The sequence below is a fragment of the Nerophis lumbriciformis genome, linkage group LG30 (genome assembly GCF_033978685.3).
Source record: "Nerophis lumbriciformis linkage group LG30, RoL_Nlum_v2.1, whole genome shotgun sequence".
In the NCBI taxonomy this organism is placed as follows: domain Eukaryota; kingdom Metazoa; phylum Chordata; class Actinopteri; order Syngnathiformes; family Syngnathidae; genus Nerophis; species Nerophis lumbriciformis.
In genome coordinates, this window is record NC_084577.2 from 12,400,642 (window position 1) to 12,544,820 (window position 144,179).

The 144,179-nt window shown below is 38.6% G+C and overlaps 3 protein-coding genes across 15 annotated transcripts; 2 read left to right on the top strand and 1 right to left on the bottom strand.

Annotated features, from left to right (window-relative positions):
• The first annotated feature begins 5,409 nt into the window (after nt 1–5,409).
• On the top strand, nt 5,410–78,632 carry LOC133572676 (uncharacterized). 13 transcript variants are annotated; one of them, XM_061925555.1, is made up of 43 exons: nt 5,410–5,487; nt 8,360–8,471; nt 9,884–10,073; nt 10,160–10,273; nt 10,401–10,469; nt 15,398–15,502; nt 15,816–15,923; nt 16,025–16,087; nt 16,178–16,251; nt 19,354–19,489; nt 19,571–19,681; nt 20,036–20,124; nt 20,348–20,426; nt 24,462–24,541; nt 26,869–27,010; nt 28,414–28,466; nt 28,949–29,054; nt 30,660–30,719; nt 34,529–34,615; nt 34,819–34,902; nt 36,124–36,212; nt 36,282–36,366; nt 40,443–40,559; nt 41,518–41,612; nt 43,451–43,532; nt 46,763–46,875; nt 48,840–49,005; nt 49,123–49,229; nt 49,422–49,455; nt 51,040–51,134; nt 51,316–51,427; nt 51,604–51,687; nt 54,721–54,827; nt 54,953–55,073; nt 58,719–58,817; nt 59,138–59,226; nt 61,459–61,600; nt 61,687–61,770; nt 66,363–69,667; nt 73,924–74,049; nt 76,556–76,751; nt 77,233–77,293; nt 77,374–78,632. In XM_061925555.1, the coding sequence occupies exons 2-43, from the start codon at nt 8,416–8,418 to the stop codon at nt 77,709–77,711; spliced, it is 7,653 nt and encodes a 2,550-aa protein (XP_061781539.1). In that variant the 5' UTR covers nt 5,410–5,487; nt 8,360–8,415; the 3' UTR covers nt 77,712–78,632. The 13 variants fall into 13 exon arrangements, 12 of the variants coding, with proteins under 12 accessions (XP_061781539.1, XP_061781535.1, XP_061781536.1 ...); XM_061925551.1 differs by lacking the exon at nt 5,410–5,487 and adding an exon at nt 5,871–6,041; XM_061925552.1 differs by lacking the exon at nt 5,410–5,487 and adding an exon at nt 5,871–6,041 and having other exon boundaries at nt 51,604–51,681.
• A 14,742-nt stretch (nt 78,633–93,374) lies between these two features.
• LOC133572682 (T-cell surface glycoprotein CD3 epsilon chain-like) lies at nt 93,375–112,953 on the top strand. Its single transcript, XM_061925574.1, has 5 exons — nt 93,375–93,511; nt 95,738–95,935; nt 96,010–96,135; nt 103,315–103,352; nt 109,930–112,953. The coding sequence occupies exons 1-5, from the start codon at nt 93,445–93,447 to the stop codon at nt 109,987–109,989; spliced, it is 489 nt and encodes a 162-aa protein (XP_061781558.1). The 5' UTR covers nt 93,375–93,444; the 3' UTR covers nt 109,990–112,953.
• A 15,206-nt stretch (nt 112,954–128,159) lies between these two features.
• On the bottom strand, nt 128,160–136,083 carry LOC133572695 (T-cell surface glycoprotein CD3 gamma chain-like). Its single transcript, XM_061925612.1, has 6 exons — nt 135,961–136,083; nt 135,866–135,886; nt 135,595–135,786; nt 128,940–129,083; nt 128,788–128,855; nt 128,160–128,706 (listed from the first exon to the last, which is right to left on the bottom strand). Exons 1-6 carry the CDS (start codon nt 136,010–136,012, stop codon nt 128,659–128,661), a joined length of 525 nt encoding a protein of 174 aa, XP_061781596.1. The 5' UTR covers nt 136,013–136,083; the 3' UTR covers nt 128,160–128,658.
• Between the last annotated feature and the right edge of the window lie 8,096 nt (nt 136,084–144,179).

Sequence of the window (144,179 nt, forward strand, 5' to 3'; positions counted from 1 at the left end):
TGAATAAAAAAATAATCATGTAATATCAAGCAATAATGTTTTAGTGGGTGTAGGTAGAGCACATTACATTGTGTGTGCCAACTGGGAGTGGGGTGACCACAATTCGAGTGGACTGTGACAATGACACTAAGGGTGAAGATAAATTCCTCAGTCTTCACCTTTATCCTGATATGCACCAAAAGGTAAGAGTTTCTTCCTTGTCAAATGTTCCAAACCTGTAGAAAAACCTGCAATCCAAGTGCGTCCAAGTCTGGCATTCTATGAATGGCCTAGGATGAGGACGCCCGTAGCTGCAACTCTCCAGGGTCCCTGGTGTGTGTGACTGACAGGAAGAAAAGCTCTGACTTGCATTAGGGAAAAGGAAACCAGACTTTTTTTTCCTCTAGACTTATTTTCGGGTCTATGTGGCGTTTACCTTCTGACAAACGAAATAGAAGAACAGGAACAAAATAAAACCAACTACTAATCTTCACAACTTAAATTGCAAATGCAAATTTTGCTCAAAGTATTGCCAATATTAGCGACACTAATACCCATACTTTTTGTAGATCATTGATTGAGTTAGTGATCTTTCTTTTAATTTGTTGATTATTATTATAATCGGAATAAAAATACAGGACATATATTTTAGGCAAAACATTTGTCAACCATTTAACAATATCAAATTACAACAAGGTATGTAATGAAGAGAATTGTATAATTTATTTTATAAACCACATCAACAAAATAATACAATTGTTCCCTTTCATAAAGTTAATATTGCAAATTTATGAGCTGTTTCCGATTAATTCCTTAGCTAAACAGTTACCACGATCTCTAGCGGCATTCAAATGGGCACATGACGGGATTCATTACTTGGGGATCCTTATTACTCCGGCTATGTCTGATATGCTCCGGGCAAATTTTTTACCTCTAATTGAAAAGATGGAGAAGAACTTTGCCCGCTGGTCTGTTTTACCATTATTTCTCGCTGGCCGGATCAATCTGATCAAGATGATCACTCTGCCTAAATTCCTTTACTCTTTTCAACATATCCCCATATTTATTACTAAATCATTTTTCGATAAATTAGACAAATCAATATCTACATTTTTCTGGGGGGCCGGATTGGCTCGAATCCGCAAGTCTGTCCTACAATCTCCCAAATCTGAAGGAGGGCTTGCTCTCCCCAATTTCAGACAATACTATTGGGCGGCTAATGTACAGCAACTCCTATTCTGGATGGATGGAGGCTCTCAGACCCTCCCGGCCTGGGTATCCCTTGAAACGGCAATCCCACACTCCTCATTACATTCTTGCTTATGCTTATCACTCCCTTTCCCATTTAAACTTGAAGGCACAAACACCATTGTATCGATCTCCATTAAAATATGGAACCAGCTACGAAAACACTTGAGTTCTCAGGGCCCATCTATATTGACCCTGCTACTTAAAAAACAATTATTTAAACCTTCCCGTACTGACCCCGCATTCATGACTTGGCACGATCATGGTATCACCACTGTGAAAGACCTCTATGCAGACGGAGTGTTCTCATCCTTCACTGAACTCTCTTCCAAATACGATTTGCCAAACTCCCACCTTTTTCGTTTCTTTCAGGCGAGGGACTTCGTAAAGAAGCAGTTCCCACACTTTCCAAATCGTCCTCCGGAAACTCTTATATATACATTGTTATCTTTGAGCCCTAATCATAAAAAATGTATCTCCGTGTTATATACCTCCTTAAGTTCAGTTGCTCCAAACTCTCTATCAGTGATAAGAGCCTCGTGGGAGAGCGATCTTAATACCAACATATCCGATCAACACTGGAACTCTGCCCTGAAACTGGTTCACTCCTCCTCAATATGTGCCCGTCATAGTCTCATCCAATGCAAAGTAATCCATAAAATTCACTACACTAATTCAAAACTATCCAAAATCTACCCCACTGTTAGCAATACTTGCAATAGATGCAAACAATCTCCGGCTGATCACGTCCATATGTTCTGGTCCTGCTCTAAACTATGTTCCTTTTGGGAGGACATTTTTGACACAATTGGAAAAGCATACGGTCAAAACTTTCCTCCCAACCCATTATCAGCCATTTTTGGCGTATGCCCCGATAACATGTGCCCGTTACCACTAAAACGCACTATTGCTTTTACGACCTTGCTGGCCAGGCGATTGATCTTGTTTAATTGGAAGCTGGCTCGCCCCCCATCACACGGCCGTTGGATTAGAGAGGTTCTCTACAATCTAAAACTGGAAAAACTTAGGTTTTCGCTAAAAGGCTCGGCTCAAGCATTTGAAAGCTCATGGAGTCCTTTTTTGCTGTATGTCAACTCTCTTGACCTATGCCCAGACGCAGATGAGGAATAATCTCCCTTTTATTTATTAGTATTATTTTATTCTATTTTTTATTTTATTATATATTATTATTATTATTACATTTTTATTTTTATTTTATTATTATTATTATATATGTTTTATATATCTGTCTGTCTCTGGCCTCGTGTGTGTGTGTGTGTGTGAGAATGTGTCTGTCTTTGTTGTCTTACTTGTTATATAATTGTGCCATTTGTCCCTCATTGGTGGGACCTGAGTGGGTGGTTTGGGTTTTAAGGGAAAGGGTGTGAATCATTTACTGACTTTAAAATTGTACTGTTTCGACTTGCACTTTTTTCTGTCTATTTGAAAATGCCAATAAAAAAAGTTGGAAAAAAAAAATTATTGCAAATTTAAAGGGGCTCTTTTATGCAAAACCAACTTTTCTAACCTATTGGTACCTGCTGTTATGTACTTGGGATCTGCATTAGTCCCAAAAATTTAAAATCAAATAGATGCATTAACATAAAACATCTTGCCTTCCTTCATACTTCCGACAAACAAGCCTTTTGGAGTTTGCCCTGTCCTGTGACATATTTCGCACCGATGACATCACCGGATTACCCTTATTTTGTATAAATGTACTCAAAGGCCTTTACGTAGTCCGCCATTGTAGTTTGAGTCCGACGCTTTTTGGCTACTTCTTTTTCTTTATCCTCTTGTTTTGGGGCAGACTGGCTCGTACATGCACATGCATCCTCCGCTGTTGCCATTTGTAATACAAAGTACCATATAGTTTAAACTTATATCCAGTACACTCGCTACACTGTAAAAAAAAAAAAAAGTTGCGAAAACGCAAATTTTCAAGTTAACCTGATGCATTAAGATTTTTGCGTTTTCTCAACTTTTGACTACTATTGTAAAAATGCATGGAAGTGAAAATCAAGTGAAAATCAACTTGGTCCAAAGTTGAGAAAACGCAAAAATCTTGTTGTATAATGTTAACTTGAAAATTTGCGTTTTCTCAACTTTTTTTTTTTTTAAGTATATGGAAACGCTAAAAATTAAAACAAAGAATAGAATAGAATAAAATAGAATAGAATGGACTTTATTGTCATTATATTTGCATATAACGAGATAAAGGACTCCAACTTAAGGTGCGGTAGTGGGAACAAATATGGGGTAAAAATAAATTAAACAAGAGGTAATAAAGAAAAAAAAACAACAACAACTAACAATTGAAATAAACAGACTACTATCCAATAAAAATAATAAGCAATCCTGTACAATATACAAAACACTATAGAAATACAAAATACTGTACAATATACAGTACAAGACAAGAGTACTGGAGTATTGCACTCAAAGGGTAATATTGCACAGTAGGGTAGTAGGGTAGGATATTGTATAGGGGTGAATTATTATTATAAGTTAGAGTTCAAGATGGTGACAGCTCTGGGAAAGAAGCTGTCTCTGAGCCTGTTTGTTCTGGCTCTGATGGACCTGTAACGCCTGCCCGATGGTAGCAGGTCGAACAGGTGGAAGCCAGGGTGTGTGCTGTCCTTAGTGATGCTTTTTGCTCTGTTGAGACAGCGGGAGTTACATGTGTAAATCCTTCAGGGAGGGGAGGGGGCAGCCGATGATTTTTTGTGACGACTTTATGACCCTCTGAATCGCCTGTTTGTCTGCTTCAGTGCAGCTGGCGTACCACACTGTTATGCAGTACGTCAGCAGGCTCTCGACAGCCGAGCGATAGAAGGTCACCCTCAGCTGCCTCTCCAGTCTGTTCTTCCTCAGCACCCTCAGGAAATGGAGTCTCCGCTGGGCCTTCCGGATGACCGCAATTGTATTTTGGGTCTAGGAGAGGTCAGCAGATATGAGGGTGCCGAAGAACTTGAAGGAGCTGACTCGCTCCACCTCCTCGCCGTTGATGTAGAGGGGGGCGGGGTCGGCAGTGTTTTTCCTGAAATCAAAGATGAGTTCCTTGGTTTTTGTGGTGTTCAGTGCCAGATTATTCACTGAACACCACGCTGATAGCTTCAGGACCTCATCTCTGTATGCAGACTCATCCCCCCCTGTAATGGGACCTACCACCGTTGTGTCATCGAATGGCAGGGAGAAGACGCGCAGCGGAGGCCCGTAAATAAGACTGCCAACAATACGGCACACTAAGAAGTGATCGTCAGAAAGCGGCTTGACGATGGTTTGTAAAACATAATCTATGCACATTTTTGAACTCCTTTGAGTAAACAAAAGCAAAAATTCTCAGCACATTCTACAGAGGCACTATAGAGAGCCTGCTGACCAACAGCATCTCTGTCTGGACTGGAGCCTGCAATGCCTCCGACTGGAAGTCTCTCCAGAGAGTGGTGAGGACGGCGGAAAAGATCATCAGGACTCCTCTTCCTCCTATCCAGGAGATCGCAAAAAGCCGCTGCCTGACCAGGGCTCAGAAAATCTGCAAAGACTCCTCCCACCCCCACCAAGGACTGTTTTCACTGCTGGACTCTAGAAAGAGGTTCCGCAGCCTCCGAAGCAGAACCTCCAGGTTCTGTAACAGCTTCTTCCCTCAGGCCGTAAGACTCTTGAACGCATCATAATTAAATTATCCCCTCAACTACCCCCAAAATGGATTAAATCGCTGGAATAAAAAAGACAATATAACATACATCCATAAAAGTGGAGGCATGTGAAAAAGTGCAATATATTTATCTGTACAGTAATCTATTTATTTATTTATTTTTATTTATATATATTTATTTATTTTATATATATGTTATATATTTAATTTATACATATTTATTTATTTATATATGCACCTTATTGCTTTTTTATCCTGCCCTACCATGAGCTTATGTAACGAAATTTCGTTCTTATCTGTGCTGTAAAGTTCAAATTTGAATGACAATAAAAAGGAAGTCTAAGTCTAAGTCTAAGTCTAAAAATGACTATTTGTTGAACAACTTTTTTCCTGAGTTATATAACAATACAATACATTAATTTGGAAATAATGAAATGAAAACAATTGTTAAAATAGACAAAGGATAACTAAATATCGACGTCATTACCCAGTTGGTGTTGGCCCGATACTAATACCGCCCTTGGTATCGATGCCATCGACATTGACTCGCTCCGCTTATCCCTGACTTGCTAGCGGATGATGTCCTATCACTTATCTCCTCTGTAGGTCATGTACTTTTTTTTAAAAAGTAGTGTTTTTCTTTTTTCAAAAAGCATTTGAAAGGTGACGTCGTGCTTGTAAGTGAACTGACGACCGCCGGACCATTTCGAAACACGACCGAGTTAGCATTAGCCGGGTTGAAATCGTTCTAATTTATTTTACGGCGTTCGTTGTTAAGACAATGCAATAATAAAACTGCCATTGCGCCGAGTTGTACCTCTCATACCCCGATGTGATGTTTTATGAATTATACCAGTATTCCTCCGAAAGGTTTGAATGAAACAAGTTCACTTGCGGTGACGTGCGTGACGGCGTACGTGACGAAAATGCTTTTTACATCAGAACGTTGTGTTTACCATAATCCAACCCTGGTACAAATCGCTGTTTGCTTCTAATATCTGGCCTTCTCAGATATACTGTGCCTGTATAAGTCAAAGTCATTCCTATTTAATGTTTACCTTTTTCACACAGTATAATCATTTTTTAACTTAAGCCATGGTAAAAGGCATGGAGAGTCCAGAGGAGTCCAGTGAAACGTCGGACCTCTCTGAAGAAGGTACTGTACATTGTGGTCTGGGATGGGATATGATGATTTGTCAAACAAGGATCCTAAAATATATTGTAATTATTGACGAAATTCGGACTGCATGGACCACCCACAACTTTATATATGCAGACATAGTTTCTGCTGCAATACAGCGCACTTGAGAGCGGTGGTGTGTGGGTGCATACAACTTAATTTAATAACAATTTCAATGTTGATGATGTGCATTTTTTAGGAAAAAAGAATGACAGTTATGGCAAGCAAAAAAATTGTCATGTAATGTGTTTTCTGTAAGATACACATTGAGGCTCTAAAGCAGGGGTCCCCAAACTTTTTGACTTGGGGGCCGCATTGGGTTAAAACAATTTGGCCGGGGGCCACATATATATATATATATATATATATACATACCGTATTTTTCGGACTATAAGTCGCAGTTTTTTTCATAGTTTGGCCGGGCTCCAGTGCGACTTATATGTTTTTTTCCTTTTTTACTATGCATTTTCGGCAGGTGCGACTTATACTCCGGTGCGACTTATACTCAGAAAAATACGGTACATACATATATATATATTAGATATTAATAAGAGATATATATTTTATATATATATATATATATATATATATATATATATATATATATATATATATATTAGACATATATAGCGCACTGTCCGCGCGCTCGATGATGTCACGTTATCGATGAAAAAATGCATTTTTAGACAATATGATTTGCCTGAGCGGCTAGGAGACACCGTGAGTAGCAAGCGGTACAAAGTGGATAAGAAAAGACAGAAAAAAAAATATATATATACATATATATACTGTATTTTTATTTATTTATTTATTTATTATTTTTTTATACTTCCCGCGGCCCTGATTTTGGATGCTGGCGGGCCGGATCCGGCTCGCGGGCCGTAGTTTGGGGACCACTGCTCTAAAGTGTGTTTTATTAGATTACTTGATTAATCGAAAAAACTAATCGATAGATTACTCGATTACTAATATAATCGATAGCTGCAGCCTTATAAAAAAAACATTGAAGACTGGGCTTATATCAATTAATCGAACGATAAATGAAAATCAACTTGATAAAATTGCCGGTATTGATAAATGGATATGTCTGAGTTTGTTTGTTGTCTTGTCTCGCTTTCAAAAAGGGGGCCAGAAGGTTCACTCTGTCTCAATCTGTTCACTCTCAGCACCTGACACCGTTTATTCAATACAATAATTAAATGACCAGAGTGAACCCTCTTGTCAGTCAGCCACAATCTTTGTCTTTGTGGGTGGGGACGGACCGCTAGCTTACACACACAGGATGTTAGAAACAGAGCAACTCACCAGTGAGAAGCACCGGTGGTAACAATTAGGAGGAAAAAAACGATGATTGCAAAGCCAAATGTTCGGTGTAGAACTATTTTGGCTTCAAACCGAATAAGCAAGAGGAGCCCATCAATACGGACAAACTTGTTGGAAAGTGATGTCATAGACAACAAAACTAGCCACCCGACTTAGTTTGAAAAAACTTCACTTCAACATGGTAACATTTTTGGTAACAGAGTTTTAGAGTAAATTTTATTTTTATGTTTCTTTACTTCGAATAACTGAATGTTCTTGACCTTGTTATTACGTTGGACGCCATCTTCATGCTTTTGTACAAGTTCTTTGTTGAATTAGATAATGTTTCTCACCTTGATCGAAAGTGCTGGTGGCACTTGCAGCAATTTTTGGCCCCATTGTGAATTATTTTGCAGTCATTCTTAAACATAAAAAAAGCATAATGACAGACTCACCAATGTGTGGGTTTCTTTGTTTGGGCGCGTTGGACTGGTTTGCAAAATGTTTAGTCGTAAAATAATCAAGAGGGTATACAAAAACCAGGGCAAAATTCTGCCAAAAAGTGGGGTGTACGAAAACCGATGTGCACTATAATGTTATATTGTTTGCAAACTTAGGGAATTTGTTTTTTAATTTTGTTGATTTTGTAGGGTCGCACGGGGGGAGCGGGTTAGCATGTTGGCCTCACAGTTTAAAGATTGAGGGTTAGAATCTTCGTCTGAGTATCTCTGGAGTTTTGGTTTTCGGCGTGGTTATAATCATGATCAACATAATAAGGGCAAAATCATGAACTAATTAAATCACCTTGAAAAATCTGAAGGTGAAAAGTATCGGTATCTGGAATACCGGCTTTGTATTTACTACGTATCGGAAAGATACTAAAATTTCCGCACATTCTCAATGCAATCATGCAGTTTTTTGTCACTTTTTTTTGTGACGCCACTAAGCAAAAAGTGCTAAAATTAATCAATATAATTTTTTTCCCACATCAGAGATCAGGGATTATGCACTGGAAATAGGAATTGATCCGGAGACAGAGCCGGAACTTATGTGGCTGGCGAAGGAGGCTAGGTTTGCCCGATTGCCTCCAGGATGGTTGGAGCGGTAAGTTGCTGTAAAAATGATCTCTGATCTTGCTGGTCATCATCAGTACTGTGTGATATTATTTTGAAAACAATATTCAGAAGAAAATCTAAACTGTAAGACTTTATTGAATATTGTAGCGGGATGTAGTAACAGAATGGTTGCAATACACATAGGACCTGATTTACGAAAGGTTTGCATGTACTAAAACACGTGCAAACTTGAGAGCACATGCAAAGCGGATCTACTAACCGTGTGCAAAGTGCATTGCGTTTGTTAAGTGAACAGAATAAAGGGTGCAATGCATTTTGCGTCTCTGTCTTCATTAATATGCAAAATATATGCTGATTTGCAAAACGCCCACAAACCTGGAGGAGAAAAAGCAAATACAGTATATTATTCTTTGTGATTTCTCAACACTCATCACTGTTTTACAAGCACTATTTAGCATTTTATTTAGCACCTATAAAAAATATGTGCAATCTGACACACGGCTGCAGAATCGGTGCTAGCACAGTACTCGCACCGCAAAGTCAGACGAGTTTTGTTTGTTTTTTAACTCTATTTTAAAGTCTAGAACTGACCAATCTAAGTCTATGAGCACTAACTGATGAAGCCTACTTGGATGAGCGGCGAAACGTCTTCCAAGACAAACCTAGCAGTCCAGTTGCGATCGATTGAATGCCCTGAGATGACAATGACCTGGATGAATGAGAACCTTCATAGACATTTATTTTAATGTTTGTTTATTAACAAGCCAAAACAACACAGAAGTCCCCTTTAGTACTTTCTCGAACGATCAGAAATCACAAAAATCCTTAACTTTAATGACCATAATGCGACAATAATAAAAGTTTTAAAAAGTCAAATTCACTTAGAGTACATTAACATTGACAAAGGAGCCTCTCACGCGAGGAAAGAAAAGGAGCAGGCAGAGGGGGAGTTAGTTGGGACGGAGCGGAAAGAGCGGCTGTGTGTGTGTGTGTGTGTGTGTGTGTGTGTGTGTGTGTGTGTGTGTGTGTGTGTGTGTGTGTGTGTGTGTGTGTGTGTGTGTGTGTGTGTGCGCGCGCGCGCGCTCTTGGAAGAGGCTCTGCTGAACGAAGTACCGGTAGTCTTTTCTTCCACTGTGAAATAAGTCCGCTTTGGCATCTCGTTCTCATCACAATTAAAAACTTGCTGTGGTATGAAGCCGGCTTACCCAATCTCTTCAATATGAGCAAATACAAAATGGCTTCCAAGGGGACACTGAATGAAGTTCGTACAACGGAAAGTTTGCAAGCGAGGTTCGTAAATGGAGGTTCCACTGTATATATCTGATTTATCGGTGTACTAATTGTGACACATTTATTGGGACACCTGCTGGTTATTTTATGGGGTTTGCGTGTGTTTGGGGCGTTGCTGCTAATACCTGCACTGACTGTGTACTCCTACAGCGAAGATGACAGTGGGAACACCACCTTTCACAACACCTACTTGCAGATAGCCTCAAATGTACACCCTTGCAAATTGCAATACCGCAAGCTGGTGGCACAGGAACGCGACCGCATTCAGCGCACGACTGCTGTTATATGCTCAGAAAGCACACAGGGCAGGAAAGAGAATGGGGAACCTATTCATGCAGTGGTGAGTGGCTTCAAAGTTTTAAATCATGATAGTTCTATCCTCTGCCAAACGTGTGTATTATAAATGTATGGTTCTTACGTTGTTAGGGTCTATTTGGCAGTGGGTTCTTGAGTATAATAGGCAACAGACATGAAGAAACAGCATCTCTGACACTCTTCAGCTTTGAGGATGAAGATGATGGTATTATCTCTGAAAAGGAGGTACAGTAACAACAGCCTTCTTCCGTCACTGCGACTTCTCCTAAGAGCGTACTTTCTCCTGTTCAGTTCAGAAGTATAGAAAAATGCAAGATGAAATATTTTGAACTGTGTGTCTACTGTTTTTCAGTCAATTCCTTGTTCTTCTAACAGTGACATTGAGAACATATCTATGAACCAGTGGGGTGAACAATACAAGGTAGATTTGCTTACTTACCAATCCCATCCATCATTGACTTCTCCTAGTGTCTTAACTCTCTGCTGATTTGTTTTTCAGTTCCCTTTCATGCAAGGGTTTATCTGATATGTTAACATTTAATTAAATTATGATAATGGTTTGTTTGTTTCGGACATGCTTTCCAAGTTACATTGCGGCAGAACTATTCAACTGAATTGTTTTGGGGGCCACATTTTCAGAAAGCTAAGAACTGGGGCCTGGACTTCTCCCTTCACTTTTTTTCTTAATTTGTATACACCTATAAAAATAGCCCTTTCTCTTTAGCAAGAGCGCTCTGATGTTGTAAATACCTACATCCAAAAAGCGTGTCTATATCTTGTATCCAGTCACGACTTTCGAACGGAAGTAAATAAAGTGGTGGTCAACCTAACCAACATAGCTACTGTGCAGCAAACAGCATGCAAAAAATTTAAGTACGCAAGGGGCCTAGATCTTACCGCTAAAAGCAAATACGAGCAAAAAAAGAAATTGGTATCGAGACTCCCGGATAAATCGTGCATCGTTTTTGCTCAGGTAAGGTTGTTTTTATGATTTAACTTTGCGTCTTGCGAGGACGCGACTTTGTAAACAAACTGCGAGTAGCACTCGATAGCCTTGATTCACTGTTATTATGTTAACCACACATGAAATTAATCGGTGACACCACTGAAGACTTGGCTGTTTGAGAAAGAAGATGCAGAAGTGATCACAGCTCACTGTAACTGCAGGTTTCGGCCATGTTGCCTTGTTTTTGTTGCAAAAGTTGTTATGAGTACACGTGGTTTTCCTGTCTTTATCAAAATATAACTACCGGTATAGATTTCAATGACGTCAGATGAATACAACCTAAATGATTGCGCCTGGATTAGGCCTCCGGGCATACTTGCCAACCCTCCCGGATTTTCCGGGAGACTCCCGAAATTCAGCACCTCTCCCGAAAACCTCCCGGGACAAATTTTCTCCCGAAAATCTCCCGAAATTCAGGCGGACCTAAGTGACGTGTCGACAGCCTGTTTTCACGTCCGCTTTCCCACAATATAAACCGCGTGCCTGCCCAATGACGTTATAACTGTAGAATGATCGAGGGCGAGTTCTTGGTTTCTTATGAGGGTTTATTGTTAGGCAGTTTCATTAACGTCCTCCCAACGCGGTAACAACACACAACAACAGCAGTCACGTTTTCGTCTACCGTAAAGCAGTTCGTCTGCCGTAAACAGAAATGTTGTGACACTCTTAAACAGGACAATACTGCCTTCTACTGTACATTCATATGTGACAATAACATCTAGGGCTTTTAGAGAGTGCAGTGCACAACTGCGCACACAACAAGGAGACGAAGCAGAATGCATCATCAGAGAGGGTGTTCAGCATGGTTAGAAAAATAGTGACAGAGAATAGAACAAGGATGGACAATTCAACCCTTAACTCAACAATGAGTAGATGAGTGTTGTGTGTGTATATGTGTAAATAAATGAACATTGAAATTCAAGTATTTCTCTTATATATATATATATATATATATAAAATAAAATTAAAAAAATATATATATACAGTATATAGCTAGAATTCACTGAAAGTCAAGTATTTCTTATATATATATATATATATATATATATATATGAAATACTTGACTTGGTGAATTCTAGCTGTAAATATACTCCTCCCCTCTTAACCACGCCGCCAACCACACCCCCGCCCCACCTCCGACCACCCCCCCCCACCCCCCACCCCCCGAAATCGGAGGTCTCAAGGTTGGCAAGTATGCCTCCGGGCTACCAGTTGAATAGCCCTGCATTAAAGAGGAACTGCACAATTTTGTGATTTTTTTCCTATCGTTGGCAATCATTATGACAGACATGACAACGGATCTATTTATTTTAATGCATTCTAAATCATAAATAAAAGTCTGCTTACAATGGAGCCAATGGGAGGTTTTCTATTCCGCTCATAAAACCCAATAAATAACCACCAAAAAAACGCCAACAATACTCTATTTACATTTTGTGACTTGAATAATAACCAAGTATTAATATTGTTATTAAAAGTGCTAACGCAGACAAACTATTTATAGCAGCGCTGTAATCACTAGCTTGTGTGGCTATGTTGACATTTTCAGCTGGTGAGCTGCTTCTTCGCCTCGGTGCTTGTGAAAGTTTATTCTAGATCATAAATCATGCCTCTCACCTTGATAGTGGAAGGATGAGGACATAATTCCGACAAGTTGGTAGACTTTGACAGCCAATTTAGACCCGGAAATGTCAAGAAAGACACAAAAAGACGCTTGGTTGCACCCCCCTTTTCCTTGCGATGATTATAAGTCATTCTTCATCTAAACGGGAATATAGATTCTATCAGTCGGCATCCTATTGAAGTAAGTGATGTTTTATTACGTTTGTAGGCTCTCATGAAGTCTGCAGTGAGTAGTAATCAGTGATGTTGTTCTCAAAAAACAAACAGTGGACGTTAATGTGCCGCGTATGCTTAAAATGAGCAAAATACGTAAATATTACATGTTATTATAAATGTGCCGTTTATTACATTACATATATACTTACAGTATGTATATAAAACCTTACTGGAGGTGTTTAGATGTTTACTTAAAGCGGCTATTTACAGGCAGAATAGAGTGACCAAAGGCTTTATTGTAAACTGACTTTTGATCGCATTTATTTGATATTTAAAATGCATTAAAAAAGAGACAAATATATGTGTTCTTGTCTTATATAAGGATTGTGAATGATTGACAAAATCCAAAAATGTACAGTTCCCCTTTCAGGAAAATACACATCACAAATTCCTGACCTGGAATGGAAATACAGTGGTACCTCGGTATTCGTTAGTCATGATTTAATCTAAAACGTCAGACAAAAACCGAACCGTACAAGAAGCAATATATTTTATTCACATTTGAAATAATGCAACTCCAATTACAGTAAGTAATTTTAAAAATCTTAACACAAAACACATTTCACAGAGAATAATAACACCTTTCACATTACTGATACGGTACTAATTCGGCCTATTCAACGGTAGCAATTTTCGGTACCTTTGTGCATGTTCATGTGGTAATGTTACTTTGTTTAATGATGACATCTCTTTTTTTGATTCAACCTTCAACACCGTGCGGATAATGATAATTGTGCAGTCCAGGTGTTTGATCCTTTTTTCTTACACTTCTTAATAGGGCGGCAACAATTAAAGCGGCTGTTTGTATGTAGCTCACAATTAAAAATATAACAAGAAAGCCATTAGTGGTTTAACAGAACACATTTTCTTTACAACTGTCTATATTTTTTACAATTACTAAGTTTATGTAATTAAAAATTTTACCGGCCCGGTTAAAATAATTGGTGTTTATGGCGATTACTTAACCTGTCTCGTCCACACATACGTAGGGAGTGCGTGCACACACACACACACAAAAGCAGTCCAAGACAAGCAACAATTTTCAGTCATGTTGTTTATGATAAATTATACATTCAATGACAACTAATGCTAGCCATCCAAAGGTAATTGTTATGTACGTAGTTACATCATTATGTACTACAAGCTGTAAGAGGGCGTTTTATATATATATATGCTGTGTAAAATACATGTACATTGAAAAGTGAGCGCCCTCGAGGCACATGTGTAAATGTTGCAAACAGTCCATTTAAACGATTATATCTATTAATGTAATTACAATAAAGTTTAGATTTATATTTTTTGCTTCACTTAATTGTTGAATGAGTGTAACTAGTAATTGATCAAATCCAGACCACAAGCAGCAGGGCGTTATATATAATTTTATATTAATGAATGCGCACATTCAATGTTTATGTATTTTTTGTATTAAGTGTATTAGCTTCAGCAACTAGTGTTTGGATCCCACCGTACGCAATATCTGAAGAGCATGGAAAAAAGCATTTCACTGTGGTGTACTCTTCATGTGACGAATAAACCTTGAACCTTGAACACATGTAAAAAGTGCGGTTACAATGTTGTTACAATGATGTTTATGGCAAGCAGAAAAACGTGTTTACTCCAACAATTTTCCTTCAAATATGTATTGAGGTTATACAGTGTGTTTTATCTGATTACTCGATTAATCAAACACACTAATCGATAGATTCCTCAATTACTAAAATAACCGATACTACTTCTGAGTCACGTGCAAGCATGCATTCATTTCAATTTGTCCTCAGTGAGTTGCTTGAGCCAGGAAGTAGTCTTTGCTATCAAGTTGAATGTACCAGTCTTGTTTTTTGTTTAGTCCTACAAAGTGGTTATACTGTTAAGTATTGTACTTATTCCACCAGCTGTTTGATTGTAACGCGCATTAGTTGTAGTTTTGATTACCATATTTGGAGGTGCTGAAACCGTCATGTAAATTTGCTAATGCTAATGCTAATCAGTAGCATATATACCACTTATTGAATGCAAATTAGCATTAAGCTAGCGCATCTTGAAAAATGGAGCTCTACTTTTAAGGGCTTTTTACTTGGCATGCTTACTTTGATGGCATAGAAAATTGCAGCATTACCTGCTATGAATATGCCTTGTAGCACCGCAATATGTAATAATGTTGCATTGTATAATACAATTTTATACTCATAATAAACACTTGTTTTTTAAATCTACCACATTCTGTTTTAAAATGACTGAATAATTAATTAAGGCATCAATTCCAGTGGTTTATCACATAATGCACCCAACTGTTACCTTATATTCAATGAAAGTCCAAAAAAATCAAAATCATACGAAAAGTGGGTCGTACGAAAACAGGTACCACTACGCAGTACTGTGATTATTGGTATGAATGTCACATTAGTGTTAATAGGATTTTATAGTGCACGTATTCAATGATTTCAATTAAATTTCAAAACTGAATTTCCTGCTCATCTGTGGAACCCCACCTATCTTGCAACCAGAATACGGTGATAGAGGCCCACGGACATATCCGTGGCACTGCAGCTGGCGGTGGCTTACGCGCCAAATGGTTCCATGATGGAGAGGAGTGTACCAAAACACCCACGGTTAGTGGCACACAATTGTATCAATAAATATCAGATACATTTATTTTCTGGCGGTGGCATGCTTAGGTTGCTTGTTTATCAACCTGCATTCCTTTGGAAGTATCTTATGATGTGTCATCATCAGTATGTGAATGAGCCATTACATTGCTTTCACAGCAATAGACCATCAGCCATTGCAAGCGCCAGTGAATGAGTGTTAAAAGAGGTTGTACAGTCAATTTGACCATTTACTGTGGGTTGAAATAAAGATTCTACATTGGTCACTAAATGTTATCTTTTCACACCCTTAATGTAATCATTCTTGCTTTGTTAGGGTCTCTTTTGCAGTGGATTCTTGAGTGTTTTAGGCAGTGGACAGGATGAAATTGCTTGTTCACCGTCCAGCTATTATGTTGACAATGACCACACATATGAAAAAGAGGTAACAATGCCAAAGGCGACACCTTTTTGATAGAGGTTTTGATATATATTTTTGTATTCACTCTTCTAAATGTGTTTTTTCTGCTACTGCATAAAAATTAGGATTCGGGAGGCAGTGAAGTATATATAATTCAGGATCAGAGCAGTGAATTTTCACAGCGACACGTAAGTGCACTAGATGGCCTGTCCTAAGGTTTGACTTGGACAACTAACTTTATTTAGTAGCGTTGATCATTTCTTTTCACACCCTTAAAGTTCTCAGTTGAGACACTAGGCAGTTCTGTGGACACTGACAGTCACCTGGAGGTATTTGTCAAAGAAGAACAAGGGTAAGATGAGACTGTTAAGCGGTTTCTTGGGTTTTCAATAAGGAGTGGTGTCCTACCTGAACCAATATGGTACCAATTCCCAGTACCTGAGAATCAATATTAATTTGTTTAATAATAAAATCTAATTTTTGTATTTAATATTTAACAGTAAGCTGATAATAACTGCTGTCCAGTTGTTGTATTTGGTTTTCTTACACTTCTGAGTCTAATTTCCAAGTATTATATAGTAGACCTTGCATGCAGTGGCAATTCCAAAACGTTATATGGCAGTAGTGTATAGGCTATGGCGTGTTGCCTAGTTAGGAAGAAGTCTTTGCCATTCAGCTGAAGGTCTAGTCTTTTGTTGCGCCCTAAAAATGTTTATACTGTAAGAAGTGTACTTACTACACCAGCTTTTTGATTGTAGCATGCGTCTTAGCTGCAGTTTTCATTATCAAATTTGGATGTGATGAAATTGCCATGTAAAATTGCTAATGCTAATCAGCATGTCAATCATTAGCATCAAGCTAACACATTTTGAGAAGTGGAGACTTACAGTACATTCCAGCATTTAATATCAAACATACATGCTTTATTAGCATTGAAATTTGCAACATTACCTAAAGGCTGAGTGCTGCTTGAGTGCTTGTTTTCCCGCTAATTGTTTGAGTTGGCCGAGTCTGCAACTGGACATGATGCTGCGTGTAATGAAGATCTCAACATATGGCACCATTTGATTTTACGTGAATAGATATCCGGTAGTATTGACAAAATTTGGTCATTGCCTGTCAAAGTACCAAATTCCGTACAAATCCCTTGTTCCAAATGGAATTCGTTTATTCTGTTGCCAATTCCTCTGCCACTTGCCCTGTCGGGGCTGGATCGGGTTCAGCATCCGAACTAACTAAGCAGAAAGCAACACCACTTAAGTTTACTATATATACAGTGGTACCTCAGTTTTCGTTCAAAAAGTCAGATGAAGACGGACTCATGTAAAAACCAAAGCAATTTGTCTCAGAAGAAATAATGCAAATCTAATTAATGTCTTACAGACAATCAAAAATAATAACAAAAAAACATTTTATAGACAATGAATAGTTTTATATCCTAAATACAAATAAATGCCGCATTAAATTGACAAATGAACAATTATTGAAGACTCTTTGTTGGTGTAGACAGCAATGAATGGAGAGTAAAGTTTCTCACAGACTCCAGCCTCAACGTGGAATGTTCGCGGTCATCAACGCTTCCATAGCCGAGCGCACCTCTGCGTTGCAGTTTCCTGTGAAACGTATGTGAAACACGACTTTACCTGCTGGCTTTTAAAAGCCGTGAACTAAAGAAACGGTTGGTGGTATGTATGGCCAATAAATGCCACAAGAGACAGTTTTTCCGGCGAGTATTGCTATGGTAAGATGTTGCAAGGAGTTCAACCAGGTACATTAACTATGTTGGAAATTGTCTCAGAGATGAGTTGTGGAAAACATTTCATTTAAACACTGGCTTTATTTTAATTTTATGATACGTGTTGGTGGCAAAAGCTGTCCGTGTCAGATTTATTGCGGGTGTATGAAAAATACATGCCGAACTGTGTTTTCTGTGACACATGTTCGTGGAGGAGGGTCAGTGCGGTCATAAATTTTGAGCTCCGTGCGCATAGGCCTGGCAAATGTCAGCTTTGAGCTGTGCGGACTGTATCGCAAAGAGACACTTTATTTTTTGCAATGACTCGCTTGATTTTTGTAGTGTTTTTCACTTTCACTTTCTCAGAGGCCTATTGGTTAGAGTGTCCGCCCTGAGATCGGTAGGTTGTGAGTTCAAACCCCTGCCGAGTAATACCAAAGACTATAAAAATGGGACCCATTACCTCCCTGCTTGGCACTCAGCATCAAGGGTTGGAATTGGGGGTTAAATCACCAAAATTATTCCTGGGCGCGGCTACCGCTACTGCTCACTGCTCCCCTCACCTCCCAGGGGGTGAACAAAGAGATGGGTCAAATGCAGAGGACACATTTCACCACACCTAGTGTGTGTGTGACAATCATTGGTACTTTAACTTAACTTTCTTTTTTTAAATGCTGGCACTTGCAACTTTCTTTGGCCACATTGTTTTTTTTTTGCAGTTGTATTTACTGGAAAAAATAACAGACGGAGTCATCAATGCTTAGAATCCTTCGTTTGGGGACTTAATTCCTTGGAATGGTAGGCAGGCAAACTGACTAGTTTGTTATGTCAAATGTTTGGCTGTACAAAAACCCGAGACGTTATATAAAATCACTTTTGTCGAAAACCAAATCGAGGTACCACTGGACTGAAAAAGATTTTGTCATAAAAGATCCATAAAAATACACCTCAAGTCAAAGTTGGTGTTGATCAAAGGGAAGGTTTTGGGGGGTACATTGGTTTTTGTAGAAAAAAATAAGTGCTCATGCCACTTGTCCCTTCAGTTTTGCTATATCCAAGGAAGACCTGTGCATTGAATAAGCGAGATGAGAATTTGACTCTTATATAGTTCTGAAATGTTGCATTAAGTTCAGGAGGCTTATTGGAGATGTGTCATGGTTCTTGTCACTGCCCATCGGATTCTGAAAAAACAGTTTGTGGGAAAATGGGATATGCTAGGCTAGATAGATTAACGTTTTGGTTGCAGAATGGGTGTTCATTTTGGGAGGACTGTGAAATGCTATTGAATGGTTGTTGCGGCAGAGTACCAATCCTAATAAGTGTAACAACTTCTTGGGGCATTCAATCAATCGGAACTGCACTGTTTAGTTTGTCCTAAAATATGGTTTGCCTCATCCGAACAGGCTTCATCAGTCCATGCTCTTTGGTCAGATCTCGATGTGACCAATCGAAGTCTATGAGCATGAAGTCTGCTCAGATGAGAGGCGAAACATCTTCTAATACAAACTGAACAGTCCAGTTGCGATCGATTGAATGCCCTGTCTATACAATGACCTGGATGAATGAGAACATCAATAGACTTGTGTAATAACCTTTGTACCTTACCTACCTAAAAATAACTTAACAATGGAATATCCTTTCTCAGAATAATATTTATTCTTATGTTGACTGAAACAACCTTGCTTGACTCACCATTTTTTAAAATACTTCTTACATCAGCCTCGATGAATTTGACAGACTTGGTGAAAAATGCCAACAGTCATCTAAATACGTCCAGACTCCTTTGTCGAGTTCTTTTAGACGTTCAGGAGCTAAAAAGGACAAGCAAGTAAAGAAGCCTAACAAGACGTCTGGTGTGAGTGGATGTTAAAGATTGCAGATCCAAAGCCATCGAAAAAGTGATGAAATATCAATGAAATTGTCTTTATCTTGTCAGGCTCTCTTTGTCAGTGGCTTCTTCAGTGTTATAGAACCTGGGGATGAAGAAGTAGGCTGTTTTACTCAGCCCAACTCTGATTATGCAGAAGGCATTGGCATCTGTGAAAAGGTATGGATACTGTAGCAACATCTACAGACAAATGTCAGGTTAAAATGCACTAATGTCTGCCCCTAGGCACTTAAATATTTACAATTTGTCTTACAGTAAGAGAAAATGTCTTCAATTAACATATTTACTAAAAGTTCACTAAAAGTTTAGTGACATTTCGAGAAAAACACGATAATAACTTTTTAATCAATTAAATAATGTCCAACCGTTAATGTTTTCTATAAAAGAACTGAAGAGCAAAATGTGTATCTTATGTGACTTATCATTGAGCAAAATTTGTGTTTTTATATTTTTTTGACCTGAAGCTATTGTCATTGAGCAAAATTTGTGTTTTTATATTTTTTTGACCTGAAGCTATTGTCAGAGAATTATACTACCTGTGACAGTGTGCCGGAGATGGATGTGAAAAAAGGAAAGGATAAGAAACCTGAGTTGACCAAAAGGTTTGTTGTTCTTGTCATGTTTTTAGAAATCCTCCATAATGTCTTCTTGTGTGATGCTTTTAATTTAAGGACTGATTCAGGGATTGAGTTATTTTGTTTGCACGTAAATAAACAAATAAAATAACTGCCTTGTGGTTTATCCTACTGTATTTACTTTTTTCTTATAATCACTGGACAACCTCGTCTAAATTCTTGTGTTTCTTTCTGTCACTTCTTCATGCAGCCAACACAGCCATGATATTGATGATACGTGGGACTCTGAGCAGGATAAAGAGGAAGAGGAAACTGTCAGACCAACAGGAGTGAGTGGCATATCAAATAAAGTATTAGCTGCTAATTTACATTTACAGCGGAACCTCGTTTTACGAACTTAATTGTTTTTTTAACAGGGTTCATAAATAGAAAAGTTTGTAAAGTGAAGCAAATTCTCTGTAAGCAACAATGTAAACATGAATAATTTGTTCCAGCCTCAACAAAAGTCCATATTTTAGTTCAGGTTTGTGCACTTGGAACACAACAAAGTGCTGTACAGTACTGTATATCAAACACACATATCAAGGAGGGGATGAATCATCCATCCATCCATTTTCTACCGCTTGTCCCTTACGGGGTTGCGGGGAATACTGGAGAACAGTCTCTTTATTAACAAGCCAAAACAATGACCAGCTGAACTGTCCTGTATGCGCTGCTCTGCCAACACATGCACACACACAGAAGTACCTTGGGTGCTCTCACAAATGATCAGAAATCGCAAAAATCCTTAATTTTAAAACTATATTGCTACAATAATAAAACATTTTTAAAAGTAAAATCCACTTACAGTACATCGGCAAAGGTGAAAAACAAGCAGACAGAGAAGGGTAGGTCGGGATCCACACAAGCATATTTGGCGCAATCTAAACCAAAAGCTTTGCAAATAGAGGGATTTGTAAATTGAGGTTCCACTGTAGTTACTGTTCAAAGGGTCAACCATATTTCTCAAGTTATCCCTTTAGACCAGGGGTGCTCAATACGTCGATCGCGATCTACCAGTCGATCGCGATCTACCAGTCGATCGCAAAGGTAGTATTGGTAGATCGCATTACATTATTTAAAAAAAAAAAAAAAAAAATTTTTTTTTTTTTTTTTTTTTTTGTGTGTCCTGTCCAGCTTCTCAGGCAAATCATATAGTTGATGTAGATGCCCATTTCGGCTGTTCAGATTTACTTTACAAAAGAGAAGTGTAGGATACTTCTCTTGTTGCCTTATTTGTATTTGACTTTATTAAATGTATTTATATTATCATTTAGTGCAGCCGGGCCAGAGCAGGAGGGGATAGAAAGAGAAAAAAAAGAAGACAGAGGGGGAAATTGTGGGGACAAGAGGGGGATTAGACAGAGAGACAAAAACAACAACAGCAAATAACAACAACAACAACAATAGAGCAACATCAGCAAATACGACATGTACAAATATGATGGTAAAAGTAATAGCAAATAAGCAGTTAGCGAAAAATAAAAAATAATACAGAAATGACAATGAGCATTATTACACTACAAATGGATCAATACAAATACCAATAGAAATAGCGCTATTGATAATGAACAATACCAATAATTTACCTTTATTATCAACAATACAGTTGTTTAAATGCAACAATACATATACGTAATGATAACTTGAGATACGAAAGAATGCAGAAAAATGAAAGGGGAGAAAGAGAAGCAACCTACATTAACCTTGTAGATTGTTATAGTTACAATAGGTTAAGCTTTATCAGTGTGCCGTGTGTTACACCCAGTTTACCCTAGGGCAGGGGTGCTCATTACGTCGATCGCGAGCTACCGGTCGATCTCGGAGGGTGTGTCAGTCGATCACCAGCCAGGCATTAAAAAATAGTCCTAAAAATGAGCGATCATAAATCTTCACAATGACGTCATTTTCGTCACTTGATTGACATTCACGGCACCCGAGGGTCTTCTGAGATGACACTGGCTGCTGCCAGCTCATTAAAATTACCGACTGGAAGGCGAGAAACACTTTATTTCAACAGACTCTGGCGCCGTACCTGTCGTCAAAACTCCAAAGACCGACTGCACAGTTGCACAGTTGCGCTAACAAAATAGGAGTCTCAGAAAGCTGGCGTGCACAAGCTAGCAAGCTACGGAGTTTGCCGACAATGTATTTCTTGTAAAGTGTATACAAAGGAGTACGAAAGCTGGACAAATAAGATGCCAAAAACCAACCACTTTCATGTGGTATTGGACAGAAAGGAGGACTTTTTTTCTCCTCCATTCGAAAATGCGGACCTTATCAGCACCACTGTCTGATTCCTATCAATGCAAGTCATCAGAATCAGGTAATACACCAACTTATATTCTTGTCTTCATGAAAGAAAGGAATCTATATGTGTTAAACATGCTTGTATTATCTTTAAACACCTTTAACTTATTAACAATATTAACTATATGTGTTAAACATGCTTGTATTATCTTTAAACACCTTTAACTTGTTAACAATATTAACTATATGTATTAAACATTCTTGTATTATCATTAAACACCTTTAATTTTTTAACAATTTTAACTCTGTGTTAAACATGCTTGTATTATCATTAAACACCTTTAACTTGTTAACAATATTAACTATATGTATTTAACATGCTTGTATTATCATTAAACACCTTTAATTTTTTAACAATATTAACTATATGAGTTAAACATGCTTGTATTATCTTTAAACACCTTTAATTTATTAACAATATTAACTATATGTGTTAAACATGCTTGCATTATCATTAAACACCTCTAACTTGTTAACAAAAACATATATTTCATAAATAAGTAAATATAAATTATATATATGAATGAGGTAGATCCCCACGACTTGATCAATTGAAAAGTAGCTCGCCTGCAGAAGAAGTGTGAGCACCCCTGCTTTAGACTATAGTGGTTTTTAGGGTTTTTATGTACTGTATGTGTTTTTTACATGTACATCGTACTTTAAACACGCGTTTATCTTGCTTTGGTTGGTTTCCTTTTTGTCAGCACAGCTTCAAGTATGTGACTTTACAGCTATTTTTTTATTTTGAAAATCAAACCAAAACGAAATCAGTCTAAGATAAGTAATAAAACCTTTTTAAAAGTAAAATCCACTTACAGTACATCGGCAAAGGTGAAAAACAAGCAGACAGAGAAGGGTAGGTCGGGTGTTCTTAGATTGGGATTGAATCCGTGCCCAAGCTTCCTAAAAATTATTGAATGTATCTTTTAAAAATGTACACTCTTTAAATATTTATCATGAAGTCATCGCTGCTATTTTATTTTAGACACAGTCAAAAATAAACTTAAAAAGCCTTTTATTGCTAAGCCGTTCACAACATTAGGTACACCTCCACAGTCGCTGATAGATTAGACAAGCTGCATTAAAAAAAGAGAGCAGTTTCTCTTCCCCGGTTGAGAGCTTGACTTAATGTCCAAATAAGGACTTCCAACTTGATGTGACATCACAACTGCAAAACCATGCGAAAAAAAGTATCCAAACTTAAAGCTTACGCCAAAATGCACAAACCTTATGATTTGATACTTTGCATTGTTTAACACAAGTATCCAACTTTGTAACAACATGTATAAGTCGGAAAAGACAATTTTCCTCATAGGTACCCTATAGTATAACATCTTTGATCATCCAGAGTAAAAGTTTAGGCGTCAGTTGTTAATTGACTCACCTTTCCCACCTCTTCCTCTGCAACGAAACGGCTGCTCACCTGTGGCTGCAATGACAATTATTAAACAGAAGAAGTCTGGATCTAAAGTCATAGAGAAGTTTCTTTAAACACAAAAATGATGACTTAAATGGTGAAGCTGTATTTTTGTTTGCACTTTAATTTTAATGACAGTTTAGTTGAGAAACATTTTCATTATTGATTTAGTTTATTTGTTTTGGCACAACATAATTGTATGTAAATATATTTTTGTCAGTTATTTATGAGTCCCTTCTTATGCAGTATATTTTGATTAGTGCTTATTTTTCCAATTCGCCACACTAAGCCAACGGTTTATAATGTGTTAAATGAATAAGATAATCTTTGTGATGATCACATGGTTTCATATCATTTGACAAGGTTGCAAACGATAAGTAGTTTAGATATGATTATTGAATACAATTCAAATCAAGAGTAAGGTTACTAATTCAGTGTTAATATTTCAGTGGGCCCCGGGCCTCTCTGTACTAGAAAAGTTGGGCCCCGAGGTCAAAAGGTTAAGAACCCCCATGTTTTTAAAAGGTGGCAATTGATAGTATCTGGGATCTCAGTTCAATTAAAACCTCAGTTTTGTTCTTGTTTTTTTGTTCTGAAGCTGCTGGCAAAGTTTCTGTACACCAACAAGTCTGATGGCTGGGACAGTCAGGAGGACGAGGATGCCAACACTGTCAAGAGGTTTGTTGCCATTCGCGTGTTCTTCGAAAGAAACACCCTGGACCTGATCTACTAAGATCCAAATACAGTACCATGCACTAAAACAGAATGTACAAACTATAAAATCTTGTGAAATTTTAGTGCCTGTGATCTACTAAGATTGATAACAAGTGCAAAAGTGGTGCAGAATACCCTATTTATTGCACATACTCTTGCTGTCACCATGGAAAAACTAATTTCCCTCCACATGACATCAATCATACGGTCCAACCTGTGGCGTTTCGTCATGTTGTTGAAGTCCAGCACACAACTAGAATATGTACCACCTTTTCTGGGCTATAATGAAGCGCTATCTAGGCAACAGTCTATTTTCAGCACGCTAGACATGCACTGTGGAAAGCGCTGGTGTTAAAGTGGAACTGCACTTTTTTTTTAAATTTTGCTTATCGTTCACAATCATTATGAGAGACAAGGACACGTCTTTTTTTTTTTTGAACGATAGGCAAACTTCCAAAAAAAGTGCAGTTCCCCTTTAAGATGGGGCATCTGCAATGATCCAGAGGCAACATTCCAAAACAAATGCAGTTCTCTTTTAGGATGGTGCATCTGGAATGATCCAATTACAAGAAAATGCATCTTGCAAGAAGTTTTTTCATATAGCACATAATATCTACCACTTTGAAAAACACCAATAAAATAAAAAATAAAAAAAACGCCAGCAGACACGAAATGTAATCAATTTAATTAGTTTTGAGCAGCCCCTTGAATCATCTAGCAGAAATAAAATGATAAAGTGTTCTGCTGAATAGACGATAGGTCTAATATTTAAATTTCCGACAGTCCAAATGTTGACACGCACGGACGGAATATTCTCTCTCTCAACCATCTGTCTTTGCAGTGTGTTCGCCTCTTTTTCAAAGTCTTATGTGCCTAACTGCCAGTTTGCACCAACATTACAGCAGGCAAAATATTGACGCAAAACAGCAGCTACAATACAGTTTTAGTATTTATAAACCACATTGCGTGTGCTCAATGATAATATTTGGATTTTCTCCTCCCACTATTTTTGGCGATCTGATAATCAGCATTCATTTTGGATATGGGTTACGCTCTCTATTTTGCTTATTTAAAGGGGAACTGCACTTTTTTGGGAATTTTGCTTATCGTTCACAATCATTATCCATCGTCACAATCCTTGACGACTAATGGATTTAAAAAAAAAAAGCATTCTAAATATTGAATAAACATAAATAAAAGTCCGCTTACGGCGAAGCTAATGGGAGCTTCACTATTCCGCCCATAAAATCAGATAAATAACCATTCAAATAGCGCCAACAATACTGCATTTACATTTTGTGACTTGAATATTAACCAAGCATTTTTAGCGATATTGTTATTATAAGCTCTCACGCAGACAAAGTATTTATAGCGGCGCTGTGATCACTTCCGTGTGTGCCTTTTTTTTTTTACATCAAGTGATCTGCTTCCTTGCTTGCCTGCGTCTTGTAAGTTTATTGTAGATCACAATTAATGCTTCTTACCTGTGACAAGTTGGGACACTTTGACAGCCATTTAGGAACTGGAACAGACGAAGGAGACACGAAAAGTGTTTGTTCACCCACACCCCCACACCACATTTCTTTGCGAAGATTATGAGACGTTTTTCATCCAAATGGGAATATATGAAAATCCTAGCAGTCGGCATCCTAATAACTGCAGACCTTGTACAGTAAGTGATGTTTTATTATGTTTGTTGGTACTCATGAAGTCTGCAATGAGCAGAAATCAGTGATGAAGGAAAAAAAGCATACTTTGTGTGATGTGTTTTTTAAATTAATGCACCGCATATGTTTAAAATAAAGTAAATATTAAATGTTATTATAAATGTATAAAACCCTAATGGAGGTGTTTGGATGTTTTTAGGGACTCATAGACAGGATCCATTGTAAGCTGACTTTTTATTTAGTTGATTTAATATTTAGAATGCATTGAAAAAATAAATCTGTCGCATGTTTTCATAATGATTGTGAACGATAGGCAACATTCCAAAAAAAGTGCAGGAATGAGATGCAATTCTCTGCGCACACGCTCAGTAAATCAGCTTTGCATGTGCTATTAAGTTTGCCCGTGTTTCAATACACGCAAATCTTTTGTAGATCAGACTCTTTAAGTGTTTTTTTCCTTAAGGATTGATTCCAAACTGGAGATGTCATTTGTTGTCATTTTGTTTCCTGATTATTAAACCAAATAAAAATTCTGAGGTTCAGCAATTTTCTCAAACTGTAATTAGTTAACCGAGTGACCTCTGATGATTTTTTTTCTTACCTTCCTGCTACTGCTCCATGTAGCTCAGTTGAGTATGCAGACAAATCTGTTGGTGAAGACACTTATCGAGTATATCAAGTGCATAAACACACTCAGTGCAATGGTGCTGTGTTGCACTCGGGAGCAGAACAAGACAAGGACAAAGAGGAGCGTATTAACAAAACAGTGAGTGGCTGCATTGGTTGATTTTGTAGATTTGATTGTTGAATCAATCGTGTGCAATTGAGGAAAAGTACAGAGGACTGCTTAGCTACAACTAGCTGCGGTCTCATTTTGAGCTCAGCACAACATGGCATTAGAATAGGAGTTTAGATCTCTTATGGCCCTATTCTCCCGTTTGATCTTAAAGGGATCATACAGTATTATGATTTTTTTTCTACATTTAAAACACTTCCTGTAATGATAGTTTTTTTGGTCAAAATGTTGCAAAAATGATGTTTTACAGACCGTCTTTAAGCAGTATTCTGACTGTCTCTTCAGGATGCGCCGTTTTGTGAGTCTTCTCCCCGTCATCTTTGTTTTAGTTTTTAGCGCTTCCATAGTTAGTCTACTGACAGATATAAGTTAAAGCTATACACTACTTTGTATTAGAAATGGCAACAGCACAGGATGCATGTGCATGTACAAGCCAGTCTGCCCAACAACAAAAGGATAGAGAAAAATAAGGAATTTGTTGACTACGTCAGACTACAATGTCCGACTCGCACAAAACTCTTTGGGTAAAACGTTACCATGTATAGAGATATCCGCTGATGTCACACTTGGGAATAATGTCACAAATTGGGCAAATTCCAAACGGGTTGTTTGGAGAAAGTATGAAAGAAGGCAAGAGTGTTTTATAAGTATCTCCGCCATGCCTCCGTGGTTTGATTAAAAATTTCCGGGACTTATGCAGATCCCAAATACATGTCACGAGCTGGGAAGTAGCTTTAGCGATATGACCCTAAGATGCAGCAGACGACAAGCAGATGGTTAGTAAAATGATGTGATATAAAAAATAAAATAACAGACTCATGACTGAGTGGAAAACATGCAAGTAAGAAAAGAAAAAGGAACAAAAGAAGGCGAGTGAAACTAATCAGGGCACAAGACTGAATTTTTTTGTCCTTACTATACGCAGAACAAAGCTGTGCATAACATTAGGTAAATGACAATGATCCGACAAAGCCCGACCAAAATAGGAGACTGATTGGCAACCGGTTGCAGGTGTGTCCCAGTTGCCAATCAGGCAGCAGATGTGGACGCCTGTGCATGACACGAGGAAGTGAATATATAAAACAAAGGCACTGGACAGGAACTAAAATATTACACACAGAGCGAAAGCTAAAATAAGTTCAAAACGGTCACAAGGGTGTGAAAATACACAAAAAGAGGTACAAATTGATTTAAAAAAATAGTAGGTTTGGCATAATAGGTGCCCTTTCAGCACACGGGAGAATAGGGTCCTCAGAGAGGTATTGTCCTATCCTATTAAACAATTTTGCATATATTTTCCCCATTGTTGATGAAATACTTTTTCTTTTGCTGTATCAAATTGTAAAGTAAACCCGTTTGACTATTTGTTACAGCAGGAGGTGGATGACAGAGAAGGGAATGATGAAGAGAACAAGGCTGCTGAGAGGTTTGTTGTTCACACTGCTGACATTCTGATAAAGCCTGGATTATGCTTCTGTGTAAGCAACCTGGCTTGCCCTTCCCCATCCAAACTGTTCTGCTAGCTTGATGTTGACGTCCTACAATTTATATTTAAAGTGACTTTTCAATTAGATTTAGCTCTTTTTAGTTGCCATTGTTTGCTCGCTACTAAGTAAGCGAACGTTGCATTCCTTTTACCTCTGCCACCATCTACATCACGTCGTTACGTGCACAAATGCCGTATTATGCTGTATATCGTATTCCTTATAATCACGCATTTATAGATTAATATTGATTTAGGACGAATTAAATTTTTTTTTTCTGTGGGAAAAAATATTTTCACAAAAAAAAAACAAATGGGCGGATTTTACTGCAAAAGATTATCCTGAGGTTTGCTGTTTTGTTTATTTATTTTTTTACTGAAAAACCTCTGCAACAACATTTTCCTTACCTTCCTATTAATTGCAGCCCAAATGAGTCTCGGGGAAAATCAGAAGACAATCTGGTGGATCAGGGGAATGAACACATCGAGCACCCTGATAATGTACCGGACGAAGAATCTCTCAACAAAATGGTGGGTGAGGTGACCTATTATGTAAAACCAACTTTTCTTACCTATTTTTGTGTGTTTGGAATCTGCATAAGTCCCGAAAATTTTAAATCAAACCATGAAGGCATGGCGGAGATATTTAAATGAGCAGTTTGGAATTTGCCCAATTTGTGACGTTTTTACAAAGTGTCGTCAGCAAATATTTTCATACATAGTACAGATTTCCCCAAAGAGCTTTGTGCGAGTCCGCCATTGCAATCTGACGTTGTAGTGAATAAGCTCTTTTTTCCTCTATCCTCTTGTGGAGCAGACTGGCTCGTACATGTACATGTATCCTCCGCTGTTGCCATTTCTAATACAAAGTAGCATATATTTTGAACTTATATCGGTCAGTAGATTTGCTGCGGAAGTGCTAAAAACGACAACAAAGAGGGCGGGGAGAAGACGCACTTGAAGTGTCCATCAATCCATTTTCTACCGCTTGTCCCTTTTGGGGTCGCGGGGGGTGCTGGAGCCTCTCAGCTGCATTAAGTGGAGGCACATAAATAAGGATTCTAAAGAGACGGTCAGAAAGCGGCTTTAAGACGGTCTGTAAAACTTAATCAATGCAAAATTTTGGGTCTGCATATCATTACATGTTATGCAGACCACAAGGAACAGTTTTAAATGTAGAAAAAAATAAAATATAACCCTTTTAAGACATTGGCAGCCAATTAATGATTTTCTTAATTGTGCCAACCAAGGACAGATTTAATATGCATTATTACTTCCGACAGTATATACCTCCGGCAGGAGGTTATATATACTGTTAGGTGGCAACGTAACTCAAAAAGGTTTGGATGAATATTAATTAAACTTTCAGGAAATGCCAGAAATGGGATAAACAAGTAATTTGATTTTGGATCTGACCCGGATCACTGTCTGGATTCAGAATTTTCATAAAATATTATTTACTACTACGAGATGGAGTCTGGTGCTCCTTTGTGCTCTCTGAGGGCTTTTCTCATCTTATAGTAAGATACAAAGATTAGAATAACACTCGACTACAGTCATCCCTCACCACATCGGGGTGCAAAGTTTGTATCTACACTCTATCCATGATTTTTTAGGGGGGGTATTTTCTACAACTTTCTGGTCTAAACCTCCAAGCATTAAAATACCGAAATGAACCAAAAATATGAATACAATTTTGCATGCAATGTGCAATGCTACATTTTTGTTTACTGAAGTATTTTATTCAAGACAAAAGTATTGCTTTCCAGGGGAAGCTCTTAACTTAGGTCTTTGAAAATGATTCCATAAAAATAACAATTTATCTGGTCTAAAAATAACATTATTCAAATTAGAATTTTACTCTGAGTAAATTGTAGTGTATACAGTAACATTTTAAACTACTAATTTTTGATCAAATAAAAGAAACTTGTTTTAAATAGTCCTTGTCATTTGGATTCTTTTTTTTTTCTTTCCTTTTTTTTTTTTTTTAAGTAGAGGAAAAAAATCTGAAATCTGAATTTTTAGGCCATATCGCCCAGGCCTAACTACGTCTGATCAATACTACATCAGTACTATTCAGTATTGTACAGTACCTGTTTATATTGTTTCATCTTCAACGTTTTCTCTTCACTACAGTACAGTATTATACAGCAGATCATCCTTCTCATCATTGAACAAGTTGCACTACAGTCACAGGTCAGTCGTTTTGTTTAAGAACTGTGTGCTTGTGTGTTGGCGAGCGTACGTACGTGTATAAGAGAGACAGGATTACCCCATATTGTATTTAATCGTGGTGCACCGCCACAACATAATACATGTTTCTACACCTAAAAAACTCAAAATCCAGACACTTAACATTTCCTCATTCTTTGCCAACACAATATGTTCACTGACCTGCAAATGCGCCACAGCGTCAATTCCGGTCTTTCAACAATTGCTATTTCTTCGGAATCAAAATATATGTTCATATATTACATACAGCCTATTATTTGCGCACTATTGACAAGTGATGCACCGAAAATTTGGACGTCTTAATAGAAGCCGAAACCGGATGTTGTGATGAAATATCCATTTTCACATTGCGTTTAGACTGAAGTCACATTTGAAAATATCAGATTCCAATCGGATTCAGGACTACCTCCGGATGTGGTCTGAATCTGATGCCAAAAGATCAGATTTGAAGCACAATGTAGCGTTTAGACTGGCAAAAAAAATCAGATGCTGTGTCACTTGAGGGCAAAAAAATCGGGGCGGTATGTTTTTGTTTAGAGGCATCAATCTACAACTGGTAGCACAGATGCCCATGTTAAAAATTTACAAGAGACATTCTAAGTCATCAACGCAACAGGTACACACACTGTGTACAAAATTTTAAAATACAGTCGCCCATCAACTTACAAGCTTAGGTTCTGTGACAAAGCTTTTAACACTTGTATAAAATCACCGTTTCCCATTGAAATTAGTTGAAATCAATCAAACAGCAGTGTTAACACATAACATGCCCTTTAAAAAGAAAAAACAAGCTTGTAGATAAAAAATATATATAAAACAAAACAATTGAATTTACTTCTAACAGCTACAGTGAAGTACAGCGCAACCTCGATTTACGAACTTAATGTGTTCTTAACCAAAATATTTGTATAATGAAGCAGAGTTTCACCAAGGAAACAATGTAAACATAGATAATTGGTTCAAGCCTTGACAAAAGTCCCTATTTCAATTTTTAAAAATTACACTTTGAAGACCCTAATGTACAGCAAATACCGTATTTTTTGGAGTATAAGTCGCACCGGATTATAAGTCGCACCTGCCGAAAATGCATAATAAAAAAAAGAAAAAAAACATATAAGTCGCACTGGAGCCCGGCCAAACAATGAAAAAAAACTGCGACATATAGTCCGAAAAATACGGTACTGTATATATCAAACCAACATAAGCGGGTAACGACTCAATATCTGTTTTCATCCAAACAACATTACAGCAAGCTTACTCTAAAGGCAAACTCAAACGCAAAAGTCTTGTTGATGCACTCCAAAACGTTAACAACCATGTTGCTACAATAAAAAACAAATCTTTTTACCTTGTGTCTGCAAATATTTGTCGCATTTGTTGAACACTGGAACTTTCGGGTGGTAAACGAGCAGTGGCTTCACCTGACAGTCACCACTAGCATTAACACAAACTAGCAGTATGATGCGATCCTTCATCGGCTTGTGTTCCGGTAGTGTCTTCTTCTATGCTGTAATAAAGGTCTGCTGTGGCATCTTTTTCGGTCTGATCACAACTAAAAACTTGCTGCGGAAAAAAATCCCCCTTTGCCGATAAAATCAGTGAAGTCAATGCTTGATAAAGTCCTCCGCGGTACTTTTGTCGGAGCTCGCAGCCTCACCATGCCGCACTATTCTGTAAATGCCTACTAATACCCCTTTTTAAACTTTTCAAACCACCCATGGCTCGCCTTAAAGTGTTCTTCCGTGCTGGTTCCAGCATGGTCACCTCTGAACATCAAGTCGCCATATAAATAGTGACTCTTTTTGCAAATGATAGGTTAAAAAATGCTATCACCCGTATGCTGCTTTTTATCCATACGAGCAACAGCTTTTCGACCTCGTCTTGCACTTTCTCTCTGTCCTTGCGAATATATTTAGTCTTTGGCCAAGTCAGCAACCACATAAACTTCCTTCTTTTTTATAATGGTTTAAACTGTGGACTTGTTTTTTGAATTAAAGGGGCCACGAACCATAGGCTAACTAACTAAAATGCTAGCTCCAAGCAGCTGCCTAGTAACCCGAAGCTATACAGCGAGACTGAGAGAGTGTAGACACATTTAAAGCGTTTCTGACCACACAAAGTGATCTCTAAGACAGGCTGTCAGAGCTCTGACCGGCACAAGGTACAATTGTGGAAATAAACAAGTTAGAAGTGCGGCTAGCAGTCAAAGCGCTTCGAAATTGCGGCGCCTGTGTGTAGGATGCAAACAGTATGTGATGTAGGCTGTGCCTATGTGTATAGGAAGTGATGTAATCAAAATGGCATGAAAAATTAAGGAATGAATGAATGAAGCGTTCGTACGCCGAGAGAGGGTTGATATATTTAGCGCAATGTAAAGGTTCCTAAATAGAGGCATTCGTTGTTAGGTCTTGGCAAGAATGAGGACTCAGTTGTAGACGGGAAACGATTGACGTAGGCTTTAATTCTGCTGTTTTCTATGAACTCTCGTCAGACAGAGTGAATAAACAAATGGCTACAAACTCTATACTTGATACACTAGACTAGTACAGAGGAAACGTAGCCCAGGGCGTCAAACAATAAACAGAAAATCACTCCCGAGGGAGGAAAAAAGGCGATAGCAAAATTTACACTGATCTAATAACAAAAACAACAATCTATGATTAGCTACACAAAAAGAAAATCGCTCACGAAGAGGAAGAGACAAAACACTATAAACAGAAACTACTCTATAAAGAGCTAAGAAAAAATCTACAAATTAAAGCGCTCCAAGAGGAGGGGAAAAAAGAAGGCAGAGCACTATGAAATTAGCTCAAACAAAACTGACCAAAAACTTTAGCAAAACAAAATCACTCTTCTTCAGAGGGTACAGAGAAATCAAAAGGCAATACTTAGCGGCTTTGACAAGACTGTGGAAGACGGCTGGAGGTACACGACTAGACAATATACCTGTACTCTGGCAACAAGGCAGGGGAAGACAAGGACTATATAAACATGAGGGAGGGTGACGCAGGTGGGCACAATCAGGCAAACAGGAGAGACATCAGACCAGTGACACAAGAGGAAGGGCAAGTGGTCTGAAACGAGAGGAGGATTCGATTTTCAACATAAAACAGGATGTTTGCCAGACAACCCCAAAACAGGACTTCCCTGTTTTTGACATTAGTAAATTGAGGTTCCTCTATATAATGTAATAATAATGCACAGCATTTACCTTAGAGAGTGGACTTCTACGGTATATCCTTCCAGCTGTTTCTCAGTCAAACATATCAGCAGCTTTATATATTTTCAGTTCTGCTTCAGTATGGTGCAGACTAGCAGTGATACGCTCAAATTGCTTTGCCAAGTTGGCGACAGGCTGGGTTATGTTTTTGATGATCTCCTTTTTTAATTCAATGAATATCATCAGTTTCTTCTCCTCAGCAGTGCCCTTCACACTCACTTTATTCCTTCCCATGATTGGAAAACAAAGATGTTGATCTGTAGTTAAAAGCTAATGCTAACGAATAAGACCGAATGTTTTGGCAAAATCTTACAGGGTTCAATGTGCTTTTTCTTTGCCAACCAATGGCGGAGATGCTTGTAACTCAAATTTTTACTTGCAACTTAAAGCTTAACAATTAGCCAAGAGATAACTCTTAAGTTGGGGCAATTTGGAGTGCAGGTACCACTCTATATTTGCAAATATATCAAATCAAAAAAGTGTTAGTCCCAAAAAAGGATGTCACACTAACATTTTAAAATAATTATCAGGTTTTTTCTCTGTGCTTTGTTAGGATACAACTGACAGTATTGAAAGTACATCAGATGAGACCACTGAGACAGAAACGTCATCAGACACTACTGAGACAACAGCGCAACAGGTACACATGCCCTGTGTAAACACACATCTGCTCCGCTTTGGCCATAATGTCATCCTGTTTGTGTGATTCTAGTGATGGTAATTCAGTTACCAGTCCATCCCTACTAATATAAAAATAAACCAATTTCACATGAAGGTTATTTTTGTTTCACCTAAATGTTGTTAACATTAAAAAAAAACATATTTTTGTATGTCTAATGTTAGGAGACAACTAGCACTGAGTTAAGTCCATTGACCGAGACGACACAGTCACCTGAAAGCCGCAGTACTGATTTACAAGACCAACAGGTGCTTACACAATGCTCGGCTTCCTTTGTCATACTGTTGTGTGTTTCTGGTGATGGTATTACACTTTGGGCCTGATCTCCCTAAAGCACAGATGTCAAACTTAAGGCCCGGGGGTCCAATCTGGCCCGCCACATCATTTAATGTGGCCCACGAAAGCCTTGAAATAATATGCGCTACTGAAGTATTTTATATATTCTTTACTAATAAATGTATTAGCTTTTTTCCGTTTTGACAGAAAAAACACATGTATTGAATGCAATTGCATATCGTTTAAACTTTCACATTATCCAGTAATGCAACAAGTATTATACTTATCATACATTTCAAACTTTATTTCAGTTCAAATAAAATTAATATGTGCTTGATTTATTATTTCAAACCAAGTTATCCATCAAATTGTACACTGTGAAAAGACAATAAATGTTTTGGTACAAAAACTGGAAGCTCAGGTGCCGGAATTTTTCTTAAAAAAACTACAATACCTTTTATTTAATTTAAAGAAATATGCTTTAAAAAACACTGCATGTTTTACGGTAAAACTGGCAACTGAGCTGCCAGTTTGTTAAAACAAAATCTTTTTTTTTCTTCCAGTGTATGTAAACAAAATCAAATTCATAGACAAATGTATAATAATATGAGGTTAATCTGCATTGCAAAAAAAAAATTAACCTCCCACCTTCCTCTCACGAAAGATCCACCCAGGAATGAGGCCATGTGAATCCCTTCCCTACTGTGGTTTAATTGATTTGGTTTGGTTTCAGATGGCATTTTTTAAATTACTTCGGTCTTTATAAAACTTTTCTCAATATGAAATGTTTTCATCACATCTCGATCGCACTTCAAGATAGCCTCAAGTTGGTGCATATCATATGTGTCTGCTGCATTTACCAACATGATGAAACGCTACAGGTTGGACCACATGATGCCATAAATGTGAAGGGAAATGGGTGTCTCCATAGTGATGCCCGGTATAGACGAAAATGCCTCATTGAAATAGAGATCACCACTTTTGCACTTGCTATCAGTTGTACACGCAGTCTCAGTAGATGCAACAAACCTACTTGTGGTACAGACGATTTTATAGTTTGAAACGCTATCTAGCATGTATTATTTGAATTTTAGTAGATCAGGGCCCTTGTGTGTACATTTCACAGTGACTCTTCCTTTTTGAAACTCATTGTTAATTGACAAGTTGTTTCCTGCTTTATATGTGTGCTGTAGGCACCATCAGACTTTGAGTACACAGAGAATTCTGCTGTCTGTGACAGAAAGCAGAGGATGGATGTCAAACAAGAGAAGGCTGCCAAATGGTTTGTTCACATTTTAATTGCAAACTGCTACCATGACCACAGTCTTTCTTTTCCCTTCTTTTCCTGCAGCCAAGACATCCAGAGCACAGATGCCGTATTGGACTTAATAGACGAACAGAACAGGGACAAAGAAGAATCTATCAATAAACCTAGTGTGAGTTGACATACAAACATACATACAGGAATTTGTTTTCCCAATCACAAATTTGAAACAGAAAGGATGTAACGGTACAGGTATTCAAATTTTCAGTCCCTTTGACCCGCGGGCTTCATGGCTAGCAATAGTGCTGAGGAGTGTTCAGAAACCCTAGTCTGCAGTAAAAGTCTTGTGTTTTTGAACACATAGCCTCTTGGTAAATTACATAAACCGACAAGAGGGTAAACGAAAGCAGTGTGACGCCATCGTTCAGCAGTGCTCCAGAACAGGGCTACTAGATAGAACTATTACTGGTAATGAACTTTCATTTACTGAAATTAAAATAATACACTGTTCAGGAAATTAAAATAATACACACTGTTCATGAAATTAAAATAATACACACTGTTCAAACTGTTACTGTTGCACTTTGCTAAAAAAAAATGCTGCAAACTAGGTGTGTCCAAAGTGCAGCAATTTTTGAACCCCACCTTTTTTTTGCTGTCAATGAGATATATTATTGAAAATTAAAATTATTTGCTTTGTCGCCTGTAACACAAGTATTTTATAGTGTAATATAGTATATTGACCTACATTGGACAGATGTAGCATCCTTTATTTTTTCTGTATGATACAGTTGCGATCAAAAGTTTACATACGTTTGTAAAGAACATAATGTCATGGCTGTCTTGAGTTTCCAATAATTTTTACAACTCTTATTTTTTTGTGATTGGAGAACATACTTGTTCATTCATGAAGTTTGGTTGTTTTATGAATGTATTATGGCTCTACTGAAAATGTGACCAAATCTGCTGGGTCAAAAGTATACATACAGCAGTGTTAATATTTGGTTACATGTCCCTTGGCAAGTTTCACTGCAATAAGGCGCTTTTGGTAGCCATCCACAAGCTTCTGGTTGAATTTTTGACCACTCCTCTTGACAAAATTGGTGCAGTTCAGCTAAATGTGTTGTTTTTCTGACATGGACTTGTTTCTTCAGCATTGTCCACACGTTTATGTCAGGGCTTTGGAAAGGCCGTTCTAAAACCTTAATTCTAGCTGATTTAGCCATTCCTTTACCACTTTTGACGTGTGTTTGGGGTCATTGTCCTGTTGGAACACCCAACTGCGCCCAAGACCCAACCTCCGGGCTGATGATTTTAGGTTGTCCTGAGGAATTTGGAGGTAATCCTCCTTTTTCATTGTCCTATTTACTCTCTGTAAAGCACCAGTTCCATTGGCAGCAAAACAGGCCCAGAGCATAATACTACCACCACCTTGCTTGACGGTAGGGCTGGTGTTCCTGGGATTAAAGGCCTCACCTTTTCTCCTCCAAACATATTGCTGGGTATTGTGGCCAAACAGCTCAATTTTTGTTTCATCTGACATCACATGGACAAGATAAGGTCTTCTGGAGAAAAGTTCTGTGGTCAGATGAAACAAAAATTTAGCTATTAGGCCAGAATACCCAGCAATATGTTTGGAGGAGAAAGGGTAAGGCCTTTAATCCAAGGAACACCATGTCTACCGTCAAGCATGGTGGTGGTAGTATTATGCTCTGGGCCTGTTTTGCTGCCAATGGAACTGGTGTTTTAAATGGGACAATGAAAAATGAGGATTGCCTCCAAATTCTTCAAGATAACCTAAAATCATCAGCCCGGAGGTTGGGTCTTGGGCGCAATTGGGTGTTCCAACAGGACAATGACCCCAAACACACGTCAAAAGTGGTAAAGGAATGGCTAAATCAGGCTAGAATTAAGGTTTTAGAATGGCCTTCACAAAGTCCGGACTTAAACGTGTGGACAATGCTAAAGAAACAAGTCAATTTCAGAAAACCAACAAATTTAACTGAACTGCACTCATTTTGTCAAGAAGAGTGGTCAAAAGTTCAACCAGAAGCTTGCCAGAACCTTGTGGGTGGCTACAAAAGCGCCTTATTGCAGTGAAACTTGCTAAGGGACATGTAACCAAATATTAACAGTGCTGTATGTATACTTTTGACCCAGCAGATTTGGTCACATTTTCAGTAGAGCCATAATAAATTCATAAAACAACCAAACTTCATGAATGTTTTTTGTGACCAACAAGTATGTGCTCCAATCACTCTATCACAAAAAAATAAGAGTTATAGAAATGATTGTAAACTCAAGACAGCCATGACATTATGTTCTTTACAAGTGTATGTAAACTTTTGATCGCAACTGTATATTTAATTATTATATTTGAATATTGCATTTATCTGAGAATTATAAGCCAGAACATCAGAGGCTTTTCATATTTCATTTTAAAAAGTACTTTAGCATTTTATTCCCTTACTGTTCCGAAAATGTATCGAGTTGTGACCTTAAAGAAGAACTGCACTTTTTTTGGAATTTTGCCTATCATTCACAATCCTGATCAGAGACACTTAACTTATAAAAATCGGCTAGTTTAGGTGGCTAGCAATGCAGCGAATGGAGGCAATCAATTCTACCTCTAAATCACTTTAAAAATGCATTCAAAAACTGTCAACAATACTTTACTTTCCATAACCCACACAGTAACCAAGCTGTAGCGACATTGTGTATTGTAAGAGCAAACACTGAGGAACTCTTTTCCTAGCGTAGTAACATATTGCCATGCTACAGTATAACTATAAAAGCTAATTATGGCAAGAGATAGGCAAGCTTCTACGTCAACACGAAACTCGTTTGAGTTTGTAATGCACAATACTGCGATACAACACCAATTTGTACTGACTGAAAAACATGAACAATCATATTAAAGTATCTGTATAGTATTAGCCCACATTTCATGTTTTGTTTGTACACAGCTAACCAGACAGCGTATGCACTGTAGTTGTACTAACACGCATAGCGTGCTGCGTGTATCATGATCGATAATAAAGTGACTCACTCGATTGACAGTTGTTGGTCTGGTCCAGCTGGCTGGGGACGTTTCCTGTTGATTTTGGTTAAGCAATGCATTTATGTCAAAATAGCTTGGCTCCAAGTTCTATATTGATTTATACCTTCAAAAGTATAAGGTTGTAAATCCTCATTTGTCCAAAAATAATCTTCTTCGTTGTCTGTACCAAGTCTGCCATGATTAGAAAACACTTGTGTTTGATTCCGGAAGTAGGAACAAACATTTGCTGCCAGAAGTCAGGAGTGCGCTGCTATGGAAACAGAAATCAATGTGCGGAAGAAATCAATCTCGGAAATGATTAAAATGAACAAAATACGGTAAATATTGAACATATTACTGTATTTTTCGGACTATAAGTCGCAGTTTTTTTCATAGTTTGGACGGGGGTGCGACTTAAACTCAGGAGCGACTTATGTGTGAAATTATTAACACATTACCGTAGAATATCAAATAATATTATTTAGCTCATTCACGTAAGAGACTAGACATAAGATTTCATGGGATTTAGCGATTAGGAGTGACAGATTGTTTGGTAAACATAGAGCATGTTCTATATGTTATAGTTATTTGAATGACTCTTACCATAATATGTTACGTTAACATACCAGGCACGTTCTCAGTTGGTTATTTATGCATCATATAACGTACACTTATTCAGCCTGTTGTTCACTATTCTTTATTTATTTTAAATTGCCTTTCAAATGTCTATTCTTGGTGTTGGGTTTTATCAAATAAATTTCCCCAAAAAATGCGACTTATACTCCAGTGCGACTTATATATGTTTTTTCCTTCTTTATTATGCATTTTCGGCCGGTGCGACTTATACTCCGGAGCGACTTATACTCCGAAAAACACGGTACATATTGCCATGTACATGTGTATTACTACATTATTGCAGTGTGTATATAAAACGTTGCTGGAGGGTTTTGAAGTTGTTTTAGAGGGCTTTAAAGGCTACAACGGTGACTTCCGTTAGCCGCATCTTTCAAGCGTTTTTTATCGTCTTTGAAATTGTAAAATAAAAAAAGACCTGTGTGTTCTTGTCTCTTATAATGATTGTGAACGATAGGCAAAATTCCAAAAAAAAAAGTGCAGTTCCCCTTTAAAACAGAGTTGTGTACAGAACCGGTACTATAGCCTACCATCACACACCAACAAGCTGCATTTTGTCTTTTGTTTGATCCAAGTTAAAAGTGCCCTGCAAGAGAAAACATCTTTCTCCAGACCACAGAGACAGTGACTCATATCCTCCAGGAGAAGAAGAAATGTACAACAAAACTTATAGTAGAACGGCACAGCAACAGGTACATTTCACTGTGCACAGAATATCCTCTCTTTAGCCTTAGTTGTATGTTTTTTATTGTTTACATGTTCTATCTATGGGACCACATCTGGTGTCCATGTCTGTTCAGTCTCCACTGGCATTATTCAGTTACGGCCCTATTCTCTCATGTACTTAGGTGAAAAAAAGGGTGGAGCAAGCCTTAAATGTGGGCGTTCTCTGTTAAATCTGGCCTTCTGCATGTTCTCTAATAGAAGTATTGTTGGTCCTTTGAACGCCTGAGGCTGCAATAAAAATAAGGTGAAATATTAGGATGTATTTGAAGTTTGAATGCAGCGTATATCACCCATAATAAAATGTTTGGGAAAAAAAAAAAACATTCCAGAAAACTATCAAATCTATTCTGATCGCTTCTGAACTCTTAATATCACAAATACCACCAGGGTGGCCACACTAATTGGGTGAAAGTTTTATCTACAAATTACTATTCACATCTAACTAGAAAAAAGACGCTGTTGCTACATTAACATGACGTCACACGTACACATGACAAACTGCCTGAAATGATCGGCTTTTTTAAATCTAAAGTGTTATATTTTTCATGGATTTCAATGACATTCTCAATGTTAGTAAATCTCAGTGTTTTCATGATTTTCGCACAGCTAAGATAAAAAGGTCTCATGGCAAAGTCCACCTTTGTAATAAGCCTGCCTTCATTCACGACTTAAGCACTTTTGCTTGGGTCTGTGTGTCTGCAGGCTGGATGGGAGAATGTGAATAAAAAAAACATGCACAACTTTAAGCACATAAAAAAACACCTCTGCGCAAACGGGAAAATAGGGCCCTTACAGCAAATCTTCATTGTTGATCGACATGTTTTGTTCTTATCTGTTTCCTAAAGCTACAGAAAGAGTTTTTCTATACGGACAATTTTGTTGTTCATTAAAACTTAATTTTTGTACTTTGTTTGTGTACGGTAGGTACCGTCAAACTATGTGAACACTGACAATTACGGTTACCGCGAATGTCAGCAAGAGATGGAAGTCAAGGAGGATGAAGAGGAGGCTGCAAATAGGTTTGTTGTTGTACACGTGTTGATGGAAAACTGCTAGCATGTAATACAATCGTGGTGCTATTTCTCAAGCAGGGTTTTTCAAACTTGGCTCCAATGAATCACTGATAAGAAGGAACATTTTCCAAAGGCCCCCTTATAATTGACTTTTTTTTAAAACTGTCATTTGTACTTTTTTATTTATATCAAATACGGCTGTGAATATTTGGGCACCACACGATTCAATTCGGTTCTTGGGGGTAATGATTCGATTCAGAATTTATTCTCAATTCAAAATCAATACTTTTTAATAACTTTGGCTGCCAGTTCTATGATTAACTACATTCCTGCATAAAATAGATACACAGCTCTGATAAATGTATATTTTACCCAAAAGAACTGGTTTTGTTTAATAAAATTCTACCCAAACATTTAATAAAGTCAATTATAAATGAGGCAACAAGAGAAGTAACCCACACTTCTCTTTATTTTAAGTAAATCTGTGCAGCACATATGGGCATCCATCCATCCATTTTCTACCACTTATTCCCTTTGGGGTTGCGGGGGGCGCTGGAGCCTATCTCAGCTACAATCAGGCGGAAGGCGGCGTACACCCTGGACAAGTCGCCACCTCATCGCAGGGCCAACACAGATAGACAGACAACATTCACACTCTCATTCACACACTAGGGCCAATTTAGTGTTGCCAATCAACCTATCCCCAGGTGCATGTCTTTGGAGGTGGGAGGAAGCCGGAGTACCCGGAGGGAACCCACGCAGTCACGGGGAGAACATGCAAACTCCACACAGAAAGATCCCAAGCCTGGGATTGAACCCAAGACTACTCAGGACCTTCGTATTGTGAGGCAGACGCACTAACCCCTCTTCCACCGTGCTGCCCCACATATGGGCATCTACATCAAAAATATAATTTGTCTGAGATGCTGGACAGGACAGACTTAAAAAAACATAATAATTAAATCGATTTTTGATTTTATAAATCGAATAAGAATCGTTACAAATAAGAATCACGATTAGTTCGAAAATCTATTTTTTTGACACCCCTGATATCAAACATTTCAACCAAAGTACTTAAAATCTGTTTTAAAGAAATTAAATTCACATATTTAAGTAACACATTTTAGACCTTTCAAAAAATAGTAACAAGACTGTAACAGGCAAAATTTATTTTAGAAGTTTAAATGAATTTAAACTTAAAAAAAAGAATATTTAATTGTTTTTAACTTTAATACAATGAAAACATTAGTATCATTACAAAGGGGACGGCGTGGCGAAGTTGGTAGAGTGGCCGTGTCAGCAATCGGAGTGTTGCTGGTTACTGGGGTTCATATCCCACCTTCTACCATCCTAGTCACGTCCGTTGTGTCCTTGGGCAAGACACTTCACCCCTTGCTCCTGATGGCTGCTGGTTAGCGCCTTGCATGGCAGCTCCCGCCATCAGTGTGTGAATGTGTGTGTGAATGGGTGAATGTGGTAATACTGTCAAAAGCGCTTTGAGTACCTTGAAGGTAGAAAAGCGCTATACAAGTATAAATGATAAATAAATGATAACCCATTTATCATTTATTTATCATTACTGCTTCTTATTAAAATGTTATCTGATTCTGTAAGTGAAAATATATTAGCTCAGAATGTTTTATATACTGCAGTAATGTACTTTTACCAACACGCCATAATATAATTTTTTTATTGCAAAAAAAAAAAAGGAGCTCAACCTATAGTTTGTGGACCTCTGGGGTCCCTCAACTGCATTATAAGAATCCCTGTTGTACTGGTGGACTGACTCCAAACTTGACCTGAGGTATTGTCTTTACTCGTTTTCCTGTTATGTCTCCCTGTAGCCAAGAATTCATTGGTGAAGACACCAACAGTTTTCCGGTTGTTGAGGACCAGGAGGAAGAGGAACCTTTAAAAAAACCAAAGGTTAGTGACTAAAGAATATTGGCCTTGAGTATAAATATTTTTTGGACATGTTTGAAACACAAGCTACAGTCACTGATTGGTTTACATATATTGTGAAAGTGACCATTTAAAAGTACCAGTGTTGGGAGACACAGAGTTACAAAATAGTGGTGTAATTATTGATACGTTATTTTTAGGAGTGTAACGATATGTCAATATGGCCAACTATCACAACTATTTCAGTTTGAGATCCGAAAACAAATGTCAACAAAGCACATGTACTGTACATAGTACGACACACAAAACTTAAGACTTGATCAAGCCTTTTGTAACGTTCCACGTAACAAAATAAATATGTATGATTTGTGCTGATATTATATCGGGTCAATATCGGTATCAGCTAATACTGAAGGCCCCAATATCAGTATTGTATCAGAGGTGAAAAAGTTGTATCCAAAGTTGTAGTACAGGGTACTCGGCTATAAACAAGAACAGTAGTTTTAGTCCACATCACTTCTATTTTCTTAAAAAAAAAAAAAAAAGGTTAAAAAACTGAGTGGCTCAAACCTTCGTTATCTGTCATCTGTGCCGGTGTGCTCGAGAGACACACTCATTTAAAGGCGTGACTCTTTAACGTGCACCTCTGTGCAGAAAGCATCGTAAACATTACAATACCGTACATGTCATTCAGGGGGCGCTCCTTTGTTAGTGTTTAGATGTAATGTACCAGTACTAAAACAGTGTCATTGTTTTTGCGCTATTTCTGTTTATGTTGCAAAAAACTTTAAATTTGTTTGTTTCACTCCAATCTCAGCATCGTGATATCAATATATTATCTTTATCAAAAGCCATTTATTGTAGATCCTTATTGTATTGCATCTGAAGGTACCCTGTTATTCCCATTTTAATCTTATAGTGTCAAATGGCCGGCTCTAGGCAGGCATATACGAGGAGGCAGTCAGAAATGTGAAGGGAGCTTCATGTGTACATGCTCCAGGATTTTTTTTCTTTTTTTCAGCGCTAATACAGTAGTAACATTGCCTTCTTCATTAAATTTGCTTGTTAGTTACAGTAAAGGCCTGATTTACTAAGATCCAAATACCACGCATTAAATAGCATGAGCAATCTATAAAATAGCGTGTATTAATAGTGGGCGCGTTGCGGGTGATTTATTAAGACTGTGTACAATTGTAAAGTGATCAGACAGCCTTATTTAAATGAGGACAATGGAGACACTCATTTACTGCACATTCATGTTATCATGCTCCTACCTGTGGTGTTTTTTTATGTTTTCAAACATGCAGGAGACATCTACTTTTTATGGGCACTTTAGAAGCAGTCGTGCAGTGCATCTACATTGACACCATTTTTCTTTTTTCTTTTACCGCTGAAGGTGCATGGGAGGGAGGCTGCACTTACTCCGCTCAACACGCAGCAATGCATACTTCAAGAATTTTTTTTTTCAATTTTAAGAAATATTTTAATGTTATATATTCTATGTGGAAAAAAACAAAAGTTATTTAAAAATACTAAAGTACACCAAAACGCATCAATTGAATTTGTTTTAATCAGCCTTTTAGGTCCTCTAGCAACTATAAAATTATAAAATAATTTTGCTGAATAGACATTTTTTTTGTTTCTGACACGTATGATGGAGGATTGTGGTCTGTCCATTGTGTGTCTGTGCAGCACAGGCACTGATCCTTCAGCCGCGTATGGAACTGTCAGTTTGTACAATTACTAAATAAAATGCGAAATAGTGCTGGCAAAAAGGTGACGAGTGTTGATAAATCACATTGAGCGTGATAATTATATTCGCATTTTCTCCTCCCAATATTGTGGGCGTTTTGATGATCAGCTTATACTGTATTTTGCAGACGCAAAATGGATTGTACGCCTTATTCTGCTCACTTAACAGACACAATGCTTTTTGCACACGTTTAGTAGATCAGCTTTGCGTCTGCTATCAGGTTTGCACGTGTTTTAGTACACGCAAACCTTTAGTAAATCAGGACCTACTGTATGTGTCCACCTCCAACCTGGAGAAGAGGATTGTACTTTGTCAGGCCTCTACCTTCACACCTGTACAACTTGGGTGTCGCATCTGAAGACTAAGTTAACCACAATAAGGCGTCAATCTCTCTGGAGGGAAACTAGAAAATAAAAGTAAAATAAATATGCTTCATCCACATTTTATCAACCATCACAATATTTATCTTAACTTGATGGCCTAATTCATAAACTGAATTTAACCTTTAGTAGGACTTCACACACACAATAGTCAATATTTACAAAATTCAATCAATCTTCTCAAACTAGTATATCATCAGGTCAGCGGAATCACGCCTCAAAGTTTTTGTATTCTCACACACAGAGAGAAAATTAACAGCACTGACTAGACTCGTATTGTCAAAGTAATGTTTTTTTTCAAGTTGTGTTTTACTGTACCAACTAACAGGGAGTCAACAGTTCCCCTGTTCTTTTAAATTGTATTTTTTTTCATTGTGTTCTCTGACCAGTAAGCATGTCGACAATTGCAGCGTGAGGAAGTTCAGTTTGTATATTAACGGACAGAAAGCAAAGCATGTAGACAATTAGAGTATGGGGAAGTTTTACATTGATGCATATGGTAGCCTACATATTTGTTTCCTTACTGTTTAAGCAGGAATAGCACCTGTAGCTCTTTTCGACAGAACACCTGAAGCGGCAAATACCATATTTTTCGGAGTATAAGTCGCACCGGAGTATAAGTCGCACCTGCCGAAAATGCATAATAAAGAAGGAAAAAAACATATATAAGTCGCACTGGAGCCCGGCCAAACTATGGAAAAAACTGCGACTTATAGTCCGAAAAATACGGTACACACAGCTTTAACTTACAGTTGGGAGAAGATGATATCATACGAGTGTTGTAGCGTGTCCCTTTTTCAACAGATTTCTACGCTGCTTGTCAACTTGCCATCAATACATTTTGTGGGTGTGTTAAAATGTACTTTCTCAACTTCAAACATTTTGATTTGAGGGGGAAATACATTTATTTGAGGGGGCTCTGCCCCCTCTTGCCTCTAGGTAGAGCCCGTTGTGTCTTTATGTGTTGGGTGCTGGCAGGGATCATTGTGTTAACCCTATACTACCTCCATATTCATTGTTGGTACACAAATATTTTGTGCTTTCTTGGGATTTTATCAATAAGTTGAAGTGAAACTACCATTGTTAATTGGTGTTTTGTCCTTTTTGTGTGTTTCCTAAAGCTTTCTGGAGGATTTAAGGACTCCAACTATTTTGTTTACTTTGACAGTCATCTGGCGATAGATTTCCACAGACAAGGAAAGGATGAGGATGAGGATTCCAAGGGTACCAAAAGGTGTGTTGGTCTTACTTTCCTTTATAGAAATCAGCGATAATTGGACATTTAGTGGTCAAAATTAGATCAGACTTTAAGGCGTAAATGTGCTCAAATAAGTAATGTACTGCCATAACATTGACTTGTACTGCACCACGGACGTGCGGTCAGGGTAAGCAGGTGATAAAAATGTTTTTAAAGATATTGCCAATATAATGTTTTCAGAAACATTTTTTGCACCATGACTTTCTACATTGTACAATCTACAGTGTAATGTATTTAATGTAAGTGTGACATCATTATTCTGAGTCAAAATTAATTGGGATGGAGTATGTGAGCTAGCAAGTGCTTACTGCTCCCATACCATACCACATGTTTTCCATAGAAAAATCCAGCAGATTTTGTTTGAAAAAAATGTATTTACACAAACAAAGTTCAAAATCGCCTCTAAGGTTGTTCTTTATAATCCCAGTCAATGTTAGAAGAAAGCCTTATGTTTGGTAATATAATCAAATAATGTAGATAGTTTTACTCCCTAAAGCTGCACAATGTGGTCAGCATGTTGGCCTCACCGTCAGGAGATCAAAGGTTCAAATATACCTTTAGGCATTTTTGTGTATAGTTTGCATTAGAAATGTCCCGATTGTGGGATTGCATCGGGGGATGATTACATTTCCGGATCCTTTGTTACATATGTGCAGGAACTGCATGAATTCCATAAGGGTGCATGTCTTGCCAGAACACTGGCCTCAAATTTAAAAGAAAGCTGTAACGAACACATCATGTACCCATGGTGCGGAGTCGCTTTCAAGATACTAATCCTCACCACAATTAGATAAGGAATTGCTAAGCATGCTACACACACACACACACACACACACACACACACACTATTCAGAATGACACAAGAAGCTAATCGCTAAAGCTTCAATGTAAAGTAGGGGTAATCGATCAACATGTCGATACTATCGATACCTAGTGTGGCATCAGTATAACAATACTAAAGTGATTACATCAGTATTTATCTTTTTCCTATTATTATAAAATATGTTGGGTCCTTTTTGTTAATGTTTACAAACTCAAGGAATAAGTCTCTGGATACAGAAAGGCTTTGAGGGCAAAACCCAAATGACTTAAATGGGAGCCAATAGCAGTTTTTGTTTAGTTATTGTGTATTATCCACTTTGTTTTTGTTTTTTACCATTTTGTATTATTCAATACCACAAATACATCTGATTTACAAAAATACTACAAAATTGTAAATTTGATAAGAGACCCTTTATAAAAATGTGTTATTGTGTTTACTTTTTATTTTGCATGTTTTCTCCAGGTTTTCTGTGAATATTTCGGATTTCCGCCGTGTCGCCAAAAGATGTGTGTCTGGTCAAATTAGTGCTAATTAGTGCTAACATTTCGCACACCGCTAATGCCCTCCATTCCACTCCCCCACACACCCACTCTCCACCGCAACTATAAATGGGATCATTTGTCTAAAGCATTATTATAAGTACACCTCTGCATAACATTGTATCCTTATTAACATTAAAGAAAACAAAATGAGACAAAATAAATATGGATCAACTTACAACAAAGAATAACTTTATTAACATTTTCCTTTAGTCTGTAAATTAAAAGTTTTAAAGTGCATCAATATGCCTCTCCGCCATCACACCACTCCACTATTTGGGAAGGACTGGGTTAATTACAGACTAATTTGACAGTGAATGTGTGTATGTGAGTGTCAATAGTCTAGTCTTGACATATGTGCCCTGTGATTGGCTGGCAACAAGTCACGTTTCATACACAGTCTAATCCTCTTACTTTATGCATATCAACTTAAACATGACCGCACTAAAGTGACCACTAAGCTTTTTACATTATGTGTGAGTGCACCCTTAAATCCTGTATCACTGACCGTGAGAATTGTGGTTATCAAAACAACCTCTGTTGAATATTTTGTCGGATCTCCTTACCACTCCCTGCAGTCAAGATGAGCCTGGACACGGCTCCTTTTGTAAGGAACCCATCCAGGGCACGGATGGTGCTATGGGCTCAGAAGCCAAACAGGTCAAGGAAGAAGAGAGGCCTTCCAAACAATTTGGGGAATTGACCTGTTCTCATGGCCACAATACCAAATCGCCAAATCAACAGGTAGTGTACATGCATTACATATTATTGGCATCATGTTTCCATGTTCACTCGAGTTTACCTGAATTGTAACTTGAATGTTAGTTGACAATTAGTTTTGTCCTTTCTTGGGTCTTGAAGACACAAGTGTTTATGGACTGCCACACTTGCGTTTGCCCTGACAATCAGCATGCATGCCTTGCAGTCCATGTCAAAGTGAAGGATGAGGGGAATGTGGCTGCCAAGAGGTTTGTTGGTCTCATGTCGTTTATGAAACGGTGACTATGATCTGAGGTATTATTTATAAAACCCAGACTGTCATTTTTTCAAATCTTTCTAAGCAAACTAACAATACTCTTTTATGAGGTTTGTAATTGCAATCTTGTCTCGTTTACTAAAATCATCTGTTATATTCATACATTTCTCCCTTTTCCATGCAGCCGTGATAAAGAGGAGCCAAGTAAAGCACATGGAGTGAGTGGCTGTATTAGACTGTCATATATTGTTACACGCAACTAAAATATAAACGCAAAATTTAAGTTTTTGCTCCCCTCTTTTATGATTGTTTGTATGTGCGACTGAGGGTGTGCCCCGCCGCTCACCCCAAGTCAACTGGGATAGGGTCTAGTTCACCCTGAATGAATGAAAATGCATCTGTGTTATCTATAACATAAGACTACCTATACAATTGCTGGGTTTCATATGACGTCACGTCCACTTTGTTTCGTCGCGGCGTTATGCACTTGGAGGGCAAAAAAGCTTGAGCCTAGAAATAAATCAAGAGGAAAACACGTCGGTAAGTGAAGAGTTTGTGCTGAAAATGCAGATTTGCTGTGCTGTTCCAAGCTTTTGAATCAAGAGAGATAGCAAAGAGTTTTTAATAGAGTCCGGAAAAAAATGGTTCATAAAGAGAAATAAAGTCTGGGAAATTACAAAAGAGCATAGAGGGAAATGGCTCTCCAACATGTCGCTAATTTCATCTTGTCGGAACATGCTCTTCGTCAAAGGTTTGTCTGAACATTTGATTTGTTTGAGAAACTTTCTGTGATGCAGTTGGGTTTGTTTTTTTACTACATAGGTAGTGTTTGAGAGTAGAACTAAGTGTAAACTAAGGACAAGAGATCACATTAATTTGTGTTCTTTTAAGTTATGTTATGGTTGCTATACCTAAATATAACTGAAGACATCTGGTTCTGGAAATAAAAGTTATGTAAAGTCCTAGTAAAAAATACTGTGATTAGTGACCCAATCGACAGTATTTTCTTTGTCAATTTTCATAACAGAAACTGAAACTTAAAGTTGTTATTGTACAGGAAAGCTAAGTTTTTTTATTCGACTTGGATGCCTTTATAGTGTCTTTGGTGCTGTTTGTTAGCATCAGTAAAATATCCTTAATAGTATTAACAAACTAGATTAATAGATCCCTCATAGGCTCAACAGCATACTGAATCTTGATATCGCTAAATATTGTTGGAAACCAAACATTGCTGAACAACAGCAATATAGCTATATAATGAGACAAAACATGAACTTCACACTATTAAAACAATTGCGGACATGAAAGTAGATGACAGCCTTTGTAATAGGAAATCAACTGAAAAAACTAAAGTTATCCTTTTTAACATTAGTATCACAATCAGCTCTATGGCACTTGTTAATGTCAATCAAATACGTTACTACCCGATGCACGAATAAGTCCAATATTGTCTTTCACGGATTAACGCTTAATTTGTGGAGCCCTCCAGATGTAAACACATGATGTGCCTCCAATGTTTTCTACTTTAAAATCCTTGTGAGTGTAGAAGAAAGGGTGGTCGAGCAGTAACTTGAACAGTCGACTTCTGTGATGATGAATAGTTCAAATCTTTTCTTAAGAGTTATAAATCCACTCCATCCCATTTCAATATTTTTTCATGACAGCTTGTATACTTGCCTCCAAAATTTTCTAAATACACCCAAATCTGCACTGATGTATATAAATTAATTAGCTTAATGGGACTCTTGCCCTGTGCCTGAAACCCAGAAGTGCCTTACAAGTTATTTCTTTGTGTCCTTAAGCGGTTGGGAGAGGTTTTGGAATCCAGCAATTCTGCTTCTGAATCGGATTCAGATTGTAAAGAAGAGGAGGATAATGACACTGAAACTTCCAAAAGGTTTGTTGTTCTTGCAATTAATGAATAGACGATGATGAGATTTGTCATACCACTAAAGTGACCAAAGCCGCTGTTTGAAGTTATCACTGCTGCATGTGTTTACACTTACACTGACACAATGCTCTTGATATTGTTTGTCAACTGAAAAGATTATTATATCTATTTTCTTTTCTCATTATAGCCAAGATGATGATCACCAAGTGGATCAGGAGCATGAACGCAAGCGCGCTGATGCTGTTGAGGACATAGAAGCTAAAGACATGGCCAAAGAGGGGCTTATCCAAAACCTTGGAGTGAGTAGCTGTTCTTATGTTATGTTTCTCACAACCATCTTGATTATTGTATTAATGAAGTCTATCCTCTCGTAACGTTAATGAATCTATTTAATGCCTCATGAGAAGAGTCTGTTACTTCTTTATCCCTCTTCCTAAACACAAATGTAATGAAATATTCCTTTTTACTTTGTCAGGATCTTTTTATCAGTGGATTCTTGAGTGTCATAAGCACCAGGCAAGAAGAATCAGTATCTCATACTCCACCCAGCCTGGTAATGGTAATGGTTGTAGCCTAGTTTATTTCCGACATGCTTAGCAGTTACACCACAGCAACAGGTAGACCCACAGTGTACCCAATGTCATGCATTGGCATTTTACTTGTATATGGTATGTGTTTGCATAACGGGGCAGGTACAGAATTGAGTACTTTTAATAATACCGACCAAATTGCATTCTGACGACCAGGTGCTGATACATCCATCCATCCATTTTCTACCGCTTATTCCCTTTTGGGGTAGCAGGGGGCGCTGGAGCCTATCTCAGCTACAATCGGGCGGAAGGCGGGGTACACCCTGGACAAGTCGCCACCTCATCGCAGGGCCAACACAGATAGACAGACAACATTCACATATAAAATCAAATGGTAGCAATATTCGATACATTTGTTGCAAGTGACGTCACGTCCGTTTGCAGACTTGGCATCGGGTTAAGCACTTGGCGGGCGTATTTACTCGACTACTTTGGTAAATTTGCAACTGTCCATGCTAACAAAGCAAGCATGCCTGATACACAGGTGTCAAAATCAAGGCCTGAGTGTCAGATTATTGAATGTGGCCAGCGAAAGCCTTGCAATTATATGCGCCATAAAAGTATTTTATCTTTTCTTACTAAATTAATTATTTCTTTTCATTTTGACAGCAAAAATACATGTATTGAATGCAATTGCATATATTTTAAACTTTAATATTATCTACTAATGCAACAAATATTATACTATCATATGTTTCAAACTTTTTTATAGTTAAAGCAAAAGTAATAATAAATATCTGCTTGACTTATGATTTCAAAGCAAGTTATCCATCAAATTGTACACTGTAAACATTTAAATAAGAGTTTTACTGTAAAAAAAACAAAACACTAATACCGTTTTTCTATAAAAACACTGTACATTTTATGGCAAAATGGGAAAAAAAATGTTTTAAAAGTGTATGTAAAGAAAATATAAAATCAAATGCATAGGCAATTGTGTAATAATATCATGGGGTGATTACATATACATTTATATTCCTGAATTATAGTTACAAGCAGCCCTGTGATGTGGCCCTCAGTGAAAATGAGTTTAACACCCATGGGCTGGAGTAAGATAGCTTGATGCAAATTCACATTTGACATACATGCTCCTGATTGGCACTTGCAATTTCAACACCTCCAAAATTGGCAATGAGAAAATACAAGTGAGATGCTTCAATCAAATAGCTTGTGTGGGTAGTAGTAAGTTGGGATGGGTACCGAATGGCACAAATGATAGTAACCAGATAAGAAGAAGCTATCAGTGCCTTTTTTGGTGCTGAATGCATGCAGACTAAGCCACCACCTGCAACAGTACTTGTCCAAAATATTGTCTTAAAAATAATTGTAACAAGTAAAGTAGCGTTCTAACAGAAGCAAACAAAGTCTGATGCTCTTTTTAAACTTTTTGCTGACCTTAACATGCCATCATTCCTATTAGCGTCAAAGCGTTAGGCTATATATAAAATGCCTGTGTGTGTGTGTGTGTGTGTGTGTGTGTGTGTGTGTGTGTGTGTGTGTGTGTGTGTGTGTGTGTGTATACGTACACACATATAGGTTTGGGGGGGGGGGGCCCAAAACCCTCAGGGCTCCTGTTCGTCAACACAGTTCAATTATTGTAATGTCTGTCAAGACGCTTTAAGGAGGAGAGGACTTCCATCGACCACTTTATTGAGCAAATATCTTTGTTGTTGGCCGTAACCACATCAAAAACATTTGTACAAAACTTAGATTTAGCAAAACCAGTCATTGTCTGCCGTACAAACCAGGCCAAAACCAACTCTTTGTCATCTGTCATCAATAGCAGCCGCTCGCTCTTTCTCACTTTCGTCGACACATGCACTCATCATGGCACTTCGCCAGTGATGCATTTAAGGTCACATAAAAAGTCAGACAGCTCCAACACCACACATCAAGTTTAAATTCCAGTTCTTTATACTATGACTCCTCAATCAGATGTGTGCTTATTCTACAGTCGTTTAATAAGAATGTTCATTTATAGATATTAATCATGAAATGCTGTTACTTGATTACAGAAATGCAAATAAAAATATATATTATACAGACAGAAAGTTACAGGAATATACACTTTATCCCATGTTTACATCTAATTGTGCAACATGAAAATGTTTTAAGGGGAACTAAATCTGATCTCAGAAAGTGGTACAAATTATTTCCAAAGAAGGCCTCCCACCAGACATACCATACTAGTACACAGCTCATGAAAAACAAAACTTTTTTGTTATTGTCATCGTAAGTGGGCCAAATCACGTATATTTGAAAATAATCTCATGTGAATGATTGCTGTCATTTGATCATAACATTGAGCCATTTAAATTGTAATGATGTCAGGTTTGAGACAGGTGTGCTGCTGGTATGGCCACAGTGCACGTAGATGTTGCTCACATGTGCTCCACTGAATGCTCAGGGATTTTTTGCGTTTGCTCACATTCAGAAAAAATTAAAAGGGAACATTGACATGTACATCAACAATATGATTTGCCTGAGCGGCTGGACAGGACAGATAAAAAAAAAAACACTTCATGGAAAAAGGGCTCAACAAAACTCATTCAAAGCACATTCAACTTAATGCCAATAGACTACTTCCTGACAACAACAACACACCTAAGACAAACTATAATAAATGCGTACTTTTAAATGAGCTTCAGAAGTGTAAGAAAACAAGATATACCAACTTGGCAGCACAGTTATCAGTTTTGAAGGGTAAATTAATAAGAGATTTCATTATTAAACAAATTACCACATGAACACACATAAAAGTGCCAAAAATTAGTCCTGTTGTGGTCTGATGCTGATTACCAGGTACAGATGTGAAAGGTACCATCCCTGTTTGCAACACAGCTTGTGTTCCTTTCTTGTCATATGCTGAATTGAACTCGGGTGGTATTAGTTGCATAGAAGGACTGATTGTTGTAGTGATGCTAGTCTTTGCTTGCAAGTGTCTTTTTAGTTCTCTGTGTGTGGTGTGATTCAAGCTATTTTGTTCTGTGTATGTCCTTAAGCTGTTGAAAAGGTTTTTGGGGCCGTTTTTGGAATCCAGCAATTCTGCTTCTGAGTTGGAGTCAGATGACAAAGACAGGGAGGATAATGACACTGAGGCTTCCAAGAGGTTTGTTCTTCTTGCCATTGATGCAAAAAACTAATCACATTTTTGTACTATTTAAAAAAAATGACACAATTCTCTTGCGAATGCTTATCAACAGTGTTTTGTCCTTTTTTACCAAACCGTTGTAGCCAAGATGACTCAGTAGAGGACCCTTCAAGTGACTATGGGCATGAACACTTGAAGTGCAATGTTGGGAACCTTAAAACCAAACTGGGCAAGGACAAAAAGGAGCCTATCCAAACGCTTACAGTAAGTAGTAGTTATGTTATGTGTTATGGCAACCACCTTAAAGGGGCCATATTATGGCTTTTTGTACCTATTGGTACCTGCTATTGTGTATTTGGTATCTACATAAGTCCCGAAAATTTTAAATCAAACCGTGAAGGCCTTCCTTCATACTTCCGCCAGCTGTTTGAAATCTGCAAAGCTTGTGACGTTTTTCGCACCTATGACGTTATAAATGTACCCAAAGGCCTTTTTTTTAAGGGCTTTACATTTTTAATAACATTGGGTGCCAGTTCTATGATTAACAACATTCCTCCAATAAAATAGATAGCTCTGATTAATTTCTATATTACTTTAAAGAAAATGGGTTTTGTTTAATTAAATTCTACCCAAACATTTGATAAAGTCAAATGCAAATAAAGCAACAAGAAAAGTATACCACACTTCTCTTTTCTAAAGTAAATTTGTACAGCAATAGGGCACCTACATCAACAATATGATTTGCCTAAGTGGTTGAACAGGACAGATTTGAAAGAAAAAAAAGATTTAGGATTTTTTTGAATCGCTTAAGTCACAAATAAGAATCGCAGTTAATTCGAAAATCAATTTTTTTTGACATGCCTAGGCCCTGCGATGAGGTGGCGACTTGTCCAGGGTGTACCCTGCCTTCCGCCCGATTGTAGCTGAGATAGGCTCCAGCGCCCCCCGCGACCCCGAAGGGAATAAGCGGTAGAAAATGGATGGATGGATGGATTGACATGCCTAATACACATGCATCCTCCGCTGTTGCCATTGTCTAATACAATATAGTTAATTGTATTAACTCATAGCAGAGTGCGATCAAAAAGTGCCAACAAGTGAAAAATTAAAGTATGCACTAAAAGCACTTACAAAGGAACACATTCATTGTTCTGCTCACATTATTTATAGGACATATGTCCTTGGCCAAATAACATGTGTTTCTGTCCGTTATTTTGGCTTGTCTTTGAGAGGTGGTCCATCGGTGCACAGTTGATGTTACGGTCGTCTGTATTTTGTGCACCACTCCTTTTGTAGCTGTTTGTCCGGGCTTTGCGCCGGTGGCGGGCGCGATGGTGGTTGAGGAAAGAAGGAAAGTGTTTTTAATGCCTAACTTATCTCCGCAACTCGATAATTTGTTAGGATGTGCACACCAACGCAGTTTTTGCCGTGCAACTCGGTGTGGCATTTGTTGTTGGTTCATTCGTGTGGGAGCATTTCCGGCATTCGGGAAACAAGCGGGAGAGTGCGGTGGTGTTTCGGGGTTCAAAAGCTGGAGCGGGTAACTGTGTGGGAGGGGAGGGCACCGATGTAACTATGCATTTATTTTTACCAATATTTACTGGCTACCTTCAACATCTATGCAAATTGATATTCTTATAGCCAGACCTGTGTGTTTATTTTTGTACCTGATGGTTTCGGCTACAACTGTTGCCTTCCTCAGAGGTTGTCACGTGGTGTTGCTGTGACTTGTCTGGGCAGCTGATTTAAACAGTTTTTGGCACTGTTTTCCTGCTTGTAGTAGCAGGCTGACAGCGCCATCTGCAGTCCAGGCTGACAGCGCCATCTGCAGTCCAACCTCTTTAGGACTGTGTCCCATAAGCAGGAAGATGGCGCCAAAAACTGTTTAAATCAGCTGACTAGACACTTCACAGCAACATCACGAGACAACCTCTGCGGAAGAGAACAGTAGTAACCGAAACGTCAGGTATGGAAATAAACAAACAGGTCTGGCTTTAAGAATAACAAATTGCATTATTATTTGAAGACTAAATGCACCTCTTTGGATTACATTCAACATCTGTTGTCACTCACTCTTATTAGCTCTCACATGAGCCCACTGTCTATCAGTCGCCCTGTGGTGGTTGGCTGACTGTTGGTTATAAACGTGCTCGGTTTGAAATGCAGTTTTTTAAATGTTAATATCACAGACGATCACCCTCATTTAATCGTGGCTGCCAAAATCGTTATCACGATTAAAATTTGAATAATTGTGCAGCCTTAATACTGGTGGAAAAACTAATTAATAAACTTTTTTAGAAACTTCTGTGTATGATCAGCGCACCTAGCAACCAGCATGTAAACAAAGCAAGGAGCTCTGAAACAGTAATAGACTTTAAACATATGAGAACTATAACAAACTCAAAACAAGACATTAACTGACGTGACAGGTCATGGCAACATTTTGAACATTGAACCAACATTACATGTTATGTACCGTAAGGAAGTTTTTTAAATGTAGAAAACAAATCTTAATATGACCCCTTTAATCTTTTTTTATGGATTGTACCCATCCTCTTGCAATGTTAATGTACTTATACAACTAGTGTTACTGATTACTTTATCAGGAGACCTATAGCAGTGGATTTCGGAGTGGAATAGACAGCAAGCTGCTCAGCTTTAAAGGTGTTGAAGACAACGGCATCCTTTCAGAACAGGAGATAGTGTATTACCAGACATTTGCAGAAAAATGTGTTGTAGTATCGGCTCGTTATACTCATTAGTTTTCATTGTTCCAGCTTAGTTATGTGAGTGTTTAAGAGTTGAATCCCCTTACAAGATTAATAAAGAATATTCTCTAAAAGTTTCAGACCCTATCATCACCTTATCTTGGTTTAGATTGGTATTTGCACTAGTTGTTTTGATATTATCATGTGGGCTTGAGGGTCCCTCAGAGTAATAGTCAAACATTCAGTGTGTGTGCACTCAGTACTCACAAAGCAGTGAGGCTGACCGTGCAGAGGAGATGATCGAACAAGAAACGCAAGAGGAGTTCAGGTGGATCAGCAGCTTGAACATATCCAGTTCACAGATCATGTTGCTCTGAGCTCAGTTGGGAAACAAGACAAGCGAGGAAAGGAATTAGGACAGGATAGACTTTTATTTATCCCATAATGGGGGAATTACATAGTTGCAGTGCAGGTTTTTACATACAGTAACAGAAGTAAAGCGTAATGAAAAACTAAAAAAATAATGATATATAATAAATAATAACTGTTACATATTGCTCACTAATATGTATACATAGAAGATAAAATAGCCTTAGTGCTCTTGCACTGTGGATGTAACAGTCTAATGCTGAAGGAGTTACTCAGGACCTCCACGTGCAGTGCATGGGTTGAGATGGATTGGGCATTATGGATTTCAACTTGGTCAGCATTCTTCAGTCAGCCACCTCCTCGATGCTGTCTAGAGGGCAGCCTAGGACGGAGTCTTCTCTCTTAATCAGTTTATTAAGTCTGTTCCTGTCTCTGACCGTGCTGCCCCCACCCCAGCAAACGGCAGCATAGAACACCGCAGAAGCCACCACAGTGTCGTAAAGGTGTGCAGCAGTGACCCGCGCACTCCGAAAGACCTCAGTCTCCTCACTGTACTCAACGCTACATGGTCTTCATGTGGTGGGAGGTCAGGGCAACAGGTCTGAAGTGGTTCGGTTTCTTGGGATGAGGTGTTTTAGGGATTGGAACCACACAAGAGGTCTTCCAGAGTGTAATGGACCACCTGTAATGAGTAGATACTGAAGATAAAATTAAAGGATCAAGCCAGAAGTCATCTTTTTACTTGACAGGAACTTCTGTTGAGTTAAATCAACTTTGATTCAGCCTAATCATCTCCATATGATTTAGATATGTTACTGTGTATACACCTCAGGGTTTAAGAGATCGTGATGCAGATCCAACAGAGATGGCAGGAATGCAAGAGGTATTGGGACAAGACGAGGTGGACGAAGATACAGTGAAAACTCCAAGGGTAAGTTTTTGTCCTACTAAAATTATTTTTAATGGACAAACTATAAATAGATGGGTGTTAAAAACAATAGTGACTGACTACAATATTCATGTCTTGAGCTATATTCGTTTAGTATATTAAATGCAAACTACAGAAAATACATAAGCTTTGCGAAACAATACAGTTTACAATGAAGGTAAAACATTTTGAAAGCTACGATAATATTTAAAAGGGCCAATGTTAGGTCAGGTTATTACACACCATGTAAACATAGTGACTAACTTTAATTGAAATCTAATTTATGAATTGACTTTTTTTATTATTTTTTTTAAATCTATCAGTTGTTTGTAGATATTCCAGATTGGAAAACTGGACTGGAAAGGGATTTTAAAGATGAAGATGACGTTGAGAAGGCTCATACTTCCAAGAGGTTTGCAGTTTTTACCATGTTTACTAACAATGTTCCCTCGCCACTTTGCGGTTCACTTACCCTGGATTTGTGTAACGGCTGCTAAACTGCTCCGATACGGCGGCGGAGCACGTATGTTCCCATTCTAAGTCAACGTGACCGTTTTTTCACCGCCGGTGGACGCCCTGCGCACGGCACCAGCAACGCCGCTGGTAGTCTGAAGCCCTCCACGAAATATATGCAGAGTTTCTTTACGCAGAGCTTATAGTGTTTTAAGAGTATAGGAAAAAAAGGTCTGTAAAAACTGGAGGGCTTATAAAGACACTAAAGGCATATACCATATTTTCCATACTATAAACTGCTAGTTTTTCCCAAGCTTTGAACTCTGCGGCTTATAAAAAGGTGCGGTTAATCTATGGATTTTTCTTTGCTAAATTATGGAATGGATTTAGCAAAGAAATCAAACCATGTACTAAAATGTTTCACTTTAAGAAACTGTTCACACTCAAAGTGCTTACAAAATACAAGGAGGAAGAATCCTGATCCACACCTTGAACCTTATTAAAAAAGGAGAAAATCGTATTATCATAAAGGATGAAAAAAGACAACAACTTTTCTGTTTTGTTTGACCAGCCATTTTACTGCCGTTTTACAGGCCCTGTTTGGAAACAATTAAGAGACGGTATGTAAATAAATATTTACAAAGTCTTTGAGTAAATATCTAATTTCACAATGTGCCGGTATATATCTGCATTTTATAGTCCGGTGCGGATATGAAAAAATATGTTTTTCTTCTAAAATTTAGTCGGTGCGGCTTCTAGACCGATGCAGTTTGTAGTCCAGAAAATATGGTAATGGTAATATAGATCATGAAATTGTGTCCCTGTCGCAGAAATTCACCTCCCACTAGGGGTCTGGAAAATAACCCATCGATAATCGAGGGAACACTGTCATCTTAGAAAATATATACTTGTCAGGCTTGGTTAGGTGTATAGAAAGCAGTGCCTCGCGAGGTCTGCTACCGTTTTACTCTGAAGTGCAACTTGTCTCACTTTTTTTAGTGTGCCAACTTTCACGTGTGTACTAACAATCGAGAAATCAAGAGGAACTAAGATCTCACTTTATTTAAGCTAGGGGTGTTCCAATGCAACTTTTTTACTTGGAATGCAATACCAATATTGGAGTTGAGTATAGGCCGATACTGATATTGATCAAATATCAGCATGAATCATACATACTTTTATTTTGTAGTGTAAAATGTTATAAAAGGCTTGATAATGTGAAATTACTCAGGATAATGGTAGGTCTAAAAATCACTAGACTCTTTATTATTAACCTTCTTGAATTAACTTGTGCGGTCTCTTGTTAAATTGAAGTGGACTCATAATTGTTGTTTTTTTTGGTGACAACTAGTGGCCACAATTATTAAGTAAAGCTAATGACGCAGTAATGACACGTTTGTTCCTGGATATTTTTTTAATACACTTCTGCCTTGGAGACATATCTGTAATATGCAAAAAATATTATTTGGCATTTGTTTGTATTGACAAATGTTGTGTTTTAGAATGCAATATTGTTCATTTAAGGACACTTACTACATATTCATAGCTTGCCTGCTCTTTTGTGCTTAGCTGTTGTGTAGCTGCTAGCTCGTAGTGACATACACCTAAGATGTTAACCACTAAAATACAAGAAAAGACCTTAGAGGACATTTACCTGTTAACTGGTCTTCGAGCTTGCACAAAAAAATGTGCTGCTAGACTGCTTATATCGAAGCGCTTATATCAAAGATTTTAGATGCAAGCTGATATAATATATTTTTCAATGATATCAGACCAATATCCGATAACAATATGGGATTGGGACACCCCAAATGTAAACATCTGTGAAATAGTTGGGAACATTATTAATAATTATTTGTTTTCTTATAATCCATATGAGACTGCACATAATGCTGCCATCCTAGTCCAATATAAAATATTCCTTGCCTTCCATCAGTCTACCCCAGGGCAGCTGTGGCTATAAATGTAGCTTACCACCATCCACGTGTGAATGTGGAGTGAATGAATGATGGGTTCACAGTTCTGTCTCTAAAGCACTTTGAGAGTGTCTAGAAAAGGGCTATATAAATCATCCTTATTATAGTTCCAACAAACTGTTTAATCAGCACTAAACCTAATTCGATACAGACTATTATGTTTTGATATTCTGTAGTATCTGTGCTGACATTAATTCTCCCGCAACTCCCTGTAGCCTACATGACTGTGGGCGTTACTTTTCTGGTGAAATTATGAGCAGTGTCCAGGTGGATCAGTTGTTTGAACGCAGTCAGTCTAGTGGGGTCTCTGACGTCAACCAGCACGAGGCTGAGGAACAGCCTATCAAAACACCCGGAGTGAGTAGTTGTTGACAATTAGTTACTTTGTGGTTTTTGATTGAAATGCATTGCCTTAAATTTGACCTCTGCATTTAATCCATCAGTCACAACCACACTCCATTAGAGCTCCCACTGTAGCCACTGACGAGTTGCCGAGGTATCCATGTCTTCCACCTCTTTTGATTAAGGTAATTCAGCAAGCCCTTCTTTCTCTCTACTTTGTAGAAAGTCATCATGTTTCCTCGCCCTCATAAAATCCTGGTTGATCATAAAAGCTGGATCTGGATGTTGCACACTAATAATTCCTCACCCACATTTATTGATTTTAATGTAGTGTCATTCTCTATACCACAGTGGAACCTGCTTGACTCACTAACTCTATGTTGAATAACTCAAGTAGCGGTCCACTGTGTTAATATTACAAAGTGCCCACTTTGTCAATGTAAACCACTTTTATCAACATACAGTTGAGACCAAAAGGGATCCTTTACATAAAAATTGTTTGAAGTATGTCACGGTGAAGTATCACAGCATATCCCCAAATAACTACTAGTCTAGTTCGGCAGCCCGGTCTGGAGCCGAATGTGACTGTTCAACCTCATTGTTGTGGCCCCTTTCTAAACTTTTTAAAATATAATTTCTGACTCTCTGTGAGCCCATGAAGGTGTACTGGCTAAATCCTGACTGTAGATAGGATAAGCGGGGAAAGCAAGAAAAAGCGGGTGTGAGCGGAGCCTGCGTTTGTGTGTGCTCCATGAAAAATGTGCGATTCCCTTCATAAGTAAGATAACCATAAATAACATCCCCCCCAAAAAGTATTTCCAAATCCCAAATTTTGCTGAAAACAAAAATGTATGGTTCAAATACATTTTCAAAGAACCATTTTCTTAAAAGTAGGCATTTATTGTATAACTAACTTCCTCTTCACTGCAAAATAATCTTCAAAATAAAAGCATGGCAGTATTAAATATATAATATCGTAATGTGGTAGAATGAGATGAGGCAGGATGACTGAGGTAGGGGTGTAACAATACCCCAGGTTTTATTGTTAAAATATATAAACAACAGACACAAATAGGGATGTATACAGAGTACCGGTATTTTTTTGTACCGGTTCCTAATTGAGTCGGTGCTCCTGGAACGTGAAGATTCTGGACTAATCGTACTGCTATCGTACGTATGGTATTTTTAAAAATCCAGCTGACCGTCGTAATTATGACACGCTGTCACGGTCGGTTCAGCTGCCGCTGCATACACATTACAAATCAGCTTGAAATAATTACAGGAAAAATAAATATAAATAATTATAGGAAGCAACACCACACAAAAGTTTAACACCACAGTTCATCTTCAAAAGTCCCCCAAAGTCACGCACACTAATAAGAGTTATAGAGTTTTAAGTGAATGCCACTTAACTCACGACCGCCGCTACCGCATTACATCAACAGTCGTCATTGCGATCCATTAATCCAAAGGTAATAATAACCACTCAAATGAGTGAATAATTTAAGTAATACAACAATCCGTAAAGTTGCTTTGACTCAGGATGAAATCCGCTGACAGGTCCATCGTCGCCGTCTGACGTCACTCCATCACGGAGCGTTTGCGGCGTGGCATTAATAGACACCTTACTTAAATGTGTTTCAGTTAGTTCTGTCTCTTGACTCTACAACTGAACGCTTGAGCATTACACTTGATCTCTTGAGTCTTTTTATTTCTATTGTTCACACAACACAGACACATACATAGGTCGGTAGCTGGCAATTTCCGGTTCGTCACTCAAATATGTGTGCAACATAAACACAAAACTATTTCTATTGTTACAGAATGCACACCCACATAACATGCTAATTGATTGTATTGATTTATATGATATATTTGATTATGATGTATCATTTAAAAGGTCTGTGCTCTGTACATGAATGCATACATTATAAACAGTGATGGATCTGTGTGCTCATTACAAGATGATGACATAACAATTGCATTAGCAGACGTGCTGTGAAATGCTACATCATGTTGTGGAGGTGTACAACCTCTTGTGCTAATAAAAATCGGTAATAAAAAAATGCATTTTTTTCCACATCTTTATTCACACCAATTACATATGGTATCGATAGCAAATATCAATAATCAATAATCATATTAATACAATCTTAACAATATACATCCCTCGACACAACGTACTTTCCTTGGTAGAAGAATCATTAAATATTGTTCTGGCTTTTTAAGAGCCATGTTATTGTTATTTTAGTGTTATTGAAGTAAATATAAGTATCTTCTTGCATTTTATTTTATAAAGGTTTGAGTGTTTCTTAATGATAAAGGTAAAACGGGTGTTGCATACTTAATCTCTGCTATATGTAACATCATGTGGGTTCATTTCCTGTTTTTGTCTTTGCATCAATCACTCTGTCTAGGAAGTGACAGAATAGCTTAGTTGCTTTGACAGCAATATGTTTATACAATTTTAGATTGGACTAGGATGTTTGTAATAGGGAAAGGTGTTAATGTGTCTTGTATTCATGTTAGCATTTAATCTAGCTAGTGATTAGCAAGCTAGTTTGAGTTTTTTTAAAGTGCGGTGATAAATTAAGCTTTTACAATAAATACAATTTTAAATGGTAATACTAGCCATTGGGATTTTTACCACAGATTTCCAGTAATCCAGTAATTTTCCAGTAATTGTCAACAAAACACTATATCTTACAGCAAGACACACTTCACACATCAACGCGGCCTACGCAGCTCTGCAACTCTTTTGTCTTGAACTCTCTGTAACAAGCAAACACCACAACCCCCTTCAGTCTAATTCCCAATTCAGAACCATACACAATACTATTTTCGCTACATCATCATGTAAAATCAGAAGAATTGTCTGTTAACAGTAGGACTGCAACTAACGATTATTTTGATAGTCGATTAGTCAACGATTATCTTCACGAGTCGTCGACTAATCAGATAATAAAGCGTACACATATTTGATGGCTGTAATTTTTCCATTGACTTCTAAATGCAGCTTAAGTTATTTTAGGCATGTGCTTACGGACAACAAATATGACTAAATAATTCATAAATATGTATTTATACTGTAACTCTGCTGCTCATTCAGCTATTACAAAAATGTAAATGACTAATAAAATGTTGTCCATTTAAAAGAAAAGTGCTAAAAAAAAGTTTAACCTTGTTTATGTATTTAAAAAACAAATAGAAGCAATGAAAACAAACAACACACAAAATCTAATTTCCTCAAAAGGAAAATAATTTTATGATGTTTGGTTTTAGCACTCTAATAGACTCAATGTGTAGAATTGTATCTTTGATTAATTATTAAAAATGTTGGCTATTTAATAGATTGTATGTTTAATCTTATGATACCTCTGCATTGGCGCCTGTGTATCTCTCTCTCTGTGTGTTTGTTCACGCGTGCACACGCGGTTCGCGTTTGTTAAAGTGCTTTTTTTGACGGCATTGCAAATAGACTCAATGTGTAGAATTCTATATTTGATTAATTCTTAAAATGTTGGCTATTTAATAGATTGTATGTTTAATCGTAAGATACCTTCGTATTGGTGCCTGTCAGTCTCTCTTTGTGTGTGTGTGTGTGTGCGCGTTTGTTAAAGTGACTTTTTTTTTCAACATTGCAAATTGACGCTGCTTTAAAACATACTCGAATTGATGTTGACAAAGCTGGGTGACTTTGGCTAAAATGATAGTTAAAGTTATTTTTCACACAACTTCGTCTCACTCTTGTTTGCTAGCTAGCAAGTTAGAAGTTATCACTTATCGAGGTTGAGTCCGCATCCTGCCTCCAAATATCAGCCATCGAGTTCAGCTTTAAATGCTCGCGTATCAGAGATGTACTGCCATAAAAACAAGGTCAACTTTGCAAAATGAGCAAGGTAATGGTGTTTTAAACAAGAATAAGAGGAAATATCCTCAAATTTTACACGTGGTTTATATGCAAGTGGCAGTGCGGACCGTTTCCGCCCGGAAAAACACGAGTGATGACGTCACAACTATTGTCGACAAATATAATTGTCAGCCACAAATTTTGTTGTTGACATTTGTCGACATTGTCGACTAATCGTTGCATCCCTACTTAACAGTAGTCAGGCTGTCCAAAGGGGCGTCGACATTTCACTGTAGTAGATTATTGGGCGTTATCGGCAGCAGACAGGAATACATTATTTTACAATCTTTACCCTGCTGCTACTCAGCTTTGATGATGTTGAAGATAATGTCATTCTAAGAGGTGCAGAGACACCAATACCACATTGTTACGACACATTGACGGGTTAACACCATTTGAGTGTACCAACAGTTACAAATGGCAAGATAAGCAAACATAACTATACATACTATAATAATCAGGTAAACAGAAAACAATTCCCACCAAAACTTCCCACCAATAAAAGACACGCTACATTAAAAAACAGGCCACATTAGGTACAACACAAAGTACAAAATGTACACCAGGTTAATGTTATCACACTCCTTGTACTCACTGTCGAGAGAGCCGCTGGTGGTTTGCTGTCTGCCTCTTATGGGGAGCCTCGACTGATTACTGTAGGCTGATCTGATGCACCCTTAGTAGGATGCACTGATTGGCCTGGTTAGACACACCTGGGCTGCACCTCCAGGTGTGTCAGCTATTTGCAAAGAGACAGAACAGAAAAAACAACCATACACACAAATACACTACGGGACGCAACACACAGGCACACAGTGTTTAATAAGTCTTAACTTGGTGTATATCTTTGAATCACCTTGGCAACAGGTACAGACAGAGCTGTTATTGCGGCAGGGGAGAATGCATTTCTGCCAGGAAGATCTAAAGAAACAAGAGGATGGAAAAGAGGATAATTTAAACAGAGAGAAGAAGGCAAGAATGTGTCTGCGCCAGGAAAAGCTACAGAGAGAGGAACAGGAAGAAGAGGAACAGTTAGTAAAGGAAAAGGAGAAAAGAATAAGTTTGCGCCAGCAGGAGCTAAAGAAAGAAGAGGAGAGGGAAATGGAGTTGTTAAAAAGGGAAAAAGAGAAGAGAACACATCTTCTACGGGAAAGGCTGAAGAGAGAGGAAGAGGAAGAGGCGCAGCAGTTAAAGATGGCGAAGGGAAATAGAATCTGTGTCCTCAAGGAGCGGCTGGGTGAAGAAAAAGACGAAAAGTTGAAAAATGATCTGAAGCGAAGGACACAAACCCAACAGGACGCGCAAAAGAAAATGGAGCCGATGGAGCAATTAATGATGGAAAGGAGGAATAAAAAACTTTTTGATGAGAACCTGAGGAGGGAGGATGGCAGCAAACCATTGAACACAAAAATGGAAACCAGAGCACATCATAGCCAGGAGGAAGAAGATAAGGAAGAACAGTTGAAAAGTGACCAAGAGGAACTCAGTACGGAGGAAGAAAATGATGCTGAACAAATAAAAAGGGAAGAAAAGTCAAGAGCACACATATTCCAAGAGGAGTTCTCTAGTGACGAAGAAGAGGAGGATGAGACGTTTAAGAAGGATAAAGACATCCAAAGTCGGGAACAGCTCAGCAGTGAGGAAGAGGAGGTGGGACAATTGAAGGTGGAAAAAGAGAGAAGAACTAGCTGCCGCCTGGAAAAGCTAGGGAGAGAGGAAGAGGAAGAGGTGGCACGGTTAAAGAGAGACATTTTCAAGAGAAAAAGTTTCCTCCTAGCGGAGCTTTGTGCAGACTTTAAAAAAGAGCTGCAATTGAGAATACAATTCTCCCACGACGAACTGAAAAGGGAGGAAGAGGAGGAGCTAGAGAAATTGAAGAGGGAAAAGGAAAGAAGAATGCATCAACAAAAAGAGAAGCTGTTGAGAGAAGAAGAGGATGAGGCAGCACAATTAAAGAAGGAGAAAGAGAGAAGAATTTGTTGCTGCCGCAAAATGCTCAGAAGACATGAAGAGGTAGAAGTGGAGCAACTTAAGCAGGAAAAAGAGACGAGAATGCAACGCCACCTGCAACAGCTTGACAGAGAGGAGGAGAGTTTCTTGAAGAACGACAAGAACTTGAGAAAAAATCTCCAAAAGGAGCCGAGCAGGGAGGCAGAAGAGGCTGAGCGATCAAAGAGGCAAAAAGACCTGACATGTCTTCGCCAACAATTACGTCCAAAAAGGGAAGAAGAGGAGGATGAGCAGTTGAGCAACGCAACTCGAACCCGGCTTTGGCAGGAGGAACTAAGGAGAGAAGAAGAAGAGGATGAAAGGAGAAACTTTAACTTACCACAAGACAGACTTCTCAGAGAGGAGGATTTGGATCAGCTAAATAAGGAAAAAGACAGGAGAATGAGGCTTTACAAGGAGACGCTGAGGAGAGAAGAAGAGGAGGAGTTGGAGTTTTTGAAGAGAGAAAGTGTGGCCAAAGTTCATTGTCACAAGGAAGCACTAAACAGAGAGGAAGAAAAAGAGATGAAGCAGTTAAAGACAGAAAAGGAAGAAAGAATACGTGTTTTCCAGGAAGAGTTGAGGAGAGAGGAAGCCAATGAAAGGGAACGATTAAAGAGGGTAAGGGAAAGGAAATTGTCGCCTGGCCGGAAGGAACATTGCATAGAGGAAAAAGGAAACAAGGAGTTAACAAGGGAAGAGACAAAATTGAAGCGCCAAGGAATGGATCCGAGAACAGAGGAAGAGGAGGCAATGCGGTTAATGAGGGAAGAGATGCTCTGCCATGAAGACTGTAGTAGAGAAGAGGAAGAGGAATTAGAGGTCTTGAAGATGGATATTATGAGAAGGTGGCTGCAACAAGAGAAGGGGGGAGAAAAGCTCGAGCAGGTTGGTTTTAAGAAGGAGATTGAGGCAAGAACACAGCTCCTCCAGGACGGGCTAAGTAAAGAGGATGAGAATGAGGGGCTGAAAAGCTGCCAAAAGGAACTGAGTTCAGAGGAAGAGGAAATGGATGAAGCAAACCAGTTTAATAAGAAAACAGAAAAAGGCAACTATCACTGGCCGCAGGAGCTCGAAGGGGAGGATGAGGAGCAAGTTGAGATGAAAAATAGAGAAAAGGTAATGAGAAGACAATTCAGTTGGGAGGACCTGATGAGTGGAGAAGAAGAGAAGGTGGAAGAGTTTATTGGAGTAAAGGACAAGTTAATGCAGCAAGAGCTAAGGATAAAGGAAGAGAGGGATGTGAACGTTTTAGCTAGGGAAAAGGAAAGAAGAATTCATTCTGGCTCAGAAGAGTTGAAGAGAGAAGAAGTGAAGCAGTTAGAGAGGGAACAGAAGAGTAGACTCGGGATCCACCTGGAAGAGCTGAGAAGAGAAGAAAAAAATGAGGCAGATGAATTAAAGAAAGAAAAGGAAAGGAGAACATGTCGTCTCCTGGAAGAACTGAGGGAAGAGGAAGAGGAGGAGGCTGAGAGGTTAAAGAAGGACAAAGAAAAGAGAATGCGCCTCCTCCGAGAGCAGCTGAGGAGAGAAGAAGAGGGAGAGCGATTGAATGGAGAAAATGAAAGAAGAATACGGCTTCAGCAAGAGGAACTGATTGGACAGGAAGAGGAGGAGTGGTGTAGGATGGACAAGGAGGAACAAATGCGACTTTACCTGGAAAGACTAAGAAAAGAGGAAGAAGAGACAGGAGAGCAATTGAAGATTAAAAAGAAGAAGACAATGCAGAATTACCAGGAAGAGCTGAAGAGAGAGGAAACGATGCAGGTGGAACAACTACGTAAGGAAAAAGAGAAGCGAATAGGTCTTCTCCTGGAGGAGCTTAAGAGACAAGACGATGAGCAACAGTATAAACTGGAGAAGGAAAATAAATTGCATGACTGCCAGGAAATGCTGCTGAAAGAGGAAAATGATGCCGTGGACATCTTTAAGAGAGAGAAAGAGAAGAGAATTAATCGCTGTCAGGAGGAATTCAAGCAAGAGGAAGAGGAGGAAGAAGAGCGGTTGAACAAAGAAAAAGAAAATAGAATACGCCTTCTTCAGGATAAGCTGAAGGAAGAGACAGAGGACTTGATGGTAAGATTGAACAATGAGAAGGAGCACAGGATGCGTCTTCGACAAATAGATCAGAAGGGAGAAAAAGATGAGAAGATACTGAAGACTGAATACAAAGAAAGGCTGAGGTAGGTTCATCTTCATATATCATCCTTATATAGCATCTGGCAAAGTGAAGAAGTTACTTTTACCCAACTATACCAAGTAGATTTTTGGCGATTAGTAAGAATGGGTCCCAAAACTCACCAAGTTTTGTTTGATACCGTCACACGTCACAGCATTATTGTGAAGACACCGTGGTATCTACAATACTGTTACATCCCTAGTAACTACCGTTCATGCCATTATGGCACCAAGTTTCAGTACGCATTCGTAGTAGTGAGGTCCATAGCTGGTGGGGCACTAACTTTTGAGTCAGATTTACAAATTGAGTAGCTCAAATTCACCATTCAATCAACAGTATGCACATTGACTGCTGGTAAATATCTCAAATAACGCAATTTCAATTGAGTTTATTGCCAATCTTTCACACAAAAAAATATGTCAAATGTTACCAATACACACAATAAATTACCCGGCAGTGGATTCTGGTCTGAAGTTAACATACGCTCATCATGGGCTTGACCGTCTTATTAATAGTGGGTTTTTTTGCTGCCCTTTTATGTGAACAGTTCTTTTTCGAGGATGGGTGGATTATATGTACAAAACCCAAAACTAGCGAAGTTGGCACTTTGTGTAAATGGTAAATAAAAACAGAATACAATGATTTGCAAATCCTTTTCAACTTATATTCAATTGAATTGACTGCAAAGACAAGATATTTAATGTTCGAACTGAGAAACTTTTTTTTTTGCAAATCATTAATTTAGCATTTAATCGCAGCAACACATCGCAAAAAAGTTGGCACAGGGGCATTTTTACCACTGTGTTACATGGCCTTTCCTTTTAACAACTCTCAGTAAACGTTTGGGAACTGAGGAGACACATTTTTGAAGTGGAATTCTTTCCCATTCTTGCTTGATGTACAGCTTAAGTTGTTCAACAGTCTCCGTTGTGGTATTTTAGGCTTCATAATGCGCCACATGTTTTCAATGAGAGACAGATCTGGACTACAGGCAGGCCAGTCTAGTACCCGCACTCTTTTACTATGAAGCCACGCTGTTGTAACACGTGGCTTGGCATTGTCTTGCTGAAATAAGCAGGGGCGTCCATGACAACGTTGCTTGGATGGTAACATATGTTGCTCCAAAACCTGTATGTACCGTTTAGCATTAATGGTGTCTTCACAGATGTGTAAGTTACCCATGCCTTGGGCACTAATACACCCCCATACCATCACAGATGCTAGCTTTTCAACTTTGCACCTAGAACAGTCCGGATGGTTCTTTTCCTCTTTGTTCCGGAAGACACGACGTCCACAGTTTCCAAAAACAATTTGAAATGTTGACTCATCAGACTACAGAACACTTTTCCACTTTGCATCAGTCCATCTTAGATGAGCTCGGGCCCAGCGAAGCGTTTCTGTGTGTTGTTGATAAATGACTTTGGCTTTACATAGTAGAGTTTTAACTTGCAGTTACAGATGTAGCGACCAACTGTAGTTACTGACAGTGGTTTTCTGAAGTGTTCCTGAGCCCATGTGGTGATATCCTTTACACACTGGTGTCGCTTTTTGATGCAGTACCGCCTGAGGGATCCAAGGTCTGTAATATCATCGCATACATGCAGTGATTTCTACATTTTCTCAGAAACTTTTGATGATATTACTGACCGTAGATGGTGAAATCCCTAAATTCCTTGCAATAGCTGGTTGAGAAATGTTGTTCTTAAACAATTTGCTCAGGGATTTGTTCACAAAGTGGTGACCCTTGCCCCATCCTTGTTTGTGAATGACTGAGCATTTCATGGGGGCTGCTTTTATACCCAATCATGGCACCCACCTGTTCCCAATTAGCCTGTTCACCTGTGGGATGTTCCAAATAAGTGTTGGATGAGCATTCCTCAACTTTTTCAGTCTTTTTTGCCACTTGTGCCAGCTTTTTTGAAACATGTTGCAAGCATTAAATTCCAAATGAGCTAATATTTGCAAAAAATAACAAAGTTTCTCAGTTCGAACGTTAAGTATCTTGACTTTGCAGTCTATACAATTGAATATAGGTTGAAAAGGATTTGAAAATCATTGTATTCTGTTTTTATTTACCATTTACACAACATGCCAACTTCACTGGTTTTGGGTTTTGTACATGTAACGAGGGAGGCGCTGAACATTGAGTCCAAGTGGACCATGCTCCGTGCCTTTATTGTCAGGGCAACTGATCGAAACTGTACCTGCTAGGTGGTTGGTGCCTGCTGTGGCGGTAATCCCAGAACCCGCTGGTGGACACCAGTGGTGAGAGATGCCGTCAAGCTGAAAGAGTCCTATCGCGTCCTTTAGGCTCATGAGACTCTGTAGGCAGCGGACAGGTACTGACAGGCTGTGCGGCTTTGGCTGTTGCAGAGGCAAGAACTCGCACATGGGAGGAAAAGCCATGGAGAACGACTTCCGGACTTTTTCAAAGCAATTCTGGACCACCATCTGCCGCCTCGAGGAGGGGTGCACTGTCAACACCATGTATGGTGGGAACGATGTGCTGCTGACCTCAACTGGGGATGTAGTGGATCGGTGGAAGGAATACTTTGAAAATCTCCTCAATACCACCTACACGTCTTTCAATGAGGAAGCAGTGCCTGGGGACTGTGGTAGGCTCTTCTATTTCTGTCCTGTAAGGAGTGCTCAGAGAGTATTGGGTATCAGACTGCCAGGCTGTGGCGGTCCTCTCCCTGTATGATCAGTGTCAGAGCTTGGTCGACATTGCCGGCAGTAAACCAGACCCTTTTTCTGTGAGGGTTGGACTCCGCCAGGGCTGCCTTTGTCACCGGTACTGTTTACAACTTTTATGGATAGAATTTGTAGGCGCAGTCAGGGCGTTAAGGGGATCCGGTTTGGTGGCTGCAGGATTAGGTTTCTGCTTTTTGCGGATGATGTGGCTGGCTTCATCTGGCTAGGATCTGCAGCTCTCACTGGATAGGTTTGCAGCTGAGTGTGAAGCGACTGGGATGAAAATCAGCACTTCCAAGTTTGAGTCTATGGTTCACACCATCTCAGGGTTGAGGATGAGATCCTGCCCCAAGTGGAGGAGTTCAAGTACCTCGGGGTCTTGTTTACAAGTGAGGAAAAAGTGAATCGTGAGATCGACAGGCGGTGCGGCATCTGCAGTGATGCGGACCATGCATCTGTTCGTCGTGGTGAAAAAGGAGCTGAGCCGGAAGGCAAAGTTCTCAATTTACTGGTCAATCTACATTCTTATCCTCACCTATGGTCATTAGCTTTGGGTTATAACCGAAAGGACAAGATCACGAGTACCAGCAGCCAAAATGAGTTGTGTCTGTTCGGTGGCGGGGCTCTCCTTCGAGATAGGGTGAGAAGGTTTCTCAGAGCAAAACCGCTGTTCCTCCACATTGAGAGGAGCCAGATCAGGTAGTTCAGGCATTTGCTCAGAATGCCCCCCAGATGCCTCCCTGGGGAGGTGTGTAGGACACGCCCGATCGGTAGGAGGCCACAGTAAAGACCCAGGACACATTGGAGAGACTATGTCTCCCAGCTGGCCTGGGACGGTCTTGGGATCCCCCGGGAAGAGATGGATCAAGTAGCTGGGGAGAGGGAAGTCTGGGCTTCCATGCTTAGGCTGCTGTCCTCGCAACCCGACTTCGGCTATGCGAAAGAAGATGGATGGATGATGGATTATACAGAGTACATCTTCACTTCACATGTACAATTTTGCATTTCTTTAGCCTTTTTCACAAATTTTTACACATTAGGGTAAAATCAAAAATCCCATTACAGTTTTGATTTCTTTCTTTTTTTAAACACATAGAATACATACGCTAGTGTGCTGTAGCACCTATGCTAAGTAAAGTTCCTTGAATGTAAAAAATAAATCACAACATGCTCATTTCCAGACAATTTACATATGGGTTGCGTTATTGTCAACGTCAAAACATTTGGTATTAATAGACATTTTATTTTGTTTATATTTTTACCGACAAAAGGTTATCGTCAGTTTCCATGTGCGTAATGTGCAACAGTATGCAGCACAATGTGCAGGTATTCTTGTAGTTTAGTTGTAGTTTCCATACCTTCTATTTTCTGCCACAGGCTTAGGCTCGCCGTAGGCACGCAGATCAAAAGTGTGTGTCCCATCTCCCCTTTGGGTTTCATGTTTTTGTTTACTGTTAAAAAGTCATCGCCCACTTTCCCTGAAAACATTTGCATAGACAATTTTTACTTTGGAACTAGTTTTAAGGGTCTGATGAATACTAAGGCTGTGTATATGTACATCCTGAGGTCTCTGCGACAGTGTATTCTGGCCAAGAAAAGAGAAGAGGAAGAGCTGTTGAACAAGTTATCTGGCCGGAAAGAATTACCTCACTCTGTGCAGAAGGATCGAGAAGAAAAAGAAATTAGGCTCAGGTCAGACACACACGATTGTACAGACACACACATCGTTGGAGACAATTTCTTTAAGGCTCATTACATTTTTATTTCATTTGTAGTTGTTAAGTGTTAAGATTGGTCAGGGAAGGACAAATAAATGGTTTCAATTAAAAAAATGAAGTCTTAAAAGGGGTATTATAATTTTTTTTGATAGATTTAAAGGTTCCCTATTATGCAAAACAACTTTTCTAACATGATGATACCTGCTGTTCCTTCATATATTTGGATCTGCTATTTAAAAACTAAACCATGGAGGTATTGCAGAGATATTTATAAAATAATCTTGCCTTCCTTCCCACCCGCACCAAACGAGCCGTTATAATTTGTTTCCCCAATTGTGACGTCAGCGGATTATCTACAGTATATATGGTAGAAATTTACCCGAACATCTTTGCGCGAATCTGCTATTTTTAATTTATATTTGTTGAAGTTAAAAGTAACAACACATTTTTGTTTAAAAAAATAGGGAGATCTACTGGATTACAAACAACAAATGTTGCCTATGGATTGCTACACTAAATCAGGGGTGCCCACACTTTTTCTGCAGGCGAGCTACTTATCAAATGACCAAGTTGATTTACCTCATACACATATACAGTATATACATACACATATATATGTATACATATATTCATACACACATATATAAATATAAACATATATATCACATATATGTATATATGTTCACATATATGTATACATACAGTATGTGTATGTATGTATATATATATATATATATATATATATATATATATATATATATATATATATCCATCCATCCATTTTCTACCGCTTATTCCCTTTTGGGGTCGCGGGGGGCGCTGGAGCCTATCTCAGCTACAATCGGGCGGAAGGCGGGGTACACCCTGGACAAGTCGCCACCTCATCGCATATATATATACAAACCCCGTTTCCATATGAGTTGATGTGTTAGATGTAAATATAAACGGAATACAATGATTTGCAAATCCTTTTCAACCCATATTCAATTGAATGCACTACAAAGACAAGACATTTGATGTTCAAACTCATAATATTCATGGCTGCAACACGTGCCAAAGTAGTTGGGAAAGGGCATGTTCACCACTGTGTTACATCACCTTTTCTTTTAACAACACTCAGTAAACGATTGGGAACCGAGGAAACTAATTGTTGAAGCTTTGAAAGTGGAATTCTTTCCCATTCTTGTTTTATGTAGAGCTTCAGTCGTTCAACAGTGCAGGGTCTCCGCTGTCGTATTTTACGCTTCATAATGTGCCACACATTTTCGATGGGAGACAGGTCTGCACTGCAGGCGGGCCAGGAAAGTACCCGCACTCTTTTTTTACAAAGCCACGCTGTTGTAACACGTGCTGAATGTGGCTTGGCATTGCCTTGCCGAAATAAGCAGGGGCGGGCGTCCATGAAAAAGACGGCGCTTAGATGGCAGCATTTGTTGTTCCAAAACCTGTATGTACCTTTCAGCATTAATGGTGTCTTCACAGATGTGTAAGTTACCCATGCCTTGGGCACTAATGCACCCCCATACCATCACAGATGCTGGCTTTTGAACTTTGCGTTGATAACAGTCTGGATGGTTCGCTTCCTCTTTGGTCCGGATGACACGATGTCGAATATTTCCAAAAACAATTTGAAATGTGGACTCGTTAGACCACAGAACACTTTTCCACTTTGCATGAGTCCATCTTAGATGATCTCGGGCCCAGAGAAGCCTGCGGCGTTTTTGGATGTTGTTGATAAATGGCTTTCGCTTTGCATAGTAGAGCTTTAACTTGCACTTACAGATGTAGCGACAAACTGTATTTAGTGAGAGTGGTTTTCTGAAGTGTTCCTGAGCCCATGTGGTGATATCCTTTAGAGATTGATGTCTGTATTTGATACAGTGCCGTCTGAGGGATCGAAGGTCACGGTCATTCAATGTTGGTTTCCGACCATGCCGCTTACGTGGAGTGATTTCTCCAGATTCTCTGAACCTTTTGATGATATTATGGACCGTAGATGTTGAAATCCCTAAATTTCTTGCAATTGCACTTTGAGAAGCGCATTATGAAGCGTAAAATACGACTACGGAGAACAGGGACTGTTGAACAACTTAAGCTGTACATCAAGCAAGAATGGGAAAAAATTCCACCTAAAAAGCTTAAAAAATTGGTCTCCTCAGTTCCCAAACGTTTACTGAGTGTTGTTAAAAGGAAAGGCCATGTAACACAGTGGTAAAAATGCCCCCGTGCCAACTTTTTTGCAATGTGTTGCTGCCATTAAATTCTAAGTTAATGGTTCGAACATTGAATATCTTGTCTTTGCAGTCTATTCAATTGAAAGGGATTTGCAAATCATTGTGTTTTGTTTTTATTTACGAATTACACAATGTTCCAACTTCACAGGTTTTGGGTTTTGTATGTTCCCTGACCACCCCTTTTACTGAATTGTTTATATTGCGTGTATAATGCCACCAACTGTATGTATGTATCTGTGAGTTCAGAGAGGACCGAGAAAATGTTCTCAGAGAGATTTGCCTTGCGCTAGAAGAAGAACGGCTGGTCGAACATGGTATGATAAAAGCTCAAAGGAGGCCGTACTTTGAGGAGCTGAGGTCAGAGTCAGACGATGAGCTGCAAGTACTGAAAACCAGACTACGTGAAGAGCGAAAAGAGGGCCTGAAATTTTTATCACAGGAGGTACAATAGTTAATTATGTTGATGACTGAACCTTTTTAGAGTAGTTATCTTCTAAATCATGGATGTCAAAGTCAAATACATCAGAGGGCCAAAAAAACAAATTTGCTACAACCCGAGGGCCAGAGTGGTTCAATGTTTATTAAAACATATTAAAATGATTGCACATAACCTATTGAACCAAGGCCTATCACAGTGTACTATATTTTATTTAATGATTAAATGAATAATCCAACATTTTTGTATGGCTCTATCACTAATTTCAAGTGAAAACATTTTTCAACAGGCTTACAGACAAAAACAAACTTCCTTCAAAGCAGGCGGCTATGGCCTAAGACTAATGAAATATCATCCCGGGAGCCATAGATAATTAATTTGCGGGCCTTGACTTTGACATCACTGTTTTAATCCATCTTGAACTGCCAAGTTGCAGCTGTGATTGTATTTTACTCATGTCACCATGAGTGAAAATGTGACCCAACAGGCACGAGAGAATATGCTGGGTTCGAGCTTCTGCAGCTCTTTCGATCCACTGGGTGGAACAGGTACAGTATTACTCTTCTTTTCAAGTAAAAATAAAACAAATATAAAATAATAAATATCCTTTTTCATCTTTCCTCAATAGTTTTGGGGTTCCAACATCACATATTAGGTGGTTTGGGACCAATTCATGTGAACACCTCCCATTTTTCATCCTTGAACCCAACTCTGTCTCTTGCTCTCTCAATGCCCGCCTCTGCCAATTGCCCTGCTTATAGACCCATGCATCCCTCATTGAGTACTCCCGAGCATCTTCCCGGACCCGTAAGAACAGCTGCCTGTAGCGACCCATTCATCTCTGCTCCCTACATAACAAATCCTCTGGGGTACTGTGATCAGCTGAGCCTAAATAACTTTAATGAGATCACAGTTCATCGATTCCAAAAACAAAGCGCAAACTGGATTCCTTTTGTACACATATAAGAAAATGAGAATAGTCTTGTATAGCCCATTGGATATTACTTGCAAAAAAGCTTACCATTACTGAATATGCATGGTTCAAAGAACTAGTCAGAAGCTCCTCTCCAGCACATCCTCTGATCTGCATTTGTAATTGAAGATTCACGTATGTCAGTCTATTGGACAGTTGAAACCAAAATTGAGCATTTTGGCATTGACTTGGCCAAATGCTGATTATGACCCCAACGACGCCTTCCTACAATTACATTTATTTTTGTTTTGTTTTTTCTGCTGTGGATACAGGAAGGCTTTACTGTATTGAAAGACCAACGAACAAGCCCATGTACGGTAGATTATTGGATAAGATCGTCCTGGCTTTAACACTGAAGATGGCTAATGGATGGTTCTTCAAGCTTGACAATGGACAACAACAAAGGACTGACTCAAAAAGAAGGACATTATGATGCTGGAGTGGCCAACCAGCCTCCAGACCTTAATCCTGTTGAACGTTTGTGGAGGGATTTGAAACTGGAAAGTGACAGCCCCGTTGAAGCCTTCAGGATGCGAAGGATATCTGTAAGAGTGAACCAAAATCCCTCCTTAGATATGCTTAAACCTGGTGACCTTACAAAAAAGGTTTGACCTCTGCTTGCCAAATCTTTGCTTGAGAACCAAATATTTATAATCACTGAATACAAATTATTATATATTTTTATAAACTTTATTTTAATGGTTTTCCAGATTTTTTTCATATATATTTGTATTAACTTTGTTTTAATGGTTTTCCAGATTTCTTTCATATATATTTGTATTACGTTTATTTTAATATTTTTCTAGATTTGTTTCAGTGTTAAAATAAATCTTTTATAAAATTGTTTTTTAATTTAATTTGTGATTAATTAATGATCATTATTATAATTGGAATACAACACAGTATACCAATTTTAGACAGACAAGAAATACCAAAAGCCTATTTGTGAAAAATTAAATACAGTGGTACCTCAGTTTTGTACACCCTACTTTTTGTGTGATTCTTTTTTTTCTACAAATATTTGCCCAGATTTTTGTATACTGTCTCGGTAATTGTACAGGCAAACATTGCGCGTAACCATCACCAACAGGCAGCTGCCTGGGGTGCCATCTGTTAATAGGGAAGTTTAAAAAAACAATAATTGTCATGACTTAATGTCGCGAGTCATGTCTTGTTTTGTGTTTTCCTCAGCATTCCTTTCTATGTTTGAGTCCATTTATGTTCCAGCGCGCTCTGATTTTTACTTGTTGCTAGGTTTGGCGACACCTGCCTTTTGTTTATTGATTAGCGTCCTCACCTGCTTTTGACCTAAATCACTCCCCTTTATCTGGTGTCTCTCAGCCTTAGTTGCTGGATCAATGTTCGCTGCACGCTATAAGTTACGTGTTTGGTTTGCGTCTTCCTTCAAGTACATGCTATCTGCTACATCCTTCCGTTATTTTTTGTCTCGTAAAATTAAGTGTTCTTACCTGCACTTCGTCTCCTGGTAATCCTTTGCATCGTGAGAAATGAGACCAGCAATACAACAAAATCGTGACAGAGTGATCTAGCCCCATTAATTATTTCTCGCAAAGGATGAGAAGCACAGGATCCTTTTTGAGTTTTTAGCAGATGTACAGCAACCGTGGGTTTGAGGAGGATTTCGAAGAGGAGACTGAAGAGGTCTCTTCCGAGGCGATGAGTGTACGGCGCACTCATGGCGCAGGTGAATAGCCGCTACTTTTCCCGACCTCAGCGCGGCCGGAGGTCTTCCCCAGCACGCTCCCCAAGTGATTCTTCCCCGGGGCGCAGGTGAATGAGGCAGAGAGCCGGTGGTGATGGTAGCTGTGCAGCTGGTGACACAAAGCTTCACCCAGTACCAGGCCACCTCTTCACCAGCGGGGACACCATCACCTTTACCTCCAGAGGTACCCCTACCGCCAGTTCTTCCTGCCAATCCGCAACATTCTGAACATTCTGACAAACTAGCAAACCATGACACCATGTAGAAGGACAATATTGATTCAATATATGCCTGACAAAAGCTTGTCAGCATGGTTATATCTATGTGAAGACGTGACCGTTTTCCCAGGCAGTGAAGACTGTCCCGTTTTACACACAACCTAGCAGTTCATCTTGAAGGTAAGATTTGAGTCTATGACCGTGCCAAGGTATTTGTAGCAGTCCACACTGACCTTTATGACTGCGGTAGGTCTGGCATTGGTGTGGGTTCTAAAATCAATAATCATGTCCTTTGTTTTCGATATGTTCAGCTGTTGAAAGGAGTCCTCACACCAGCAGACAATCATTAACAACAGGACCATAGCTGGACTCATTTCCGCTAAGAAGACTGACAATGACCGTGTCATCTGCAAATATGACTATAAAGTCCTCTTAGCATGCTTACTCTGGTGTGTTTGTACGGGATAAAAAGAATGGCTAAGAGCACACATCCTTGAGGTGAGCCAGTTGAAGAGTGTGATAACTCAAATACCATTCAATTTGACTTGATGGGATCGATTAGTTAAAACAATCTAAAACCCAATCAACCACAATCCTTGATCAGCCTCACCGAGGTTGGCTGTTGTTAAAACCAAATGAAAAGTCTAGCCTGGGTTTCATTTCCCATCCATCACTCCTCTGTGTGCCCTATAGGCAAACTGCATAGGGTCGAGTAAATGCTCGATTTCTGTTAAGATGAAACCTCAAGTCTTTCAATACATTTCACCAAAAGTGAAGAACAACCGGCCTTAAGTAATTCAAGGCAGTAGGTCTGCTGCTTTTAGAGTACATAGATAATCGTGATAAACTTACTGTGTCATGAGTTTAACTTAATTCACTTTTGTGACCAAAAATAATTACTACTCCACTTTAAAAAGATTAAGTCCTTTACAGTTGGGTAATTATAAATAGGTTAGTGTTTTTATACCTACCATTGTTCTCTGACTAATTTTACTTAATCAAATATTTTCTAACTTTCCACCCTACAAAACTACAAAAGTAGGTATGATTCCTGCTGATATCAAATTGGATCAATATGGGTATCTTAGCAGAAGTGAAAAAGATTGGGACATCCTCAGCGCTCATACAATCATTGATGGCATGTTCGCTGCTATGGGTCACACTCCTGCTGCCTCTCATCCTGCTGTGCGCTCTGCAGAGCGCACCGCGAGCCACGCCCACAGGCGTTTCCTCTCAGTCGCAGGCAATCTGCAATCAACATACCTGCCCGTGATGAGGAACCTGCCTTCATAAGCCAGCGCGTCTTGAGATCCAGTGCCAGAAAGTAGGTTCTCGTACCCGTACAGTAAGCCAATACGTCTCCAGCCTTCTCGCATGTGCTATGTCTCGCTCTGTGTTCCATCCCCTTCGTGTTCATTGTCTCACGTGTTGTGTCGTTCTCCAGCTTCCTGTCGCCCTTCCTCGTTGTCGAGCTGCGTGTCTCGTCTCCCTGGATCCCCTCTGGACTTCCTCTTGCCTCTCTGGACTTCGACCTCACGCCTGCCTACTGACCACGACGCCTCGCTCCAGTCTATCGACTTACGAGCCTGCTTTGCCCCCTTTGGACTTCCGCCTCAAACTCAACACGCACCATCAACACCCGCTGGTAACAACTCTTATAGTTCACTCACATACTCGCACTATATATATTTGGATTACGCACACACCTCGCGCACATATTCTGCTGTCAATAAATAGAAGTCACTGTCTCACCGCCGTCTTTTCCCGCTGCACCGTCACTTTCGCAAGGCTAACTAGCTGGCTAACGTGTTGCCATCCATCATTGTTATTGGTACTAAACATAAGAACTTCTGGGTATTGTGTTTCATCTTAAAATTGTTGTGTTTGACCCGTCGGCACATTTTCACTTTGGCCCTTGAAGGCAGAAAAGTTTGGTCACCCCTGCTCAAGATTGTCCCTCTGTGCACATGCTTTTGTCGTGCCCCTCCCTAGCGGAGTTGTTTCGCTGTTGTCCAATAAAACAAAAGGTTACTAAGTGTGTGTTTAGGACAACAACTCACATTCCTCCCTCTCCCTTTGTTTCGTTCCTGGCACCTCTTCCCACCATCAAAACCAATTAAGATACCCGGGTGTGTATTTGCAAAGATAAAACATACGGTGTAATCGTTATGTTTTGTCTTCGAAAAGAGCGAAGTGAAGAGAAAGTGAGATTCCCTTTGCATTCCACTCTGCTTTAAGGTGGAAAATATTCCCCTAACAATATTCCACGGACTCAAGTACCCAAACAAATAATCCAATACATTGTTGACTCAGTCCTTGTTTTTTTTATTGATTACGTCTGCAAACTAAGCCACCATGGTACCAAAGATGTCATGATCCGTGGCCCGGATCATGTTTTGTTTATTTATGTTCTGTTAGTTTTGGACTCCCTTAGTTCCTGTTTTGTGCACTTCTGGGTTTGTTTTGGTTTCCATGGTGATTAATTGGGTTCACCTGCCTTTGGTTAGTGGTCGGCACGCTCACCTGGTGTCGACCACTAATCAGAGAGCTATTTATTCTCGTTACTCGCCACACTCGGTCTGGCTTCATTGTTTGCTTCATGCAACAAGTTACGTTAGTATTTCTTGACTCCTAGTTTATGCTTCCTGAGCTAAGTGGTTACCTTACCTTCCCGTGTGATCGGCACGTTTTTCCTTTTGCTTGTTTCCTGTTTGGCTACGATTTATGATACATAAATCATCTCCTACCTCACGCTTTCGTCTGGAGTCGTCCGTCTGCATCCCGGGAGAACGACGGCACAGTAAGATGCGACCCACACGTAACAAAAGAAGTGTGCTTGTGCCAGCACTTTGATAAGGAAGGTGAGAAACACTATTGAATTCAAGAAAGAACGTATAGATAAGTACTACGGTGGTACCCGAGTGGCTCAACGCTCATTGCAGTCTTTGCCAACAAGCCTTAAAGGTAAAAGTGATGTTAAAGGTTGACTTATGCATTTTATTCATCATTTATATGTTTTTTACATTGTTTGTTAGATACAAAACTATACAGTAATTAGTCTATATGGATTTGTCTTATTTCTTATGAAAACAATTGCTTTGGTTTTAGTACGAGTCGGTCTTTGTCTGACCTTTTGGAACAGATTAATACAAATGTATGTACTAACAAACACATAGGTTTGTTTGTTTGTTTGATTTCATTCATTTAAGGTCAAATAAAAACAACACAACATTTGAAATAACGAAAAAGAGCAGAAAGAAGTATAACTTACAATATCTGCCCCCTATTTATACAGTTGCAACATTTGTTGATCAACTCAAAAGCTATATGTATTGATAACATACATATTTCATAACATACAACAAAATAACTACACATGGAAACAATAATTTACTCCAGATCATATCTTTTCATCATCATGATTTTAAATTTTTTTTATTACAGCAGGAAATTTAGATTGTTTTATTTCACTGTCAAGCGTACGTGCCAACCTTGAGACCTCCGAATTCGGGAGATTTGGGGCGGATTGAGGTGGGCGGGGTCTGGGTGGGCAGGGGCGGGGTTAAGGGGGAGGAGTATATTTATAGCTAGAATTCACTGAAATTCAAGTATTTCTTATATATATATATATATATATATATATACATATATATATATATATATATATATAAATAAAATAAATACTTGACTTTCAGTTGATTCTAGCTATACATATATACAGGTAAAAGCCAGTAAATTAGAATATTTTGAAAAACTTGATTTATTTCAGTAATTGCATTCAAAAGGTGTAACTTGTACATTATATTTATTCATTGCACACAGACTGATGCATTCAAATGTTTATTTCATTTAATTTTGATGATTTGAAGTGGCAACAAATGAAAATCCAAAATTCCTTGTGTCACAAAATTAGAATATTACTTAAGGCTAATACAAAAAAGGGATTTTTAGAAATGTTGGCCAACTGAAAAGTATGAAAATGAAAAATATGAGCATGTACAATACTCAATACTTGGTTGGAGCTCCTTTTGCCTCAATTACTGCGTTAATGCGGCGTGGCATGGAGTCGATGAGTTTCTGGCACTGCTCAGGTGTTATGAGAGCCCAGGTTGCTCTGATAGTGGCCTTCAACTCTTCTGCGTTTTTGGGTCTGGCATTCTGCATCTTCCTTTTCACAATACCCCACAGATTTTCTATGGGGCTAAGGTCAGGGGAGTTGGCGGGCCAATTTAGAACAGAAATACCATGGTCCGTAAACCAGGCACGGGTAGATTTTGCGCTGTGTGCAGGCGCCAAGTCCTGTTGGAACTTGAAATCTCCATCTCCATAGAGCAGGTCAGCAGCAGGAAGCATGAAGTGCTCTAAAACTTGCTGGTAGACGGCTGCGTTGACCCTGGATCTCAGGAAACAGAGTGGACCGACACCAGCAGATGACATGGCACCCCAAACCATCACTGATGGTGGAAACTTTACAGTAGACTTCAGGCAACGTGGATCCTGTGCCTCTCCTGTCTTCCTCCAGACTCTGGGACCTCGATTTCCAAAGGAAATGCAAAATTTGCATGGTTGGGTGATGGTTTGGGGTGCCATGTCATCTGCTGGTGTCGGTCCACTCTGTTTCCTGAGATCCAGGGTCAACGCAGCCGTCTACCAGCAAGTTTTAGAGCACTTCATGCTTCCTGCTGCTGACCTGCTCTATGGAGATGGAGATTTCAAGTTCCAACAGGACTTGGCGCCTTCACACAGCGCAAAATCTACCCGTGCCTGGTTTACGGACCATGGTATTACTGTTCTAAATTGGCCCGCCAACTCCCCTGACCTTAGCCCCATAGAAAATCTGTGGGGTATTGTGAAAAGGAAGATGCAGAATGCCAGACCCAAAAACGCAGAAGAGTTGAAGGCCACTATCAGAGCAACCTGGGCTCTCATAACACCTGAGCAGTGCCAGAAACTCATCGACTCCATGCCACGCCGCATTAACGCAGTAATTGAGGCAAAAGGAGCTCCAACCAAGTACTGAGTATTGTACATGCTCATATTTTTCATTTTCATACTTTTCAGTTGGCCAACATTTCTAAAAATCCCTTTTTTGTATTAGCCTTAAGTAATATTCTAATTTTGTGACACACGGAATTTTGGATTTTCATTTGTTGCCACTTCAAATCATCAAAATTAAATGAAATAAACATTTGAATGCATCAGTCTGTGTGCAATGAATAAATATAATGTACAAGTTACACCTTTTGAATGCAATTACTGAAATAAATCAAGTTTTTCAAAATATTCTAATTTACTGGCTTTTACCTGTATATGTGTATATATATATATATATATATATATATATATATATATATATATATATATATAATACTTGAATTTCAGTGTTCATTTCTTTACACATATGCACACACATAACACTCCTCTACTCATTGTTGTATTTGAAAGTGCAATGCTTTGCAGCCAGTAGCACAGCCTTTGAAGGAGCATAGGTATGGGCAGCATCTGTGAAATTTAATTTGCAGGAAAGAAGTGAGTTTAGGGTTGAATTGTCCATCCTCGTTCTATTCTGTCACTCGTCGCCATGACTGTCTCTTCTTCGTTCTTCTGCTTCGTCTCCTTGTTGTGTGTGCAGTTGTGCACTCTCCAAAAGCAGTAGATGTTATAACGTGACTGGGCCGGCACGCTGTTTATCTGAAGGAAAAGCGGACGTGATGACAGGCTGTCCTCACTCATGTCCGCACGGACCTGGAGGGGGCGTGCCTTAAGTCCGGCTGGAAATCGGGAGAAATTCGGGAGAATGGTTGTCCCGGGAGATTTTCGGGAGAGGCACTGAAATTCGGGAGTCTCCCAAAAAATTCGGTAGGGTTGGCAAGTATGCTGTCAAGATTGTTCCATAAACCATCCTCTTTAATTGAAATGCTTCTCTCCCTTATTCCCGTTCTAAATCTTGATTTAGTAAAGAGCTCAGTTCCTTTCAGATTATAACTACTTTCTCGTTTAACAAAGTTGTCATAATTATTGTACTCTACCAATTCATCAGATTTCAAAGAGTTAAACTGTTTGAATATTGGATTTGCTACGCTCACATCCACAGAAAGAAGAAGAAGATGCAAGAGCATTGTGCTGAATATTCTTGTGCAAATCGACGGACCGTGAAAAACAGGGAGCGTGGATTACTTTCCACAAGTAAGAGTGAACTTTGTATTATAACATGTTGTAGTTTGTGAATCAGTGTTACGGTACAGGGAGAAGAAGACGGCACAGAATGCAGGGACATAGTTTTAGCTTTATTTATTATATTTAAAAAAAGTATAGGGTTTGAAACTAATCCAAAATGAGTATCTGATGAGTGTTACCGGAAGTGTTGAGCGAGGTACGGAAGTCCAAGGGGGAAAGGCAGGCTCGTAAGTCCAGAGACAGGCGGAAGGTCAAGAGCAGGGGCGAGGCGTCAGAGTCCGTGTCCAGGCGGGAGGTCGAGATCCAAGAAGCAGCCAGGGAACCAGAAGTAATAAGGGGAGACGAGACACACAGCTCGGGACGCGTTTTCATTTGTCATATGCACAATTAAATAAAAGTGTTTTCAGCCTGGATTTGAACTTTGCCAACGTTGAGGGCTGTCTCACATCTTCTGGAAGACTTTCAGATTTTAGGAGCATAAAACTGAAAGACAGCCTCACCATGTTTCGTAATTTGTATGAATATCTATCCATCCATCCATCTTCTTCCGCTTATCCGAGGTCAGGTCGCGGGGGCAGCAGCCTAAGCAGGGAAGCCCAGACTTCACTCTCCCCAGCCACTTCGTCCAGCTCTTCCTGGGGGATCCCGAGGCATTCCCAGGCCAGCCGGGAGAGATAGTCTTCCCAACGTGTCCTGGGTCTTCCCCGTGGCCTCCTACCGGTCGGACGTGCCCTAAACACCTTCCTGGGGAGGCGTTCGGGTGGCATCCTGGCCAGATGCCCGAACCACCTCATCTGGCTTCTCTCGATGTGGAGGAGCAGCGGCTTTACTTTGAGCTCCCCCCGGATGGCAGAGCTTCTCACCCTATCTCTAAGGGAGAGCCCCACCACCCGGCGGAGGAAACTCATTTCGGCCGCTTGTACCCGTGATCTTGTCCTTTCGGTCATAATCCAAAGCTCATGACCACAGGTGAGGATGGGAACGTAGATCGACCGGTAAATTGAGAGCTTTGCCTTCCGACTCAGCTCCTTCTTCACCACAACTGATCGATACAGCGTCCGCATTACTGAAGACGCCGCACCGATCCGCCTGTCGATCTCACGATCCACTCTTCCCTCACTCGTGAACAAGACTCCGAGGTACTTGAACTCCTCCACTTGGGGCAGGGTCTCCTCCGCAACCCGGAGATGGCACTCCACCCTTTTCCGGGCGAGAACCATGGACTCGGACTTGGAGATGCTGATTCTCATCTGTGTTGTCTGTCTATTAGTAAATAATGCAGACGAGGCGTGTTGGCTGAGTTCTAAACGTTTACTCATAAAGCGTGCTCATAACCACATTCTAGCTGCAGGCATGGCCACATACCACTTTCCGGGCTGCCGCGCATGCTCATCATTCCTGTTGCATGCTGGGTAGTGTAGTTCTTATATTCCCTGGCACATAACATCACATCTTTCCCCCTATAAAGAAATAGTGTTTAACTTTTCATTCTTTTAGCATTGCAACCACATCTGCAAATAGCTTTTCTCTACATAGACATTTCTTTCAATAAAGACAAAGTGCAAAAATGTCAAAGCATCATAAACAGTTATGTCAACCCTTTTTTTTTTTTCTTTTTTTTTTTTTTTTACAACTCTCAAAACCTCAGAGTCCTTAACAACTCTCAATCAGCCTCCTAGGTGGCTGAACATGTCTCTTAGGTCTAGAGTTAGACAGTCTCTCAACAGCAGGTGACGCGGACACTGCTGTCAGTCCTTGGTCAGCAAGGTCTGGCTCAGTGTCAGCAAGTTCTGCAGGTCCAGCTGAGTCCTGTTGAGCCTTTTCCTGAGCTGCAATGTTGCCTTCAGTCAGCTGTAGTTGAAGATCCGTGCGGTTCCTTCTCAGAGTCGGTCCATTTTCCATCTGGATCCTATACGAACATGGAGCAACTTTCTCTTCCACCTGTCCTTTTTGTCTCCAAGTGCCTGTAGAAATGTCTCTGAGACGCACAACGTCTCCCGGCCTCAGCATAGGCAGGTGTTTTGCCGTTCTATCATGCAGCTGTTTTTGCTTTGCTTTTTGTACTTCCTTAGCGTGTCTGACTTTGTGTGCGCCTTTGGGTGTCAGCAAATCCTCGTTGACTGGTAGGTTGGAGCGAATGCGCCTACCCATCAGCATTTGGGCTGGTGACAGTCCATTTTGTAGAGGTGCACTCCGGTAGATCAGTAAACTTTTCTGAAAGTCATCTTTGTCCTGTGATTTTTTTAACAAGTTTTTTACTGTTTTTACAGAGCATTCTGCCAAGCCGTTGGACTTTGGATAAGTTGGACTTGACGTGGAGTGTTGAAACCCCCATTCCTTGGCAAAGGCAGCAAACTCACAACTAGAAAACTGGGGACCATTGTCAGAAAACAGTTCGCATGGAACACCATGTCTGGCGAAAACAGTCTTTAAATAACTGACAACTGCTTTGCTCGATGTTGACTGCAACGCTCCAATTTCCGGATAGTTTGAAAAGTAGTCTGTGACTACCACGTAGCTCCTTCCATCAAAGTCAAATAGATCAGTTCCTACTTTGTAGTACGGTCTGTGGGGCACTGGATGAGTCATCAGTGGCTCAGCTTGTTGTTTTGGCCTGTAAGTTCGGCAAACTCCACATGACGTAGTTGTTTGGCTAATATCCTGATTGATCTTTGGCCAGTACATTACTTCTCTAGCCCTCCTTTTACACTTGACTTCACCGAGGTGGCCTTCGTGTATCTTTTCGAGCATCTGTTTGCGCAGTGAGTACGGAATAACAAATTTGCTCCCTTTTAGCACAATGTCATCCACCACTGTGAGCTCAGCTGTACAATTCCAATAGTCTTGTATTTTCAAGGGGCAATCCTTTTTGTTGTCAGGCCATCCATTCTGTACTGTGCTCTTGAGTTCTTTCATAGTTTCATCTGCAATAGTCTCTCTCCGTATGTGTTCTGTTCTGTCTGCAGTCACCGGCAAAGATGTCACTACCATATCTACATATGCCTGTATCTCTGTGCTATTTTCACTGTCTGCAAGTTCTCTCTTATCCACTGCTCTAGACAATGTGTCAGCTGTGTACATATATTTTCCTTGTGTATACATCATGTGCACGTCATATTTTTGCAGTCGAATTAGCATGCGCTGTATTCGTACTGGACAGTCATTCAATGGTTTGTTCATGATGGACACCAACGGTTTATGATCAGTTTCCACTTGAAACATCTGTCCATATACATATTGATGGAAACGCTCACATGCATACAAACTTGCTAACAGTTCTTTTTCAATTTGAGCATACCTGGTCTCGGCACTTGTCAGTGCTCTGGATGCATAGGCGACAGGTAGCCACTGCTCTTCATGTTGCTGCAGTAGCACTGCTCCCAAGCCGTACTGCGATGCATCTGCCGAGATCCTGGTGCTCTTTTCGGGGTCATAAAACTTTAACACAGGCTCCTGTGTAAGAGTCTCTTTCAGTTTTAGAAAACATTGTGCTTGCTCGTGGGACCAAATCCAGTCCTTCTTTTGTTCAAGAAGACTCCTGAGAGGTGCTGACTGTGTTGACAGTTGTGGGACAAACTTGGCAAGATAGGTGACCATCCCTAGGAAACGTCTGACCTCATCTTTGTTGGTTGGCCTTTCCATGTTGTTGATTGCTGAAGTTTTTCTCAGGTCTGGCTTCACGCCCTCTTCACTCACAACATCTCCCACAAATGGGTTATACTTGTATAGCGCTTTTCTACCTTCAAGGTACTCAAAGCGCTTTGACAGTATTACCACATTCACCCATTCACACACACATTCACACACTGATGGCGGGAGCTGCCATGCAAGGCGCTAACCAGCAGCCATCAGGAGCAAGGGGTGAAGTGTCTTGCCCAAGGACACAACGGATGTGGCTAGGATGGTAGAAGGTGGGGATTGAACCCCAGTAACCAGCAACACTCCGATTGCTGGCACTTCCACTCTACCAACTTCGCCACGCCGTCCCGTCCCGTTCAAATGTTTTAGCATATTGCTCGTATGTCCTCCTTTTGATGAAATAGCAACCTTGGAATTATTACAAATAGCGCTGTTGCAATCATTTATTGTAAAATGTCAGCAAACTTTGGTGCGCTTCTTCTGCCCGGGCACCGCCATGTTGCTGTCTGACGTCACTATACACCAGGGGTGCTCATTACGTCGATCGCGAGCTACCGGTCGATCGTGGAAGGTGTGTCAGTCGATCACCAGCCAGGCATTAAAAAAATAGTCCTAAAAATGAGCGATCATAAATCTTCACTATGACGTCACTTTCGTCACTTGATTGACATTCACGGCACCCGAGGGTCTTCTGAGATGACGCTGGCTGCTGCCAGCTCATTAAAATTACCGACAGGAAGACGAGAAACACTTTATTTCAACAGACTCTGGCGCCGTACCTGTCGTCAAAACTGCAAAGACCGACTGCACAGTTGCACAATAAGAGCTCTGCTTCATCCTGCCTGCGCTACCAAAATAACAGTCTCAGAAAGCTGGCGTGCACAAGCGAGCAAGCTACGGAGTTTGCCGACAATGTATTTCTTGTAAAGGTAAGTGACTTCACTCCAAACTCACATTTTTCTTTGTTAAGTTTCAGGTTCACCTCCCTTGTCTTGTCTAGCACTTGTCTCAGTCTTTCGTCGTGTTCTTTTCGGGTTGAGCCCCACACTATGATATCATCCATCATTGTCTCAACTCCGGGTATGTGCTCAAAAATCATGTGAATGGTCTTATGATATACTTCAGGCGCTGACAAGATGCCGTATGGTAGACGAAGAAACCTGTACCTGCCCTCCGGGTTGTTAAATGTGCACAGTCTTGAACTCTCCTCGTCAAGCTTCATCTGCCAGAAACCTGATGAAGCATCTAATTTGCTGAACCATTTTGCTCCAGCAAATTGTGCCATGATCTCTTCCCTGGTTGGTAACTTGAAGTGCTCTCTTCTGATCGCTTTATTTAAGTCTCTTGGATCCAAGCATATTCTTAGGGCACCTGTTTTCTTTTGCACAACAACCAGCGAGCTGACCCATTCAGTTGGCTCATCTATTCTTTTAATGACTCCCAACTTTTCCATTCGTGCTAGTTCATCTTTCAGTTTTTCCCGCAGAGCAAATGGACTTTCCTTCACGGGTGCACAACAGGAAACACATTTTTATCTACACATATTTTATGTAGTCCAGGTAGACATCCAAGTCCTTGAAAGCAGTCCTTATACTCTTCCATGAGTGTGTCCTGAGCATTTGTAGTTTCTTGAGATGTCACCACAAACACTCTTTTGACAAGATTGAGCTTTGTGCATGCACTGAGTCCCAGGATTGGTTGTACACTCATATCCACGATCAGTAGCTGTGCTTTCATTTGTCGACCCTTGTGTTTAAAAGTTGCAATACATCCGCCTTTAACAGGAACTCGTTCTCCAGTGTATCCACTTACTTTGGTTTTTACTGGATGGATTTTGCTCTTTATAGTCAGTGTTTTGTAATCTTCCAAAGATAGCAGGTTTACGTGAGCACCTGTATCTAACTTGAATGGTATTGTCGTCTGATTCACTGTGATTGGAACAATCCATTCTTCTTTTTCAATTGTGCATGCTTGCACCACATTGACAAGAAACTCCTTATCATCATCTTCTTCAACTGTGTGAACTTTCTGTCTTGAAGCTGCTTTGCAACACTTTGCATAGTGATTGCTCCTTCCACAGTTGTTACATGTTTTTCCATATGCAGGACAATATTTTGGCTTGTGGCTGCCTCCACATTTACCACATTTAAATTCCACAGATTTGTCTTTTTGATCCTTTTGTTTGGTACACATTTTCTTTTTCCATTGTTCTTTATGTATGGCATGCACTGTTGTTTCACCTCTCCGTAGCTATTTTGCTTGAGCTCTGGTGGTCTCAGCTGCTCTACACATACTGACACACTTATCTAACGTAAGCCCAGTTTCTCGAAGCAGTCTTTCTCTCAGTGCATTATCCATTGTACCACAAACAATCCTATCTCTCACTAATGAGTCTCTCAGAGTGTCAAATTCACATGTTTTGCTTAGTGTATGAAGCTCTGCCATGTACTGATCAAAAGGTACTCCTTGCTTTTGGTCATGTGTGAAAAACGTATACCTCTCAAATGTCACGTTTTGACGAGGCACAAAGTATTCTTCAAACTTTTTGTCATTAGCTGTTCCAAAGTCAAATTAGCTTCATCCAGCTGAAAGCTATTATATATGTCCAAAGCATCTTCTCCAATAACATGCAAAAGTATATGAGCTTTCAGCTTTTCATTATCACCTCCTGCTCCGCTTGCTGCTAAATATATATTAAATCTTTGCTTAAAACGCTTCCAGTTATCAGCAAGATTAGCAGTTAGTAGCATTGGGCTAGGTGGACTTAGCTTTTCCATGACTGCACTTTGGGGTAAGTTACCGGGACTCCACAGCTCTTTGTCTTGTTGGCTTTCCTCCAACTCGGGCACAAGATCCTCTTCTATTTGTTCAATTTGTCCCTTGTCCTCTGTGTCACTTTACCGCCGCTCATAGTCTTCACACACCGTAGCAAACTCCTCAGAAATGTGGCGTCCTTCGCACGTTTTCACTCACGCGACCAAAGACATCTTCCTTCCTCTCGTCTTTCGTGGCTCCCTCGTGGCAAACATTCCGTCCGACACTGCTCACGGCCACTTCTGACACCATGTGTTGTCTGTCTATTAGTAAATAATGCAGACGAGGCGTGTTGGCTGAGTTCTAAACGTTTACTCATAAAGCGTGCTCATAACCACATTCTAGCTGCAGGCATCGCCACATACCACCTTCCGGGCTGCCGCGCATGCTCATCATTCCTGTTGCATGCTGGGTAGTGAAGTTCTTATATTCCCTGGCACATAACATCACATCATCCCAGTCGCTTCACACTCAGCTGCGAACCGATCCAGTAAGAGCTGAAGATCCTGGCCTTGGCGGAGTCCAACCCTCACTGGAAACGTGTCCGAACTACTGCCGGCAATGCGGACCATGAATATCTATGAAAACTATAAATCCAAATTGGGAAATTGCAAGTGCTCATGCAAGCGAGGATGGTGTAATGCACTATTGAGCCTCAGGGGGGCAGGAGTAAGCTTTCCTCTTTGCATCACATGTTTCATTGAAGTCTTAGGATATGGCCTGTAATTTTTTATTTTTTTTAATACAGTTATATAGATGTCTATCTCCACAAGTAATCTTTTTTTTTATTAAATGGGGATGTTTGTGGAGGCTCTAAGGTGTTTTGAAACATGTTAACTTCACAAAAGTTATTCAGTCTAAGTACAAAACTTAGGCTAAGATATTTTTAAGGGTTTTGTCAACACAAAAATATGACTAAATAAGCTGAGTCAGCATTAGTTACATTGTTGACACTCGTGTGGATAATTTAAATCAACGCAACTGCTTCATTTTTTGTGTGCACTTCCTGTGAATGTGTGTGTGTTAAACACAGAGAGGGAGTCTGTCACAGCGAGAGCAGCCAAATTGAACAGCTTACTCTAAATAATCTCTCGCTCGTTATCGAATGAGCGCGTTGAGAAATTGCAAAGAAAAGAATATCATCTTGAGAAAAACATGAAAAACAAGATTGCGCTGCCCTGGATTCACCTCTTGATAACAGTTGCCGTGGCAGCTGATCAAGGTAAATATTTGCAAGTTTTAATTGTTATATTTGCAATATATGTTATAATGTACTTACATGTTCATTGTCGGGTGATTACAATAAACTGGAAATTCACAATTACTGTCACGGTAGTTTGAGCAAAATTTCCCCAGTTTTCTTGATTTTAAAACCGCCATTTTACATCCATATGTTGCCAATGTTTAAGTGAAGATGCATGCTAGCTAGTGGATATCAGCATCTGTCAGCAGGCATAAGACATTGAAACAACGTTGAGAACTTGTTGAATCAGGTCCTGACGTTGAGCAACTCAAACCTAACATTGGAACAACCTGCTTCTTTGTGTTTAATCAATGTTGGGTTCTGACGTTTGAATTTTTGGTAATTTCCCAACCAATATTCTATAATCGAAACATGCTTTTTGGCAACATTTATCCAATGTCAGGTTGTGACGTTAATTTGACCGTTAACATTTGGTCATTTCCCAACCACCAACGTGGATCCAACGTTAATTTACAAATTCAACTATTTTGCAACTTTGTTTAGAAGTCTGTTTTAAGAAACATATATGTATAATCAACCATAGGCGCTCGGGCCCCGAAGCATCCACGGACAATGCCGAGCACCCACTTGGGATTGGCGGCAACTTTCATTCTTTTACATCATTTTTGAAAAATCAATCCTGTTGTTAAATTAATGGCGTGTTTGGTCCGTTACACATAATAAAAGAGTCACAAATCAAATAGTCTATAACAGTGGTTCTTAACCTGGGTTCGATCGAACCCTAGGGGTTCGGTGAGGCAGTCTCAGGGGTTCGACGGAGCCTCCGCCGCGGAGGTCAAGACACATCCGACTCATCGTGTAAATAAAAGCTTCTCCCTATCAGCGTATTATAGATACGGCAACAGCAGAAGTCACATTGATTTTCAGGTGTGTAATTTGTTGTGAGTGTATGCACTGTGTTGGTTTTGTTCTTTGAACAAGGTGATGTTCACGCACGGTTCATTTTGTGCACCAGTAAAAAAAACTTAACTTTGTCTTGAATTTGAAAAAAAAATTGTCACTAAAGAAAAGTTCGGTGAATGCGCATATGAAACTGGTGGGGTTCGGTACCTCCAACAAGGTTAAGAACCACTGGTCTATAATTAACAAAATCTAACCAGGGCTTTATTGTGCCCGATAATAAACTAATGACACAATCATCTTGACTTTGAACATGCTGCCCACGTACGAATGAAGAGGCATACTTACTCAACAGCCATACATGCTACACTAAGGGTGGCAGTATGAACAATGCCAACACTGTCATAAATATGTGCCATATAGAGAAACCACACTAAACAACAACGACAAACACATTTTGGACATAAACACTACAGAACAAATTCCCAAAATTCCAACTCTTCCAGGACACTACAATATAAACAAACGCCATTGGAGGACATCCACTGTAATGATACCACGTACAATAGCGTATCTAGTCGATACTACTATGATTACATCAATATTTTTTAACATCACAAAATCTTCTTTCGTTTTTTTTTAATTTATGTTATGTTTATAAACTCAGGAAATATGTCCCTGGACACATGAGGACTTTGAATATGACCAATGTATGATCCTGTAACTACTTGGTATCAGATTGATACCCAAATTTGTGGTATCATCCAAAACTAATGTAAAGTATCAGAAGAATAAGTGTTTATTACATTTGAACAGAAGTGTCGATAGAACATGTTGAAAGAGAAAGTAAGCAGATATTAACAGCAAATGAACACATAGATTAATAATTAATGTTCTACCACTTGTCCCTTATAATGTTGACAAAATAATAGAGTGATAAATTACACAATATGTTACTGCATATGTCAGCTGACTAAATTAGGAGCCTTTGTTTGTTTACTTACTAATAAAAGACGAGTTGGCTTGTATGTTCACTATTTTATTTAAGGACAAACTTGCAATAAGAAACATGTTTAAAGTACCGGTACCCTAAGATTTTTTTTTTAAAATAAAGCGAATAATGACATTTTTTGTGGTCCCCTTTATTTAGAAAAGTACTGAAAAATACGGAAAAACCTTTGATACCAATATCAAAATATTGGTATCGGGACAACACTAACACACACACACCGAGCACCCACTGGCAGAAATGTAGATCGGTGCCTATGCAATCAACGCTGGGACTAGTGTGGTGTAACACAGTAACAACTGAAAGAGTGTGATTGTCATTCTGTCTTATTCGAGGTGGAGTATCATTCTGGAAAGAAAGCTTCAAGATGAAATGTCCACAAGATGGGAAATGGTTCCAAGGAAAAAGTGAAGTAGGGCCCAAAAGCAGCTCCTACACTGTTGATTTCGATGGAAATACCAAAGGCCTTTATCATTGTGAATACGGTGCCCAAATGCCTTCCGTGAAATACTATTTCTACGTTGAAGGAAAAGGTGAGTAAAAGTTGTGTATTTCTTGTGATCTTCGTATTTGCCGAGGTCCGACTGATTTGTCCGCCTTCGTCTAGGCTGCTCACATTGTTTTGAGATGGATGGCGTCGTGTTGGGGCTGGTTATTGCTGCAGATGTGAGTGTAACAGCAACAGTGATGATCCTGATCTACTGGTGCGTCAAGAAGAGAAGTGCCACGCAGGGTAAGAATTCTAATTCAGATCTTTAAAAACGTAATAGTGGGACAGATAAAAGAATCCTGTTTTAAATAAATAAAAAAACTATCACGAGAATAAAGGTGTCCCAATATATGCGCCCCTTGGGTATTGGTCGAAATTGATCCTTAGACTTAGACAAACTTTATTGATCCACAAGGGAAATTGTTCCACACAGTAGCTCAGTTACAAATGATGGAAAAGATGGAAAGGACAATGCAGGTATAAAATAGACTAAAAGCAATATAAAATATAACATATATACGTAATATTTACATATTATGTGTACAGTATAGCAGTGCTTTTCAACCACTGTACCGCGGCACACTAGTGTGCCGTGAGAGACAGTCTGGTGTGCCGTGGGAGATTATCTAATTTCACCTATTAAAAATATGTTTTGCAAACCAGTAATTATAGTCTGCAAATGATGTGTTGTTGTTGAGTGTCAGTGCTGTCTAGAGCTCGGCAGAGTAACCATGTAATACTCCTCCATATCAGTAGGTGGCAGCCGGTAGCTAATTGCTTTGTAGATGTCGGAAACAGCGGGAGGCAGTGTGCAGGCAAAAAGGTGTTTAATGCTTAAACCAAAAATAAACAAAATGTGAGTGCCCCTAAGAAAAGGCATTGAAGCTTAGGGAAGGCTATGCAGAACAAAACTAAAACTGAATTGGCTACAAATTAAAAACAGAATGCTGGACGACAGCAAAAATTTACTGTGGAGCAAAGACGGCGTCCACAATGTACATCCGAACATGACATGACAATCAACAATGTCCCCTCAAAGAAGGATAAAAACAACTGAAATATTCTTGATTGCTAAAACAAAGTAGATGTGGGAAATATCGCTCAAAGGAAGACATGAAACTGCTACAGGAAAATACCAAAACAAGAGAAAAAGCCACCAAAATAGGAGCGCAAGACAAGAACTAAAACACTACACACAGGAAAACAGCAAAAAAACTCCAAATAAGTCAAGTACACCTACTTTGAGACAAGAGCTATAGTAATGCGTGCTCGGTTATGGTTTAAAGTTGTATCCAACAATTGCGACAAGTTTATTTTTTAAATTATTTCTGCTGGTGGTGTGCCTCCGCATTTTTTCAACACAAAAATGTACCTTGGCTCAAAAAAGGTTGAAAAACACTGCAGTATAGGATATATACTGATATATTATATTATATGTTTATATCATGTATACAATATATAACAATTACCATGTACTATATTACAGTATATGTAACAGCTGCAGCATAAAATAGAGAGTAAATCCAGCAGAAAATAGACATATTTTCATGATATCCGATAGGATATCAGCACAAATCATACTGTATATGCTTTTTTTATTTTGACGTGTCAAATGCTAGGCTTGATCAAGTGAAATTACTCAAAGAACAATGGTACACTAAAAAAAAAGAGCCTATTTAATATTTCCATCTGGAATGGATTTATGTTGACTTTAAAGAAAACTGCACTTTTATGAAAGACATGACGACGGATATTTTTTTTTTATTGCATTCTAAATAAAAATCCACTTAAAATATAACAGCCAAAAAGTGCCAACAATACTCTATTTACATTTTGTGACTTGAATATTAACCAAGTATTAGTGATATTGTTATTATAAGCGCTAACGCAGACAAACTATTTATGGCGGCGCCGTGATCACAAGCTTGTGTGCCAATGTAGACATGATCGACTGATCAGCTGCTTCCACGTTTCCTTGCTCGTCAAACTTATAAATCACGCCTCTCACCTGGATAGTAGAAAGATGAGAACGCACTGCGGCAAGTTGGTACACTTTGACAGCCAATTTAGACCCGGGAATGCCGAGAACGACACAAAAAGACGCTGGGTTTCATCCCCCTTTTTTCACGAGGATTACGAGTCATTCTTCATCTGAATGGGAATATATGAACATCCGAGCAGTCGGCATCCTAATGACAGCAGACCTTGTACAGTAAGTGATGTTTTATTATGTTTGTTGGCTCTCATGAAGTCTGCAGTGAGCAAAAATCAGTGATGTTAAAAAAAAAAAGGCAAACATTGTGATGCGTTTTTTTAAATTAATGCGCCACGTAGGCTTAAAACGATCAAAATACATAAGTATTAAATGTTATTATAAATGTGCCTGTTACTACATTACATGTATACTTACATCATGTACATATATAAAACCTTAATGTTGTTTGGATATTTTTTTAAGGGCTTTATAGGCAGAATAGAGCGACCCTCATTAGACTCCATTGACTTGTGATCGCATTTATTTAATATTTAGAATGCATTACATAAAATACATCCATCGTCATGTCTTTCATAAATATTGTCAACTATAGGCAAAATTCCAAAAAAAAGTGCAATTCCCCTTTATGTTCACGTGGAGTGGTAATATTTTTTTGGCAACACCAAGTGGCCACAATAATTCATTAAGTTAAGGTCATGATGCAGTAAATTAAATGATGCAGACACATATGTTACTGGATACATTCTAATACGTTTCTGCCTTGGAAACTTTGTATCTGCAAGTAATATGCAACTATGATTATTTGATACTTGTTTATATTAACAAATGGGTGTTTTGGACTGCAATATTGTTTACTTTAGGACAGTTATCATGCAAGTGTTCCTTCTTAGCTATTGCCTGTCGCCTCCCATGTTTACCTTCTTTAAAAGACCAACCTTGTGTGCTTATTTGTGGACCTTTAGCTGTTAACTGGCTTTCCAGCTTTGCACAAGTAAACAATGTGCAGGACTGCTTGCATTAATCATTTTAGATATAAGCCGATTTAATCCGATACTTGTTTTTTACTGATATGGGATCGGGATACCACTACACTAAAACGAGTAACTGCACAAATTGAACCATCTAATACACTGGTGTCAAACTCAAGGCCCGGGGGCCAGTTGTGGCCCACCACTTCATTTTATTTGGCCCTCCAAAGCTTGGAAACAATGTATCAATAAAGTACTGTAACTTTTCTTACCAAATGTATTATTTTCTATTTTGTAATCGCAAATTATGTTAACTTACGGGTACAAGCGGCCGAAATGAGTTTCCTCCGCCGGGTGGCAGGGCTCTCCCTTAGAGATAGGGTGAGAAGCTCTGTCATCCGGGGGGAGCTCAAAGTAAAGCCGCTGCTCCTCCACATCGAGAGGAGCCAGATGAGGTGGTTCGGGCATCTGGTCAGGATGCCACCCGATCGCCTCCCTCGGGAGGTGTTTAGGGCACGTCCGACCGGTAGGAGGCCACGGGGAAAACCCAGGACACGTTGGGAAGACTATGTCTCCCGGCTGGCCTGAGAACGCCTCGGGATCCCCCGGGAGGAGCTGGACGAAGTGGCTGGGGAGAGGGAAGTCTGGGCTTCCCTGCTTAGGCTGCTGCCCCCGCGACCCGACCTCGGATAAGCGGAAGAAGATGGATGGATGAATATTGTGTAATTATGCAAAAATATATTATCAAACATTCAAGCCATTTTTAAATAGAAATAAATACTAATAATAATGATTTCAAAGCAAGTTGTCCATCAACTTGTGCAATGTAAAAGTAGCAATAGATTTCATGGTACAATTGTAAAATGTACTGTGGTTTTTACAGCATTTTTCTGTAAATAAAAAAAAAATGTTTTACTGTAATAAACTGTGGTGCCGTTTTGGCATTTACAGTAATACACCGAAAAATGTTGTTGATTTGTGGTAAAAAATAAAATAAAAAAACACACAAAAAAACTGACAGCTCAGGTGCCAAAGTTTTACTGTAATATTGAATTTTTTTTTTATTCACACTAAAAAAAAACAAAGGTAAAATTTACAGTAAAATTCTGGTAACTGAGCTGCCTTTTTTTAACCATAAAAACAGCAGTACTGTTTATCCATTTATAGTAATATACACAAAATTTTGAGGCAAAATTGTTACAACTTACCATATTTTTTTTACATTTTAGTTTAAAAAAAAATCTACTAATAAAATGCATTAAAAAATGTGTAATAATATTATTCACTGTTAGAAGCGGCCCTCCGGGGCCAAACACGACTGCGACGTGGCCCTCAATGAAAACGACTTTGACACCTCTGAGATAAAAGAGTGAATGTTTTATTTTTATATGTCTAAATCTACGTTTGTAAAATACAATTAAATATAAATCTTGTGTAGATGTTTGTATAGAAGAGAAACATATGTCACAATTTCTTTACTCGTCATTACATTTTTTTTTTTTTTTTAATTTAATAAAAATACTGCATTGATCCAATTATTAGAAAACCCTTTTCTGTTCAAGACAAAATATTTTCAAGGACAAAATAAACCATCTTTAAATCACGTTTTCAATATCAGTTCAAGACAATCCATCCATCCATACATAAATGTTTACCACATGTCCCTTTCGGATCGTGAGGGGGTTGGAGCCTATCCTAGCTGCACTCAGGCAGAAGGCGGGGTACACCCTGGACAAGTCGCCAGCTCATCACAGGGCGAACACAGGAGGTATAAAAATAGGACGAATAGACAAACTATGCCTCATATATCATTGTCTTGAAAATTAGCAACGCCTCCTATTTTTGCTCTGTGTGAACAAAATCTACCAAACACGTGGACAGTCTGGCAGAATGGACTCACTAAGATTGGACAGACGATAGGAAAGTGAGAAAGATATTAGGTCAGAGCAAAGTACTTACTGTACATACAGTGAATAGAACAAATGGCTGACAATGTTGACTTATTACCAACTATTAATGGGAATGGTGTATTGTAGTAACTTAGACTATGTTCGCAGAAGACACGACTGCGTTTTGTCCAGGAGAGAACACACAGAAGCTAATACAAATAATAACAGATGAAATGAACAAAATTAAAATGATGGTTTTACAAAAGCAGACTGTCTTTTAATTAAAGTAAAACTAGAATAATCCTATTTGGTAAAAGCAGAAGGGTAAGTCAAACACAAATACAAATAGTCGGACCAGACATTGAAAGAGTAAAAGTAACCAATTTTGGGTGTAATAATAGACGATAAAATGAATTGGAAATGTCATTAAAAAAATACCTAAAGTAGCAAGAAACACGTTAATAATGAATAAAGCAAAATATGTTCTGGACAAAAAATCACTCCATATTCTCTACTGTTACCATATCTGAGTTATTGTGTAGAAATATGGGGAAACAACTACAAGTGTGCGCTTCATTCACTAACGGTGTTATAAAAAAGATCAATTGGAATAATAATCTTTTTATTTTGTTTATTTATTTATTTATTTATTTTTTTTTTAAAGATCAATTGGAATAATAATAATAGGGCAGCACGGTGGCAGAGGGGTTAGTGCGTCTGCCTCACAATACGAAGGTCCTGAGTAGTCGTGAGTTCAATCCCAGCCTCGGGATCTTTCTGTGTGGAGTTTGCATGTTCTCCCCGTGACTGCGTGGGTTCCCTCCGGGTACTCCGGCTTCCTCCCACCTCCAAAGACATGCACCTGGGGATAGGTTGATTGGCAACATTAAATTGGCCCTAGTGTGTGAATGTGGGTGTGAATGTTGTCTGTCTATCTGTGTTGGCCCTGCGATGAGATGGCGACTTGTCCAGGGTGTACCCCGCCTTCCGCCCGATTGTAGCTGAGATAGGCTCCAGCGCCCCCCGTGACCCCGAAGGGAATAAGTGGTAGAAAATGGATGGATGGATGGATGGAATAATAATGTTGGATATAAAGAACATTCAAACCCTTTATGTAATAAAAATATTGCAGCTGAGATAGGCTCCAGCAACCCCCGCAACCCCAAAAGGGTCAAGCGGTAGAAAATGGATGGATGGGTGGAAATTCAATGATTTGGTGCATTTGCAAACAGCTAAAATGATGTTCAAAGCAAACTATAACCTGATACCCAAGAATGTACAACAATTCTTCTCAAAAAAAGAGGAGGGATAACCTTAGAGGAAAATGTAATTTAAAACTTTTGTATGCACATACAGCACTTAAGACCTTCAGTATATCAGTATGTGGAATTAAATTATGGAATTATGGAATCAAACCGTGTGCTAAAATGATCCAATTTAAAAAAAACTGTTCACATTGTTTACAAAGTACAAGGAGGAAGAATCCTGATAAACATTTTGAACCTTATTTAAAAATGAGATAATCTTATTTATCTCATTGTGTGAATGAGATAATTAAAGGAAAACTGTATTCATTGTTTATTTCTGTAATTAATACTTATTTACTGACTCATGTATCTATCTATTCACTGTTGTGTTACAGACTGAGTACCAACGAATGTGTTAGAAATTGCAATGAAACAAAGAGAGCGAGAATTAAATGAGCTGTGCTTCTTCTTACTCCTTTTCAGCCATGTTATCATGAAAAACTGTAAACATGTGATGAATCATATTGTAATTGTATGCATATTCAAAAAAAACTAACACCATAACCTTATCTATGTACAGGTTTTGAACACTTATGTCAAGGTACTGACTGCATTTCTGACTTTACCGTGTGATTTATACCAAGCAACTGCTGGAGGTACAAAGAAAATCACATCCGTCTTGGTCTGCTTGTAAGTGGCGATGACATAAACTACCGGGCGATGCAAAGCTACAACCTAATGGTTTTCATGTGTTGCGTCCGACCAGTTTTCCTCTCAGGGAATAAAACACCCTTGACATATATGTAGAGTTCGAAGGACCACCAAGACAGAATAGCAATATTTTCAAGTTTTACTAAAGCTTTAGGAGACCAGCCTTACAATGCGTTAATAGCAGCATCATGAAGCGGTCTAAAAATCAAACGGAAAGAGTCAGCTTATTTAGTATGAAAACAGCCCCCTCCTGCCCAGAAAGAAATACAGCCTTTTTGTCTAAACTGATAAGGCCTTCTCCACAAAAAGGGAGTACATTATACTCCCAACAGACATTCCAGGTATTCAAGGTGAAACACAGAGTTCACTAACAAGCATAAGGAAAAACACAAAGTGTACACATGGGAAAATATTAGCTGCTTTAAACATGACTATGGATAAAAAAAAAAAAGAACTTTTAAAAATATATGCATTCTCCACACATTATTCAAACTGTCCTGGAGGGGTAGAAACTCTGATATTCGGTTAAAACAGAATCTGACAAATTACGCACATGTAGACAATTATTTTTAAATGTATAAATAACCATAATTTGTGTGATATTCTTGCAGCAATTGGAGGTCCAGTGCCACCCTCACCTGACTATGAGGTAAGTACAGGGTAACCCAATGTAACATACTCCAAGATAAACAGTAAAATCACACAATATTATTCACATTCAAACTGAAGACTCTAAAGATACGAGGTCCGATCAATATTTTGGATTGAGACACACACCTTGATATATATATTTTCTAATTTTCCATTAATTGCAGTAATTGTACTACTTCTATGACAAACTCCCAATATAATCTCGTGAGACCAAGCGCTCCTTTATTGCACTTACTACCAAAGAAGTGTTGCACCAGGAATACAACTCACACAAAAAAACCTCATCAACTTTTGATGTACAGTATAATAAATATCAATATTATATTAATATTCCAATTTAAGCACTTTGAAGCGCTGTTGAAGCTGAGCACACAAAAATAAAGCATGTCAATTTTAACTTACACAAGATACAAAATCATTTCATTTAAAATAAATGACATCATTTTATCTGGCCCGTAAACACCTGGAAATGATATGTGTCAATAAAGTACTTAATATTTTCTCACTAAATGTAATTGATTTTTTTTCAATTTTGACAGAAAAAATGTATGTACTGCTTGAAATTGCATGCATTTTGGACTAACAGTATCCAATATTGCAACAAATATTACAGTATATTATCATACTTTCCAAACATGTTTTTGTCTAAATAAGAATACATAGAAATACTTAACTTTACAGAAAACTACCCATCAAATTAATAAAAATGACAATTAATGTTACGTTGTTCTTGACAGCATATTACTGTAAATTGAAAAAAAACTACTACTGTTTTTTTTTTACGTTAAAATTCTGTTGACTGAGCTGCCAGTTTTTGACTGTAAAATCTACGGTTGTTGTTTTTAACGGTGTATTACTGTAAATGGAAAGACGGTACATTTGTTTTTTACTGTAGAACAGGGGTCACCAACGCGGTGCCCGCGGGCATCAGGTTGCCCGTAAGGACCAGATGAGTCGCCCGCTGGCCTGTTCTAAAAATAGCTCAAATAGCAGCACTTACCAGTGAGCTGCCTCTATTTTTTTTTTAATTGTATTTATTTACTAGCAAGCTGGTCTCGCTTTGCTCCACATTTTTAATTCTGAGAGAGACAAAACTCAAATAGAATTTGAAAATCCAAGAAAATATTTTAAAGACTTGGTCTTCACTTCTTTAAATAAATTCATTTATTTTTTTTACTTTGCTTCTTGTAACTTTCAGAAAAACAATTTTAGAGAAAAAATACAACTTTAAAAATGATTTTAGGATTTTTAAACACATATACCTTTTTTCCTTTTAAATTCCTTCCTTTTCTTTCCTGACAATTTAAATCAATGTTCAAGTAAATTAATTTTTTTCATTGTAAAGAATAATAAATACATTTTAATTTAATTCTTCATTTTAGTTTATGTTTTTTCGACGAGGAATATTTGTGAAATATTTATTCAAACTTATTATAATAATGAATAATGATTTGTCTTTGTTAGAAATATAGCTTGGTCCAATTTGTTATATATTCTAACAAAATGCAGATTGGATTTTATCCTATTTAAAACATGTCATCAAAATTCTAAAATTAATCTTAATCAGGAAAAATTACTAATGATGTTCCATAAATTCTTTTTTTAATGTGCACTTAGAAAAAATGTAAAAATAAAGTGTTGCATAACGATATTTATCTGTTTCTATATATATTTATTGTGAGAAATCATTAAGATGATCAGTGTTTCCACAAAGATAAATATCATTAATTATTAATAATAACATAGAGTTAAAGGTAAATTGAGCAAATTGGCTATTTCTGGCAATTAATTTAAGTGTGTATCAAACTGGTAGCCCTTCGCATTAATCAGTACCCAAGAAGTAGCTTTTGGTTTCAAAAAGGTTGGTGACCCCTGCCGTAGAAGAACTGGCAGCTAAGTTGCCAGAAATGAAAAAGAACTTGTACTGTTTTCCCATTAACAATATAATGTTGTAAAAAAACATATGTAAATTTAACACACAAATTCTGGCAACTAAGTTGTTTTTCCATTTACCGTAAAATGTTGTAAAAAAAACAAAAAAAACCCAGTATATTTTACAGTAAAATTTTGTAAATGTAAAGTTTTTACAGTAAAATCAACAGTCTACTTAAAAAATTGTATATAATTAATAATGAAATCCAGAGGCATATTCATACATTATTCACTGTTACAAGCGGCCCTCTGATGGCAGCCATAACTGCCATGTGGCCCTCAATGAAAACAAGTTTGACATCCCTGCACTACAGTGATTAGTAGAGATGTCTGATAATATCGGACTGCCGATAAATGCTTTAAAATGTAAAATGGGAAATTATCGGTATCGGTTTCAAAAAGTAAAATTTATGACTTTTTAAAACGACGCTGTACGGAGTGGTACACGGACGTAGGGAGAAGTACAGAGCAGTTGCGTCTCCCAGTCATACTTGCCAACCCTCCCGATTTTCCCGGGAAACTCCCAAATTTCAGTGGCCCTCTCGAAAATCTCCCGGGGTAACCATTCTCCCGAATTTCTCCCGATTTCCACCCAGACAACAATATTGGGGGCGTGCCTTAAAGGCACTGCCTTTGCGTGCCGGCCCAATCACATAATATCTACGGCTTTTCACATACACAAGTGAATGCAATGCAAACTTGGTCAAAAGCCATACAGGTCACACTGAGGGTGGCCGTATAAACAACTTTAACACTGTTACAAATATGCGCCACACTGTGAACCCACACCAAACAAGAATGACAAACACATTTCGGGAGAACATCCGCACCGTAACACAACATAAACACAACAGAACAAATACCCAGAACCCCTTGCAGCACTAACTCTTCCGGGACGCTACAATATACACCCCCCGCTCCCCTCAACCCCGCCCACCTCAACCTCCTCATGCTTTCTCAGGGAGAGCATGTCCCAAATTCCAAGCTGCTGTTTTGAGGCATGTTAAAAAAATAATGCACTTTGTGACTTCAATAATATTTTTTCCATAACTTGAGTTGATTTATTTTGGAAAACCTTGTTACATTGTTTAATGCATCCAGCGGGGCATCACAACAAAATTAGGCATAATAATGTGTTAATTCCACGACTGTATATATCGGTATCGGTTGATATCGGAATCGGTAATTAAGAGTTGGACAATATCAGAATATCGGATATCGTCAAAAAAGCCATTATCGGACATTTCTAGTGATTAGCATTAGTGTTTTCAAAAACCTCTAATTATGACAATTTGATAAACAACAGCTGATATAAGCATTACAATACCTACAGACAAATAGTGTCTAAGGCAGTGGTTCTTAACCTAGGTTCGATCGAACCCTAGGGGTTCGGTGAGTTGGCCTCAGGGGTTCGGTGGAGCCTCCGCCGCGGAGGTCATGACACATCCGACTCATTGATAGTGTAAATAAAAACTTCTCTGTATGTACACGGCAACCGCAGAAGTCACACTGATTTGCAGGTGTGTAATTTGTTGTGAGTTTATGCACTGTGTTGGTTTTGTTCTTTGAACAAGGTGATGTTCATGCACGGTTCATTTTGTGCACCAGTAAAAAAAAACACATAACTTTGTCTTGAATTTGAAAAAAAAAAAAGTTTATTTTTCACTAAAGAAGGGTTCGGTGAATGCGCATATGAAACTGGTGGGGTTCGGTACCTCCAACAAGGTTAAGAACCACTGCTCTAAGGTTTAACAAAAGACAGGACTGACATATTCAACATCAAACTGTGTTGCTCTTCTTCTATGACAGCACAACCAATGGCTCTGCAGAGCGTTATCACCATAGAAGCATTAATAGTCAACATTGAAACAATACATCTGCTTCAGAAAGAAAGAGCAAGATTCCATCCATCCATCCATTGTCTACCGCTTGTCCCTTTTGGGGTCACGGGGGGTGCTGGAGCCTATCTCAGCTGCATTCGGGCTGGATAAGTCGCCACCTCATCGCAGGGCCAACACAGATAGACAGACAACATTCACACTCACATTCACACAGTAGGGCCAATTTGGTCCCTCGTGTTTTATTGCACTTACCGTATTTTCCAGACTATAGAGCGCATCGGGATAAAATCCACACGCACTAAATTTCAGGGGAAAAAAAAGTTTCCATATGTTAAGCCCAACTGGCGATAAGCCACATATACGTTGCGAAATGAGTTATTTACACAGTAAGATTCTGTAAATGTTTATTTACATACCCTAATTGTTTCTAAACAGTGTCTGTAACACGGCAGTAAAACGATTGATAGAACAAAACAGAAGTCATTGTCATGGACCCACTAGCTGTGAAAACTAGCTCTAATCAGCTAAACAGACTCAATAACTCCACAGTGACGTCTTGGTGAATTTACTGAGGAATATGTGAAACTGAAAAAATACAAAAATAATGCCATTGTCAGTTAATAATACTAACACAGACTAGGGATGTCCCGATCCAGGTTTTTGCACTTCCGATCCGATACCGATATTGTTTTTGCATTTCCGATCCGATACCGATACTGACCGATACCGATACTGACCGATACTGGCCTATCCAAGCATGTATTAAAGTTTAAAGCTATTTAGCCTACTTAGTTGTCAGAATCATGTTGAAAAGGGTTTTAGTACTCTTGATAACAACTAGCCAGCTGAATTAGGGGAGTTTGAATAATACACAATGGTTGGTAACAAGAAACTGACCTGTTTATTCAAGGATAAACACAAAATAGACAAAATTATACATGACAAACAGAAATGGCATCATTGAACTAGGGCTGAGCGATATGGCCTTTTTTTAATATTGCGATATTTTAAGGCCATATTGCGATACACGATATATATCTCGATATTTTGCCTTAGCCTTGAATGAACACTTGATGAATATAATCACAGCAGTATGATGATTCTATGTGTTTTGATTGATTGATTGAGACTTTTATTAGTAGGTTGCACAGTGAAGTACATATTCCGTACAATTTACCACTAAATGGTAACACCCGAATACGTTTTTCAACTTGTTTAAGTCGGGGTCCACTTAAATTGATTCCTGATACAGATATATACTATCAGATATATACTATCATCATAATACAGTCATCACACAAGATAATCACATTGAATTATTTACATTATTTATAATCCAGGGTGTGGAGGGGGGCGCCGGATGTAAGTGTCAAAAAGACAGCCAAAAGAGTTTGATATGAGAATAAATCTAAAGTTAAAATATAGGGTAGAAATGCACCCATTTGCAGGAAATGTAGTCTTGATTTTCAAAATTTTCTTTCAAGGCTTGCATGTCTACATTAAAACATTCTTCTTCATACTGCATTAATATATGCTACTTTTAAACTTTCATGCAGAGAAGGAAATCACAACAAAAAAAATCACACATTTTTTCATACGGTGTTGATGTGGAAATTTTTGCCTCGGCATTTTGATGGTGTGGACGTGTGGCACCGAATGGAGATAAGCGTCTCGACAGACGTCACAATATTTGAACAATGATGACGAAAACTGTTTTCTCTGTCGTGTCCGTGTGTCGAAAATTGTTATGCGCTTATTTTTTTATTTGATTTTGTGCGTGGCATAGATTTGCTATGCGCAGAGGACGCTTAAACAGTGCGCAATTGCACAGGCGAGCACCTTAGAGGGAGCGTTGGTCACACGGCTGCGCTAGCATCACAGCTAACGTTAGCCATGCTGCTACCTCTCTGCTCGGGGAGGACGTATACGTATGTGACGTGTGTCGTGACAGTATGTGACGTATGACGTGACAGTATGTGACGTGTGTAAGAAGGTGCACTTGCTGTCTGTGAGAGGGAGACACAGGAAAGAGTGAGAAGAGCCTGTCGTGTAATGCCAGCAGCTAAAAGCAACTGCGTGAGAATTCACAGACCTGTGGATGTGTTGAAGGTGTGCTGGAAAATGCGGAACGGAAATTACGGAGCAGCAGAAAAGTGGAATGTATTATTTAAATCAATGATTTGGAAAACACGGACCAGAGTTTTTATTTTTAAATTGGATCTGGATCGGCATTTTCCCATGCCTTGCCGATACGCAATTTTTGGCAAATATCGGCAGCCGATCCGATCCAAATATCGGATCAGGACATCCCTAACACAGACACTTGTAAACGTGTTAGCATATTAGCTAATGACGCTAGCGTCATTACATTACAATAGCACGTGCAAATATGCATGAAAACACTCCTACAGACATCACAACAGTTTTAGTTATACTGGAAAACTTACAAATGTTGCTTGGAGTGATGAAGAATCCATACGAGTAGGAACGCTATGGACGGCTAGAAGACAGAAAAAAAAGCACTGGCGGTAAACGGAGGGACACTGCAGCACCTGCAGTGAGCGAACTTGTCCAAAAGATGGTGCCATAGCACAAACAATAAAACACCCTCTCAGTGTTTTTGCTTGTTTTTTGTTTTTCTATCAAATTATTTTTATCATAGCCGCAAGCTGAGAAAAAGCCATAAATCATTTTAGAAGCCGCAGGGTTCAAAGCGTAGGAAAAAAGTAGCGGCTTAGAGTCTGGAATTGATATTATTTATGCACTGAGTCTCTGACACTGTCACTCCTCTTTCATTGGCAGCCCCTGAACATACATGGCCAGGATGCATACTCCTCCCTAAACAACATAAAAACGAGATGAGGGTGGGAAGTTGAAAGGTTTCACCGGCGAAGACAAACAACTGCAAAAGACGGACGGAAGACTTGGAAACTTTTTTTTCCTGGTTTCCTCATATGCTGGCAATGTGGAAATATATATATATATATATATATATATATATATATATATATATATATATATATATATAGTCAATCATAGATTTTATACAGGCGTCAAGAATAGTGATTCTGACAGATCATTGGCAATATTACATTAACAGACATCATCACACAAACTAGGATCACGGCACAACTTGTTTAGTCAATAATTTAGTATACTGTATATACAGTTGATATTTAGTATGAAACACATTGTGTTGAAAGTGAACTCTTATGCCACTCTGCTTATGCAAGAATGCATTAGATTATACACATCACAAATATGGCTAAGAGACTGTTTTTATAAACGCTCCGATTTGTTTGGATTTTAAAATGTTTATTATTAAGTAATAGAAATCTAAATAAACAATTATACGTTAGGTGCGGAAAAAAGGGCTATTTCATCCCTACAAGCCTGTTTTGCAGGTTATTCCCCCTGAAGAGCAGAGAAACCTGCAAAACAGGCTTGTCGGGATAGAATAGCCTCTGTGTTTTTCCCTGACCTAACGTATATTCCGCTCTACCCCGGTATTGAGCACTGTATAACGGATAAACCACAGAAACCTTGACTATAAATAATCAATTATATAATCAAACAACTATGTAAATAAAGAAAATACAACTGTCTGTTAAATGCTTAGCATATAGGGCAGCTCACTGAAAGCAGGTTAAATGTTCTTACCTGGAATAAAAGTGTAAAAAGAAGTTAAATGCTACGTATAAAAAGGGGGGGCGTGGACTCATCCATAACTTTAATTAATACACTGCCACAAAAAAAATGTATATGAGCTCATTAAGGTTACAGCTAAGGTAAAACATGTGTAGTAAGAGATAAAAAGTAGGCTATCTTGTTAGTCAAATATTTTTAACCTTACTTTCAGGTCATTTTTGCAGTTTGCATGTGAAGTGAGAGTCTATCATACCCATCAACCCTGTCAAAACCACCGTATTTTACCCTTCTCTACATTTTCTGAACTGGAAATTCCGTGACCAAAAAAATAAAAACCTCTCCGGTAGTGAGAGGGCAATGCCGGAAACCCTGACATTTTCAGCTGGCTCCGGAACACATCCTGTCGAGTACAGTCAGGCCTTCATAACAGCGACACAGTAGGAAGTCTGGAAAGCTGGAAAACCGGACTTTTCTGCTTTTTTCTAGAAAACTTCCCTCATTTTTAAACGCAAATACCATTTTGTTTTGTTTTTTATTATTATTTTAGTAACGTGTGGTTGCTTTAGTCATAATTTGCTGAGCAATCAAGAGGCATTTCCCATATTTGATTATGACTCTGTCACACGTTTCTTCTTTGGAAATCTCTGTATGACATAAAAAGATAACGAAGAAGCAAAACAAATCATTAATCAGTTCGACAATCACTGAGTGGAAGTCTCACAAAATTGAGTCGTGTTGTACAGTCCAATAAATCGTTAAAAGTTCCGCTGTATTATGTTAATTAATTTAAAATGTTATGTTTGATGGATGGTCAAATGGGACATATATGTCCTCAATTAATTAAAATTGGAATTAAATAGATAAATGTGTTAAAAAAAGAAAGATGTCAATTATTCATTTAATGTTTAATCATTACATGTTTAATTATTGAATTACTATTGATGCAATTATTTCACAATTTTATTATTTTTAACGCTGTCATGATTTTGAGTGCTTCATGAATGTATTTTATCCATCAAAGTGACGCATCAAAGTCCTTCACGGCTGAGTTTGACAGGTCAAATATTGGAAATAGTTGAATAAATCATGAAACAATTCTTTAAATCATAAAATAACTAACAAATCAAGTAATAAGTCATTAAATTATGAAATAAGTATTCAAATACTTTGTTAAATATTAAAATAATAAATTCACATATTTAATACAATTTTATATAAATCCAATTGTAAATAATCATTGACACATTTAAGTAGTTGTTTATTTATTTTATTTTGTTTCATTTGACCCTCCATAATATTTGCCATCATTTAATAAGTTATAACACAACGGATGTTTTTTTTTTTTAGCATTTGCAAAAAAAACTTCGCTTTTTTTTTAAATTATGCAACATCTCAACTCACTGTTATATAGTTATAAATGAATATGCTTTAATAAAACTGTTTTCCCCATGTACTGTAAACACCTATGTAACATTTTCTTGCTATCATTCATTTTCTTTGTACCATAACTTTATTGAGAGTAAGCTCACATTTTACTGACAGTGAGCTAAATTTGACTAATAGTAAGCTAACATTTTACTATTTGAAAGCTAACATTTTACTTACCGTGAGCAAAGTTATTAATGCAATATACCCGTGTTACTGATTTTATGAAAATGTAACAATATGGTTGACAACTGTTTTATATATAATGCAATAGTGGATGTGAATCATTAATTTGTGGAATGTGATGCTGTACATTTGTTTTGGGAGGAGATCAGAGGTTGGCTGAAAGATAAAAAGGTTTAGAGATGTCCACATTTACTATAAAAGTGATTGCATTTGGCATTTTATTTAAATATAGCAACCTAGAAGTGTTTGGTAATGTAGTTATGTTGCAAGCTACATTTTTTCATACATAAAAGTCAATTGTTATTTTTTTGGGAGGAATTTAAGCTTTTTTAGATGAGCTCAGTTTTTTTATTTATTTGATGTATATTTTAATCTCATTTGTATTCTTATATTTACTTTTACTTTTTTAACAGGTTTTGTTTGTATGAGGATTTTGTTTAATTAGATTTATTATGTAAAATGCTCAACCTGTATAAAACATTGAAAATCGCATTGTATTGGAAGTGCCTCAATGAGTTTGTACATTATTTATGTATGTTCATTGTTCAATAAAAACATTTTACTGATAGTAAGCTAACATTTTACTAGTGTGAGTGAGTGAGTGAATTATATTTATATAGCGCTTTTCTCTAGTGACTCAAAGCGCATAGTGAAACCCAATATCTAAGTTACATTTAAACCAGTGTGGGTGGCACTGGGAGCAGGTGGGTAAAGTGTCTTGCCCAAGGACACAACGGCAGTGACTAGGATGGCGGAAGAGAGGATCGAACTTGGAACCCTCATGTTGCTGGCACGGCCACTCTATCAACCAAGCTATACTGCCCCACACTTACTAATAGTAAGCTAACATTTTACCAGAGGTGGGGCCAAGTCATTGCTTTGCAAGTCACAAGTAAGTCTCAAGTCTTTTCCCTCAAGTCTCGAGTCAAGACAGGCAAGTCCCGAGTCAAGTCCAAAGTCAAGACTGGCAAGTCTCAAGTCAAGTCCCAAGTCCTGCATTTTGAGTTTCGAGTCCTTTCAAATCCTTTTAACCACAGACTAATATATTTACACAGATTGTGTATGCTTTTAAAACGCTGTATTTATTTATTAAAACAAGTGCATTTAAAATTGCAGGGAAAAAAATAGTGCTGACATTGCACTTCATAATAGCACTATTAACCAGTCATTTTAAACATTTAACTCATTCCTTTACAGAATAAACACATTTGAAAAAACAAGTGCAACTGTACTTATTTGCACAAAAGTGTTAACATTGTATTTCCATGGCATATTGCATTGTAACTAGTTTCCACAGCAGTTTCTATCCTGTTCTTACCTTATCTCATTGAACTCATCTCATACTGTATGTGTGTTGATGTGTGCGTACACATGAAAAACATAATAAATACATGAACAAAACAATGAACAGAGTTGTACTTTTTAGATGTCAGGGCCCTTTGCAATATGTACACATATTCTTAATATAGTATACATTTTAACTGACCTTTATTTGACTGTTTGTCTTTTTGCAGGTGGCTAAAATACATGGTGCTGCTGACCGCCGTCTAACGTTACGTTACTGTGTGTGATACATTGACTAACGTAACGTTATGTGTAGGTACCTCATGCAACCCTGCTTAAAAAAAATCACTTGACAAAAAGTATGAATAAGGTAGCGAACTGCAGTGGACGCAACAGATTGCCATGTTTGCAATGACGTTTTAACCATAGACATCATATAAGTAGACGCAGCATTGGTTGCTGTGACGCGAGCAATTTGGCCGCCATCTTGAAGTGGTGATAAGGAGCCGGCGAGCAGCCGTAACTAACAGTTGACAGGTAGAAAAGAAAGATGCCGGGCTGGTGTTCAGCGTTTTCCTGCTCAAATGAGCGGACTGTTGAAAATAGGAATCGGGGGATTACTTTTCACAAGTAAGATTTAACATTAACGTACTATTGGTTGTACAAACCCCGTTTCCATATGAGTTGGGAAATTGTGTTAGATGTAAATATAAACGGAATACAATGATTTGCAAATCATTTTCAACCCATATTCAGTTGAATATGCTACAAAGACAACATATTTGATGTTCAAACTGATAAACATTTTTTTTTTTTGCAAATAATCATTAACTTTAGAATTTGATGCCAGCAACACGTGACAAAGAAGTTGGGAAAGGTGGCAATAAATACTGATAAAGTTGAGGAATGCTCATCAAACACTTATTTGGAACATCCCACAGGTGAACAGGCTAATTGGTAACAGGTGCGTGCCATGATTGGGTATAAATGAAGCTTCCATGAAATGCTCAGTCATTCACAAACAAGGACGGGGCGAGGGTCACCACTTTGTGAACAAATGCGTGAGCAAATTGTTGAACAGTTTAAGAACAACATTTCTCAACCAGCTATATTGCAAGGAATTTAGGGATTTCACCATCTACGGTCCGTAATATCATCAAAAGGTTCAGAGAATCTGGAGAAATCACTGCACGTAAGTGGCAGTTCTATCCCTCAGGCGGTACTGCATCAAAAAGCAACATCAGTGTGTAAAGGATATCACCACATAGGCTCAGGAACACTTCGAAAAACCAATGTCAGTAACTGAAGTTTGTCGCTACATCTGTAAGTGCAAGTTAATACTCTACTATGCAAAGCAAAAGCCATTTATCAACAACACCCAGAAACGGCGCCGGCTTAGCTGGGCCCGAGCTCATCTAAGATGGACTGATGCAAAGTGGAAAAGTGTTCTGTAGTCTGACGAGTCCACATTTCAAATTGTTTTTGGAAACTGTGGACGTCGTGTCCTCCGGACCAAACAGGAAAAGAACCATCCGGATTGTCATAGTCGCAAAGTTCAAAAGCCAGCATTGGTGATGGTATGGGGGTGTATTAGTGCCCAAGGCATGGGTAACTTACACATCTGTGAAGGCACCATTAATGCTGAAAGGTACATACAGGTTTTGGAGCAACGTCTTTTTCATGGACGCCCCTGCTTATTTCAGCAAGACAATGCCAAGCCACGTGTTACAACAGCATGGCTTCATAGTAAAAGAGTGTGGGTACTAGACTGGCCTGCCTGTAGTCCAGACCTGTCTCCCGTTGAGTGTAGTTAAAAGGAAAGGCCATGTAACACAGTGGTAAAAATGCCCCTCTTTTGCAATGTGTTGCTGCCATTAAAATCTAAGTGAATGATTATTTGCAAAAAAAAAAAGTTTCTCAGTTCGAACATCACGGTACTTATCTTGTCTTTGCAGTCTATTCAATTGAATATAGTTTAAAAAGGATTTGCAAATCATTGTATTCTGTTTTTATTTACAATTTACACAACGTGCCAACTTCACAGGTTTTGGGTTTTGTACATTTTTTGACAATCATTGTCTAGATTTAACAGTAAATGCTACCCAAATGATTCGAAGGTACTGGTGTATTGCTGGTTAAAACATCCAAACATCAATTTCTCACACACAACACATATTGTATTACATCGCTTTAATTTGTATAATTATGAAGGAATGTTCAATAAATGCAGTAAATGTTCATTTTCATGTTTGCGGTCGAGGCGACGAGCGTGATGTTTCTGCAAATGAGTGCAAGCTCAACACGTGACTCATAACGGGGCCTCAAAGCCACAGCTCATATCCGTCCCACTCCCACATGAGCGTGACTCGTATCACTTGCTTGTGTGAGGGGCAAAACGAGGAAAATCAACAGTCCCTTTTCGCAGCTCTCTTCCTCTTCAAAAGTGCATTATTTTTCTCCATTCATTTTTGCACCATGGCAGAAGAAAAGTCATGTATAATGATTGAGAAAGCGAGTTAGGCATTTGAATATGTGCACAAAGCCACAATGATGCCTCTATTGTTAAAATAATGTGTACACCATAGCACTTACACTGTTAATTAGATAAATGTTGGTAATGGTTGTTTGCAGATATGTGCCTGTGACCCTAACAAGGATGAGTGTTAGAGAATGTACAAATGGCAGTGTTTCCCACAGGACTGCAATCTAGTTGTGGCAGTGGATTGGCGAAGGCTAGACCAGTGTTTTTCAACCACTGTGCCGCGGCACACTAGTGTGCCGTGAGATACAGTCTGGTGTGCCGTGGGAGATGATCTAATTAGACCTATTTGGGTTAAAAATATTATTAGCAAACCAGTAATTATAGTCTGCAAATTATGTGTTGTTGTTGAGTGTTGGTGCTGTCTAGAGCTCGGCACAGTAACCGTGTAATACTCTTCCATATCAGTAGGTGGCTGCCGGTAGCTAACTGCTTTGTAGATGTGGGAAACAGCGGGAGGCAGCGTGCAGGTAAAAAGGTGTCTAATGCTTAAACCAAAAATAAACAAAAGGTGAGTGCCGCTAAGAAAAGGCATTGAAGCTTAGGGAAGGCTATGCAGAACTAAACTAAAACTGAACTGGCTACAAAATAAACAAAAACAGAATGCTGGACGACAGCAAAGACTTACTGCGGAGCAAAGACAATGTACATCCGAACATGACATGACAATCAACAATGTCCCCACAAAGAAGGATAAAAACAACTGAAATATTCTTGATTGCTAAGACAAAGTAGATGCGGGAAATATCGCTCAAAGGAAGACATGAAACTGCTACAGGAAAATACCAACAAAACAGGAAAAAACACCAAAATAGGAGCGCAAGACAAGAAGTAAAACACTACACAGGAAAACAGCAAAAAACTCCAAATAAGTCACGGTGTGATGTGACTGTTGGTGACAGTACCTATATCGATACAGTACACCTACTTTGAGACAAGACCTATATTGATACAGTACACCTACTTTGAGACAAGACCTATATTGATATAGTACACCAACTTTGAGACAAGACCTATATTGATACAGTACACCCACTTTGAGACAAGACCTATATTGATACAGTACACCCACTTTGAGACAATACCTATATTGATACAGTACACCTACTTTGAGACAAGACCTATATTGATATACATAGTACACCTACTTTGAGACAAGACCTATATTGATACAGTACATCTACTTTGAGACAAGACCTATATTGATACAGTACACCTACTTTCAGACAAGACCTATATTGATACAGTACACCTACTTTGAGACAAGACCTATATTGATACAGTACACCTACTTTGAGACAAGACTTATATTGATACAGTACACCAACTTTGAGACAAGACCTATATTGATACAGTACACCTACTTTGAGACAAGACCTATATTGATATAGTACACCTACTTTGAGACAAGACCTATATTGATATAGTACACCTACTTTGAGACAAGACCTATATTAATATACTGTAGTACACCTACTTTGAGACAATACCTATATTGATACAGTACACCTACTTTCAGACAAGACCTATATTGATACAGTACACCTACTTTCAGACAAGACCTACCGTATATTGATACAGTACACCTACTTTGAGACAAGACTTATATTGATACAGTACACCAACTTTGAGACAAGACCTATATTGATACAGTACACCTACTTTGAGACAAGACCTATATTGATATAGTACACCTACTTTGAGACAAGACCTATATTGATATAGTACACCTACTTTGAGACAAGACCTATATTAATATACTGTAGTACACCTACTTTGAGACAATACCTATATTGATACAGTACACCTACTTTGAGACAAGACCTATATTGATACAGTACATCTACTTTGAGACAAGACCTATATTGATATAGTACACCTACTTTGAGACAAGACCTATATTGATACAGTACACCTACTTTGAGACAAGACCTATATTGATACAGTACATCTACTTTGAGACAAGACCTATATTGATACAGTACACCTACTTTGAGACAAGACCTATATTGATACAGTACATCTACTTTGAGACAAGACCTATATTGATACAGTACACCTACTTTGAGACAAGACCTATATTGATATAGTACACCTACTTTGAGACAAGACCTATATTGATATAGTACACCTACTTTGAGACAAGACCTATATTAATATACTGTAGTACACCTACTTTGAGACAATACCTATATTGATACAGTACACCTACTTTGAGACAAGACCTATATTGATACAGTACATCTACTTTGAGACAAGACCTATATTGATATAGTACACCTACTTTGAGACAAGACCTATATTGATACAGTACACCTACTTTGAGACAAGACCTATATTGATACAGTACATCTACTTTGAGACAAGACCTATATTGATACAGTACACCTACTTTGAGACAAGACCTATATTGATACAGTACATCTACTTTGAGACAAGACCTATATTGATATAGTACACCTACTTTGAGACAAGACCTATATTGATACAGTACACCTACTTTGAGACAAGACCTATATTGATACAGTACACCTACTTTCAGACAAGACCTATATTGATACAGTACACCTACTTTGAGACAAGAGCTATATTGATAGATGGTTGGTTATGGTTTAAAGTCTTATCCAACAATTGCGACAACGACTTTTTACTGTCAACTGAGTTTCCTTTTTTAATGATTTCTGCTGGTGGTGTGCCTCTGGATTTGTTCAACGCAACAAATGTGCCTTGGCTCAAAAAAGGTTGAAAAACACTGGTCTAGACGACGTTTAATTTGACAAAAAAGGGAATAAGACCTAAAAGACAACAACAACCTTTATATTGACGGATAGATCTGAAGTTGATTTAAGCGTTGGAAGTAAAAAAAAAAAAAAAAAAAAATTAATATATATGACTTAGTTTTAAGACTTGCTGGAACTCTTTTAGGTCCCGTGGACCTAAATACATTCACCACATTTGGGGGATCCCCGAGGATTGATGTCACAAGCAAGACTGAGCCGCGTTTGAAAAACGTTGGATGGACCATTAGCCACAACACGATCAGGCTTATTTTTAATTTCCCACAAATTAATCCCGCATAACAAACATAATGGATTAGATTTATATAGCGCTTTTCTTGACACTCAAAGCGCTTCACAGAGAGGTGAGAACCCATCATTCATTCACACCTGATGGTGGTAAGCTACATTTGTAGCCACAACTGCCCTGGGGTAGACTGACGGAAGCGTGGTTTGCCACCCATCATTCATTCACCAGTGTGAGCGGCACTGGGGGCAAGGGTGAAGTGTCCTGCCCAAGGACACAACGGCAGCGATTTGGATGGCAAGAGACGGGGAGCGAACCTGCAACTCTCAGATTTCTGGCACGGCCGCTCCACACACTACGCCATGATAAAATGTTGGAAGCCGCAGCCTACTCACGGTACCGCACATCCAACTCAAGTCCTGCTGGTAAGTGTCTCTGTTCGTCCCAATTCCCCACAGGCCAATGATAAATCCACAAAACAGTCAAAAATGAGGATTTGGTCCATGAAGTGGCTCCGTAGCAAAACGATTTGGCTGACAGGTGCTCCAGGTGGTGTCTGACGTCGGTTTTTGCTTCCACCTAGCATCCGATAGCACCCGATGCCTTTTATATCCCCACATTCTATTAAGTTACATTTGTTACATTACCATGATTACTGAATATGCCTGTAACAGTTCATAATACTTCATAAATGCATGACATAAGTACAGTATATATACTTTTTTCCCCAGCTGAGCATAAGCTAATTGTGACTGGCAATATTTATACATACAGTATGGATGGATCCCTGAGGCCATTACACATTGAAGTAAAATATGAATGAAAAGGAGCAGAAAGAAGTTAAAAACGTACATCTATTTTCACAACTACAACAATTGACTTTCAATGTGGGCGACGACAAAGCTGTCATGACTTGGACTGTGGCGTGGTTTGTTCTCCCGAGGTGCAAAAGATTTGGACCAGATGTGGCGTGAAGGGGAGTACATGATTTATTTTAACACTATAACTACAAAAAAAGAAGCAAACAAAAAGCGCACAAGGGCGGAAGTCATACTTGCCAACCCTCCCGAATTTTCCGGGAGACTCCCGAAATTCAGCGCCTCCCCCGAAATCCTCCCGGGACAAATATTCTCCCGAAAATCTCCCGATTTCCAGCCGGAGCTGGAGGCCACGCCCCCTCCAGCTCCATGCGGACCTGAGTGAGGACAGCCTTTTCTTTATGACAACAGAGGTGACAAGAACTAAATCATCCAGACTAGAGATACATTGTATTATTATGTTTATCTTACCTAAAAATAAATATATTTATTAATTTTTTTTTTAAATTACTATATTTTGCTGAAAACATCAAAATTAATTGTATTTTTATTTATTTTTTCTGACTCCTTATTACATCCAGCCATAGAATTATACATTAAAATAAACATATTTGAAATCATTAATTTTAAATTATCATAATAATTCATTTAAAATGACCATATTTAATTATTAAAATAATTACTTGTTTATCAACAACTTTAGCATTTTATTCATTACATTTTGAAGCTCTCAGAAGCCAAGTTATGTTATATTCCTTAAGATTTATTTTTGCAAGTTTGAAGTATCAATTATCTAAACACAGTTTTGTTTGCATACTTTCAGGATGTAGATACATATATAAATATATATATATATATATATATATATATATATATATATATATATACATATATACATATATATATACATATATATACATATATATATATATATATATATATATATATATATATATATATATATATATATATGTACGTATGTATATATATATATATATATATATGTATGAAATACTTGACTTGGTGAATTTTAGCTGTCAATATACTCCTCCCCTCTTAACCACGCCCCCCTCAACCACGCCCCCGTCCCGACCACCCCCCCCACCCCCCACCTCCCGAAATCGGAGGTCTCAAGGTTGGCAAGTATGGCGGAAGTACAAAACTTGACTATAAACACAAAACTTGCACAACGGCAGAAACTATGAACAATGAAACAAAACTTGCAAACTATGGCATGAATAAAGAAAACTTACTTGGACATGGCATGAAATGCGCAGAGGTAAACAAAAGTGACAGGGGTATGATGTCGCCAGACAGACAGCCTGGCAACTGGAAGCTTAAATAATAGTGACATGATTAAAGACAAGTGCGTGAGTCGTGAGGGCAGGTGAAAACTAATGGGTTGCTATGGTGACAAACAAGAGTGCACAATGAGTCCAAACGCAGAGGTGGGTAGTAACGCGCTACATTTACTCCGTTACATCTACTTGAGTAACTTTTGGAATAAATTGTACTTCTAAGAGTAGTTTTAATGCAACATACTTTTACTTTTACTTAAGTATATTTATAGAGAAGGAACGCTACTTTTACTACGCTACTTTTATCTACATTCAGCTCGCTACTTGCTACTAATTTTTATCGATCTGTTAATGCACGCTTTGTTTGTTTTGGTCTGTCAGACAGACCTTCAAAGTGCCTGCCTTACTGGTGACGTTTCACTTCGTTCCACCAATCAGATGCAGTCACTGGTGATGTTGGACCAATCAAACAGAGCCAGGTGGTCACATGACCTGACTTAAACAAGTTGAAAAACTTATTGGGGTGTTACCATTTAGTGGTCAATTGTACGGAATGTGTACTGTACTGTGCAATCTACTAATAAAAGTTTCAATCAATCAATCAAAAGTGTGAAGGAAAAAAGATACTTGTTTTATTTCAACCGTACCGTCAAAAGCCTCAAGACTGACCGCACATGAGGACGTTCCTGTCTTCACAATAAAAGTGCCGCGCCATCGCGCCTGCGCTTTCAAAACAAGAGTCTCCGAAAGCCAGCGTAAACAAGTTAGCAAGCTACGGAGTTTGACGCCAATATATTTCTTGTAAAGTGTATAAAAACGAATATGGAAGCTGGACAAATAGGATGCCAAAAACCCACCACTTTCATGTGGTATTAGACAGAAAGGAGGAACTTTTCTTCTCCTCCATTTGAAAACGTGGACGTTATCATCACGACTGTCTGATTACAATCAACGCAAGTCATCAGAATCAGGTAATACACCAACTTATATTCTAGTCTTCATTAAAGAAAGGAATCTATATGTTAAACATGCATGTATATTCATTAAAACACTTTTAACATGTAAACAAAAACAGCAAAATAAATACTTATAAATTATATACTGTATATATCAATGTATATGTATGTATGTATGTATATATATATATATATATATATATATATATGATATGAGTGTGTATGTTACTCATCAGTTACTCAGTACTTGAGTAGTTTTTTCACAACATACTTTTTACTTTTACTCAAGTAAATATTTGGGTGACTACTCCTTACTTTTACTTGAGTAATAAATCTCTAAAGTAACAGTACTCTTACATGAGTACAATTTCTGGCTACTCTATCTACCCACCTCTGTCCAAACGTGGAACAGGTGAAACTAATGGGTAACTATGGAAACAAGACAAGGGAGTGAAAAGCCAGAAACTAAAGAGTCCAATAACTAAACTAAACAAAAGATGACTAAAACAAAACATGATTACACAGACATGACAAAAGCCATATTTTCATTTTACAAGATTTAAAACAATAATGGAGAAATAATCTTACTCAGTCATATCTTTTCATCATCACGATTTTTGCTTTTTTTTTAATACAGAAAGAGATAAACATTGTTTTATATCACTATCAAGATTGCTCCATAAACTAACACCTCTGATTGAAATACTCCTTTCCATTATCACTGTTCCAAGTAGGGATGTCCGATAATGGCTTTTTGCCGATATCCGATATTCCGATATTGTCCAACTCTTTAATGACAGATACCGATATCGACCGATATATGCAGTCGTGGAATCAACACATTTTTATGCCTAATTTGGACAACCAGGTATGGTGAAGTTAAGGTACTTTTAAAAAAAAATTATAAAATAAGATAGATGAATTAAAAACATTTTCTTGAATAAAAAAGAAAGTAAAACAATATAAAAACAGTTACATAGAAACTAGTAATGAATGACAATGAGTAAAATTAACTGTTAAAGGTTAGTACTATTAGTGGACAAGCAGCATGCACAATCATGTGTGCTTACGGATTGTATCCCTTGCAGACTGTATTGATATATATTGATATATAATGTAGGAACCAGAATATTAATAACAGAAAGAAACACACTAGTGTGCCGTGACATGCAGTCTGGTGTGCCGTGGGAGATTATGTAATATCTAGGGATGTCCGATAATGGCTTTTTGCCGATATCCGATATTCCGATATTGTCCAACTCTTTAACTACCGATACCGATATCAACCGATACCGATATATACAGTCGTGGAATTAACACATTATTATGCCTAATTTGGACAACCAGGTATGGTGAAGATAAGGTCCTTTTTAAAAAAATTAATAAAATAAAATAAGATAAATAAATTTAACATTTTCTTGAATAAAAAGAGAGTAAAACAATTTAAAAACAGTTACATAGAAACTAGTAATGAATGAAAATGAGTCAAATTAACTGTTAAAGGTTAGTACTATTAGTGGACCAGCAGCACACACAATCATGTGTGCTTACGGACTGTATCCCTTGCAGACTGTATTGATATATATTGATATATAATGTAGGAAACAGAATATTAATAACAGAAAGAAACAACCCTTTTGTGTGAATGAGTGTGAATGAGGGTAAATGGGAGAGGGAGGTTTTTTGGGTTGGTACACTAATTGTAAGTGTATCTTGTGTTTTTTATGTTGATTTAATTAAAAACAAACAAACAAACAAACAAAAAAAAAACAATACTGATAATTTCCAATATTACATTTTAACGCATTTATTGGTCGATAATATCGGCAGGCTGATATTATCGGACATCTCTAGTTCCAAGTGTAGATTTATTAAAGATCTCAGTTCCTTTTGGATTATAATTACTTTCTTTTTTTACAAATCTGTTTTGAATATTGTTTGTTAGAATTGTCGTATGTGCATTGTACACAATTTTTAGGATATTATACTCTGCCAAAATTTAAATAAATTTAACAGTTTGAATATTGGGTTTGTGGGTTCCCTGTATGCATTTCCAGTAATAATTTTTACAGCTATTTTCTGCAGAAGGAAGATTGGATTTAAATGTGTTTTACAGGCACTGCCGCACAGTATGTTTGATATGGAACAATCAGTGAGATACACAAAATATACAATGGTTTTTTGATTTAGTAATTCCTACAATTTGGGTAAAACAGCAATAGTTTTAGATACTGTATCCTTTGTATCATGTATATGTGATTTCCATGACAAATGTTAATCAATCATAACACCCAAAAACGTGATCTTTTGTGTTCTTTGAATCTCAACTTCTTCAATACATAATGAGCCATCCACACTTTTCCTACTACTGCAAAAAAAATCATAAATTTGGTTTTACTAGTATTCAAGGACAATCTATTCACATCAAACCGTCTTTTAATCTTGATGAATTCCTTATCAACCACCTCTAACACATCGGTAATATTTTGTCCTCAATAAAATAAGGCTGTGTCATCTACAAATAAAATACATTTAAACAGTTTGGAAACCATGGTAATATCATTGACGTACATGAGGAACAGTATTGGTCCAAGGACTGATCCTTGTGGTACTCCACAACTATTATTATGTAAGTCAGACTTCCAACTGCTAACTTCCGAAAACTGTTTTCTGTCCGTCAGGTAACTTTTGACCTACTCGTGAGCCACTCCTCTTATTCCATATTGGTACAGTTTGTCCAATAATAACTTATGATCGAGCATATCAAATGCTTTTTGCAGATGTACGAATATACTTACTAAATATTGTTTTCTATATATTGCAGTTGAAATTTCTTCTACCAAATCAATTATTTCTGTTGTTGTTGAGTGATTGGGACGAAACCCATGTGGACTTTTACTACAATAAATACAAAACCCAAAACCAGTGAAGTTGACACGTTGTGTAAATCAGTGTTTTTCAACCTTTTTTGAGGCAAGGCACATTTTTTTACATAAAAAAATACGGAGGCACACCACCAGCAGAAAAAAAAATGAAACTCCACCAGGTCGTTGTGCCTTATTTTGAGTTTGTTGTTGTTTTCCTGTGTGTAGTGCTTTAGTTCTTGTCTTGCGCTGTTATTTTGGTGGTCCTTCCTGTTTTGTTGGTGTTTTCCTGTAGCAGTTTCACGTCTTCCTTTGAGCGCTATTCCCCGCACCTGCTTTGTGTTAGCAAGCAAGACTATTTCAGTTGTTGCTATCCTTCTTTGTGTGGACATGACAATCAACAAGATTGTCATGTCATGTACGGATGTACTTTGTGGACGCCGTAAGTTTTTGCTGTCGTCCAGCATTCTGTTTCTGTTTACTTTGTAGCCAGTTCAGTTTTACTTTCGTTTTGCATAGACATTGCCTTTTCCTTTCCCTTTTGTTCATTTATGGTTTAAGCATTACATACCTTTTTTACCTGCACACTGCCTCCCGCTGTGGTCTGCATTTTGGGATCACATCCTAGTCTCACCCGACACATTCAGACTTTTACAAAGAAATTAACTACCTGCTGCCACTTACTGACATGGAGTATTACGTGGTTACCCTGCCGAGTTCTACACAGCACAGGCACTAATCAACGGCACATTATTTGCAGATTATAATTATTGATATTTTTTGGACCAATTAGGTGAAGTTGCATAATTTCCCAGGGCACACCAGACAGTATCTCACGGCACACTAGTCTGCCACGGCACAGTGGTTGAAAAACACTGGTGTAAATCATAAATAAAAACAGAATACAATGATTTGCAAATCCCTTTCAACTTATATTCAATTAAATACACTGCAAAGACAAGATATTTAATGTTCAAACTGAGAAACTTTTTTTTTTTGCAACTAATCAATAACTTAGAATTTAATGGCAGCAACACATTGCAAAAGGTTGGCAGAGGGCCTTTTTTACCACTGTGTTACATGGCCTTTCCTTTTAACAACACTCAGTAAACGTTTGGGAACTGAGGAGACCAATTTTTGAAGCTTTTCAGGTGGAATTATTTCCCATTATGCTTGATGTACAGCTTAAGTTGTTCAACAGTCTGGGGTCTCTGTTGTCGTATTTTGTGCTTAATAATACGCCACACATTTTCAATTGAGACAGGTCTGGACTACAGGCAGGCCAGTCTAGTACCTGCACTCTTTTACTACGAAGCCACGCTGTTTTAACACGTGCAGAATGTGGTTTGGCATTGTCTTGCTGAAATAAGCAGAGGCGTCCATTAAAAAGACGTTGCCTGGATGGCAACATATGTTGCTCCAAAACCTGTATGTACCTTTCAGCTATAATGGTACCTTCACAGATGTGTAAGTTACCCATGCCTTAGGCACTAATACACCCCCATACCATCACAGATGCTGACTTTTCAACTTTGCGCCTATAACAGTCCGGATAGTTCTTTTCCTCTTTTGTTCGGAGGACACGACGTCCACAGTTTCCAAAAATAATTTGAAATGTGGACTCGTCAGACCACAGAGCACTTTTACACTTTGCATCAGTCCATCTTAGATGAGCTCGTTTCTGGGTGTTGTTGATAAATGGCTTTTGCTTTGCATGAACAGGTGTGAACACTCACCGAATATAACAACAAAGTCCCGTCATTATATGTTTCAAAGCGAGGACGAACAAGTAGCACCAAATCTATCTGTGGCAGCATTTTCTTTGGCATTATTATGAAGACAAAGGCTACTACAGTATAAGCAGAAGAATCAAAATTGCTTCCAAGTAAAAACTGTTCCTGTGATATAATACATGGCAACGTATACTGTATTTTGTTTATTAAAAACTAACGCAAAATATGTAAACAAATTACACATTTTGGTACAGAAAAAAATACGACCCATCAAAAAGGGTCACATCAACAGATTTCCTGCACATTTTGGTCAAACAGAAACCTGAAAAGTAACAAAAGCAGATAAGGCTTACATACATAGCGAATACATGAGGTGATGCTGCACATTTATGATGACATAAGCATAAGTGTACATTTTATTCGTCCACATGGCACGGTCATTATGGGTGCCTAAATCTGGCATGGCCTTATAGATACGTTTTGCACATGATGACATCACTGTTCAAAGTCTGTAAAACATAAAATTTTGGAGGTAGGGATGGGCTACCCTAAAATGTATGCATATATATATATATATATATATATATATATATATATATATATATATATATATATATATATATATATATATATATATATATAAGGCGCATTTAAAATATTTTTTTTTCTTAAAACTCGACAGTGCGCCTCATAACCCGGTGAGCCTAATGTAAGGAATACATTTGGTTGGGCTTACCCACCTCGAAGTAATTTTATTTGGTACATTGTGACATGATAAGTGTGACCAGTAGATGGCAGTCAAACATAAGAGATAAGTGTAGGCTGCACCGTTTGATGTGCTTTAACATACGAGTGTTATTATGGTGTATATACAAGGTAAGACATCGTCTGGCGTTTTGTTTCGCAATATTATGGACAAGCAACTTTTCTTACCTTCAAGTATCTGCTGATCTGTATTTGAGATCTGCATAAATCCTGAAAAAGTGTTTTCAATTTAGAAAAAAATGATAATAATATGACTCCCTTAATGCGCCCTATAATACGGTGCGCCCTAATATATGAAAAAAGATTAAAAAAATAGACCATTCATCGGCGGTGCGCCTTATAATCCGGTGCGCCCTATGGTCCGGAAAATACGGTATATATACATATTGTTGCGTTTGGACCAGTTGTTCCTCCCAGGGAATTCAAGTCGCTGATCGCTCCCAAGCTCTTTACGACACGTAAAGCTGAGTAGAAGAACCACCAGAGACAGAATAGGTATTTTGTAATATATTTGCAAAGCTTTGTAAATATACTGAGACCAGTCCAGCATAGAACATTCAATCGCGCCGCTAAGATGGTCTGCCCTCCAAAATGGAAACCCTCTATTCTATAAGGTCTCTCTCTCTCCCACCCTTGCAGTCTTGTCCCTCCAGCCCAAACACATGCCCATTGTACTCCGCACCTGGACATAAGAATAGATAAGAAGAAGGAGTATCTCTCTTTCTTACATTCCATATTCAAGGTCAGCACACAGTATTTGCAGACAACCAAAAGACCACAATTGGAAGAAAAACACTAGCTGTTTTGTAATATGATTATGAAATAAAAAGAAGTAACACTTAAATTCGCATATATGTAAATATCTGCCTCCGACAATATATACAGTCTATTGCAGCTTCTTGTGATAGAGATGTATTGTTTCAATTTCCTTTCATTTTAATTGCTGACCACTGGTTTATGCCAACTTCATATATATTTTTTAATTGGGCAATCATTTGCCAGCGAGTGTGTTGTATATTTCTTTATTGCCACCTTGAAGCTGTGGGAGGAACAGAAAAACACCATTAGTTATTCCTTTTCAAAATGAGACTTTTGTTTTGAAATGTTAGTGCCTGTTTACCTCCTGGTAATCATCATTTTGGTCTCTGGTTCTTCCCTCCTTTGGAAGGAGGTGTTTTCTATCAGACCCTGCAGGGAGAAGTAATAATCACGTACACCTGAGGAGTCCAGCAATGTAAATATATTTGAAATAAAAAGGTCTTATGTATTTACTTTTGTGTTGAGTGGAGATGAGGCCAGTGTGAGTCTGGGTTGCAACATGGTACACAGCCACTCCGAGCACGATGGTAGCCATCAAATTTCCAACAGCGAGACCTGCTAGGGAAACCATGTCAAGCTCCACGCAGTTGTCACAGGCTGGGGACAAACACAAAGACAAATATCGTGACAATGTGCTCTGAATACGTGCAGTTGTACGTTATAACACTGGGCCTCACTCACTAAATTTTTTTTTGAATTGTTGTATTTGTACGGTGGTACCTCAACTTTACACAAAAAACAAACAAGTTCGGATTCGACGTGCGCGTTTGAGTGCCACTTAAGAGATCGACACAATCCTGCAGAATGTTATAAAAAGGCTTGCCAAATAACTCAAACAGAACAATGGGAGCTGTCAGAATAATTGTATCTAAGTTACCACAAAACTTTGTGTTTCAATGAGTTCCTGGCGAGAGGACAAAAGCTGTCTTTGATCTTACCAATCAAAAGGCTTGTAAAACTCTACTGTGTAGGATGGGAAGTGACATGAAGGTGTCGGTTTATTTGATGTATTGCAGGGGTCACCAACGCGGTGCCCGCGGGCACCAGGTCGCCCGCTGGCCTGTTCTAAAAATAGCTCAAATAGCAGCACTTACCAGTGAGCTGCCTCTATTTTTTTTTTTGTTATATATTCTAACAAAGTACAGATTGGATTTTAACCTATTTAAAACATGTCATCAAAATTCTAAAATTAATTTTAATCAGGAAAAATTACTAATGATGTTCCATAAATTCTTTATTTAATGTGCACTTAGAGAAAATATAAAAATAAAGTGTTGCATATTGATATTTATCTGTTTCTATATATATTTATTGTGAGAAATCATTAAGATGATCAGTGTTTCCACAAAGATAAATATCATTAATTATTAATAATAACATAGAGTCAAAGGTAAATTGAGCAAATTGGCTATTTCTGGCAATTTATTTAAGTGTGTATCAAACTGGTAGCCCTTCGCATTAATCAGTACCCAAGAAGTAGCTCTTGGTTTCAAAAAGGTTGGTGACCCCTGATGTATTGTAATCCATAGGAAGATTTTGTCTTGACCCGAGATCTACAAAGCGGAGATGAAGCAGGACCTGAATCCCCTCCAGGCACCTTTTCTTTGAACTGTTTTGTGACCAAAGGCAGCGGCTGTTTACGACCCCTTTCCTTTAATAACAGCTGTAGCCATGTAATCAGGGAAAGTCCAAATGAAAGAGGAGGCGTACAATCTTTCGCCAGAGCGTGGTGGGAGACTGTACAAGAGTACAGCCCAGATGTTTCTCCTCAATTGAGCTAAATTTAATTCTGTCTCTGTTTGATTCCTTGCTTCTTTGTCTGTTTAATAGATGTCATCGGTGTTTGAACCTGAAAGGAGCTGTTAAAAACATTAACCTATTTATTATCAACTGTCTGGAATTGACTTATGCTTTCTTTAAGATGAAGTGGAGTGGTAATAGTTTTTCTGCGACACTTAAAGGGGAACATTATCACAATTTCAGAAGGCTAAAATCATTAAAAATCAGTACCCAGTGGCTTATTTTATTTTTCGAAGTTTTTTTCAAAACTTTACCCATCACGCAATATCCCTGAAAAAAAGCTTCAAAGTGCCTGATTTTAACCATCGTTATATACACCCGTCCATTTTCCTGTGACGTCACATAGTGATGCCGATACAAACAAACATGGCGGATAGAACAGCAAGGAATAGCGACATTAGCTCGGATTCAGACTCGTATTTCAGCGGCTTAGGCGATTCAACAGATTACGCATGTATTGAAACGGATGGTTGTAGTGTGGAGGCAGGTAGCGAAAACGAAATTGAAGAAGAAACTGAAGCTATTGAGCCATATCGATTTGAACCGTATGCAAGCGAAACCGACGAAAACGACACGGCAGCAAGCGACACGGGAGAAAGCGAGGACGAATTCGGCGATCGCCTTCTAACCAACGATTGGTATGTGTTTGTTTGGCATTAAAGGAAACTAACAACTATGAACTAGGTTTACAGCATATGAAATACATTTGGCAACAACATGCACTTTGAGAGTGCAGACAGCCCAGTTTTCATCAATTAATATATTCTGTAGACATACCCTCATCTGCTCGCAGATTTCTTTGACTTTATTGTTGGAAATGCATCTGCTTTGAGTGTCGCAGGATATCCACACATTCTTGCCATCTCTGTCGTAGCATAGCTTTCGTCTGTAAAGTGTGCGGAACAAACGTCCAATTTCTTGCCACTTTCGCATCTTTGGGCCACTGGTGCAACTTGAATCCGTCCCTGTTCGTGTTGTTACACCCTCCGACAACACACCGACGAGGCATGATGTCTCCAAGGTACGGAAAACAGTCGAAAAAAACAGAAAATAACAGAGCTGATTTGACTCGGTGTTTGTAATGTGTTTGAGAAAATGGCGGATTGCTTCCCGATGTGACGTCACGTTGTGACGTCATCGCTCCGAGAGCGAATAATAGAAAGGCGTTTAATTCGCCAAAATTCACCCATTTAGAGTTCGGAAATCGGTTAAAAAAATATATAGTCTTTTTTCTGTAACATCAAGGTATATATTGACGCTTACATAGGTCTGGTGATAATGTTCCCCTTTAACACAAGTACGAGTACATATACTATACCAACTTTAGATCCGTTGAATGATGCAGACTCGTTTGTTCCTAGATACTATTAACAGACTTCTGCCTTGGAGATTTTGTATGTGTAAGTAATACACAATTACCTTTATTTTAAACGGTTTTAGACTGCAACATTGTTTACTTTCCCAGCAGGCACAAGACATTAAAACAACGTTGAGAACTTGTTGAGCAACTCAAACCTACCGTTGGAACAACATACTTTTTGACAACGTTTAATCAATGTTGGGTTCTGACGTTGATTTGACCATAGAATTTTTGTCATTTTACAACCAATGTTTTAAAACACAAATAAAATGTTGAAACAACATGCTTTTTGACAACATTTATTCAATGTCAGGTCGTGACGTTGATTTGATCGTGGAAATTTGGTCATTTCCCAAACAACAACGTGGCTCCAACGTTAGACATCAACGTTGTCTCATTTTAAAAATACAACTATTTTGCAACGTTGTTTCAAAGTCAGTTTTAAAGGACACGTGTGTATAATCAACGTTGTATCAATGTCTTGTGCCTGCTGAGTTACTATTGTATATTTCAGCTCTTTTGCTATTGTGTGCTTAGCGGGTGTGTAGCTGCTAGCTCCTAGTAGCCTCTAGCCTACCATGTTTACCTTTTGTAAACAAATTGACTAAAATAAAATAAAATACCAATCTAATGTGCTTATTGGAAGACATCTAGATGTTAATTGGCAAGTAAACGCGCTGTAAGACTGCTTGTATTAAAGTGCTTAAATCAGAGATTTTAGAGTAAAGCTATTTGTTTTTTTGCTGATATCAGTGCGATATTTGATATCAGTATGGGATCGGGACACCTCTATACAGGAAACAAGAGTTCAGTGTAGGCCGGGGGTCAGCAACCCGCGGCTCTCTCTTTAGCGCCGCCCTAGTGGCTCCGTGGAGCTTTTTCAAAGATGTCTGAAAATGGAAAAAAATGTTGTTTTACTATGTTTTCTGTAGGAGAACAAACATGACACAAACCTGCTTAATTGTTAGAAATCCCGCTGTTTATATTATGTTTACATGTACTACTTTCTCCGATGCTGCCACAGAAAGACGTGTTTTATGCCACTTCTTCTTCGTCTCATTTTGTCCACCAAACGTTTTGTGCTGTGCGTGAATACACAAAGGTGAGTTTTGTTGATGTTATTGACTTGTTGGAGTGCTAATCAGACATGTTTGGTCAATGCATGACCGCAAGCTAATCGGGGCTAACATGCTAAATAGGCTAGCTGTATGTACATATTGCATCATTATGCCTCGTTTGTAGGTATATTTGAGCTCATTTAATTTCCTTTACTTATGTCCTCTGTGTATTTAATTTATAATTGCATGTCTCATGACACTTTATCTGTATGTAATATTGGCTGCATTTCTGATAGTTGTTTGTGTGCCATGTTGTTCCAGACCACAGCAAACGTTACCCAGCTTTTTATTTAATTTATTTAATTTACAGACAGACGTAGTTTTCCATCCATCCATTTTCTACCGCTTATTCCCTTTGGGGTCGCGTGGGGCGCTGGAGCCTATCTCAGCTACAATCGGGCGGAAGGCGGGGTACACCCTGGACAAGTCGCCATCTCATCGCAGGGCCAGACGTAGTTTTATATTTCATTATTATTTATTTTGTTGATATCAGAGTCCGTTCTGCAAAAAGGGCATCCCTAGAAGCACACAGCTTATGGACAGGGACCCACAGTTAAAATATACATCACCATACAAAATACAATCTGATACATTTCAAAATCTACCCACCAAATACCCATTTACAATTTCATTTATAGATTAAAAAAAAAAGCAATCTTTAAATCCACCGAATCAGTCTCAATATCCTATTATTCAAATTTGATTAAAAGGTTGCGTCTTGAAGATCTGCGATAATCTCACCATACATACAGAGGTCAAGATTGTAATAAATCCATTAGAAGAAAACAGCCTGCCGTTTCCTTAAACTTGGACACACACATCTATACCTTTGGCCATTCTGAGCCAGTCATTTCCAGGAGTTATCTAACCCTGTGAGAAGCATCCATTTTACTAATGATATCCAATGTTCCAAAAATGCGTAGAATAAAATTAAAATACAACATTTCTGTCAACAAAGATTTGTGTCAGCCTTTGATAGTAGGCTAATATAGCTAATATGGACACGTACATCATGTGTTGCCTTCATTATAACACTTATATAAGGCTTTATATTTTTTGCGGCTCCAGACAGATTTTTTTTTTGTATATTTGGTGTATTTGTCAAGGTTCCAGGTTCTGTAACAGCTTCTTCCCTCAGGCCGTAAGACTCTTGAACGCATCATAATTAAATTATCCCCTCAACTCCCCCCAAAATGGATTAACTCGCTGGAATAAAAAAAGACAATATAACATACATCCATAAACATGGACGCATGTGGAAATGTGCAATATATCTATCTGTACAGTAATCTATTTATTTATTTATTTATATGTATTTATATATATTTATTTATTTTATATTTATATATTATTTATATATATTTATTTATTTATATATGCACCTTATTGCTTTTTTATCCTGCACTACCATGAGCTTATGTAACGAAATTTCGTTCTTATCTGTGCTGTAAAGTTCAAATTTGAATGACAATAAAAAGGAAGTCTAAGTCTATATTTGGCTCTTTCAACATTTTGGGTTGCCAACCCATGGTCTAGGCAGAATTCTGTATTTTGCTACTTGCTCTTTTCCCCATTATTTTATTCAAGCTTTCCCAATCTTAAAAACGAATAATCTAAACCAGGAGTCACCAACCTTTTTTAAACCAAAAGCTACTTCTTGGATACTGGTTAATGCGAAGGGCTACCAGTTTGATACACACTTAAATAAATTGCCAGAAATAGCCAATTTGCTCAATTTACCTTTGACTCTATGTTATTATTAATAATTAATGATATTTATCTTTGTGGAAACACTGGTCATCGTAATGATTTCTCACAATAAATATATATAGAAACAGATAAATATCAATATGCAACACTTTATTTTTATATTTTCTCTAAGTGCACATTAAAAAAAAGAATTTATGGAACATCATTAGCAATTTTTCCTGATTAAGATTAATTTTAGAATTTTGATGACATGTTTTAAATAGGTTAAAATCCAATCTGCACTTTGTTAGAAAATATAACAAATTGGACCAAGCTATATTTCTAACAAAGACAAATCATTATTTCTTCTAGATTTTCCAGAACAAAAATTTTAAAAGAAATTCAAAAGACTTTGAAATAAGATTTAAATTTAATTCTACAGATTTTCTAGATTTGCCTGAATAATTATTTTGAATTTTAATCATAAAAAGTTTGAAGAAATATTTCACAAATATTCCTCGTCGAAAAAACAGAAACTAAAATGAAGAATTAAATTAAAATGTATTTATTATTCTTTACAATGAAAAAAATTAGTTTACTTGAACATTGATTTAAATTGTCAGGAAAGAAGAGGAAGGATTTTAAAAGGAAAAAAAATATATGTGTTTAAAAATCCTAAAATCATTTTTAAAGTTGTATTTTTTCTCTAAAATTGTCTTTCTGAAAGTTATAAGAAGCAAAGTAAAAAAAATAAATGAATTTATTTAAAGAAGTGAAGACCAAGTCTTTAAAATATTTTCTTGGATTTTCAAATTCTATTTTTAGTTTTGTCTCTCTTAGAATTAAAAATGTCGAGCAAAGCGAGACCTGCTTGCTAGTAAATAAATAAAATTTAAAAAATAGAGGCAGCTCACTGGTAAGTGCTGCTATTTGAGCTATTTTTAGAACAGGCCAGCGGGCGACTCATCTGGTCCTTACGGGCGACCTGGTGCCTGCGGGCACCGAGTTGGTGACCCCTGATCTAAACAATTCCCCCTATGAAGTCAGTTTGTCCAAATATTTAACTTCTGTTTAAATCGCAAGCATGGACTTATTATTTGAAGGAGTGTGGTGAATGAGGTCTGCTGTGTGCAGAACTTACATCTAAACTTCACAAAGATACTTGTGCCATTCGCGTTCAGTCCGTCCTTTCCTGGCGCACATTTGTACTCCCCGGAGTTGTCATCTTTGATTTTTAAAGGGTAGTCCACAGACTTTCCAGTCGGCGATACAACTTCCTTCTTCCCCTTGCAAGTAATGGTGAACTTGCCCGAGCTAGCTTCCACTTTAATGTCTGTTTCCGGATAAAATCACAAAGTGAAATCAAACAGAATATTTTTCATCACGTCAGAAATGGACAAATTCGGATTTACCTTCATTGCACCAGACAATCTCTGTGGGAGAATTTGGAAAGACATATTTATTATAAAAATAAACATTGAATGCAAAAGTGTCATGACAGACTTACCAGTCAGCGCCCAAAGCAGCGCCAGAGAAGACACAAGAGTGTTGCATTTCATTGTGAGTGCGTTGTGCTGCTGACAGCGTGAGATGCTGGCAGTGCTGCCAGCAAGTAGACGACAGGAAACGTGTCATTTGTTTACTCGGTTTGGTCCCAACCCAAACTTTGCGTTTTCACCAAGCTTAGCAGTAAAAAGCCAGATCAACAATATCATAGCAAAACACTGCCGAATATTTGCATTGCTTTCACAGTGACATTTACAGTAATTTACTGTGAAATATCTTTACAGCAATTCACTGTAACTGCAAAGCTGTGGTTTTACTATGAGTTACAATGACGCTAGAACTAAATGCTGTCACTTCACAATTGTATTTTTTCTAGTTCAGTGATTTTCAACCACTGTGATAATAATGTGCCATTGTCTAGTGCAGGGGTCGGCAACCCGCGGCTCTAGAGCCGCATGCGGCTCTTTAGCGCCGCCCTAGTGGCTCTCTGGAGCTTTTTCAGAAATGTATGAAAAATGGAAAAAGATTAGGGGAAAACAATCTATTTTTTGTTTTAATATGGTTTCTGTAGGAGGACAAACATGACACAAACCTCCCTAATTGTTATAAAGCACACTGTTTATATTAAACATGCTTCACTGATTCGAGTATTTGGCGAGCCCCGTTTTGTCCTACTAATTTTGGCGGTCCTTGAACTCACCGTAGTTTGTTTACATCATACTTGCCAACCCTCCCGAATTTTTCGGGAGACTCCCGAAATTCAGCGCCTCTCCCGAAAACCTCCCGGGACAAATATTCTCCCGAAAATCTCCCGATTTTCAGCCGGAGCTGGAAGCCACGCCCCCTCTAGTTCCATGCGACCTGAGTGAGGACAGCCTTTTTTCATGACGGGAGGACAACAGGGTGACAAGAACTAAATCATCCAGACTAGAGATAAATTGTATTATTATGTTTATTTTACCTAAAAATAAATATATTTATTAATTAAAAAAACAACAACAACTAAATACATTTTTACTATATTTTGCTAAAAACATCAAAATTAATTGTATTTTATCGTGACTCCTTATTACATCCAGCCATAGAATTATACATTAAAATAAACATATTTGAAATAATTGATTTTAAATTATCATAATAATTCATTTAAAATGACCATATTTAATTATTAAAATAATTGCTTGTTTATCAACAACTTTAGCATTTTATTCATTACATTTGGAAACTCTCAGAAGCCAAGTTATGTTATATTCCTTAATATTTATTTATGCAAGTTTGAGGTATCAATCATCCAAACACAGTTTGTTTGCATATTTTCAGGATATATATATATATATATATATATATATATATATATATATATATATATATATATATATATATATATATATATATATATATACACACAGGTAAAAGCCAGTAAATTAGAATATTTTGAAAAACTTGATTTATTTCAGTAATTGCATTCAAAAGGTGTAACTTGTACATTATATTTATTCATTGCACACAGACTGATGCATTCAAATGTTTATTTCATTTAATTTTGATGATTTGAAGTGGCAACAAATGAAAATCCAAAATTCCGTGTGTCACAAAATTAGAATATTGTGTAAGGCTAATACAAAAAAGGGATTTTTAGAAATGTTGGCCAACTGAAAAGTATGAAAATGAAAAATATGAGCATGTACAATACTCAATACTTGGTTGGAGCTCCTTTTGGCTCAATTACTGCGTTAATGCGGCGTGGCATGGAGTCGATGAGTTTCTGGCACTGCTCAGGTGTTTTGAGAGCCCAGGTTGCTCTGATAGTGGCCTTCAACTCTTCTGCGTTTTTGGGTCTGGCATTCTGCATCTTCCTTTTCACAATACCCCACAGATTTTCTATGGGGCTAAGGTCAGGGGAGTTGGCGGGCCAATTTAGAACAGAAATACCACGGGTAGATTTTGCGCTGTGTGCAGGCGCCAAGTCCTGTTGGAACTTGAAATCTCCATCTCCATAGAGCAGGTCAGCAGCAGGAAGCATGAAGTGCTCTAAAACTTGCTGGTAGACGGCTGCGTTGACCCTGGATCTCAGGAAACAGAGTGGACCGACACCAGCTGGACTGCTGCTGAGTGGTCCAAAGTCATGTTTTCTGACGAAAGCAAATTTTGCATTTCCTTTGGAAATCGAGGTCCCAGAGTCTGGAGGAAGACAGGAGAGGCACAGGATTCACGTTGCCTGAAGTCTAGTGTAAAGTTTCCACCATCAGTGATGGTTTGGGGTGCCATGTCATCTGCTGGTGTCGGTCCACTCTGTTTCCTGAGATCCAGGGTCAACGCAGCCGTCTACCAGCAAGTTTTAGAGCACTTCATGCTTCCTGCTGCTGACCTGCTCTATGGAGATGGAGATTTCAAGTTCCAACAGGACTTGGCGCCTGCACACAGCGCAAAATCTACCCGTGCCTGGTTTACGGACCATGGTATTTCTGTTCTAAATTGGCCCGCCAACTCCCCTGACCTTAGCCCCATAGAAAATCTGTGGGGTATTGTGAAAAGGAAGATGCAGAATGCCAGACCCAAAAACGCAGAAGAGTTGAAGGCCACTATCAGAGCAACCTGGGCTCTCATAACACCTGAGCAGTGCCAGAAACTCATCGACTCCATGCCACGCCGCATTAACGCAGTAATTGAGGCAAAAGGAGCTCCAACCAAGTATTGAGTATTGTACATGCTCATATTTTTCATTTTCATACTTTTCAGTTGGCCAACATTTCTAAAAATCCCTTTTTTGTATTAGCCTTACGTAATATTCTAATTTTGTGACACACGGAATTTTGGATTTTCATTTGTTGCCACTTCAAATCATCAAAATTAAATGAAATAAACATTTGAATGCATCAGTCTGTGTGCAATGAATAAATATAATGTACAAGTTACACCTTTTGAATGCAATTACTGAAATAAATCAAGTTTTTCAAAATATTCTAATTTACTGGCTTTTACCTGTATATATATATATATATATATATATATATATATTATATATATGTATGAAATACTTAACTTGGTGTATTCTAGCTGTCAATATACTCCTCCCCTCTTAACCACGCCCCCAACCACGCCCCGCCCTACCCCCGACCAAGCCCCCACCCCCCACCTCCCGAAATCGGAGGTCTCAAGGTTGGCAAGTATGGTTTACATGTATAACTTTCTAGGACGTGTTTTATGCCACTCCTTTTTCTGTCTCATTTTGTCCACTAAACTTTTAAGGTTGTGCATGAAAGGTGAGTTTTGTTGATGTTATTGACTTGTTGGAGTGCTAATCAGACATATTTGGTCACTGCATGACTGCAAGCTAATCGATGCTAACATGCTATTTAGGCTAGCTATATGTACATATTGCATCATAATGCCTCATTTGTAACTATATTTGAGGTCATTTAGTTTCCTTTATCCATCCATCCATCCATTTTCTACCGCTTATTCCCTTTGGGGTCGCGGGGGATATTAAGTCCTCTTAATTCAATTTATATCTCATGACACACTATCTGTATGTAATATGGCTTTTAATTTTTTGCGGCTCCAGACAGATTTTTTTTTTGTATTTTTGGTCCAATATGGCTCTTTCAACATTTTGGGTTGCCGACCACTGGTCTAGTGCCTGTGCTGTGTAGAGCTTGGCAGGGTAACCATGTGATACTCCATATCAGTAGGTGGCAGCAGGTAGTTCATTGCTTTGTAGAAGTCGAGGATGGTATGTCGTGATCCCAACATGCAGAGCACAGCGGGAGACAGCGTGCGGGTAAAAAGGTATGTAACGCTTAAACCAAAAAATTAACAAAAGGAAAGCCCCGCTCGGAAAAGGCACTGAAGCATAGGGATGGCTATGTAAAACAAAAGTAAAACTGGACTCGCTACAAAGTCAACAAAAACAGAATGCTGGACGACAGCAAAAACTTACAGCATGTGGAGCAAAGACGGCATCCACAAAGTACATCCGTACATGACATGACAATCAACAATGTCCCCACAAAGAAGGATAGCGTATGCACAACTTAAAGGCCTACTGAAACCCACTACTACCGACCACGCAGTCTGATAGTGATGATGTAAAAATGATGGAATATTAACATTGCAACACATGCCAATACGGCCGGGTTAGTTTACTAAAGTGCAATTTTAAATTTCGCGCGACATATCCTGCTGAAAACGTCTCGGTATGATGACGTCAGGTGACGTCGCGGATTGTAGAGGACATTTTGGGATAGCATGGTGGCCAGCTATTAAGTCTTTGTTTTCATCGCAAAATTCCACAGTATGCTGGACATCTGTGTTGGTGAATCTTTTGCAATTTGTTCAATGAACAATGGAGACAGCAAAGAAGAAAGCTGTAGGAGGGAAGCAGTGTATTGCGGCCGACTTCAGCAACACAAACACGGCCAGTGTTTCATTGTTTACATTCCCGAAAGATGACAGTCAATCTTTACCATTGGCCTGTGGAGAACTGGGACAACAGAGACTCTTACAAGGAGGACTTTGAGTTGGATACGCAGACACGGTACCGTGAGTACGCTTCCAAACATTTGATCGTTTGCCCGTACGTGCGTGCCGCTATGTGCATGTCACCTACGTAACTTTGGGGACTTTGGGGAAATATATGTGCTGTATGAACTTTAGGGGAGGTGAACGGTACTTTGGGCTGTGGGATTGAGTGTGTTGTGCAGGTGTTTGAGTTGTATTGGCAGGTTATATGGACGGGAGGGGGGAGGTGTTTGTTATGCGGGATTAATTTGTGGCATATTAAATATAAGCCTGGTTGTGTTGTGGCTAATAGAGTATATATATGTCTTGTGATTATTTACTGTTTTAGTCATTCCCAGCTGAATATCAGGTCCCACCCGCCTCTCACAGCATCTTCCCTATCTGAATCGCTCCCACTGCCCTCTAGTCCTTCACTCTCACTTTCCTCATCCACAAATCTTTCATCCTCGCTCAAATTAATGGGGAAATCGTCGCTTTCTCGGTCCGAATTGCTCTCGCTGCTGGTGGCCATGATTGTAAACAATGTGCAGATGTGAGGAGCTCCACAACCTGTGACGTCACGCTACTGCAATGGATGTCAAGTGGGTCTGACATAATATTGTGAGAGTCAAGTCCATAGTGGATCCAACATAATAGTAAAAGTCCAGTCCATAGTGGGGCCAGCACGAAACCATCCCGAGCGGAGACGGGTCAGCGGCGCAGAGATGTTCCCAACCGATGCACAGGCGAGCAGTCCACCCCGGGTCCCGACTCTGGACAGCCAGCACTTCATCCATGGCCACCGGACCTGTGTGTCTCCCCCTCCACAAGGGAGAGGGGGGAGCAGAGGAGAAAGGAAAAGAAACGGCAGATCAACTGGTCTAAAAAAAGGGGGCTATTTAAAGGCTAGAGTATACAAATGAGTTTTAAAGGGGAACATTATCACCAGACCTATGTAAGCGTCAATATATACCTTGATGTTGCAGAAAAAAGACCTTTTTTTTTTTAACCGATTTCCGAACTCTAAATGGGTGAATTTTGGCGAATTAAACACCTTTCTATTATTCGCTCTCGGAGCGATGACGTCACAACGTGACGTCACATCGGGAAGCAATCCGCCATTTTCTCAAACACCGAGTCAAATCAGCTCTGTTATTTTCCGTTTTTTCGACTGTTTTCCGTACCTTGGAGACATTATGCCTCGTCGGTGTGTTGTCGGAGGGTGTAACAACACGAACAGGGACGGATTCAAGTTGCACCAGTGGCCCAAAGATGCGAAAGTGGCAAGAAATTGGACTAAATTTGTTCAAAATACGAGGGTGTGGGGAAAGCCGACGAAAATGGTCAGTCTTTTGTTCCGCACACTTTACCGACGAAAGCTATGCTACGACAGAGATGGCAAGAATGTGTGGATATCCTGCGACACTCAAAGCAGATGCATTTCCAACGATAAAGTCAAAGAAATCTGCCACCAGACCCCCATTGAATCTGCCGGAGTGTGTGAGCTATTCAGGGACAAAGGACCTCGGTAGCACGGCAAGCAATGGCGGCAGTTTGTTCCCGCAGACGAGCGAGCTAAACCCCCTGGATGTCTTGGCTCACACCGCTTCTACCGTCCCTTATGCCACCGAAGATGATCAAGAGAAGAATATCGACCCTAGCTTCCCTGGCCTGCTGACATCAACTCCAAAACTGGACAGATCAGCTTTCAGGAAAAGAGAGCGGATGAGGGTATGTCTACAGAATATATTAATTGATGAAAACTTTATTCATTACTCGTGGTTTTACGTAAATTATCATACATAAACTGTGTTTACCAATAATTTAGCTTAAAAACATTACAACACTTAAAAACAAACACATACCAATCGTTGGTTAGAAGGCGATCGCCGAATTCGTCCTCGCTTTCTCCCGTGTCGCTGGCTGTCGTGTCGTTTTCGTCGGTTTCGGTTGCATACGGTTCAAACCGATATGGCTCAATAGCTTAGTTTCTTCTTCAATTTCGCTTAAGCCGCTGAAATCCGAGTCTGAATCCCAGCTAATGTCGCTATACCTTGCTGTTCTATCCGCCATGTTTGTTTGTGTTGGCATCACTGTGTGACGTCACAGAAAAATGGACGGGTGTATATAACGATGGTTAAAATCAGGCACTTTGAAGCTTTTTTTAGGGATATTGCGTGATGGGTAAAATTTTGAAAAAAACTTCGAAAAATAAAATAAGCCACTGGGAACTGATTTTTAATGGTTTTAACCCTTCTGAAATTGTGATAATGTTCCCCTTTAAGATGGGACTTAAATGTTTCTACTGAGTTAGCATTTCTAACTGCATTCCAGAGTACTGGAGCCCGAATAGAAAACGCTCTATAGCCTGCAGACTTTTTTCGGGCTCTGGGAATCACTAATCACATGACAATCAACAATGTCCCCACAAAGAAGGATAGCGTACGCACAACTTAAATAGTCTTGATTGCGAAAACAAAGCAGGTGCGGGCAATAGCACTCAAAGGAAGGCGTGAAGCTGCTACAGGAGAACACCCACAAAACAGGAAAAGTCACCAAAATAACAGCGCAAGACAAGAACTAAAGCAGGACAAACACAGGAAACAACAACAAACTCAAAATAAGGCATGACAACCTGGTGGAGTTTCATTTTTTAACCTTTTCTGCTGGTGGTGTGCCTCCGAATTTTTTTATATGAAAAGAATTAGCTTTGCCTCAAAAAAGGTTGAAAAACACTGTACTAGTTCATTACAACAACATTACAGCTAAATAATGTAACTTCACAATTGTAATTTTTGGGGGTAAATAATCATTCAGTTTAACATCATACCACCACCTACTAGGGTTGTACGGTATACCGGTATTAGTATAGTACCGCGATACCAATGAACCATAATCGGTACTATACCGCCTCTGAAAAGTACCGGTTAAAATAAAGCCAATAATGCAATTTTTTGTGGTCCCCTTTATTTAGAAAAGTACCGAAAAGTATCAAAATAATTTTGGTACTGGTACCGGTAAAATATTGGTATCGGGACAACACTACCACCGACTGTACAAGAGTGTGCAACGTAGTCTATCGAACGACTTGATCAGGTTGAATTTACAGTAACTTGTGATATCACAGAGGACTGTGATTACAGTATAGTATCTTACTGCGAAATTACAGTCAATTGCTGGGAAATATAAGGATATTGTCATTTTTACAGTCGTCATTTGATGTAATGTTACAATACCTGCTCAGTGGCCTTGTAAAAATGGGACCCATTGCCTCCCTGCTTGGTACTCGGCATCAAGGGTTGGAATTGGGGGTTAAATCACCAAATTATTCCCGAGCGCGGCCACCGCTGCTGCTCACTGCTCCCCTCACCTCCCAGGGGGTGAACATGGGGATGGGTCAAATGCAGACGATAATTACACCACACCGAGTGTGTGTGTGTGACTATTGTTGGGACTTTAACTTTTTTAACTTGTCAGACTATAAGGCGCACTTAAAATCCTTTCATTTCCTCAAAAATCGACATTGCGCCTTATAGCCCGGTGCGCCTTATGTATATATTAATTCTGGTTGTGCTTACTGACCTCGAACCAATTTTATGTGGTAATGATATGTGTGATAACTAAATGGCAGTCACACATAAGAGTTACATGTGGTCTGCAGGTTGACGCCTGTTTTTTAATAAATAACGCTAGCCTTTAAGCAAGTAACACTAAAACTTT

What these genes read in the sequence shown, in the direction of transcription:
- LOC133572676 (XM_061925551.1), top strand. Translation starts at nt 5,981, where the DNA reads ATGGTAAAAGGCATGGAGAGTCCAGAGGAGTCCAGTGAAACGTCGGAC. An exon ending in GCATTGGCATCTGTGAAAAG is followed by an intron (nt 19,682 to 20,035) that starts GTATGGATACTG and finishes TTTGACCTGAAG; the next exon opens with CTATTGTCAGAGAATTATAC. An exon ending in AAACCTGAGTTGACCAAAAG is followed by an intron (nt 20,125 to 20,347) that starts GTTTGTTGTTCT and finishes TTCTTCATGCAG; the next exon opens with CCAACACAGCCATGATATTG.
- LOC133572695 (XM_061925612.1), bottom strand. Translation starts at nt 136,012, where the DNA reads ATGAAATGCAACACTCTTGTGTCTTCTCTGGCGCTGCTTTGGGCGCTG. An exon ending in TATCTTTGTGAAGTTTAGAT is followed by an intron (nt 129,084 to 135,594) that starts GTAAGTTCTGCA and finishes GTTTGTCCCCAG; the next exon opens with CCTGTGACAACTGCGTGGAG. An exon ending in CATCTCCACTCAACACAAAA is followed by an intron (nt 128,856 to 128,939) that starts GTAAATACATAA and finishes TTCTCCCTGCAG; the next exon opens with GGTCTGATAGAAAACACCTC.
- LOC133572682 (XM_061925574.1), top strand. Translation starts at nt 93,445, where the DNA reads ATGAAAAACAAGATTGCGCTGCCCTGGATTCACCTCTTGATAACAGTT. An exon ending in TGCCGTGGCAGCTGATCAAG is followed by an intron (nt 93,512 to 95,737) that starts GTAAATATTTGC and finishes GTCTTATTCGAG; the next exon opens with GTGGAGTATCATTCTGGAAA. An exon ending in TTTCTACGTTGAAGGAAAAG is followed by an intron (nt 95,936 to 96,009) that starts GTGAGTAAAAGT and finishes GCCTTCGTCTAG; the next exon opens with GCTGCTCACATTGTTTTGAG.